Genomic DNA, 144,179 nt, shown 5'->3' with positions numbered 1-144,179 from the left:
CTCCCTGCCTACACTAAAATAATGGAAGATGTGCAAAAATTGTGCTGGAACATAGAGAAGAAGACCATCCTCTATTGCAAAGTGTATTTCGCATAAAATGTAAGGGGAACATGCAAAAAAGGAACTCGAGAAGCGACAAAAATGGGGAATTAGTATCGTTGGATCTCGGTGTCTCTCAACAAAGAACAATGTTTTCAATTATATTATGGGATTTTGTGCAGGATGTGGCAGATTATGCGGAGAACAAATGGTTCAATCTCAGCTTCCAGGGGTATTTCAATGGAGCAACAGTTCGTGCAGAGCTCGACATGCGTCTGGAGCCAGACTCACTCAGGGCCGAATGGTGGTATGCTTAAGCGACTGCAGAGCAGCTGCTCAACCATTGGCGGATAAGGAAATATTCCCCCACAGAACACTGCAGCAACACTGTCCGAGACACTAGAGCACATATCCGGGACGACCAGTCCAATCTGAAGGGTGATTTAAACCCCATCTCCTAATATTTTCCTGTAATTTGGTAAGCGAGGTTATTTTGACCCTTGAACGCACCTTTGCAAATTATAGCTCAATTTGGCTGTGGCGTCCAGAGATGTAGCAGCAAGGTCATTAGGAATTGTGGGCTGACCCTTCAAGCTTTGTAACTGTGAAGCTCTGTTCCTACTGCCCACAGTCCTGTAAAGATATATATTGTTGGAATTTGTTTCAGGCAATCCAAAATAACACTTTTATTGAAGTACGACACTAAATATAAAGTTCACCATTTCTGCAACTTCAAAGTCACCCTATGACCAAAAGAGAACAACCTCACAAAAAATGTCATTCCACAAAAGATGTATCTGTATCCAGTATCCATCCTCTTCTAAAATAAGTTGAAAAACTGTGTATTGATCACCATGTGGGCTAAAATTGGGCTTGAGCTTGACCTCCATGTTGGTTTCAAACCACAGGCACCCGCAGTCTGGAGGGAAAAGGTGGTCATGGATCCATGGATGCACGATATCGAGTTCCCAATCATGTACTGGATAATCATGAGAATCGATGTGCGTCAACTGGTGACAAGCGAATCTCTCCGCGTTGAGTATGTATATAAAGTCTCAACGGAAATGTCTCAAATGGTAGACTCGTCATGGTCAAGTTTCAAGCAGGCTGTCCTGAAGGCTGCGGCCGACACAATTCCATCAAAAACAAGGACACGCAATGACTGGTTTGATGAATCCAATGAATCGTTACGTGAGCTCCTGGACACGAAAAACGCTGCCCACCAGAAAGCACTGTCGACCGGCAGTCGCGCTGATAGACAGCAGTTCCAAACTCTTCGTAGTGATGCAACCAAATGCATCTGTAAGCTGAAAGATATTTGGTGGGCCGAGAAAGCAAACGAGATCCAAGGCTACGCAGAGCGAAAGGAGTACCACAACTTTTTCTCCGGTCTGAAAACGGTTTACGGACCCAAATGAAACGGTACTTTCCCGATGAAGACACTGGACGGTGAACTACTAAAGCCCCAGTGATACCGGATTTGAGTGGCCACGAATCGCCCCGATCACCCCCGATCTGGCGATTCCCCGCACCAACATGACTTTTCGGCAAGATCAGCTGTAAATTTTCCCACAGTCATACCAAAACACCCCTGCCACGACTCCCGTACGATCGCGCCATGACTGCCGCGCCGACAAAGCCCGATCCGCCAAGTGCGCGGCAAGATCTCCACAAGTCCTAGCCCGTGCCCACACGTCTTCGCCCCGATCCGCCCTGATCCGCCCCGATCCACCCCGATCCCACTACGACCGCACTACGACGGCACTACGACCTCACTACGACCGCAGTACGCACGCGTACGTGCCCACCCGTCCGAGCCCGACTGCGTGGCGGCCGTCCTTGCCCTATATAAGAACGGCCAAGAATCGCGCCGACCTAACTACGATCTTAAAATTCAGACGACGCTAATTCACGTTATTTTTGTATGTTGTTTATATAAATCATCAACTCCAAGCCTTCCAATGATGCCGCCAGCCAGGAAGAGGGGGAGGGGATCCAGGAAGATGTGCACAATCACGCGAAAGCGTCGTCCCCGATGATGAAGTGAGGGACTGGACGGTCCTCTCCATGCAGACTCTCGGCGCGGGGGAGGCGGACGCTGCGATCCTCGATGGCCTCCTTGAGCTCGGACTCGTTCCAGATCTGCGCGTCTGAAGCGGAGCCGTTCGCGCCAACATCCACCCACAGGAACTTATAGTCGGCGTCCACGAGGGCCAGCAGCACGATGGAGTAGTAGCCCTTGTAATTGTAGTACAAGGACCCCGAGTTCTGCGGACACTTGATCCTGACGTGCTTGCCGTCCAGCGCGCCGACAGTGTGGTGGAAGTTCCATCTGGTGGCGAAGAGGTCGGCAACTCGGCGCCACTCCTCCGGGGTAGTGGGGTTGGGGATCACCTCCTCGGCAAACTCGGAGACGATGGCGTCACAGACTTCGCGCACGATGCCAGAGATGGTATTGTGCGCCACCCGGAAGCCATACATCAGACTGTGGTAGGAGTCACCAGTAGCCAGATACTGCAGGGTGATGGCCAGCTTGATGCCTGGGGTGAGGGCCTTCTTATAGTTCGTGTCCTGCTTCTCGAGGTAGGGGGCGAGCCTGCCCAGTACCTCTTGCACCATCTGCGGGTCCATCCGGAGGAAGTTCTTGTAGCCAGACTGGTCTTCGCGCTCCAGCTCGACCAGCAGTTGTTCGTACTGGCCATGGAGAGGTCGACGCAGCAACCAGTCCCGGGAGCCGAACCTCCGTGTCCTCCTTGCCCGCCTTCATCGCCGTCTTCGTGCCAGCACCAGCTGAGCGAGAGTCAGCCCATTCTGCGCGTTGGCCATCTGGAGTTGAGCCATGTTAGCCAGCAACTGCAACCTTTCTTGACCTTCAGCCATCGTTGTTCTTCTTGGAATCGATGTGACCAGCTTGGAATCAGGAGATTAAATGATTTCGCCGCCGGTGAACTGAATGGCTTCCACTCCCGATGCCTACGACAAATTCTCGGCATCCATTGGTCCGATCTCGTGCCTGATACAGAAGTACTCGAGCGAGCTGAAATGCAATCCATCACATGCACCCTGCAAAAGGCCCAGCTCCGTTGGGTCGGCCATGTGTTGAGGATGGACGCAGACAGGATCCCACGTTTTATATTTATGGGAGAACTGCACGAAGGAGAGAGATCAGTGGGCCGGCCCAAACTGCGTTTCAAGGATACACTGCGTGCACATTTGAAAGAATGTGACATCCCGCTCGACAATTTACAAGCTCTGTCCAGTGATCGACCGAAATGGCGTCGCTTGATCCACACACGATGCGACTCCGTGGAAAAGGGTCGTATAGATGCCGCCAAAGAAGCCCGCAGAAAGCATAAGGAACGCGAGCGGCAACCGGTGCCTGCCGACTCTAAATGGGTTTGTCCAACTTGTGGACGCCGATGAAAATCGGCACTCGGACTGTACAGCCACAAGCGGGTTCACAAGAATTGAATACCAACGCCGTAACGGCGGGGCGACATGATGATGATATTTCGAATCTTCCAGAACTCTAGAGAAACCCTCAACCACATTTAAAAAATAGGACCACAGGTCCTGAAGCTCACCTGGATCAGGGGTACCAGTCAATGACGTCATAAAATATCGACATTTTGTCCATGCGCAGAAGCTGGTTGAATTGGTTGAATGGAAGCCCTCTCGCTGCTGATTTCAGTAATACATGTTTACAGGTATTCTTTTATCGGTTACAGGTCATGCTTTGGGCTTAGGGCATGGCTGTGCTGCTGATGCGATGCCCCCTGTAGGTTAGGGCAGTAATTTGTAGCATTTTAGGCCTGATTTCAACCGTTAGTAAGAGCAAATTTTGATGCGGTCAATGCACCTTCGTTAAGCATCAGATATGAAGCTTGTGGCCAAGTTTCATCAAAATCGTGTTTGTTTCAAGCTATGATGACTGAAGTGTTTACAGACTCACTGACTGACTGACTTACCTACGAACACTGCTCCATCGCATAAGCTCACCGGACTAAAGTCCAGGTGAGCTAAAATCGACACATTATACAACGCAACTAATTTGGGGTTGGTGGCATTTGTTGCGAGAGCTCTTCCATCCTAGCTGAATCTATATTCCCCCCTTGCAATTGAGGCATTGACATCTCCAATAATGTCTCTGGGAATGAGAGACGTCTTCCTTTTCTGGGAAGGAGTATGAGGGAGGCATTCCATACCCGTGAACAAACTTAATTACATTTTTTTTTTTTTGTATACAAGATCGAGGCTCGTGTTCGAGGCTTCTTGTATACAAAAACACGAGGCTTGTGTTTTTGTATACAAGAAGAGCTAACATTAATTACAAAAAGAGAAACTGACACATAAAACATGAGATGAAGGGAGCGGGAGACAAGATGGGGAGAGAGAGGGAAGCGCACAGGTACAACAGCAGAGAACAGGGACATCGGGAGATCTGTGGGAGGGAGAGGGCTTGGGGGAAGGAGGCGTGGGAAGAGCGGGGGGTGGGAGAGGTAAAAAAAAAAAAAACACATGGACACTGCTTGGACTTCCAGGAAAGAAGTCGGAATTTCAAAAAAGTGGTTTGGGGTGAAATTAGCGGGGGTAGAAAAGATCAAGGTTTTGGATGGGGGAAGATAAGAGATGGTGGTGAACAGCTGTTTTAAAGACCTGGAGGGAGGAGTGGGATTGAAGAGAGTGGGGAAGTTTGTTCCAAAGGTGGGAGAAAAGAGGAATGAAAGAGTGAAGGTGAGCAGAGAGTCTTGATTTTGGCAGTTTCACCATAAGAGGGTTTCTGGCAGATCTTGTTTGACCTGTAGGAATATTTGGGGGGCAGAGCTAAGAGAGAGCTGGGGGGGGGGGGCAAGGCCGCAGAGGAGTCGGTAGAAGACAGAAAGACCACCAACCTGCCTGCGGTGAGTGAGTGAAAGGCCCTTGGAGTTAGCTTCATCATGGGAGATTCCAATGATTCTGAAAGCTTTGGTTTCAACAGCGTGAAGCCGAGTTGGGTGTGAGGCAGGAGCACCAGCCCAGAGGGGAGAGCAGTATTCCATTCAAAATATTGTCATATTCTAGCCTACATATTTCCCAACGTTCATCTCAGTCTCTTCAATCATGTGCGTTCCCTCTTCGCTGCCTCTCTTCACGACTTTGCTGTTCTCCCCTTTCCCTTTGGAAATTGGATAGACCATGATCTCATCTCTGGAAACTGGTACAAGTCTGAGGCAATTTTTATGTTCTGTGAAAAGTCGTTGCATCTTTGAAATGAGACTCGAGACGCTCTTCAATCCCTTGCATTGTATCTCTCCTGCTCTCACAAATTTGAATTTGATGGACGATTCAATTTCATTGTAACCGAGATAGTGCATGTCTCGTTGGGTAAGAATCTCATTGATTGTTCTCTGGAGGCCGCTACCCACTTGATTGACCACTGCAATTTGGTCACTTGCTATCTTCATGTTGGATGTACGTACAACAGCAAGAAATTGTGTTTCAAGATAACATTTGCTGGATTTTCAGGACATTCCAGACCACGAGCACACCACAGGTAGCGCACTGGGGATTTGTCTGGGGAGAACACTGGCAGCATTTCTGGGGAAAACACTGGGGATTCCTTGCCATCCACCGTTTGCCCTGTTCACGTGACTCGTGGTGGTCCCTCTCGGCTCTCCCCCCGTTGGTATTTTGTGCATATAAGATTGTTCACGGTTCTGTTTAAATATTATTTAAATATAATAATAATAATAATAATTCATTTATTTATTTTGTATAGCACTTTTCAAGAAGCCCAAAGGCGCTTTGACAGAGTGGAAAACATAATGCATAACAATACATGAAAACAACAATTGCAAAAAGACAAGAATCAATAGGGAAATATTTAAAGCAAAAGGAGGGAGAAGGAGAGGAGATGTTTAACCTTTCCCCTTCAGTGTTTTATTCAGTGGTATATTACAACACGCTGTTTTTCTTCCTATTCAAAAGGCTTTTCTCAATTTCCTCTCCAACTCATTCCACTTCAAAAAAAAGAAATTCAATCTCTTATACGTCTCCCTCACTACATGGTCTAAATTCACATTCATTCCATCCCTCCTCCATCGTTCTGAATCGGATTGCTAACTTGAAAATCACAACAAACCCAATTTGTTATCAATGTTCGTCTTTCATTAATCATCCACTTTCTAAACTCCCCTCTTGCCCCTCCCATCCAAATCCCCCCACCCCCCTTGCACCTACACTCCTAAACTCCCCCCTTGCCCCTCCACTCTTAAACTCCCCCCTTGCCACTCCCCTCCAAATCCCCCCTTGCCCCTCCCCTCCTAAACTCCCCCCTTGCCCCTCCCCTCCTAAACTCCCCCCTTGCCCCTCCCCTCCAAATCCCCCCCTTGCCCCTACACTCCTAAACTCCCCCCTTGCCCCTCCACTTCTAAACTTCCCCCTTCCCTCCTAAACTCCCCCCTTGCCCCTCCACTTCTAAACTTCCCCCTTTCCCCTCCCCTCCTAAACTCCCCCCTCACTCCTCCCCTTCAAAACTCCCCCCCAACCCCTCCCATTCAAATCTCCCCCCATACCATTCCTCTCCAATTCTCCCTCCTCCCCCCTCCTCCTCAAAGCTGCCTCCTCCCCACTTCGTCTCCCTTCTATCTCATACCTCCACCCCCCCCCAACCTTCTACTTTCCTCTGCCCCCCCTCAAACAACCCCTCACTGTGCCTCATCCCTTCACCATCAAACCTTTCATCCTCCTCATCCTTCCCTTTCTTGGAACTCTTCTGCAATCTCTGACACACTATCAACTGCTCTCCCTACCTCCCCCTCTCATCCTTCATCTTACCCTACTCCTCCCCTCCCCTGTCCTGTACCGGATGCTCCCCCTCTCTCTTCATTAACGGTATGGCCCTCAAACATCCGGGGCCTTCGCTCAAACCTGACTGATCTCTCCATACAGGTTGCTTCTGACAATCCAGACGTGATCTGCTTAACAGAGACTTTCCTCCTTCAAGATGTCTCTGATTCCTTAATATCTCTTCTTGGTTACTCCCTCCTCCGGTATGATAGACCTGAGCCTCGGCCTGGTTGTGGGTTGGCTATCTTTATCAAAAACTCTCTTCCTCACTCTCCTTGCACTGCCCTCTCTCCTCCTCACCCCCAGGAGTACCTCTGGCTACGGCTTCCTCTCCGCTCCCACCTTTTGTTCATATGTGTTCTGTACCGTCCCCCAAACAGTGATGACTCCATCTACATTTCACTGTCTGACAACATGGACCAACTTCTATCCACTCATCCCAACTCCCTCTTCCTCATATGTGGTGACTTCAACTGTCATCATGCCACCTGGTTGGGTGTGGGTTCCTCTCTCACCAGTCATGGCACCTCAGCAAAGGACTTCTGTGACTCACTGGGATTGACACAATCTGTCAATTTCCCGACCCGGATCTCAGCCAATGGAGTATCTTCTCTTCTAGACTTGATTTTGACAAACTTCCCTGCTAATGTCTGCTGCTCTTCTTCTGCTCCAATCGGTTCTTCTGATCATGTGCTTGACAAAGTGGACATCTCTCTGGCCATTCTCAGAGAGCCTCCTCAGCGTCGACGAGTCTGGCATTTCACTCAGGCCGACTGGGACGGTCTTCAAGCAGCCATCAATCGTCTGGATTGGTCTCCCATCTCCACTGCCTCTGACATCAATTCTTCCTGGGAATTCTTCCAAAGCAAACTGATCTCTCTCATGCACAGATTTATCCCATCTCGCCTTCAGTTGTCTTACCCTTCCTCCCGTCCATGGTACACTGAATCTTGTGGTGAGGCAGTTGCCCTGAAACAACTTGCCTTTGCCTCTTGGAAGGCTAATCCAACTGAAGGCAATCTCAGTTCCTTCCACCAAGCTCGGAACAAGTGTGTGTCTACCCTCAGGAGTGCCAGGAATCACTATCTCTCCTCACTCAAGAATGAACTCTCAAACCTGTCTCCTTCCTCCAAATCCTGGTGGCGTCTGGTCAAATCCGTTTCTGGTGTTTGTTCCCCCTCCATCCCCTCCCTTACCTCAAATGGCCACACAGTTGACATCGCACGTGACAAAGCCGAATGCCTCAACTCTGTGTTTGCCTCAAAATCCTTAGTCCCAAACCCATCTCTCTCTGTTCCCACCTTTCCCAGTCAAACCCAACTGCTCCTGGACTCTGTGTCCTTCTCTCCTGACAAGGTGGAGGAGTTTTTGTCAATCCTCGACTCTGATTCTGCAACTGAACCAGACGGCATCAGCCCACGGGTCCTAAAATCCTGCTCTGCCGCTCTATCTCACCCTCTCTCTGTTCTTTTCACCCTATCTTTTGCTCAAGGTCGTCTGCCAGCATCCTGGAAATCAGCAAACATTACCGCTTTACACAAAAAGGTGCAAAAACAGATCCTTGCAACTACAGACCAATCAGCCTGCTCCCAATTATCAGCAAAGTCATGGAATCCATCATTGCTTCGGACATGAAATCTTTCCTCTTCTCCAATGGCTTGATCTCTGATCATCAATTTGGTTTCAGACCAGGTCACTCTACTCTGGACATGCTGCTTCTGCTGTCCCAACAATGGATGGAGGTCCTCAATGCCAAACAGGAAATCAGAGCTGTCTCCTTTGACATATCACGTGCCTTCGATACGATCTGGCACCCAGCTCTGCTCACCAAACTCTCCTCCTATGGTATCCATGGAAATCTCCATGCATGGCTTGCGGACTTCCTCTCTGGTCGTAGTCAACGTGTGGCCCTGAATGGATTTCTCTCATCTCCCCTTCCTGTTCAGGCTGGAGTTCCCCAAGGCAGTGTGCTGGGCCCTGTGCTTTTTCTGGTCTTTATCAATGATCTCTCCGACTCTCTGGAAAATCCTCTCTATCTCTTTGCTGATGACTCCACTCTCTGCCGCTCCATTCCTCTTCCCTCAGATCGGCAGTCTGCAGCCTCCTCACTCTCTGAAGACCTGGACAAAATCACAGACTGGTCAAACAAGCGAAACATGTCTTTCAATCCTGACAAATCTCACACTCTTACTATGTCTCTCCGAAAAGATCGACTGGACAACCCTCCCATCTACTTTCTCAACAATCCTCTCCAAGAAGTTCTGTCGCTCAAGCTTTTGGGTCTCACTATCTCCCATGATCTTTCTTGGGAAAACCACATTTCCAAGCTGGCCTCCAAAGCCAGTCGCTGACTGGGCATCCTCCGTCGTGCGAAGTCCTTTCTAGGCACACCTGAGCTCCTCACCACATACAAGGCTTTCATCCGCAGCTCAATGGAATACTGTTCTCCCCTATGGGCTGGTGCTCCTGCCTCACACCTGGCTCGGCTTCACGCTGTTGAATCCAAAGCTTTCAGAATCATTGGAATCTCCCGCGATGAAGCTATCTCTGAGGGCCTTTCACTCACTCACCGCAGGCAGGTCGGTGGTCTTTGTGTCTTCTACCGACTCCTCTCCGGCCTTGCTCCCCCAGCTCTCTCTGTGCTCTGTCCCCCAAATATTCCTACAGGTCGCACAAGATCTGCCAGCAACCCTCTGATGGTTAAACTGCCGAAATCTCGGCTCTCTGCTCACCTTCACTCTTTCATTCCTCTTTTCTCCCGCCTCTGGAACAAACTCCCACACTCCCTTCAATCCCACTCCTCCCTCCAGGTATTTAAAACAGCTGTTCACCACCATCTCTTATCTTCACCCATCCAAAACCTTGATCTTTTCTACCCCCACGAATTCACCCCAGATCCACCTTGTTTGAAATTCCAACTTCTTTCCTGGAAGTCCTGGCAGCGTCCATATGTTTTATACCTCTCCCACCCCACCCCCCTTCCCATGCCTTCCCCCCAAAGCCCTCTCCCTCCCACAGAGCTCTCGATGTCTCCATGTCTCTCGGTCCCTGCTCTCAAATGTTGTGTTTGTGTCCTTCCCCCTCTCTCCCCATCCTGTCTACCGCTCCCGATGTTATTTGTTTTATGTGTCTGTTTGTCTTTGTGTGATGAATGTTCGCTCTTTCACGAGCCTCGATCTTGTATACAAAAAAAAAAGAAAAAAAAAAGCGTGCCTCGGCTGCCTCAAGCATAGGTCCACAAAGTTGTCTTAATTATCCATAACATTTTTAATGTCTAATTTAACCTTACTTTGTTTTTATACCTTCCATGGAGATTATGTCCAAGTTAGCTGTACTCACCATAGCCTGGTGTTGGCTTAGCGGTTAAGGTGCTGGCTTGGGATCCGAGGATCCTGGGTTTGAATCCCGGTCGATCGCGGAATTAACACCAGGGGGGTTGCCTCAGCCTGTCATCCTTCTGAGGTCGGCAAATTGAGTACCTGTTTACTGGTAATTCCCTGTGTGTCGCAAGAGGCGACTAACAGGGTTGGCGGCAGGAAGGGCATCCGGCCATAAAACATTGCTTCAAAAAGGGGACCATGGTGCCCGAAAAAGGCCATCCCCTGCTCTGCGGGGAAAATGGCCTCTAAAGGTGGTTCTTAGCTGTGCTCACCCATGAGAGTGTGTGTAGGTGACCTAGATGTACTGCAATCAATATCGTTCATTCTGAAGCATTAAAAAAATGTATTGCATGCACACAGAGCCTGGTGTTGGCTCAGGGGTTCGGGTGCCGGCTTGGGATCCTAGGATCCTGGGTTCGAATCCCGGTCGATCGCTGAATTAACATCGCTGATCGCTGAAATTAATTTCCTGACAAGGTGGAAAAGTTTCTGTCAACCCTTGACTCTGATTCTGCAACTGGACCTGACGGCATCAGCCCACGGGTCCTAAAATCCTGTTCTTCCGCTCTTTCACTCCCTCTCTCTGTTCTCTTCACCCTCTCTTTTGCTCAAGGTCATCTGCCATCTGCTTGGCAATCAGCCAACATCACCGATTTACACAAAAATGTGCAAAAACAGATCCTTGCAACTACAGACCAATCAGCCTTCTCTCAATTATCAGCAAAGTCATGGATTCCATCATTGCTTCGGATATGAAATCTTTCCTCTTCTCCAATGGCTTCATCTCTGATCATCAATTTGGTTTCAGACCTGGACACTCTACTCTGGACATGCTGCTTCTGCTTTCTCAACAATGGATGGAGGTCCTCAATGCCAAACAGGAAATTAGAGCAGTCTCCCTTGACATATCACGTGCCTTCGATACGGTCTGGCACCCCGCTCTGCTCACCAAACTCTCCTCTTTTGGTATCCATGGAAATCTCCACGCATGGCTGGCAGACTTCCTCTCTATTCATAGTCAACGTGTGGCCCTCAATGGGTTTCTCTCATCTCCTCTTCCTGTTCAGGCTGGAGTTCCCCAAGGCAGTGTTCTGGGCCCTGTGCTTTTTCTGGTCTTCATCAATGATCTCTCTGACCCTCTTGAAAATCCTCTCTATCTCTTTGCTGATGACTCGACTCTCTGTCGCTCCATTCTTCATCCCTCAGATCGGCAGTCTGCAGCCTCCTCACTCTCTGCAGACCTGGACAAAATCACAGACTGGGCAAACAAGTGGCACATGTCTTTCAATCCTGACAAATCTCACACTCTTACGATGTCTCTCCGAAAAGACTGACTGGACAACCCTCCCATCCACTTTCTGAATAATCCTCTCCAATAAGTTATGTCACTCAAGCTTTTGCGTCTCACGATCTGCCATGATCTTTCCTCGGAAAACCACATTTCAAATCTGGCCTCCAAAGCCAGTCGCCGACTGGGCATCCTCCGTCGTGCGAAGTCCTTCCTTGGCACACCTGAGCTCCTCACCACATACAAGGCTTTAATCCGCAGCTCAATGGAATACTGCTCTCCCCTCTGGGCTGGTGATCCTGCCTCACACCTAGCTCGCCTTCACGCTGTTGAAACCAAAGCATTCAGAATCATTGGAATCTCCCGCGATGAAGCTAACTCCAAGGGCCTCTCACTCACTCACCGCAGGCAGGTTGGTGGTCTTTCCGTCTTCTACCGACTCCTCTCTGGCCTTGCCCCCCCAGCTCTCTCTGGGCTCTGTCCCGCAAATATTCCTACAGGTCGCACAAGATCTGCTTGCAACCCTCTTATGGTTAAACTGCCAAAATCAAGACTCTCTGCTCACCTTCACTCCTTCATTCCTCTTTTCTCCCACCTCTGGAACAAACTCCCTCACTCTCTTCAATCCCACTCCACCCTCCATGTCTTTAAAACAGCTGTTCACGACCATCTCTTATCTTCCCCCATCCAAAACCTTGATCTTTTCTACCCCCGCTAATTTCACCCCAATTCCCCTTTTTTGAAATACCAACTTCTGTCCAGGAAGTCCTTGGTGTCCTTGTGTTTTATATTTCTCCCTCCCGCCCCCCCCCCCCTTCCCATTCCTCTCCCTTCTACACATCTCCCTGCTCTCGGATGTTGTGTTTGTGTGCTTCCCCTTCTCTCCACATCTTGTCTTCCGCTCCCTCTTTTTGGGTATTTTGTTTGTCTGGTTGATTTGTTTGTGAAGTAAATGTTAGCACTTTCACGAGCCTCGATTCAGTATACAAAAAAATAAATAAATAAATAAATAAATGGTACAGGTAGAACATGGTAGAACATCGTAGAACAACATGGTCCAGACATTTTACATGCATTTCAACATGGCAGCAAATACAGATATTTTACATGCATTTCAACATGGCAGCAAATACAGACATTTTACATGCATTTCAACATGGCAGCAAATACAGAAATTCTACATGCATTTCAACATGGCAGCAAATACAGACATTTTACATGCATTTCAACATGGTAGCAAATACAGACATTTTACATGCATTTCAACATGGCAACAAATACAGACATTTTACATGCATTTCAACATGGTAGCAAATACAGACATTTTACATGCATTTCCACGTGGTAGCAAATACAGACATTTTACATGCATTTCCACATGGCAGTAAATACAGACATTTTACATGCATTTCCACATGGTCGCAAATACAGACATTTTACATGCATTTCCACATGGTAGCAAATACAGACATTTTACATTCATTTCAACATGGTAGCAAATACAGACATTTTACATGCATTTCCACATGGTAGCTAATACTGTACAGACATTTTACATGCCTTTCCACATGGTAGCAAATACAGACATTTTACATGCATTTCCACATGGTAGCTAATACTGTACAGACATTTTACATGCATTTCAACATGGTAGCAAATACAGACATTTTACATGCATTTCAACATGGTAGCAAATACAGACATTTTACATGCATTTCAACATGGTAGCAATTACAGACATTTTACATGCATTTCAACATGGCAGCAAATACAGACATTTTACATGCATTTCAACATGGCAGCAAATACAGACATTTTACATGCATTTCAACATGGTAGCAAATACAGACATTTTACATGCATTTCCACATGGCAGCAAATACAGACATTTTACATGCATTTCCACATGGCAGCAAATACAGACATTTTACATGCATTTCCACATGGTCGCAAATACAGACATTTTACATGCATTTCTACATGGTAGCAAATACAGACATTTTACATTCATTTCAACATGGTAGCAAATACAGACATTTTACATGCATTTCCACATGGTAGCTAATACTGTACAGACATTTTACATGCATTTCAACATGGCAGCAAATACAGACATTTTACATGCATTTCAACATGGCAGCAAATACAGTCATTTTACATGCATTTCAACATGGCAGCAAATACAGACATTTTACATGCCTTTCAACATGGTAGCAAATACAGACATTTTACATGCATTTCCACATGGTAGCAAATACAAACATTTTACATGCATTTCCACATGGTAGCAAATACAGACATTTTACATGCATATCAACATGGCAGCAAATACAGACATTTTACATTCATTTCAACATGGTAGCAAATAGACATTTTACATGCATTTCCACATGGTAGCAAATACTGTACAGACATTTTACATGCATTTCAACATGGTAGCAAATACAGACATTTTACATGCATTTCCACATGGAAGCAAATACAGACATTTTACATGCATTTCAACATGGTAGCAAATACAGACATTTTACATGCATTTGCACATGGCATCAAATACAGACATTTTAAATGCATTTCAACATGGCAGAAAATACAGACATTTTACATGCATTTAAACATGGTAGCAAATACAGACATTTTACATGCATTTCAACATGGTAGCAAATACAGACATTTTGCATGCATTTCCACATGGTAGCAAATCCAGACATTTTACATGCATTTGCACATGGGATCAAATACAGACATTTTACATGCATTTCAACATGGCAACAAATACATACATTTTACATGCATTTCAACATGCCAGCAAATACAGACATTTTACATGCATTTCAACATGGCAGCAAATACAGACATTTTACATGCATTTCAACATGGCAACAAATACATACATTTTACATGCATTTCAACATTGTAGCAAACACAGACATTTTACATGCATTTCAACATGGCTGCAAATACAGACATTTTACATGCATTTCAACATGGCAGCAAATACAGACATTTTACATGCATTTCCACATGGTAGCAAATACAGACATTTTACATGAATTTCAACACGGCAGCAAATCCAGACATTTTACATGCATTTCCACATGGCAGCAAATACAGACATTTTACATGAATTTCAACACGGCAGCAAATACAGACATTTTACATGCATTTCAACATGGCAGCATATACCGACATTTTACATGCATTTCCACATGGTAGCAAATACAAACATTTTACATGCATTTCCACATTGTAGCAAATACAAACATTTTACATGCATTTCCACATGGTAGCAAATACAGACATTTTACATGCATATCAACATGGCAGCAAATACAGACATTTTACATTCATTTCAACATGGTATCAAATAGACATTTTACATGCATTTCAACATGGTAGCAAATACAGACATTTTACATGCATTTCCACATGGTAGCAAATACTGTACAGACATTTTACATGCATTTCAACATGGTAGCAAATACAGACATTTTACATGCATTTACACATGGAAGCAAATACAGACATTTTACATGCATTTCAACATGGTAGCAAATACAGACATTTTACATGCATTTGCACATGGCATCAAATACAGACATTTTACATGCATTTCAACATGGCAGAAAATACAGACATTTTACATGCATTTCAACATGGTAGCAAATACAGACATTTTACATGCATTTCAACATGGTCGCAAATACAGACATTTTACATGCATTTCCACATGGTAGCAAATCCAGACATTTTACATGCATTTGCACATGGCACCAAATACAGACATTTTACATGCATTTCAACATGGCAACAAATACATACATTTTACATGCATTTCAACATGCCAGCAAATACAGACATTTTACATGCATTTCAACATGGCAGCAAATAGACATTTTACATGCATTTCAACATGGCAGCAAATACAGACATTTTACATACATTTCAACATGGCAACAAATACAGACATTTTACATGCATTTCCACATGGTAGCAAATACAGACATTTTACATGCATTTCCACATGGTAGCAAATACAGACATTTTACATGCATTTCAACATGGTAGCAAATACAGACATTTTACATGCATTTCCACATGGTAGCAAATACTGTACAGACATTTTACCTGCATTTCAACATGGTAGCAAATACAGACATTTTACATGCATTTCCACATGGAAGCAAATACAGACATTTTACATGCATTTCAACATGGTAGCAAATACAGACATTTTATATGCTTTTGCACATGGCATCAAATACAGACATTTTACATGCATTTCAACATGGCAGAAAATACAGACATTTTACATGCATTTCAACATGGTAGCAAATACAGACATTTTACATGCATTTCAACATGGTAGCAAATACAGACATTTTACATGCATTTCCACATGGTAGCAAATCCAGACATTTTACATGCATTTGCACATGGCATCAAATACAGACATTTTACATGCATTTCAACATGGCAACAAATACATACATTTTACATGCATTTCAACATGCCAGCAAATACAGACATTTTACATGCATTTCAACATGGCAGCAAATACAGACATTTTACATGCATTTCAACATGCCAGCAAATACAGACATTTTACATGCATTTCAACATGGCAGCAAATACAGACATTTTACATGCATTTCAACATGGTAGCAAATACAGACATTTTACATGCATTTCCACATGGAAGCAAATACAGACATTTTACATGCATTTCAACATGGTATCAAATACAGACATTTTACATGCATTTGCACATGGCATCAAATACAGACATTTTACATGCATTTCAACATGGCAGAAAATACAGACATTTTACATGCATTTCAACATGGTAGCAAATACAGACATTTTACATGCATTTCCACATGGTAGCAAATCCAGACATTTTACATGCATTTGCACATGGCATCAAATACAGACATTTTACATGCATTTCAACATGGCAACAAATACATACATTTTACATGCATTTCAACATGCCAGCAAATACAGACATTTTACATGCATTTCAACATGGCAGCAAATACAGACATTTTACATGCATTTCAACATGGCAGCAAATACAGACATTTTACATACATTTCAACATGGCAACAAATACAGACATTTTACATGCATTTCCACATGGTAGCAAATACAGACATTTTACATGCATTTGCACATGGCAGCAAATACAGACATTTTACATGCATTTCAACATGGTAGCAAATCCAGACATTTTACATGCATTTCCACATGGTAGCAAATCCAGACATTTTACATGCATTTCCACATGGAAGCAAATACAGACATTTTACATGCATTTCAACATGGCAGCAAATACATACATTTTACATGCATTTCAACATGGCAGCAAATACAGACATTTTACATGCATTTCAACATGGCAGAAAATACAGACATTTTATGTGCATTTCAACATGGCAGAAAATACAGACATTTTACATGCATTTCAACATGGCAGCAAATACAGACATTTTACATGCATTTCAACATTGCAACAAATACAGACATTTTACATGCATTTGCACATGGCATCAAATACAGACATTTTACATGCATTTGCACATGGCATCAAATACAGACATTTTACATGCATTTCAACATGCCAGCAAATACAGACATTTTACATGCATTTCAACATGGCAGCAAATACAGACATTTTACATGCATTTCAACATGGCAGCAAATACAGACATTTTACATACATTTCAACATGGCAACAAATACAGACATTTTACATACATTTCAACATGGCAGCAAATACAGACATTTTACATGCATTTCCACATGGTAGCAAATACAGACATTTGGTACATTCACCGTGGCTCCGGTCGCAAGTTTGTTTATTTGCAATCAGGTCACTCCATCCCCGTCCTCTGGTCGGCTCAGCGCACTCTCACTCTTCGTCCCAGCGCACCTGGTCACAGCAACCCACACGATCGCACCTCTTGCCTACGAACCCTGGCTAAATCACCTGAATTCATCCCTGCTGTTCAAAACAACATCAAGCTCACCCTGTTCAACACCCGGTCCCTCAACAATAAATGCCTCATCCTGAACGAATACATCCTGGATAACAAACTGGACTTTCTCTGTCTCACCGAAACCTGGCAACAACCTCTGGACTACTACACACTCAACCTCACCACACCCAATGGATATTCCTACGTCAATAAACCACGCTCGGAGGGCCGAGGTGGTGGAATTGCCGTTATCCACCGTCAAGACATCAAGACCAACCTCATCTCCATCTCATCTGCTCCATCATTTGAACACCTGGCTTTAAAACTCTCTGGTCACACGCAGTCAGTCATGGCTGTCGTCTACCGCCCTCCCAAACCACACCCATCATTCCTGTCTGACTTCTCCTACTTTCTGACCCAGCTATGTTCCCTCTCCCCCTCAATCCTCCTCCTTGGTGATTTCAATATCCACATGGACTCCACTGACTCCACAATAACCACTGACTTCACTGATTTACTCACCTGCTTTAACCTCACTCAACATGTCGACTTTCCTACCCATATCCGTGGTCACATTTTGGACCTTGTCTGCTCCACTGGATTAAATTTGCACCATCTCTATGGCTCCGACCTCACCCTCTCTGACCACTTAGCCATCACTCTGACCATCAACACCCCCGCCCCAACACCAAGGCATTATCGCACAATCAACTTCCGTAAGCTAAACGCTCTTTCACCTACCTCATTCTCATCCACCCTCTCTGAAAAAATGTCCACTTCTCCCTTCATTGACCTCCACACCCCTTCCGACCTCACTGACTACTACAACCACACTCTCTCCTCCTGCCTTGACCAGCTTGCGCCTGTAAAAACCAAAACAGTTTCTTTCACCCATTCTGCTCCCTGGTTTACCCCTGAACTCCACCTGATGAAAACTCGTGCTCGCCAACTTGAAAGACTCCGCAATAAAACGGGTCTCACAGTTCACTCCCAAGCCTACAAGGACCACATACAACACTACAAAGATGCCCTCTCCCGCGCCCGCTCTGCCTACTACTCTCAAATTATCCACTCTGGCTCCGGAAACCCAAAAGCACTCTTCTCGACAATAAACAAACTCCTCCGCCCCCTGAACACCACCACCCAGTAGACAACTGCATCTCCTTCCTCTCTTTCTTCCAACGCAAAATTGACAACATCTACAACAGCTTGACCACCGCCGCACCCGCTCCCCCTCCAACCACCTGCCCCCCCTTGTCCTGCCATCCCCTGTCTCGGTTCTCCCCAATCTCTCCTACTGACCTCTCTGAACTCCTCATAGGAATGAAAACTGCCACCTGCACTCTTGACCCCATCCCCTCCAGCTTTGTCAAAGCCTCCCTCCCTGCTCTCTCTCCACTTATCATTGCAACAATAAACTCCTCCCTGTCTACAGGCATCGTCCCACCTTCCCTCAAAATTGCTGCTGTTACCCCCATTCTAAAAAAACCTGGTCTAAACCCTGACACCCTAAACAACTTCAGACCCATCTCCAACCTACCCTTTCTGTCAAAAGTTTTGGAACGCGCTGTAGCCACTCAACTCAAACATCATCTCTCTGCCAATAACTTGTATGAAACATTCCAATCCGGATTCCGCTCCAACCACAGTACTGAAACTGCTCTCCTCAAAATCACCAACGACCTTCTCCTCTCCTCTGACGCTGGCAACCTCAACATTCTCGTCCTCCTCGACCTCAGCGCTGCCTTTGACACCATCGATCACACTATCCTCCTCACCCGACTTGAATCCACCTTTAACGTCACCGGCACTGCCCTCTCTTGGATTAAATCATACCTCTCTGACAGATGCCAGTTCATCTCCATCAATAACTGCAAATCCCCCACTGCTCCCCTCCCCCAAGGTGTCCCCCAAGGTTCAGTTCTTGGCCCCCTCCTCTTCATCCTTTACCTGTCCCCGCTCGGTCACTTAATCCGCCGTCATGGTCTCCAATTCCACTGCTTCGCCGATGACATCCAGCTTTTCATCTCCACCAAGTCCGTCTCCACCGACACCCACTCTATCCTGACAAACTGCATCACTGAAATAAAATCCTGGCTTCAAATCAACTTCCTCAAGCTTAACTGTGATAAATCTGAAATAATCATCATTGGCCCAAAAACGCTCACAAAATCCACCCATAACTTTGCCCTCAACATCGACGGTATCCCAGTATCCACCTCCCCTCACATCCGGAATCTTGGCGTCATCTTTGACCAAACCCTTTCCTTCGACAAATACACTAAACAGATCACAAAGTCAGCCTTCTTTCACCTGAAAAACATTGCCCGTCTCCGCTCATCCCTCTCCTCCACGGCTGCAGAAACCCTCATCCACGCCTTCATCACCTCCCGTCTGGACTACTGCAATAGCCTCCTCTATGGTTCACCCTCAAAAATCACCAATAAACTCCAATACATTCAGAACTCCGCTGCCCGTCTACTCACTCATTCCCGGACCCGTGACCACATCACCCCCGTCCTTTACAAGCTTCACTGGCTCCCCATCCCCCAGAGAATCCAGTACAAAATCCTCCTCTTGACATACAAAGCCCTCCATAACCTGGCCCCATCCTACCTGGCTGACCTCCTCTCCAGACACACTCCCACCCGCAACCTCCGCTCTGCTGGTACCAACCTCCTGACCCCCTCCATCCGGACCAAATTCAGATCCTGGGGGGACAGGGCCTTCTCCATCGCTGCTCCCACCCTCTGGAACTCACTACCTCACACCATCAGAGACTCCTCCTCACTCACCACATTCAAAACATCACTAAAGACCCACCTGTTCAACGCTGCATTCAACATTCAACCCACAGCATTTAACCCCTGACTATCTCTTCTCCTTCTCCCTCCTTTTGCTTTAAATATTTCCCTATTGATTCTTGTCTTGTCTTTTTGATTCTTGTCTTATATATATGCCGTATATCGCTGCTGTTTGTTTTCTTGATTCTTGTCTTTTTGCAATTGTTGTTTTCATGTATTGTTATGCATTATGTTTTCCACTCTGTCAAAGCGCCTTTGGGCTTCTGGAAAAGCGCTATACAAAATAAATGAATTATTATTATTATTATTATTTCCACATGGTAGCAAATACAGACATTTTACATGCATTTCCACATGTTGCAAATACAGACATTTTACATGCATTTCAACATGGCAGCAAATACAGACATTTTACATGCATTTCAACATGGCAGCAAATACATACATTTTACATGCATTTCAACATGGCAGAAAATACAGACATTTTACATGCATTTCAACATGGCAGAAAATACAGACATTTTATGTGCATTTCCACATGGTAGCAAATACAAACATTTTACATGCATTACAACATGGTAGCAAATACAAACATTTTACATGCATTACAACATGGCAGCAAATACAGACATTTTACATGCATTTCAGCATGGCAACAAATACAGACATTTTACATGCATTTCAGCATGGCAACAAATACAGACATTTTACATGCATTTCAACATTGCAACAAATACAGACATTTTACATGCATTTCAACATTGCAGCAAATACAGACATTTTACATGCATTTCAACATGGCAGCAAATACAGACATTTTACATGCATTTCAACATGGCAGCAAATACAGACATATTACATGCATTTCAACATGGCAGCAAATACAGACATATTACATGCATTTCAACATGGCAGCAAATACAGACATTTTACATGCATTTCAACATGGCAGCAAATACAGACATTTTACATGCATTTCAACATGGCAGCAAATACAGACATTTTACATGCATTTCAACATGGCAGCATATACCGACATTTTACATGCATTTCCACATGGTAGCAAATACAAACATTTTACATGCATTTCCACATTGTAGCAAATACAAACATTTTACATGCATTTCCACATGGTAGCAAATACAGACATTTTACATGCATATCAACATGGCAGCAAATACAGACATTTTACATTCATTTCAACATGGTATCAAATAGACATTTTACATGCATTTCAACATGGTAGCAAATACAGACATTTTACATGCATTTCCACATGGTAGCAAATACTGTACAGACATTTTACATGCATTTCAACATGGTAGCAAATACAGACATTTTACATGCATTTCCACATGGAAGCAAATACAGACATTTTACATGCATTTCAACATGGTAGCAAATACAGACATTTTACATGCATTTGCACATGGCATCAAATACAGACATTTTACATGCATTTCAACATGGCAGAAAATACAGACATTTTACATGCATTTCAACATGGTAGCAAATACAGACATTTTACATGCATTTCAACATGGTCGCAAATACAGACATTTTACATGCATTTCCACATGGTAGCAAATCCAGACATTTTACATGCATTTGCACATGGCACCAAATACAGACATTTTACATGCATTTCAACATGGCAACATATACATACATTTTACATGCATTTCAACATGCCAGCAAATACAGACATTTTACATGCATTTCAACATGGCAGCAAATAGACATTTTACATGCATTTCAACATGGCAGCAAATACAGACATTTTACATACATTTCAACATGGCAACAAATACAGACATTTTACATGCATTTCCACATGGTAGCAAATACAGACATTTTACATGCATTTCCACATGGTAGCAAACACAGACATTTTACATGCATTTCAACATGGTAGCAAATACAGACATTTTACATGCATTTCCACATGGTAGCAAATACTGTACAGACATTTTACCTGCATTTCAACATGGTAGCAAATACAGACATTTTACATGCATTTCCACATGGAAGCAAATACAGACATTTTACATGCATTTCAACATGGTAGCAAATACAGACATTTTACATGCTTTTGCACATGGCATCAAATACAGACATTTTACATGCATTTCAACATGGCAGAAAATACAGACATTTTACATGCATTTCAACATGGTAGCAAATACAGACATTTTACATGCATTTCAACATAGTAGCAAATACAGACATTTTACATGCATTTCCACATGGTAGCAAATCCAGACATTTTACATGCATTTCAACATGGCAGCAAATACAGACATTTTACATGCATTTCAACATTGTAGCAAACACAGACATTTTACATGCATTTCAACATGGTCGCAAATACAGACATTTTACATGCATTTCCACATGGAAGCAAATACAGACATTTTACATGCATTTCAACATGGTAGCAAATACAGACATTTTACATGCATTTCCACATGGTAGCAAATCCAGACATTTTACATGCATTTGCACATGGCATCAAATACAGACATTTTACATGCATTTCAACATGGCAACAAATACATACATTTTACATGCATTTCAACATGCCAGCAAATACAGACATTTTACATGCATTTCAACATGGCAGCAAATACAGACATTTTACATGCATTTCAACATGGTAGCAAATACAGACATTTTACATGCATTTCCACATGGAAGCAAATACAGACATTTTACATGCATTTCAACATGGTATCAAATACAGACATTTTACATGCATTTGCACATGGCATCAAATACAGACATTTTACATGCATTTCAACATGGCAGAAAATACAGACATTTTACATGCATTTCAACATGGTAGCAAATACAGACATTTTACATGCATTTCCACATGGTAGCAAATCCAGACATTTTACATGCATTTGCACATGGCATCAAATACAGACATTTTACATGCATTTCAACATGGCAACAAATACATACATTTTACATGCATTTCAACATGCCAGCAAATACAGACATTTTACATGCATTTCAACATGGCAGCAAATACAGACATTTTACATGCATTTCAACATGGCAGCAAATACAGACATTTTACATACATTTCAACATGGCAACAAATACAGACATTTTACATGCATTTCCACATGGTAGCAAATACAGACATTTTACATGCATTTGCACATGGCAGCAAATACAGACATTTTACATGCATTTCAACATGTTAGCAAATCCAGACATTTTACATGCATTTCCACATGGTAGCAAATCCAGACATTTTACATGCATTTCCACATGGAAGCAAATACAGACATTTTACATGCATTTCAACATGGCAGCAAATACATACATTTTACATGCATTTCAACATGGCAGCAAATACAGACATTTTACATGCATTTCAACATGGCAGAAAATACAGACATTTTATGTGCATTTCAACATGGCAGCAAATACAGACATTTTACATGCATTTCAACATGGCAGCAAATACAGACATTTTACATGCATTTCAACATTGCAACAAATACAGACATTTTACATGCATTTGCACATGGCATCAAATACAGACATTTTACATGCATTTCAACATGGCAACAAATACATACATTTTACATGCATTTCAACATGCCAGCAAATACAGACATTTTACATGCATTTCAACATGGCAGCAAATACAGACATTTTACATGCATTTCAACATGACAGCAAATACAGACATTTTACATACATTTCAACATGGCAACAAATACAGACATTTTACATGCATTTCCACATGGTAGCAAATACAGACATTTTACATGCATTTCCACATGGTAGCAAATACAGACATTTTACATGCATTTCCACATGGTAGCAAATCCAGACATTTTACATGCATTTCCACATGGTAGCAAATACAGACATTTTACATGCATTTCAACATGGCAGCAAATACATACATTTTACATGCATTTCAACATGGCAGCAAATACATACATTTTACATGCATTTCAACATGGCAGAAAATACAGACATTTTACATGCATTTCAACATGGCAGAAAATACAGACATTTTATGTGCATTTCCACATGGTAGCAAATACAAACATTTTACATGCATTACAACATGGTAGCAAATACAAACATTTTACATGCATTACAACATGGCAGCAAATACAGACATTTTACATGCATTTCAGCATGGCAACAAATACAGACATTTTACATGCATTTCAGCATGGCAACAAATACAGACATTTTACATGCATTTCAACATTGCAGCAAATACAGACATTTTACATGCATTTCAACATGGCAGCAAATACAGACATTTTACATGCATTTCAACATGGCAGCAAATACAGACATATTACATGCATTTCAACATGGCAGCAAATACAGACATATTACATGCATTTCAACATGGCAGCAAATACAGACATTTTACATGCATTTCAACATGGCAGCAAATACAGACATTTTACATGCATTTCAACATGGCAGCAAATACAGACATTTTACATGCATTTCAACATGGCAGCAAATACAGACATTTTACATGCATTTAAACACGGCAGCAAATACAGACATTTTACATGCATTTCAACATGGCAGCAAATACAGACATTTTACATGCATTTCAACATGGTAGCAAATACAGACATTTTACATGCATTTCCACATGGTAGCAAATACAGACATTTTACATGCATTTCCACATGGCAGCAACTACAGACATTTTATATGCATTTCCACATGGTCGCAAATACAGACATTTTACATGCATTTCCACATGGTAGCAAATACAGACATTTCACATGCATTTCAACATGGAAGCAAATACAGACATTTTACATGCATTTCAACATGGCAGCAAATACAGACATTTTACATGCATTTCCACATGGCAGCAAATACAGACATTTTACTTGCATTTCAACATGGCAACAAATACAGACATTTTACCTGCATTTCCACGTGGAAGCAAATACAGACATTTTACTTGCATTTCAACATGGCAACAAATACAGACATTTTACATGCATTTGAACATTGTAGCAAACACAGACATTTTACATGCATTTCATCATGGCTGCAATTACAGATATTTTACATGCATTTCAACATGGTAGCAAATACAGACATTTTACATGCATTTCCACATGGTAGCAAATCCAGACATTTTACATGCATTTGCACATGGCATCAAATACAGACATTTTACATGCATTTCAACATGGCAACAAATACATACATTTTACATGCATTTCAACATGCCAGCAAATACAGACATTTTACATGCATTTCAACATGGCAGCAAATACAGACATTTTACATGCATTTCAACATGGCAGCAAATACAGACATTTTACATACATTTCAACATGGCAACAAATACAGACATTTTACATGCATTTCCACATGGTAGCAAATACAGACATTTTACATGCATTTGCACATGGCAGCAAATACAGACATTTTACATGCATTTCAACATGGTAGCAAATCCAGACATTTTACATGCATTTCCACATGGTAGCAAATCCAGACATTTTACATGCATTTCCACATGGAAGCAAATACAGACATTTTACATGCATTTCAACATGGCAGCAAATACATACATTTTACATGCATTTCAACATGGCAGCAAATACAGACATTTTACATGCATTTCAACATGGCAGAAAATACAGACATTTTACATGCATTTCAACATTGCAACAAATACAGACATTTTACATGCATTTGCACATGGCATCAAATACAGACATTTTACATGCATTTGCACATGGCATCAAATACAGACATTTTACATGCATTTCCACATGGTAGCAAATCCAGACATTTTACATGCATTTCCACATGGAAGCAAATACAGACATTTTACATGCATTTCAACATGGCAGCAAATACATACATTTTATGTGCATTTCAACATGGCAGAAAATACAGACATTTTACATGCATTTCAACATGGCAGCAAATACAGACATTTTACATGCATTTCAACATTGCAACAAATACAGACATTTTACATGCATTTGCACATGGCATCAAATACAGACATTTTACATGCATTTGCACATGGCATCAAATACCGACATTTTACATGCATTTCCACATGGTAGCAAATACAAACATTTTACATGCATTTCCACATTGTAGCAAATACAAACATTTTACATGCATTTCCACATGGTAGCAAATACAGACATTTTACATGCATATCAACATGGCAGCAAATACAGACATTTTACATTCATTTCAACATGGTATCAAATAGACATTTTACATGCATTTCAACATGGTAGCAAATACAGACATTTTACATGCATTTCCACATGGTAGCAAATACTGTACAGACATTTTACATGCATTTCAACATGGTAGCAAATACAGACATTTTACATGCATTTACACATGGAAGCAAATACAGACATTTTACATGCATTTCAACATGGTAGCAAATACAGACATTTTACATGCATTTGCACATGGCATCAAATACAGACATTTTACATGCATTTCAACATGGCAGAAAATACAGACATTTTACATGCATTTCAACATGGTAGCAAATACAGACATTTTACATGCATTTCAACATGGTCGCAAATACAGACATTTTACATGCATTTCCACATGGTAGCAAATCCAGACATTTTACATGCATTTGCACATGGCACCAAATACAGACATTTTACATGCATTTCAACATGGCAACAAATACATACATTTTACATGCATTTCAACATGCCAGCAAATACAGACATTTTACATGCATTTCAACATGGCAGCAAATAGACATTTTACATGCATTTCAACATGGCAGCAAATACAGACATTTTACATACATTTCAACATGGCAACAAATACAGACATTTTACATGCATTTCCACATGGTAGCAAATACAGACATTTTACATGCATTTCCACATGGTAGCAAATACAGACATTTTACATGCATTTCAACATGGTAGCAAATACAGACATTTTACATGCATTTCCACATGGTAGCAAATACTGTACAGACATTTTACCTGCATTTCAACATGGTAGCAAATACAGACATTTTACATGCATTTCCACATGGAAGCAAATACAGACATTTTACATGCATTTCAACATGGTAGCAAATACAGACATTTTATATGCTTTTGCACATGGCATCAAATACAGACATTTTACATGCATTTCAACATGGCAGAAAATACAGACATTTTACATGCATTTCAACATGGTAGCAAATACAGACATTTTACATGCATTTCAACATGGTAGCAAATACAGACATTTTACATGCATTTCCACATGGTAGCAAATCCAGACATTTTACATGCATTTGCACATGGCATCAAATACAGACATTTTACATGCATTTCAACATGGCAACAAATACATACATTTTACATGCATTTCAACATGCCAGCAAATACAGACATTTTACATGCATTTCAACATGGCAGCAAATACAGACATTTTACATGCATTTCAACATGCCAGCAAATACAGACATTTTACATGCATTTCAACATGGCAGCAAATACAGACATTTTACATGCATTTCAACATGGTAGCAAATACAGACATTTTACATGCATTTCCACATGGAAGCAAATACAGACATTTTACATGCATTTCAACATGGTATCAAATACAGACATTTTACATGCATTTGCACATGGCATCAAATACAGACATTTTACATGCATTTCAACATGGCAGAAAATACAGACATTTTACATGCATTTCAACATGGTAGCAAATACAGACATTTTACATGCATTTCCACATGGTAGCAAATCCAGACATTTTACATGCATTTGCACATGGCATCAAATACAGACATTTTACATGCATTTCAACATGGCAACAAATACATACATTTTACATGCATTTCAACATGCCAGCAAATACAGACATTTTACATGCATTTCAACATGGCAGCAAATACAGACATTTTACATGCATTTCAACATGGCAGCAAATACAGACATTTTACATACATTTCAACATGGCAACAAATACAGACATTTTACATGCATTTCCACATGGTAGCAAATACAGACATTTTACATGCATTTGCACATGGCAGCAAATACAGACATTTTACATGCATTTCAACATGGTAGCAAATCCAGACATTTTACATGCATTTCCACATGGTAGCAAATCCAGACATTTTACATGCATTTCCACATGGAAGCAAATACAGACATTTTACATGCATTTCAACATGGCAGCAAATACATACATTTTACATGCATTTCAACATGGCAGCAAATACAGACATTTTACATGCATTTCAACATGGCAGAAAATACAGACATTTTATGTGCATTTCAACATGGCAGAAAATACAGACATTTTACATGCATTTCAACATGGCAGCAAATACAGACATTTTACATGCATTTCAACATTGCAACAAATACAGACATTTTACATGCATTTGCACATGGCATCAAATACAGACATTTTACATGCATTTGCACATGGCATCAAATACAGACATTTTACATGCATTTCAACATGCCAGCAAATACAGACATTTTACATGCATTTCAACATGGCAGCAAATACAGACATTTTACATGCATTTCAACATGGCAGCAAATACAGACATTTTACATACATTTCAACATGGCAACAAATACAGACATTTTACATACATTTCAACATGGCAGCAAATACAGACATTTTACATGCATTTCCACATGGTAGCAAATACAGACATTTGGTACATTCACCGTGGCTCCGGTCGCAAGTTTGTTTATTTGCAATCAGGTCACTCCATCCCCGTCCTCTGGTCGGCTCAGCGCACTCTCACTCTTCGTCCCAGCGCACCTGGTCACAGCAACCCACACGATCGCACCTCTTGCCTACGAACCCTGGCTAAATCACCTGAATTCATCCCTGCTGTTCAAAACAACATCAAGCTCACCCTGTTCAACACCCGGTCCCTCAACAATAAATGCCTCATCCTGAACGAATACATCCTGGATAACAAACTGGACTTTCTCTGTCTCACCGAAACCTGGCAACAACCTCTGGACTACTACACACTCAACCTCACCACACCCAATGGATATTCCTACGTCAATAAACCACGCTCGGAGGGCCGAGGTGGTGGAATTGCCGTTATCCACCGTCAAGACATCAAGACCAACCTCATCTCCATCTCATCTGCTCCATCATTTGAACACCTGGCTTTAAAACTCTCTGGTCACACGCAGTCAGTCATGGCTGTCGTCTACCGCCCTCCCAAACCACACCCATCATTCCTGTCTGACTTCTCCTACTTTCTGACCCAGCTATGTTCCCTCTCCCCCTCAATCCTCCTCCTTGGTGATTTCAATATCCACATGGACTCCACTGACTCCACAATAACCACTGACTTCACTGATTTACTCACCTGCTTTAACCTCACTCAACATGTCGACTTTCCTACCCATATCCGTGGTCACATTTTGGACCTTGTCTGCTCCACTGGATTAAATTTGCACCATCTCTATGGCTCCGACCTCACCCTCTCTGACCACTTAGCCATCACTCTGACCATCAACACCCCCGCCCCAACACCAAGGCATTATCGCACAATCAACTTCCGTAAGCTAAACGCTCTTTCACCTACCTCATTCTCATCCACCCTCTCTGAAAAAATGTCCACTTCTCCCTTCATTGACCTCCACACCCCTTCCGACCTCACTGACTACTACAACCACACTCTCTCCTCCTGCCTTGACCAGCTTGCGCCTGTAAAAACCAAAACAGTTTCTTTCACCCATTCTGCTCCCTGGTTTACCCCTGAACTCCACCTGATGAAAACTCGTGCTCGCCAACTTGAAAGACTCCGCAATAAAACGGGTCTCACAGTTCACTCCCAAGCCTACAAGGACCACATACAACACTACAAAGATGCCCTCTCCCGCGCCCGCTCTGCCTACTACTCTCAAATTATCCACTCTGGCTCCGGAAACCCAAAAGCACTCTTCTCGACAATAAACAAACTCCTCCGCCCCCTGAACACCACCACCCAGTCATTCACAGTAGACAACTGCATCTCCTTCCTCTCTTTCTTCCAACGCAAAATTGACAACATCTACAACAGCTTGACCACCGCCGCACCCGCTCCCCCTCCAACCACCTGCCCCCCCTTGTCCTGCCATCCCCTGTCTCGGTTCTCCCCAATCTCTCCTACTGACCTCTCTGAACTCCTCATAGGAATGAAAACTGCCACCTGCACTCTTGACCCCATCCCCTCCAGCTTTGTCAAAGCCTCCCTCCCTGCTCTCTCTCCACTTATCATTGCAACAATAAACTCCTCCCTGTCTACAGGCATCGTCCCACCTTCCCTCAAAATTGCTGCTGTTACCCCCATTCTAAAAAAACCTGGTCTAAACCCTGACACCCTAAACAACTTCAGACCCATCTCCAACCTACCCTTTCTGTCAAAAGTTTTGGAACGCGCTGTAGCCACTCAACTCAAACATCATCTCTCTGCCAATAACTTGTATGAAACATTCCAATCCGGATTCCGCTCCAACCACAGTACTGAAACTGCTCTCCTCAAAATCACCAACGACCTTCTCCTCTCCTCTGACGCTGGCAACCTCAACATTCTCGTCCTCCTCGACCTCAGCGCTGCCTTTGACACCATCGATCACACTATCCTCCTCACCCGACTTGAATCCACCTTTAACGTCACCGGCACTGCCCTCTCTTGGATTAAATCATACCTCTCTGACAGATGCCAGTTCATCTCCATCAATAACTGCAAATCCCCCACTGCTCCCCTCCCCCAAGGTGTCCCCCAAGGTTCAGTTCTTGGCCCCCTCCTCTTCATCCTTTACCTGTCCCCGCTCGGTCACTTAATCCGCCGTCATGGTCTCCAATTCCACTGCTTCGCCGATGACATCCAGCTTTTCATCTCCACCAAGTCCGTCTCCACCGACACCCACTCTATCCTGACAAACTGCATCACTGAAATAAAATCCTGGCTTCAAATCAACTTCCTCAAGCTTAACTGTGATAAATCTGAAATAATCATCATTGGCCCAAAAACGCTCACAAAATCCACCCATAACTTTGCCCTCAACATCGACGGTATCCCAGTATCCACCTCCCCTCACATCCGGAATCTTGGCGTCATCTTTGACCAAACCCTTTCCTTCGACAAATACACTAAACAGATCACAAAGTCAGCCTTCTTTCACCTGAAAAACATTGCCCGTCTCCGCTCATCCCTCTCCTCCACGGCTGCAGAAACCCTCATCCACGCCTTCATCACCTCCCGTCTGGACTACTGCAATAGCCTCCTCTATGGTTCACCCTCAAAAATCACCAATAAACTCCAATACATTCAGAACTCCGCTGCCCGTCTACTCACTCATTCCCGGACCCGTGACCACATCACCCCCGTCCTTTACAAGCTTCACTGGCTCCCCATCCCCCAGAGAATCCAGTACAAAATCCTCCTCTTGACATACAAAGCCCTCCATAACCTGGCCCCATCCTACCTGGCTGACCTCCTCTCCAGACACACTCCCACCCGCAACCTCCGCTCTGCTGGTACCAACCTCCTGACCCCCTCCATCCGGACCAAATTCAGATCCTGGGGGGACAGGGCCTTCTCCATCGCTGCTCCCACCCTCTGGAACTCACTACCTCACACCATCAGAGACTCCTCCTCACTCACCACATTCAAAACATCACTAAAGACCCACCTGTTCAACGCTGCATTCAACATTCAACCCACAGCATTTAACCCCTGACTATCTCTTCTCCTTCTCCCTCCTTTTGCTTTAAATATTTCCCTATTGATTCTTGTCTTGTCTTTTTGATTCTTGTCTTATATATATGCCGTATATCGCTGCTGTTTGTTTTCTTGATTCTTGTCTTTTTGCAATTGTTGTTTTCATGTATTGTTATGCATTATGTTTTCCACTCTGTCAAAGCGCCTTTGGGCTTCTGGAAAAGCGCTATACAAAATAAATGAATTATTATTATTATTATTATTTCCACATGGTAGCAAATACAGACATTTTACATGCATTTCCACATGTTGCAAATACAGACATTTTACATGCATTTCAACATGGCAGCAAATACAGACATTTTACATGCATTTCAACATGGCAGCAAATACATACATTTTACATGCATTTCAACATGGCAGAAAATACAGACATTTTACATGCATTTCAACATGGCAGAAAATACAGACATTTTATGTGCATTTCCACATGGTAGCAAATACAAACATTTTACATGCATTACAACATGGTAGCAAATACAAACATTTTACATGCATTACAACATGGCAGCAAATACAGACATTTTACATGCATTTCAGCATGGCAACAAATACAGACATTTTACATGCATTTCAGCATGGCAACAAATACAGACATTTTACATGCATTTCAACATTGCAACAAATACAGACATTTTACATGCATTTCAACATTGCAGCAAATACAGACATTTTACATGCATTTCAACATGGCAGCAAATACAGACATTTTACATGCATTTCAACATGGCAGCAAATACAGACATATTACATGCATTTCAACATGGCAGCAAATACAGACATATTACATGCATTTCAACATGGCAGCAAATACAGACATTTTACATGCATTTCAACATGGCAGCAAATACAGACATTTTACATGCATTTCAACATGGCAGCAAATACAGACATTTTACATGCATTTCAACATGGCAGCAAATACAGACATTTTACATGCATTTCAACATGGCAGCATATACCGACATTTTACATGCATTTCCACATGGTAGCAAATACAAACATTTTACATGCATTTCCACATTGTAGCAAATACAAACATTTTACATGCATTTCCACATGGTAGCAAATACAGACATTTTACATGCATATCAACATGGCAGCAAATACAGACATTTTACATTCATTTCAACATGGTATCAAATAGACATTTTACATGCATTTCAACATGGTAGCAAATACAGACATTTTACATGCATTTCCACATGGTAGCAAATACTGTACAGACATTTTACATGCATTTCAACATGGTAGCAAATACAGACATTTTACATGCATTTCCACATGGAAGCAAATACAGACATTTTACATGCATTTCAACATGGTAGCAAATACAGACATTTTACATGCATTTGCACATGGCATCAAATACAGACATTTTACATGCATTTCAACATGGCAGAAAATACAGACATTTTACATGCATTTCAACATGGTAGCAAATACAGACATTTTACATGCATTTCAACATGGTCGCAAATACAGACATTTTACATGCATTTCCACATGGTAGCAAATCCAGACATTTTACATGCATTTGCACATGGCACCAAATACAGACATTTTACATGCATTTCAACATGGCAACATATACATACATTTTACATGCATTTCAACATGCCAGCAAATACAGACATTTTACATGCATTTCAACATGGCAGCAAATAGACATTTTACATGCATTTCAACATGGCAGCAAATACAGACATTTTACATACATTTCAACATGGCAACAAATACAGACATTTTACATGCATTTCCACATGGTAGCAAATACAGACATTTTACATGCATTTCCACATGGTAGCAAACACAGACATTTTACATGCATTTCAACATGGTAGCAAATACAGACATTTTACATGCATTTCCACATGGTAGCAAATACTGTACAGACATTTTACCTGCATTTCAACATGGTAGCAAATACAGACATTTTACATGCATTTCCACATGGAAGCAAATACAGACATTTTACATGCATTTCAACATGGTAGCAAATACAGACATTTTACATGCTTTTGCACATGGCATCAAATACAGACATTTTACATGCATTTCAACATGGCAGAAAATACAGACATTTTACATGCATTTCAACATGGTAGCAAATACAGACATTTTACATGCATTTCAACATAGTAGCAAATACAGACATTTTACATGCATTTCCACATGGTAGCAAATCCAGACATTTTACATGCATTTCAACATGGCAGCAAATACAGACATTTTACATGCATTTCAACATTGTAGCAAACACAGACATTTTACATGCATTTCAACATGGTCGCAAATACAGACATTTTACATGCATTTCCACATGGAAGCAAATACAGACATTTTACATGCATTTCAACATGGTAGCAAATACAGACATTTTACATGCATTTCCACATGGTAGCAAATCCAGACATTTTACATGCATTTGCACATGGCATCAAATACAGACATTTTACATGCATTTCAACATGGCAACAAATACATACATTTTACATGCATTTCAACATGCCAGCAAATACAGACATTTTACATGCATTTCAACATGGCAGCAAATACAGACATTTTACATGCATTTCAACATGGTAGCAAATACAGACATTTTACATGCATTTCCACATGGAAGCAAATACAGACATTTTACATGCATTTCAACATGGTATCAAATACAGACATTTTACATGCATTTGCACATGGCATCAAATACAGACATTTTACATGCATTTCAACATGGCAGAAAATACAGACATTTTACATGCATTTCAACATGGTAGCAAATACAGACATTTTACATGCATTTCCACATGGTAGCAAATCCAGACATTTTACATGCATTTGCACATGGCATCAAATACAGACATTTTACATGCATTTCAACATGGCAACAAATACATACATTTTACATGCATTTCAACATGCCAGCAAATACAGACATTTTACATGCATTTCAACATGGCAGCAAATACAGACATTTTACATGCATTTCAACATGGCAGCAAATACAGACATTTTACATACATTTCAACATGGCAACAAATACAGACATTTTACATGCATTTCCACATGGTAGCAAATACAGACATTTTACATGCATTTGCACATGGCAGCAAATACAGACATTTTACATGCATTTCAACATGTTAGCAAATCCAGACATTTTACATGCATTTCCACATGGTAGCAAATCCAGACATTTTACATGCATTTCCACATGGAAGCAAATACAGACATTTAACATGCATTTCAACATGGCAGCAAATACATACATTTTACATGCATTTCAACATGGCAGCAAATACAGACATTTTACATGCATTTCAACATGGCAGAAAATACAGACATTTTATGTGCATTTCAACATGGCAGCAAATACAGACATTTTACATGCATTTCAACATGGCAGCAAATACAGACATTTTACATGCATTTCAACATTGCAACAAATACAGACATTTTACATGCATTTGCACATGGCATCAAATACAGACATTTTACATGCATTTCAACATGGCAACAAATACATACATTTTACATGCATTTCAACATGCCAGCAAATACAGACATTTTACATGCATTTCAACATGGCAGCAAATACAGACATTTTACATGCATTTCAACATGACAGCAAATACAGACATTTTACATACATTTCAACATGGCAACAAATACAGACATTTTACATGCATTTCCACATGGTAGCAAATACAGACATTTTACATGCATTTCCACATGGTAGCAAATACAGACATTTTACATGCATTTCCACATGGTAGCAAATCCAGACATTTTACATGCATTTCCACATGGTAGCAAATACAGACATTTTACATGCATTTCAACATGGCAGCAAATACATACATTTTACATGCATTTCAACATGGCAGCAAATACATACATTTTACATGCATTTCAACATGGCAGAAAATACAGACATTTTACATGCATTTCAACATGGCAGAAAATACAGACATTTTATGTGCATTTCCACATGGTAGCAAATACAAACATTTTACATGCATTACAACATGGTAGCAAATACAAACATTTTACATGCATTACAACATGGCAGCAAATACAGACATTTTACATGCATTTCAGCATGGCAACAAATACAGACATTTTACATGCATTTCAGCATGGCAACAAATACAGACATTTTACATGCATTTCAACATTGCAGCAAATACAGACATTTTACATGCATTTCAACATGGCAGCAAATACAGACATTTTACATGCATTTCAACATGGCAGCAAATACAGACATATTACATGCATTTCAACATGGCAGCAAATACAGACATATTACATGCATTTCAACATGGCAGCAAATACAGACATTTTACATGCATTTCAACATGGCAGCAAATACAGACATTTTACATGCATTTCAACATGGCAGCAAATACAGACATTTTACATGCATTTCAACATGGCAGCAAATACAGACATTTTACATGCATTTAAACACGGCAGCAAATACAGACATTTTACATGCATTTCAACATGGCAGCAAATACAGACATTTTACATGCATTTCAACATGGTAGCAAATACAGACATTTTACATGCATTTCCACATGGTAGCAAATACAGACATTTTACATGCATTTCCACATGGCAGCAACTACAGACATTTTATATGCATTTCCACATGGTCGCAAATACAGACATTTTACATGCATTTCCACATGGTAGCAAATACAGACATTTCACATGCATTTCAACATGGAAGCAAATACAGACATTTTACATGCATTTCAACATGGCAGCAAATACAGACATTTTACATGCATTTCCACATGGCAGCAAATACAGACATTTTACTTGCATTTCAACATGGCAACAAATACAGACATTTTACCTGCATTTCCACGTGGAAGCAAATACAGACATTTTACTTGCATTTCAACATGGCAACAAATACAGACATTTTACATGCATTTGAACATTGTAGCAAACACAGACATTTTACATGCATTTCATCATGGCTGCAATTACAGATATTTTACATGCATTTCAACATGGTAGCAAATACAGACATTTTACATGCATTTCCACATGGTAGCAAATCCAGACATTTTACATGCATTTGCACATGGCATCAAATACAGACATTTTACATGCATTTCAACATGGCAACAAATACATACATTTTACATGCATTTCAACATGCCAGCAAATACAGACATTTTACATGCATTTCAACATGGCAGCAAATACAGACATTTTACATGCATTTCAACATGGCAGCAAATACAGACATTTTACATACATTTCAACATGGCAACAAATACAGACATTTTACATGCATTTCCACATGGTAGCAAATACAGACATTTTACATGCATTTGCACATGGCAGCAAATACAGACATTTTACATGCATTTCAACATGGTAGCAAATCCAGACATTTTACATGCATTTCCACATGGTAGCAAATCCAGACATTTTACATGCATTTCCACATGGAAGCAAATACAGACATTTTACATGCATTTCAACATGGCAGCAAATACATACATTTTACATGCATTTCAACATGGCAGCAAATACAGACATTTTACATGCATTTCAACATGGCAGAAAATACAGACATTTTACATGCATTTCAACATTGCAACAAATACAGACATTTTACATGCATTTGCACATGGCATCAAATACAGACATTTTACATGCATTTGCACATGGCATCAAATACAGACATTTTACATGCATTTCCACATGGTAGCAAATCCAGACATTTTACATGCATTTCCACATGGAAGCAAATACAGACATTTTACATGCATTTCAACATGGCAGCAAATACATACATTTTATGTGCATTTCAACATGGCAGAAAATACAGACATTTTACATGCATTTCAACATGGCAGCAAATACAGACATTTTACATGCATTTCAACATTGCAACAAATACAGACATTTTACATGCATTTGCACATGGCATCAAATACAGACATTTTACATGCATTTGCACATGGCATCAAATACAGACATTTTACATGCATTTCAACATGCCAGCAAATACAGACATTTTACATGCATTTCAACATGGCAGCAAATACAGACATTTTACATGCATTTCAACATGGCAGCAAATACAGACATTTTACATACATTTCAACATGGCAGCAAATACAGACATTTTACATGCATTTCCACATGGTAGCAAATACAGACATTTTACATGCATTTCCACATGGTAGCAAATACAGACATTTTACATGCATTTGCACATGGCATCAAATACAGACATTTTACATGCATTTGCACATGGCATCAAATACAGACATTTTACATGCATTTCAACATGCCAGCAAATACAGACATTTTACATGCATTTCAACATGGCAGCAAATACAGACATTTTACATGCATTTCAACATGGCAGCAAATACAGACATTTTACATACATTTCAACATGGCAACAAATACAGACATTTTACATACATTTCAACATGGCAGCAAATACAGACATTTTACATGCATTTCCACATGGTAGCAAATACAGACATTTTACATGCATTTCCACATGGTAGCAAATACAGACATTTTACATGCATTTCCACATGGTAGCAAATACAGACATTTTACATGCATTTCAACATGGCAGCAAATACAGACATTTTACATGCATTTCAACATGGCAGCAAATACATACATTTTACATGCATTTCAACATGGCAGAAAATACAGACATTTTACATGCATTTCAACATGGCAGAAAATACAGACATTTTATGTGCATTTCCACATGGTAGCAAATACAAACATTTTACATGCATTACAACATGGTAGCAAATACAAACATTTTACATGCATTACAACATGGCAGCAAATACAGACATTTTACATGCATTTCAGCATGGCAACAAATACAGACATTTTACATGCATTTCAGCATGGCAACAAATACAGTCATTTTACATGCATTTCAACATTGCAACAAATACAGACATTTTACATGCATTTCAACATTTCAGCAAATACAGACATTTTACATGCATTTCAACATGGCAGCAAATACAGACATTTTACATGCATTTCAACATGGCAGCAAATACAGACATATTACATGCATTTCAACATGGCAGCAAATACAGACATATTACATGCATTTCAACATGGCAGCAAATACAGACATTTTACATGCATTTCAACATGGCAGCAAATACAGACATTTTACATGCATTTCAACATGGCAGCAAATACAGACATTTTACATGCATTTCAACATGGCAGCAAATACAGACATTTTACATGCATTTCAACATGGCAGCATATACCGACATTTTACATGCATTTCCACATGGTAGCAAATACAAACATTTTACATGCATTTCCACATTGTAGCAAATACAAACATTTTACATGCATTTCCACATGGTAGCAAATACAGACATTTTACATGCATATCAACATGGCAGCAAATACAGACATTTTACATTCATTTCAACATGGTATCAAATAGACATTTTACATGCATTTCAACATGGTAGCAAATACAGACATTTTACATGCATTTCCACATGGTAGCAAATACTGTACAGACATTTTACATGCATTTCAACATGGTAGCAAATACAGACATTTTACATGCATTTCCACATGGAAGCAAATACAGACATTTTACATGCATTTCAACATGGTAGCAAATACAGACATTTTACATGCATTTGCACATGGCATCAAATACAGACATTTTACATGCATTTCAACATGGCAGAAAATACAGACATTTTACATGCATTTCAACATGGTAGCAAATACAGACATTTTACATGCATTTCAACATGGTCGCAAATACAGACATTTTACATGCATTTCCACATGGTAGCAAATCCAGACATTTTACATGCATTTGCACATGGCACCAAATACAGACATTTTACATGCATTTCAACATGGCAACATATACATACATTTTACATGCATTTCAACATGCCAGCAAATACAGACATTTTACATGCATTTCAACATGGCAGCAAATAGACATTTTACATGCATTTCAACATGGCAGCAAATACAGACATTTTACATACATTTCAACATGGCAACAAATACAGACATTTTACATGCATTTCCACATGGTAGCAAATACAGACATTTTACATGCATTTCCACATGGTAGCAAACACAGACATTTTACATGCATTTCAACATGGTAGCAAATACAGACATTTTACATGCATTTCCACATGGTAGCAAATACTGTACAGACATTTTACCTGCATTTCAACATGGTAGCAAATACAGACATTTTACATGCATTTCCACATGGAAGCAAATACAGACATTTTACATGCATTTCAACATGGTAGCAAATACAGACATTTTACATGCTTTTGCACATGGCATCAAATACAGACATTTTACATGCATTTCAACATGGCAGAAAATACAGACATTTTACATGCATTTCAACATGGTAGCAAATACAGACATTTTACATGCATTTCAACATAGTAGCAAATACAGACATTTTACATGCATTTCCACATGGTAGCAAATCCAGACATTTTACATGCATTTCAACATGGCAGCAAATACAGACATTTTACATGCATTTCAACATTGTAGCAAACACAGACATTTTACATGCATTTCAACATGGTCGCAAATACAGACATTTTACATGCATTTCCACATGGAAGCAAATACAGACATTTTACATGCATTTCAACATGGTAGCAAATACAGACATTTTACATGCATTTCCACATGGTAGCAAATCCAGACATTTTACATGCATTTGCACATGGCATCAAATACAGACATTTTACATGCATTTCAACATGGCAACAAATACATACATTTTACATGCATTTCAACATGCCAGCAAATACAGACATTTTACATGCATTTCAACATGGCAGCAAATACAGACATTTTACATGCATTTCAACATGGTAGCAAATACAGACATTTTACATGCATTTCCACATGGAAGCAAATACAGACATTTTACATGCATTTCAACATGGTATCAAATACAGAAATTTTACATGCATTTGCACATGGCATCAAATACAGACATTTTACATGCATTTCAACATGGCAGAAAATACAGACATTTTACATGCATTTCAACATGGTAGCAAATACAGACATTTTACATGCATTTCCACATGGTAGCAAATCCAGACATTTTACATGCATTTGCACATGGCATCAAATACAGACATTTTACATGCATTTCAACATGGCAACAAATACATACATTTTACATGCATTTCAACATGCCAGCAAATACAGACATTTTACATGCATTTCAACATGGCAGCAAATACAGACATTTTACATGCATTTCAACATGGCAGCAAATACAGACATTTTACATACATTTCAACATGGCAACAAATACAGACATTTTACATGCATTTCCACATGGTAGCAAATACAGACATTTTACATGCATTTGCACATGGCAGCAAATACAGACATTTTACATGCATTTCAACATGTTAGCAAATCCAGACATTTTACATGCATTTCCACATGGTAGCAAATCCAGACATTTTACATGCATTTCCACATGGAAGCAAATACAGACATTTTACATGCATTTCAACATGGCAGCAAATACATACATTTTACATGCATTTCAACATGGCAGCAAATACAGACATTTTACATGCATTTCAACATGGCAGAAAATACAGACATTTTATGTGCATTTCAACATGGCAGCAAATACAGACATTTTACATGCATTTCAACATGGCAGCAAATACAGACATTTTACATGCATTTCAACATTGCAACAAATACAGACATTTTACATGCATTTGCACATGGCATCAAATACAGACATTTTACATGCATTTCAACATGGCAACAAATACATACATTTTACATGCATTTCAACATGCCAGCAAATACAGACATTTTACATGCATTTCAACATGGCAGCAAATACAGACATTTTACATGCATTTCAACATGACAGCAAATACAGACATTTTACATACATTTCAACATGGCAACAAATACAGACATTTTACATGCATTTCCACATGGTAGCAAATACAGACATTTTACATGCATTTCCACATGGTAGCAAATACAGACATTTTACATGCATTTCCACATGGTAGCAAATCCAGACATTTTACATGCATTTCCACATGGTAGCAAATACAGACATTTTACATGCATTTCCACATGGTAGCAAATACAAACATTTTACATGCATTACAACATGGTAGCAAATACAAACATTTTACATGCATTACAACATGGCAGCAAATACAGACATTTTACATGCATTTCAGCATGGCAACAAATACAGACATTTTACATGCATTTCAGCATGGCAACAAATACAGACATTTTACATGCATTTCAACATTGCAGCAAATACAGACATTTTACATGCATTTCAACATGGCAGCAAATACAGACATTTTACATGCATTTCAACATGGCAGCAAATACAGACATATTACATGCATTTCAACATGGCAGCAAATACAGACATATTACATGCATTTCAACATGGCAGCAAATACAGACATTTTACATGCATTTCAACATGGCAGCAAATACAGACATTTTACATGCATTTCAACATGGCAGCAAATACAGACATTTTACATGCATTTCAACATGGCAGCAAATACAGACATTTTACATGCATTTAAACACGGCAGCAAATACAGACATTTTACATGCATTTCAACATGGCAGCAAATACAGACATTTTACATGCATTTCAACATGGTAGCAAATACAGACATTTTACATGCATTTCCACATGGTAGCAAATACAGACATTTTACATGCATTTCCACATGGCAGCAACTACAGACATTTTATATGCATTTCCACATGGTCGCAAATACAGACATTTTACATGCATTTCCACATGGTAGCAAATACAGACATTTCACATGCATTTCAACATGGAAGCAAATACAGACATTTTACATGCATTTCAACATGGCAGCAAATACAGACATTTTACATGCATTTCCACATGGCAGCAAATACAGACATTTTACTTGCATTTCAACATGGCAACAAATACAGACATTTTACCAGCATTTCCACGTGGAAGCAAATACAGACATTTTACTTGCATTTCAACATGGCAACAAATACAGACATTTTACATGCATTTGAACATTGTAGCAAACACAGACATTTTACATGCATTTCATCATGGCTGCAATTACAGATATTTTACATGTATTTCAACATGGTAGCAAATACAGTCATTTTACATGCATTTCCACATGGCAGCAAATACAGACATTTTACATTCATTTCAACATGGTAGCAAATACAGACATTTTACATGCATGTCAACATGGCAGCAAATACAGACATTTTACATGCATTTCAATATGGCAGCAAATACAGATATTTTACATGCATGTCAACATGGCAGCAAATACAGACATTTTGCATGTATTTCAACATGGCAGCAAATACAGACATTTTGCATGTATTTCAACATGGCAGCAAATTCAGACATTTTACATGCATTTCAACATGGTAGCAAATACATACATTTTACCTGCATTTCCACGTGGAAGCAAATACAGACATTTTACTTGCATTTCAACATGGCAACAAATACAGACATTTTACATGCATTTGAACATTGAAGCAAACACAGATATTTTACATGCATTTCAACATGGCTGCAATTACAGATATTTTACATGTATTTCAACATGGTAGCAAATACAGTCATTTTACATGCATTTCCACATGGCAGCAAATACAGACATTTTACATGAATTTCAACACGGCAGCAAATACAGACATTTTACATGCATTTCAACATGGTAGCATATACAGACATTTTACTTGCATTTCCACATGGGACCAAATACTGTTACATATTTATGTGAATGTATGTGAATTACTATTCAGGTCTTTGCTTATCAATGTGGACTCGATTAAAGGTTGTTGTGATTAAAGGGTCAGGAGCCCTTCTGGGAAAAAGGAGACCGGAAACGGAAGAAGAAAAGACACGAGGTCCTGGAGAAGCGACGATTCTTCTTCTTCCTCGCCGAGCTCGGACGCGAGCGGTATCGATGGAGCAACGTAACAGAATCGGCGTGTAAAAGCCCGTCTGGCGAGAGGAGTTACCGGGACGTGTAACTACCCTTTGACACGTCAAGTCGCCGTGGGTTCGTGCACGGAACCAAGCAGCTGGCACAGTTCGCCTCACCGTCTACAAGGCCGCGTTCGGGTCGCACCTTGGGCCGCGCGCGCTGGGCAAGCCGCGTGTTGCTTTGCCTGCTTTGCTGTACCCGCTTTGCTTGGCCAGGAGGTGCACGCTGCAGCCGTTGTTCCCGGTACGGGACGTGCCCGGTGAAAGCACGTCAGGAAGGGTCCGTTCAACCGCCCACGTGCGGAGATCGAACTACCGGAGTACGGAGACATTGAGAGAGACATTGACCATGGAGGGTGTCGGGAGTGGGGCTCACGTGAGGAATGTATAAGATGGCCATCTTAGAGTTATTATAGATGAGTTTACATCTTTGTACTATTGATTGCTGATTGTGGATGGTTGTTGATTGCTCGGGGAATATATCATTGATTATTCCGGATCCTTGGTGTGGGGTTTCTTATTGATTGGAATTCAGATTTATGCGTTACGAAAGAGCATAAATAATAGATCTTTCTGGCGGAGTTCCTCTCACGGTCCGGGGGTCACCGAGACCAGGTAGTCACCGGGAGGACCACGTTACAATACAAACATTTTACATGCATTTCCACATGGTAGCAAATACAGACATTTTACATGCATATCAACATGGCAGCAAATACAGACATTTTACATTCATTTCAACATGGTAGCAAATACAGACATTTAACATGCATTTCCACATGGTAGCAAATACTGTACAGACATTTTACATGCATTTCAACATGGTAACAAATACAGACATTTTTCATGCATTTCCACATGGAAGCAAATACAGACATTTTACATGCATTTCAACATGGGAGCAAATACAGACATTTTACATGCATTTGCACATGGCATCAAATACAGACATTTTACATGCATTTCAACATGGCAGAAAATACAGACATTTTACATGCCTTTCAACATGGCAGCAAATACAGACATTTTACATGCATTTCAACATGGTAGCAAATACAGACATTTTACCTGCATTTCCACGTGGAAGCAAATACAGACATTTTACTTGCATTTCAACATGGCAACAAATACAGACATTTTACATCCATTTCCCCATGGAAGCAAATACAGACATTTTTTTTTTTTTTTTTTTTTGTATACAAGATCGAGGCTCGTGAAAGAGCTAACATTAATCACACAAAAAGACAAACCGACACACAAAACACAAAAAACAAGGGGAGCGGTAGACAAGATGGGGAGAGAGGGGGAAGGACACAAAAGAGAGGGGGAAGGACACAAACACAACATTTGAGAGCAGGGACATCGGGAGGACTTGGGGGGAGGTGGGAGAGGATTAAAACATATGAACACTGCAAGGACTCTGGGGTGAATTACCGGGGGTAGAAAAGATCAAGGTTTTCGATGGGGGAAGATAAGAGATGGTGGTGAACAGCTGTTTTAAAGACCTGGAGGGAGGAGTGGGATTGAAGGGAGTGGGGGAGTTTGTTCCAGAGGCGGGAGAAAAGGGGAATTAAAGAGTGAAGGTGAGCAGAGAGCCTAGACTTTGGCAGTTTAACCAGAAGAGGGTTGCAGGCAGATCTTGTGCGACCTGAAGGAATATTGGGGGGACAGAGCACAGAGAGAGCTGGGGGAGCAAGGCCGGAGAGGAGTCGGTAGAAGACAGAAAGACCACCAACCTGCCTGCGGTGAGTGAGTGAAAGGCCCTCGGCGTTGACTACATCGCAGGAGATTCCAATGATTCTGAAAGCTTTGGCCTCAACAGCGTGATGCCGAGCAAGGTGTGAGGCAGGAGCACCAGCCCAGAGGGGGGAACAGTATTCCATTGAGCTGCGGATGAAAGCCTTGTATGTGGTGAGGAGCTCAGGTGTGCCAAGGAAGGACTTCGCACGACGGAGGATGCCCAGTCGGCGACTGGCTTTGGAGGCCAGCTTGGAAATGTGGTTTTCCCAAGAAAGATCATGGCAGATAGTGAGACCCAAAAGCTTGAGCGACAGAACTTCTTGGAGAGGATTGTTGAGAAAGTAGATGGGAGGGTTGTCCAGTCGGTCCTTTCAGAGAGACATTGTAAGAGTGTGAGATTTGTCAGGATTGAAAGACATGTTCCACTTGTTTGACCAGTCTGTGATTTTGTCCAGGTCTGCAGAGAGTGAGGAGGCTGCAGACTGCCGATCTGAGGGATGAGGAATGGAGCGACAGAGAGTAGAGTCGTCAGCAAAGAGATAGAGAGGATTTTCAAGAGAGTCAGAGAGATCATTGATGAAGACCAGAAAAAGCACAGGGCCCAGAACACTACCTTGGGGAACTCCAGCCTGAACAGGAGGAGGAGATGAGAGAAACCCATTCAGGGCCACACGTTGACTACGACCAGAGAGGAAGTCCGCCAGCCATGCGTGGAGATTTCCATGGATACCAAAGGAGGAGAGTTTGGAGAGCAGAGCAGGGTGCCAGACCGTATCGAAGGCACGTGAAATGTCAAGGGAGACAGCTCTAATTTCCTGTTTGGCGTTGAGGACCTCCATCCATTGTTGAGAAAGCAGAAGCAGCATGTCCAGAGTAGAGTGACCAGGTCTGAAACCAAATTGATGATCAGAGATCAAGCCATTGGAGAAGAGGAAAGATTTAATATCTGAAGCAATGATGGATTCCATGACTTTGCTGATAATTGGGAGAAGGCTGATTGGTCTGTAGTTGCTGGGATCTGTTTTTGCACCTTTTTTGTGCAAAGCGGTGATGTTGGCTGATTTCCAAGCAGATGGCAGATGACCTTGAGCAAAAGAGAGGGTGAAGAGAACAGAAAGAGGGAGTGAAAGAGCAGAAGAACATGATTTTAGGACCCGTGGGCTGATGCCGTCAGGACCAGTTGCAGAATCAGAGTCGAGGGTTGACAGAAACTTTTCCACCTTGTCAGGAGGAAAGGACACAGAGTCCAGGAGCAGCTGGGTACGACTGGGTACGGTGGGTACAGAGAGGGATGGGTTTGGGACACAAGATTTAGAGGCAAACACAGAGTTGAGGCATTCAGCTTTTTCACGTGCGGAGTCAGCCATTAAGCCGTTTGAGGTGAGGGAGGGGATGGAGGGGGAACAAACACCAGAAACAGATTTGACCAGACGCCACCAGGATTTGGAAGAGGGAGACAGATAAGAGAGTTCGGTCTTGAGAATGGTGAGATATTGTTTCCTGGCTCTCCTGAGGGTGGACACACACTTGTTTCGGGCTTTGTGAAAGGAAATGAGATTTCCTTCCGTTGGATTTGCTTTCCAGGAGACGAAAGCAAGTTGTTTCAGGGCAACAGCCTCACCACAAGATTCCATGAACCATGGACGGGAGGAAGGGTATGACAACTGAAGACGAGATGGTATAAATCTGTGCATGAGAGAGAGCAATTTACTTTGAAAGAATTCCCAGGATGAGTTGATGTCAGAGGCGGTAGAGATGGGAGACCAGTCCAGATGATTGATGGCTGCTTGAAGACCGTGCCAGTTGGCCTGAGTGAAATGCCAGACTCGTCGACGCTGAGGAGGCTCTCTGAGAATGGTCAGAGAGATGTCCACTTTGACAAGCACATGATCAGATGAGCCGATTGGAGCAGAAGAAGAGCAGCAGACATTTTCAGGGAAGTTTGTCATAACCAAATCCAGAAGAGAAGATGCTCCGTTGACTGAGATCCGGGTCGGGAAATTGACAGATTGTGTCAGTCCCAGTGAGTCGCAGAAGTCCTTTGCTGAGGAGCCATGGCTGGTGAGAGAGGTACCCACACCCAGCCAACTGGCATGGTGACAATTGAAATCACCACATATGAGGAAGAGAGAGTTGGGATGGGTAGATAGAAGTTGGTCCATATTATCAGACAGTGAGATGTAGATGGAGTCATCGCTGATTGGTGGACGGTACAACACACATATGAACAAAAGGTGGGAGCGAAGGGGGAAGCCGTAGCCAAAGGTATTCCTGGGGGTGAGGTGGAGAGAGGGCAGTGGAGGGCGAGTGAGGAAGAGAGTTTTTTATAAAGATAGCAACCCCACCTCCAGGACGAGGCTCAGGTCTATCATACCGGAGGAGGGAGTAACCTGGGAGAGATACCAAGGCATCAGAGACATCATGAAGGAGGAAATTTCTGTTAAGCAGATCACATCTGGTTTGTCAGAAGCAACCTGTATGGAGAGGTCAGTCAAGTTTGAGCGAAGGCCCCGGATGTTTGAGGTCCATACCGTTAATGAAGAGGAAGGGGGAGCATTGGGTCCAGAATGCATTTTACATGCATTTCAAGATGGCAGCAAATACAGACATTTTACATGCATGTCAACATGGCAGCAAATACAGACATTTTGCATGTATTTCAACATGGCGGCAAATACAGACATTTTGCATGTATTTAAACGTGGCAGCAAATACAGACATTTTACCTGCATTTCCACGTGGAAGCAAATACAGACATTTTACTTTCATTTCAACATGGCAACAAATACAGACATTTTACATGCATTTCAACATGGTAGCAAATACATACATTTTCCCTGCATTTCCACGTGGAAGCAAATACAGACATTTTACTTGCATTTCAACATGGCAACAAATACAGACATTTTACATGCATTTCAACATGGTAGCAAATACAGACATTTTACATGCATTTCAACATGGTAGCAATTACAGACATTTTACATGCATTTCAACATGGCAGCAAATACAGACATTTTACATGCATTTCAATATGGCAGCAAATACAGACATGTTACATGCATTTCAACGTGGTAGCAAATACAGACATTTTACATGCATTTCAACGTGGCAGCAAATACAGACATTTTACATGCATTTCAACATGGTAGAACATGGTACAGGTCGAACATGGTAGAACATGGTACAACAACATGGTACAGACATTTTACATGCATTTCAACATGGCAGCAAATACAGACATTTCACATGCATTTCAACATGGCAGCAAATACAGACATTTTACATGCATTTCAACATGGCAGCAAATACAGACATTTTACATGCATTTCAACATGGCAGCAAATACAGACATTTTACATGCATTTCAACATGGAAGCAAATACAGACATTTTACATGCATTTCAACATGGCAGCAAATACAGACATTTTACATGCATTTCAACATGGTAGCAAATAAAGACATTTTACATGCATTTACACATGGAAGCAAATGCAGACATTTTACATGCATTTCCACATGGCAGCAAATACAGACATTCTACATGTATTTCAACATGGTAGCAAATACAGACATTTTACATGCATTTCAACATGGCAGCAAATACAGACATTTTACATGCATTTCAACATGGTAGCAAATACAGACATTTTACATGCATTTCAACATGGTAGCAATTACAGACATTTTACATGCATTTCAACATGGCAGCAAATACAGACATTTTACATGCATTTCAACATGGCAGCAAATACAGACATTTTACATGCATTTCAACATGGCAGCAAATACAGACATTTTACATGCATTTCAACATGGCAGCAAATATAGACATTTTACATGCATTTCAACATGGCAGCAAATACAGACATTTTACATGCATTTCAACATGGTAGCAAATACAGACATTTTACATGCATTTCAACATGGGAGCAAATACAGACATTTTACATGCATTTCAACATGGTAGCAAATACAGACATTTTACATGCATTTCCACATGGAAGCAAATACTGTACAGACATTTTACATTCATTTCAACATGGTGGCAAATACAGACATTTTACATGCATTTCCAGATGGTAGCAAATACTGTACAGACATTTTACATGCATTGCAACATGGTAGCAAATACAGACATTTTACATGCATTTCCACATGGCAGCAAATACAGACATTTTACATGCATTTCCACATGGAAGCAAATACAGACATTTCACATGCATTTCAACATAGTAGCAAATACAGACATTTTACATGCATTTCAACATGGCGGCAAATACAGTCATTTTACAGGCATTTCCACATGGTAGCAAATCCAGACATTTTACATGCATTTCAACGAGGTAGCAAATACAGACATTTTACATGCATTTCAACATGGTAGCAAATACAGACATTTTACATGCATTTCCACATGGCAGAAAATACAGTCATTTTACAGGCATTTCCACATGGTAGCAAATCCAGACATTTTACATGCATTTCAACGTGGTAGCAAATACAGACATTTTACATGCATTTCAACATGGTAGCAAATACAGACATTTTACATGCATTTCAACATGGTAGAACATGGTACAGGTAGAACATGGTAGAACATGGTACAACAACATGGTCCAGACATTTTACATGCATTTCAACATGGCAGCAAATACAGACATTTTACATGCATTTCAACATGGCAGCAAATACAGACATTTTACATGCATTTCAACATGGCAGCAAATACAGACATTTTACATGCATTTCAACATGGCAGCAAATCCAGACATTTTACATGCATTTCAACATGGCAGCAAATACAGACATTTTACATGCATTTCAACATGGCAGCAAATACAGACATTTTACATGCGTTTCAACATGGTAGCAAATACAGACATTTTACATGCATTTCCACATGGTAGCAAATACAGACATTTTACATGCATTTCAACATGGTAGCAAATACAGACATTTTACATGCATTTCAACATGGTAGCAAATACAGACATTTTACATGCATTTCCACATGGTAGCTAATACTGTACAGACATTTTACATGCATTTCAACATGGTAGCAAATACAGACATTTTACATGCATTTCCACATGGTAGCAAATACAGACATTTTACATGCATTTCCACATGGTAGCAAATACAGACATTTTACATGCATTTCAACATGGCAGCAAATACAGACATTCTACATGTATTTCAACATGGGAGCAAATACAGACATTTTACATGTATTTCAACATGGTAGCAAATACAGACATTTTACATGCATTTCAACATGGCAGCAAATACAGACATTTTACATGCATTTCAACATGGTAGCAAATACAGACATTTTACATGCATTTCAACATGGCAGCAAATACAGACATTTTACATGCCTTTCAACATGGCAGCAAATACAGACATTTTACATGCCTTTCAACATGGCAGAAAATACAGACATTTTACATGCATTTCAACATGGTAGCAAATACATACATTTTACCTGCATTTCCACGTGGAAGCAAATACAGACATTTTACATGCATTTCAACATGGTAGCAAATACAGACATTGTACATGCATTTCAACATGGTAGCAAATACAGACATTTTACATGCATTTCCACATGGTAGCAAATACAGACATTTTACATGCATTTCAACATGGCAGCAAATACAGACATTCTACATGTATTTCAACATGGGAGCAAATACAGACATTTTACATGTATTTCAACATGGTAGCAAATACAGACATTTTACATGCATTTCAACATGGTAGCAAATAAAGACATTTTACATGCATTTACACATGGAAGCAAATACAGACATTTTACATGCATTTCCACATGGCAGCAAATACAGACATTCTACATGTATTTCAACATGGTAGCAAATACAGACATTTTACATGCATTTCAACATGGCAGCAAATACAGACATTTTACATGCATTTCAACATGGTAGCAAATACAGACATTTTACATGCATTTCAACATGGTAGCAATTACAGACATTTTACATGCATTTCAACATGGCAGCAAATACAGACATTTTACATGCATTTCAACATGGCAGCAAATACAGACATTTTACATGCATTTCAACATGGCAGCAAATACAGACATTTTACATGCATTTCAACATGGCAGCAAATATAGACATTTTACATGCATTTCAACATGGCAGCAAATACAGACATTTTACATGCATTTCAACATGGTAGCAAATACAGACATTTTACATGCATTTCAACATGGGAGCAAATACAGACATTTTACATGCATTTCAACATGGTAGCAAATACAGACATTTTACATGCATTTCCACATGGAAGCAAATACTGTACAGACATTTTACATTCATTTCAACATGGTGGCAAATACAGACATTTTACATGCATTTCCAGATGGTAGCAAATACTGTACAGACATTTTACATGCATTTCAACATGGTAGCAAATACAGACATTTTACATGCATTTCCACATGGCAGCAAATACAGACATTTTACATGCATTTCCACATGGAAGCAAATACAGACATTTCACATGCATTTCAACATAGTAGCAAATACAGACATTTTACATGCATTTCAACATGGCGGCAAATACAGTCATTTTACAGGCATTTCCACATGGTAGCAAATCCAGACATTTTACATGCATTTCAACGAGGTAGCAAATACAGACATTTTACATGCATTTCAACATGGTCGCAAATACAGACATTTTACATGCATTTCCACATGGCAGAAAATACAGTCATTTTACAGGCATTTCCACATGGTAGCAAATCCAGACATTTTACATGCATTTCAACGTGGTAGCAAATACAGACATTTTACATGCATTTCAACATGGTAGCAAATACAGACATTTTACATGCATTTCAACATGGTAGAACATGGTACAGGTAGAACATGGTAGAACATGGTACAACAACATGGTCCAGACATTTTACATGCATTTCAACATGGCAGCAAATACAGACATTTTACATGCATTTCAACATGGCAGCAAATACAGACATTTTACATGCATTTCAACATGGCAGCAAATACAGACATTTTACATGCATTTCAACATGGCAGCAAATCCAGACATTTTACATGCATTTCAACATGGCAGCAAATACAGACATTTTACATGCATTTCAACATGGCAGCAAATACAGACATTTTACATGCGTTTCAACATGGTAGCAAATACAGACATTTTACATGCATTTCCACATGGTAGCAAATACAGACATTTTACATGCATTTCAACATGGTAGCAAATACAGACATTTTACATGCATTTCAACATGGTAGCAAATACAGACATTTTACATGCATTTCCACATGGTAGCTAATACTGTACAGACATTTTACATGCATTTCAACATGGTAGCAAATACAGACATTTTACATGCATTTCCACATGGTAGCAAATACAGACATTTTACATGCATTTCCACATGGTAGCAAATACAGACATTTTACATGCATTTCAACATGGCAGCAAATACAGACATTCTACATGTATTTCAACATGGGAGCAAATACAGACATTTTACATGTATTTCAACATGGTAGCAAATACAGACATTTTACATGCATTTCAACATGGCAGCAAATACAGACATTTTACATGCATTTCAACATGGTAGCAAATACAGACATTTTACATGCATTTCAACATGGCAGCAAATACAGACATTTTACATGCCTTTCAACATGGCAGCAAATACAGACATTTTACATGCCTTTCAACATGGCAGAAAATACAGACATTTTACATGCATTTCAACATGGTAGCAAATACATACATTTTACCTGCATTTCCACGTGGAAGCAAATACAGACATTTTACATGCATTTCAACATGGTAGCAAATACAGACATTGTACATGCATTTCAACATGGTAGCAAATACAGACATTTTACATGCATTTCAACATGTTAGCAACTACAGACATGTTACATGCATTTCCACATGGTAGCAAATACAGACCTTTTACATGCATTTCAACATGGCAGCAAATAGAGACATTTTAAATGCATTTCAACATGGCAGCAAATACAGAAATTTTACATGCATTTCAACGTGACAGCAAATACAGACATTTTACAAACATTTCAACATGGCAACAAATACAGACATTTTACATGCATTTCCACATGGTCGCAAATACAGACATTTTACATGCATTTCCACATGGTAGCAAATACAGACATTTTACATGCATTTCCACATGGAAGCAAATACAGACATTTTACATGCATTTCAACGTGGTAGCAAATACAGACATTTTACATGCATTTCAACATGGCAGCAAATACAGACATTTTACATGCATTTCAACATGGTAGAACATGGTACAGGTAGAACATGGTAGAACATGGTACAACAACATGGTACAGACATTTTACATGCATTTCAACATGGCAGCAAATACAGACATTTCACATGCATTTCAACATGGCAGCAAATACAGACCTTTTACATGCATTTCAACATGGCAGCAAATACAGACATTTTACATGCATTTCAACATGGCAGCAAATAGAGACATTTTACATGCATTTCAACATGGTAGCAAATAAAGACATTTTACATGCATTTCGACATGGTAGCAAATACAGACATTTTACATGCATTTCCACATGGCAGCAAATACAGACATTCTACATGCATTTCAACATGGCAGCAAATACAGACATTTTACATGCATTTCAACATGGCAGCAAATACAGACATTTTACATGCATTTCAACATGGCAGCCAATACAGACATTTTACATGCATTTCAACATGGTAGCAAATACAGACATTTTACATGCATTTCAACATGGTAGCAAATACAGACATTTTACATGCATTTCAACATGGCAGCAAATACAGACATTGTACATGCATTTCAACATGGTAGCAAATACAGACATTTTACATGCATTTCAACATGGCAGCAAATACAGACATGTTACATGCATTTCCACATGACAGCAAATACAGACCTTTTACATGCATTTCAACATGGCAGCAAATAGAGACATTTTAAATGCATTTCAACATGGCAGCAAATACAGAAATTTTACATGCATTTCAACATGGCAGCAAATACAGACATTTTACATACATTTCAACATGGCAACAAATACAGACATTTTACATGCATTTCCACATGGTCGCAAATACAGACATTTTACATGCATTTCCACATGGTAGCAAATACAGACATTTTACATGCATTTCCACATGGCAGCAAATACAGACATTTTACATGCATTTCCACATGGAAGCAAATACAGACATTTCACATGCATTTCAACATAGTAGCAAATACAGACATTTTACATGCATTTCAACATGGCGGCAAATACAGTCATTTTACAGGCATTTCCACATGGTAGCAAATCCAGACATTTTACATGCATTTCAACGAGGTAGCAAATACAGACATTTTACATGCATTTCAACATGGTAGCAAATACAGACATTTTACATGCATTTCCACATGGCAGAAAATACAGTCATTTTACAGGCATTTCCACATGGTAGCAAATCCAGACATTTTACATGCATTTCAACGTGGTAGCAAATACAGACATTTTACATGCATTTCAACATGGTAGCAAATACAGACGTTTTACATGCATTTCAACATGGTAGAACATGGTACAGGTAGAACATGGTAGAACATGGTACAACAACATGGTCCAGACATTTTACATGCATTTCAACATGGCAGCAAATACAGACATTTTACATGCATTTCAACATGGCAGCAAATACAGACATTTTACATGCATTTCAACATGGCAGCAAATACAGACATTTTACATGCATTTCAACATGGCAGCAAATCCAGACATTTTACATGCATTTCAACATGGCAGCAAATACAGACATTTTACATGCATTTCAACATGGCAGCAAATACAGACATTTTACATGCGTTTCAACATGGTAGCAAATACAGACATTTTACATGCATTTCCACATGGTAGCAAATACAGACATTTTACATGCATTTCAACATGGTAGCAAATACAGACATTTTACATGCATTTCAACATGGTAGCAAATACAGACATTTTACATGCATTTCCACATGGTAGCTAATACTGTACAGACATTTTACATGCATTTCAACATGGTAGCAAATACAGACATTTTACATGCATTTCCACATGGTAGCAAATACAGACATTTTACATGCATTTCCACATGGTAGCAAATACAGACATTTTACATGCATTTCAACATGGCAGCAAATACAGACATTCTACATGTATTTCAACATGGGAGCAAATACAGACATTTTACATGTATTTCAACATGGTAGCAAATACAGACATTTTACATGCATTTCAACATGGCAGCAAATACAGACATTTTACATGCATTTCAACATGGTAGCAAATACAGACATTTTACATGCATTTCAACATGGCAGCAAATACAGACATTTTACATGCCTTTCAACATGGCAGCAAATACAGACATTTTACATGCCTTTCAACATGGCAGAAAATACAGACATTTTACATGCATTTCAACATGGTAGCAAATACATACATTTTACCTGCATTTCCACGTGGAAGCAAATACAGACATTTTACATGCATTTCAACATGGTAGCAAATACAGACATTGTACATGCATTTCAACATGGTAGCAAATACATACATTTTACCTGCATTTCCACGTGGAAGCAAATACAGACATTTTACATGCATTTCAACATGGTAGCAAATACAGACATTGTACATGCATTTCAACATGGTAGCAAATACAGACATTTTACATGCATTTCAACATGTTAGCAACTACAGACATGTTACATGCATTTCCACATGGTAGCAAATACAGACCTTTTACATGCATTTCAACATGGCAGCAAATAGAGACATTTTAAATGCATTTCAACATGGCAGCAAATACAGAAATTTTACATGCATTTCAACGTGACAGCAAATACAGACATTTTACAAACATTTCAACATGGCAACAAATACAGACATTTTACATGCATTTCCACATGGTCGCAAATACAGACATTTTACATGCATTTCCACATGGTAGCAAATACAGACATTTTACATGCATTTCCACATGGAAGCAAATACAGACATTTTACATGCATTTCAACGTGGTAGCAAATACAGACATTTTACATGCATTTCAACATGGCAGCAAATACAGACATTTTACATGCATTTCAACATGGTAGAACATGGTACAGGTAGAACATTCTAGAACATGGTACAACAACATGGTACAGACATTTTACATGCATTTCAACATGGCAGCAAATACAGACATTTCACATGCATTTCAACATGGCAGCAAATACAGACCTTTTACATGCATTTCAACATGGCAGCAAATACAGACATTTTACATGCATTTCAACATGGCAGCAAATAGAGACATTTTACATGCATTTCAACATGGTAGCAAATAAAGACATTTTACATGCATTTCGACATGGTAGCAAATACAGACATTTTACATGCATTTCCACATGGCAGCAAATACAGACATTCTACATGCATTTCAACATGGCAGCAAATACAGACATTTTACATGCATTTCAACATGGCAGCAAATACAGACATTTTACATGCATTTCAACATGGCAGCCAATACAGACATTTTACATGCATTTCAACATGGTAGCAAATACAGACATTTTACATGCATTTCAACATGGTAGCAAATACAGACATTTTACATGCATTTCAACATGGCAGCAAATACAGACATTGTACATGCATTTCAACATGGTAGCAAATACAGACATTTTACATGCATTTCAACATGGCAGCAAATACAGACATGTTACATGCATTTCCACATGACAGCAAATACAGACCTTTTACATGCATTTCAACATGGCAGCAAATCGAGACATTTTAAATGCATTTCAACATGGCAGCAAATACAGAAATTTTACATGCATTTCAACGTGGCAGCAAATACAGACATTTTACATACATTTCAACATGGCAACAAATACAGACATTTTACATGCATTTCCACATGGTCGCAAATACAGACATTTTACATGCATTTCCACATGGTAGCAAATACAGACATTTTACATGCATTTCAACGTGGTAGCAAATACAGACATTTTACATGCATTTCAACGTGGCAGCAAATACAGACATTTTACATGCATTTCAACATGGTAAAACATGGTACAGGTAGAACATGGTAGAACATGGTACAACAACATGGTACAGACATTTTACATGCATTTCAACATGGCAGCAAATACAGACATTTCACATGCATTTCAATATGGCAGCAAATACAGACATTTTACATGCATTTCAACATGGCAGCAAATACAGACATTTTACATGCATTTCAACATGGCAGCAAATACAGACATTTTACATGCATTTCAACATGGTAGCAAATGCAGACATTTTACATGCATTTCAACATGGCAGCAAATACAGACATTTTACATGCATTTCCACATGGTCGCAAATACAGACATTTTACATGCATTTCCACATGGGAGCAAATACAGACATTTTACATTCATTTCAACATGGTAGCAAATACAGACATTTTACATGCATTTCCACATGGTAGCAAATACTGAACAGACATTTTACATGCATTTCCACATGGTAGCAAATACAGACATTTTACATGCAGTTCAACATGGCAACAAATACAGACATTTTACATGCATTTCCACATGGTAGCAAATACAGACATTTTACATGCATTTCCACATGGTAGCAAATACAGACATTTTACATGCATTTCCACATGGTAGCAAATACAGCCATTTTACATGCATTTCAATATGGCAGCAAATACAGACATTCTACATGTATTTCAACATGGGAGCAAATACAGACATTTTACATGCATTTCAACATGGCAGCAAATACATACATTTTACATGCATTTCAACATGGTGGCAAATACAGACATTTTACATGCATTTCAACATGGTAGCAAATACAGACATTTTACATGCATTTCAACATGGTAGCAAATACAGACATTTTACATGCATTTCAACATGGTAGCAATTACAGACATTTTACATGCATTTCAACATGGCAGCAAATAAAGACATTTTACATGCATTTCAACATGGCAGCAAATACAGACATTTTACATGCATTTCAACATGGCAGCCAATACAGACATTTTACATGCATTTCAACATGGTAGCAAATACAGACATTTTACATGCATTTCAACATGGTAGCAAATACAGACATTTTACATGCATTTCAACATGGCAGCAAATACAGACATTGTACATGCATTTCAACATGGAAGCAAATACAGACATTTTACATGCATTTCAACGTGGCAGCAAATACAGACATGTTACATGCATTTACACATGGAAGCAAATGCAGACATTTTACATGCATTTCCACATGGCAGCAAATACAGACATTCTACATGTATTTCAACATGGTAGCAAATACAGACATTTTACATGCATTTCAACATGGCAGCAAATACAGACATTTTACATGCATTTCAACATGGTAGCAAATACAGACATTTTACATGCATTTCAACATGGTAGCAATTACAGACATTTTACATGCATTTCAACATGGCAGCAAATACAGACATTTTACATGCATTTCAACATGGCAGCAAATACAGACATTTTACATGCATTTCAACATGGCAGCAAATACAGACATTTTACATGCATTTCAACATGGCAGCAAATATAGACATTTTACATGCATTTCAACATGGCAGCAAATACAGACATTTTACATGCATTTCAACATGGTAGCAAATACAGACATTTTACATGCATTTCAACATGGGAGCAAATACAGACATTTTACATGCATTTCAACATGGTAGCAAATACAGACATTTTACATGCATTTCCACATGGAAGCAAATACTGTACAGACATTTTACATTCATTTCAACATGGTGGCAAATACAGACATTTTACATGCATTTCCAGATGGTAGCAAATACTGTACAGACATTTTACATGCATTTCAACATGGTAGCAAATACAGACATTTTACATGCATTTCCACATGGCAGCAAATACAGACATTTTACATGCATTTCCACATGGAAGCAAATACAGACATTTCACATGCATTTCAACATAGTAGCAAATACAGACATTTTACATGCATTTCAACATGGCGGCAAATACAGTCATTTTACAGGCATTTCCACATGGTAGCAAATCCAGACATTTTACATGCATTTCAACGAGGTAGCAAATACAGACATTTTACATGCATTTCAACATGGTAGCAAATACAGACATTTTACATGCATTTCCACATGGCAGAAAATACAGTCATTTTACAGGCATTTCCACATGGTAGCAAATCCAGACATTTTACATGCATTTCAACGTGGTAGCAAATACAGACATTTTACATGCATTTCAACATGGTAGCAAATACAGACATTTTACATGCATTTCAACATGGTAGAACATGGTACAGGTAGAACATGGTAGAACATGGTACAACAACATGGTCCAGACATTTTACATGCATTTCAACATGGCAGCAAATACAGACATTTTACATGCATTTCAACATGGCAGCAAATACAGACATTTTACATGCATTTCAACATGGCAGCAAATCCAGACATTTTACATGCATTTCAACAGGGCAGCAAATACAGACATTTTACATGCATTTCAACATGGCAGCAAATACAGACATTTTACATGCGTTTCAACATGGTAGCAAATACAGACATTTTACATGCATTTCCACATGGTAGCAAATACAGACATTTTACATGCATTTCAACATGGTAGCAAATACAGACATTTTACATGCATTTCAACATGGTAGCAAATACAGACATTTTACATGCATTTCCACATGGTAGCTAATACTGTACAGACATTTTACATGCATTTCAACATGGTAGCAAATACAGACATTTTACATGCATTTCCACATGGTAGCAAATACAGACATTTTACATGCATTTCCACATGGTAGCAAATACAGACATTTTACATGCATTTCAACATGGCAGCAAATACAGACATTCTACATGTATTTCAACATGGGAGCAAATACAGACATTTTACATGTATTTCAACATGGTAGCAAATACAGACATTTTACATGCATTTCAACATGGCAGCAAATACAGACATTTTACATGCATTTCAACATGGTAGCAAATACAGACATTTTACATGCATTTCAACATGGCAGCAAATACAGACATTTTACATGCCTTTCAACATGGCAGCAAATACAGACATTTTACATGCCTTTCAACATGGCAGAAAATACAGACATTTTACATGCATTTCAACATGGTAGCAAATACATACATTTTACCTGCATTTCCACGTGGAAGCAAATACAGACATTTTACATGCATTTCAACATGGTAGCAAATACAGACATTGTACATGCATTTCAACATGGTAGCAAATACAGACATTTTACATGCATTTCCACATGGTAGCAAATACAGACATTTTACATGCATTTCAACATGGCAGCAAATACAGACATTCTACATGTATTTCAACATGGGAGCAAATACAGACATTTTACATGTATTTCAACATGGTAGCAAATACAGACATTTTACATGCATTTCAACATGGCAGCAAATACAGACATTTTACATGCATTTCAACATGGTAGCAAATACAGACATTTTACATGCATTTCAACATGGCAGCAAATACAGACATTTTACATGCCTTTCAACATGGCAGCAAATACAGACATTTTACATGCCTTTCAACATGGCAGAAAATACAGACATTTTACATGCATTTCAACATGGTAGCAAATACATACATTTTACCTGCATTTCCACGTGGAAGCAAATACAGACATTTTACATGCATTTCAACATGGTAGCAAATACAGACATTGTACATGCATTTCAACATGGTAGCAAATACAGACATTTTACATGCATTTCAACATGTTAGCAACTACAGACATGTTACATGCATTTCCACATGGTAGCAAATACAGACCTTTTACATGCATTTCAACATGGCAGCAAATAGAGACATTTTAAATGCATTTCAACATGGCAGCAAATACAGAAATTTTACATGCATTTCAACGTGACAGCAAATACAGACATTTTACAAACATTTCAACATGGCAACAAATACAGACATTTTACATGCATTTCCACATGGTCGCAAATACAGACATTTTACATGCATTTCCACATGGTAGCAAATACAGACATTTTACATGCATTTCCACATGGAAGCAAATACAGACATTTTACATGCATTTCAACGTGGTAGCAAATACAGACATTTTACATGCATTTCAACATGGCAGCAAATACAGACATTTTACATGCATTTCAACATGGTAGAACATGGTACAGGTAGAACATGGTAGAACATGGTACAACAACATGGTACAGACATTTTACATGCATTTCAACATGGCAGCAAATACAGACATTTCACATGCATTTCAACATGGCAGCAAATACAGACCTTTTACATGCATTTCAACATGGCAGCAAATACAGACATTTTACATGCATTTCAACATGGCAGCAAATAGAGACATTTTACATGCATTTCAACATGGTAGCAAATAAAGACATTTTACATGCATTTCGACATGGTAGCAAATACAGACATTTTACATGCATTTCCACATGGCAGCAAATACAGACATTCTACATGCATTTCAACATGGCAGCAAATACAGACATTTTACATGCATTTCAACATGGCAGCAAATACAGACATTTTACATGCATTTCAACATGGCAGCCAATACAGACATTTTACATGCATTTCAACATGGTAGCAAATACAGACATTTTACATGCATTTCAACATGGTAGCAAATACAGACATTTTACATGCATTTCAACATGGCAGCAAATACAGACATTGTACATGCATTTCAACATGGTAGCAAATACAGACATTTTACATGCATTTCAACATGGCAGCAAATACAGACATGTTACATGCATTTCCACATGACAGCAAATACAGACCTTTTACATGCATTTCAACATGGCAGCAAATAGAGACATTTTAAATGCATTTCAACATGGCAGCAAATACAGAAATTTTACATGCATTTCAACGTGGCAGCAAATACAGACATTTTACATACATTTCAACATGGCAACAAATACAGACATTTTACATGCATTTCCACATGGTCGCAAATACAGACATTTTACATGCATTTCCACATGGTAGCAAATACAGACATTTTACATGCATTTCCACATGGCAGCAAATACAGACATTTTACATGCATTTCCACATGGAAGCAAATACAGACATTTCACATGCATTTCAACATAGTAGCAAATACAGACATTTTACATGCATTTCAACATGGCGGCAAATACAGTCATTTTACAGGCATTTCCACATGGTAGCAAATCCAGACATTTTACATGCATTTCAACGAGGTAGCAAATACAGACATTTTACATGCATTTCAACATGGTAGCAAATACAGACATTTTACATGCATTTCCACATGGCAGAAAATACAGTCATTTTACAGGCATTTCCACATGGTAGCAAATCCAGACATTTTACATGCATTTCAACATGGTAGCAAATACAGACATTTTACATGCATTTCAACATGGTAGCAAATACAGACATTTTACATGCATTTCAACATGGTAGAACATGGTACAGGTAGAACATGGTAGAACATGGTACAACAACATGGTCCAGACATTTTACATGCATTTCAACATGGCAGCAAATACAGACATTTTACATGCATTTCAACATGGCAGCAAATACAGACATTTTACATGCATTTCAACATGGCAGCAAATACAGACATTTTACATGCATTTCAACATGGCAGCAAATCCAGACATTTTACATGCATTTCAACATGGCAGCAAATACAGACATTTTACATGCATTTCAACATGGCAGCAAATACAGACATTTTACATGCGTTTCAACATGGTAGCAAATACAGACATTTTACATGCATTTCCACATGGTAGCAAATACAGACATTTTACATGCATTTCAACATGGTAGCAAATACAGACATTTTACATGCATTTCAACATGGTAGCAAATACAGACATTTTACATGCATTTCCACATGGTAGCTAATACTGTACAGACATTTTACATGCATTTCAACATGGTAGCAAATACAGACATTTTACATGCATTTCCACATGGTAGCAAATACAGACATTTTACATGCATTTCCACATGGTAGCAAATACAGACATTTTACATGCATTTCAACATGGCAGCAAATACAGACATTCTACATGTATTTCAACATGGGAGCAAATACAGACATTTTACATGTATTTCAACATGGTCGCAAATACAGACATTTTACATGCATTTCAACATGGCAGCAAATACAGACATTTTACATGCATTTCAACATGGTAGCAAATACAGACATTTTACATGCATTTCAACATGGCAGCAAATACAGACATTTTACATGCCTTTCAACATGGCAGCAAATACAGACATTTTACATGCCTTTCAACATGGCAGAAAATACAGACATTTTACATGCATTTCAACATGGTAGCAAATACATACATTTTACCTGCATTTCCACGTGGAAGCAAATACAGACATTTTACATGCATTTCAACATGGTAGCAAATACAGACATTGTACATGCATTTCAACATGGTAGCAAATACATACATTTTACCTGCATTTCCACGTGGAAGCAAATACAGACATTTTACATGCATTTCAACATGGTAGCAAATACAGACATTGTACATGCATTTCAACATGGTAGCAAATACAGACATTTTACATGCATTTCAACATGTTAGCAACTACAGACATGTTACATGCATTTCCACATGGTAGCAAATACAGACCTTTTACATGCATTTCAACATGGCAGCAAATAGAGACATTTTAAATGCATTTCAACATGGCAGCAAATACAGAAATTTTACATGCATTTCAACGTGACAGCAAATACAGACATTTTACAAACATTTCAACATGGCAACAAATACAGACATTTTACATGCATTTCCACATGGTCGCAAATACAGACATTTTACATGCATTTCCACATGGTAGCAAATACAGACATTTTACATGCATTTCCACATGGAAGCAAATACAGACATTTTACATGCATTTCAACGTGGTAGCAAATACAGACATTTTACATGCATTTCAACATGGCAGCAAATACAGACATTTTACATGCATTTCAACATGGTAGAACATGGTACAGGTAGAACATGGTAGAACATGGTACAACAACATGGTACAGACATTTTACATGCATTTCAACATGGCAGCAAATACAGACATTTCACATGCATTTCAACATGGCAGCAAATACAGACCTTTTACATGCATTTCAACATGGCAGCAAATACAGACATTTTACATGCATTTCAACATGGCAGCAAATAGAGACATTTTACATGCATTTCAACATGGTAGCAAATAAAGACATTTTACATGCATTTCGACATGGTAGCAAATACAGACATTTTACATGCATTTCCACATGGCAGCAAATACAGACATTCTACATGCATTTCAACATGGCAGCAAATACAGACATTTTACATGCATTTCAACATGGCAGCAAATACAGACATTTTACATGCATTTCAACATGGCAGCCAATACAGACATTTTACATGCATTTCAACATGGTAGCAAATACAGACATTTTACATGCATTTCAACATGGTAGCAAATACAGACATTTTACATGCATTTCAACATGGCAGCAAATACAGACATTGTACATGCATTTCAACATGGTAGCAAATACAGACATTTTACATGCATTTCAACATGGCAGCAAATACAGACATGTTACATGCATTTCCACATGACAGCAAATACAGACGTTTTACATGCATTTCAACATGGCAGCAAATAGAGACATTTTAAATGCATTTCAACATGGCAGCAAATACAGAAATTTTACATGCATTTCAACGTGGCAGCAAATACAGACATTTTACATACATTTCAACATGGCAACAAATACAGACATTTTACATGCATTTCCACATGGTCGCAAATACAGACATTTTACATGCATTTCCACATGGTAGCAAATACAGACATTTTACATGCATTTCCACATGGCAGCAAATACAGACATTTTACATGCATTTCCACATGGAAGCAAATACAGACATTTCACATGCATTTCAACATAGTAGCAAATACAGACATTTTACATGCATTTCAACATGGCGGCAAATACAGTCATTTTACAGGCATTTCCACATGGTAGCAAATCCAGACATTTTACATGCATTTCAACGAGGTAGCAAATACAGACATTTTACATGCATTTCAACATGGTAGCAAATACAGACATTTTACATGCATTTCCACATGGCAGAAAATACAGTCATTTTACAGGCATTTCCACATGGTAGCAAATCCAGACATTTTACATGCATTTCAACATGGTAGCAAATACAGACATTTTACATGCATTTCAACATGGTAGCAAATACAGACATTTTACATGCATTTCAACATGGTAGAACATGGTACAGGTAGAACATGGTAGAACATGGTACAACAACATGGTCCAGACATTTTACATGCATTTCAACATGGCAGCAAATACAGACATTTTACATGCATTTCAACATGGCAGCAAATACAGACATTTTACATGCATTTCAACATGGCAGCAAATACAGACATTTTACATGCATTTCAACATGGCAGCAAATCCAGACATTTTACATGCATTTCAACATGGCAGCAAATACAGACATTTTACATGCATTTCAACATGGCAGCAAATACAGACATTTTACATGCGTTTCAACATGGTAGCAAATACAGACATTTTACATGCATTTCCACATGGTAGCAAATACAGACATTTTACATGCATTTCAACATGGTAGCAAATACAGACATTTTACATGCATTTCAACATGGTAGCAAATACAGACATTTTACATGCATTTCCACATGGTAGCTAATACTGTACAGACATTTTACATGCATTTCAACATGGTAGCAAATACAGACATTTTACATGCATTTCCACATGGTAGCAAATACAGACATTTTACATGCATTTCCACATGGTAGCAAATACAGACATTTTACATGCATTTCAACATGGCAGCAAATACAGACATTCTACATGTATTTCAACATGGGAGCAAATACAGACATTTTACATGTATTTCAACATGGTCGCAAATACAGACATTTTACATGCATTTCAACATGGCAGCAAATACAGACATTTTACATGCATTTCAACATGGTAGCAAATACAGACATTTTACATGCATTTCAACATGGCAGCAAATACAGACATTTTACATGCCTTTCAACATGGCAGCAAATACAGACATTTTACATGCCTTTCAACATGGCAGAAAATACAGACATTTTACATGCATTTCAACATGGTAGCAAATACATACATTTTACCTGCATTTCCACGTGGAAGCAAATACAGACATTTTACATGCATTTCAACATGGTAGCAAATACAGACATTGTACATGCATTTCAACATGGTAGCAAATACATACATTTTACCTGCATTTCCACGTGGAAGCAAATACAGACATTTTACATGCATTTCAACATGGTAGCAAATACAGACATTGTACATGCATTTCAACATGGTAGCAAATACAGACATTTTACATGCATTTCAACATGTTAGCAACTACAGACATGTTACATGCATTTCCACATGGTAGCAAATACAGACCTTTTACATGCATTTCAACATGGCAGCAAATAGAGACATTTTAAATGCATTTCAACATGGCAGCAAATACAGAAATTTTACATGCATTTCAACGTGACAGCAAATACAGACATTTTACAAACATTTCAACATGGCAACAAATACAGACATTTTACATGCATTTCCACATGGTCGCAAATACAGACATTTTACATGCATTTCCACATGGTAGCAAATACAGACATTTTACATGCATTTCCACATGGAAGCAAATACAGACATTTTACATGCATTTCAACGTGGTAGCAAATACAGACATTTTACATGCATTTCAACATGGCAGCAAATACAGACATTTTACATGCATTTCAACATGGTAGAACATGGTACAGGTAGAACATGGTAGAACATGGTACAACAACATGGTACAGACATTTTACATGCATTTCAACATGGCAGCAAATACAGACATTTCACATGCATTTCAACATGGCAGCAAATACAGACCTTTTACATGCATTTCAACATGGCAGCAAATACAGACATTTTACATGCATTTCAACATGGCAGCAAATAGAGACATTTTACATGCATTTCAACATGGTAGCAAATAAAGACATTTTACATGCATTTCGACATGGTAGCAAATACAGACATTTTACATGCATTTCCACATGGCAGCAAATACAGACATTCTACATGCATTTCAACATGGCAGCAAATACAGACATTTTACATGCATTTCAACATGGCAGCAAATACAGACATTTTACATGCATTTCAACATGGCAGCCAATACAGACATTTTACATGCATTTCAACATGGTAGCAAATACAGACATTTTACATGCATTTCAACATGGTAGCAAATACAGACATTTTACATGCATTTCAACATGGCAGCAAATACAGACATTGTACATGCATTTCAACATGGTAGCAAATACAGACATTTTACATGCATTTCAACATGGCAGCAAATACAGACATGTTACATGCATTTCCACATGACAGCAAATACAGACCTTTTACATGCATTTCAACATGGCAGCAAATAGAGACATTTTAAATGCATTTCAACATGGCAGCAAATACAGAAATTTTACATGCATTTCAACGTGGCAGCAAATACAGACATTTTACATACATTTCAACATGGCAACAAATACAGACATTTTACATGCATTTCCACATGGTCGCAAATACAGACATTTTACATGCATTTCCACATGGTAGCAAATACAGACATTTTACATGCATTTCAACGTGGTAGCAAATACAGACATTTTACATGCATTTCAACGTGGCAGCAAATACAGACATTTTACATGCATTTCAACATGGTAAAACATGGTACAGGTAGAACATGGTAGAACATGGTACAACAACATGGTACAGACATTTTACATGCATTTCAACATGGCAGCAAATACAGACATTTCACATGCATTTCAATATGGCAGCAAATACAGACATTTTACATGCATTTCAACATGGCAGCAAATACAGACATTTTACATGCATTTCAACATGGCAGCAAATACAGACATTTTACATGCATTTCAACATGGTAGCAAATGCAGACATTTTACATGCATTTCAACATGGCAGCAAATACAGACATTTTACATGCATTTCCACATGGTCGCAAATACAGACATTTTACATGCATTTCCACATGGTAGCAAATACAGACATTTTACATTCATTTCAACATGGTAGCAAATACAGACATTTTACATGCATTTCCACATGGTAGCAAATACTGAACAGACATTTTACATGCATTTCCACATGGTAGCAAATACAGACATTTTACATGCAGTTCAACATGGCAACAAATACAGACATTTTACATGCATTTCCACATGGTAGCAAATACAGACATTTTACATGCATTTCCACATGGTAGCAAATACAGACATTTTACATGCATTTCCACATGGTAGCAAATACAGACATTTTACATGCATTTCAATATGGCAGCAAATACAGACATTCTACATGTATTTCAACATGGGAGCAAATACAGACATTTTACATGCATTTCAACATGGCAGCCAATACAGACATTTTACATGCATTTCAACATGGTAGCAAATACAGACATTTTACATGCATTTCAACATGGTAGCAAATACAGACATTTTACATGCATTTCAACATGGTAGCAAATACAGACATTTTACATGCATTTCAACATGGTAGCAATTACAGACATTTTACATGCATTTCAACATGGCAGCAAATACAGACATTTTACATGCATTTCAACATGGCAGCAAATACAGACATTTTACATGCATTTCAACATGGCAGCCAATACAGACATTTTACATGCATTTCAACATGGTAGCAAATACAGACATTTTACATGCATTTCAACATGGTAGCAAATACAGACATTTTACATGCATTTCAACATGGCAGCAAATACAGACATTGTACATGCATTTCAACATGGAAGCAAATACAGACATTTTACATGCCTTTCAACGTGGCAGCAAATACAGACATGTTACATGCATTTCCACATGACAGCAAATACAGACCTTTTACATGCATTTCAACATGGCAGCAAATAGAGACATTTTAAATGCATTTCAACATGGCAGCAAATACAGAAATTTTACATGCATTTCAACGTGGCAGCAAATACAGATATTTTACATACATTTCAACATGGCAACAAATACAGACATTTTACATGCATTTCCACATGGTCGCAAATACAGACATTTTACATGCATTTCCACATGGTAGCAAATACAGACATTTTACATGCATTTCCACATGGTAGCAAATACAGACATTTTACATGCATTTCAACGTGGTAGCAAATACAGACATTTTACATGCATTTCAACATGGCAGCAAATACTGACATTTTACATGCATTTCAACATGGTAGCAAATACAGACATTTTACATGCATTTCAACATGGTAGCAAATACAGACATTTTACATGCATTTCAACATGGCAGCAAATACAGACATTGTACATGCATTTCAACATGGTAGCAAATACAGACATTTTACATGCATTTCAACATGGTAGCAAATACAGACATTTTACATGCATTTCCACATGGTAGCAAATACAGACATTTTACATGCATTTCCACATGGTAGCAAATACAGACATTTTACATGCATTTCAACATGGCAGCAAATACAGACATTTTACATGCATTTCAACATGGTAGCAAATACAGACATTTTACATGCATTTCAACATGGCAGCAAATACAGACATTTTACATGCCTTTCAACATGGCAGCAAATACAGACATTTTACATGCCTTTCAACATGGCAGAAAATACAGACATTTTACATGCATTTCAACATGGTAGCAAATACATACATTTTACCTGCATTTCCACGTGGAAGCAAATACAGACATTTTACATGCATTTCAACATGGCAGCAAATACAGACATTGTACATGCATTTCAACATGGTAGCAAATACAGACATTTTACATGCATTTAAACATGTTAGCAACTACAGACATGTTACATGCATTTCCACATGGTAGCAAATACAGACCTTTTACATGCATTTCAACATGGCAGCAAATAGAGACATTTTAAATGCATTTCAACATGGCAGCAAATACAGAAATTTTACATGCATTTCAACGTGGCAGCAAATACAGACATTTTACAAACATTTCAACATGGCAACAAATACAGACATTTTACATGCATTTCCACATGGTCGCAAATACAGACATTTTACATGCATTTCCACATGGTAGCAAATACAGACATTTTACATGCATTTCCACATGGTAGCAAATACAGACATTTTACATGCATTTCAACGTGGTAGCAAATACAGACATTTTACATGCATTTCAACATGGCAGCAAATACAGACATTTTACATGCATTTCAACATGGTAGCAATTACAGACATTTTACATGCATTTCAACATGGCAGCAAATACAGACATTTTACATGCATTTCAACATGGCAGCAAATACAGACATTTTACATGCATTTCAACATGGCAGCCAATACAGACATTTTACATGCATTTCAACATGGTAGCAAATACAGACATTTTACATGCATTTCAACATGGTAGCAAATACAGACATTTTACATGCATTTCAACATGGCAGCAAATACAGACATTGTACATGCATTTCAACATGGAAGCAAATACAGACATTTTACATGCCTTTCAACGTGGCAGCAAATACAGACATGTTACATGCATTTCCACATGACAGCAAATACAGACCTTTTACATGCATTTCAACATGGCAGCAAATAGAGACATTTTAAATGCATTTCAACATGGCAGCAAATACAGAAATTTTACATGCATTTCAACGTGGCAGCAAATACAGATATTTTACATACATTTCAACATGGCAACAAATACAGACATTTTACATGCATTTCCACATGGTCGCAAATACAGACATTTTACATGCATTTCCACATGGTAGCAAATACAGACATTTTACATGCATTTCCACATGGTAGCAAATACAGACATTTTACATGCATTTCAACGTGGTAGCAAATACAGACATTTTACATGCATTTCAACATGGCAGCAAATACTGACATTTTACATGCATTTCAACATGGTAGCAAATACAGACATTTTACATGCATTTCAACATGGTAGCAAATACAGACATTTTACATGCATTTCAACATGGCAGCAAATACAGACATTGTACATGCATTTCAACATGGTAGCAAATACAGACATTTTACATGCATTTCAACATGGTAGCAAATACAGACATTTTACATGCATTTCCACATGGTAGCAAATACAGACATTTTACATGCATTTCCACATGGTAGCAAATACAGACATTTTACATGCATTTCAACATGGCAGCAAATACAGACATTTTACATGCATTTCAACATGGTAGCAAATACAGACATTTTACATGCATTTCAACATGGCAGCAAATACAGACATTTTACATGCCTTTCAACATGGCAGCAAATACAGACATTTTACATGCCTTTCAACATGGCAGAAAATACAGACATTTTACATGCATTTCAACATGGTAGCAAATACATACATTTTACCTGCATTTCCACGTGGAAGCAAATACAGACATTTTACATGCATTTCAACATGGCAGCAAATACAGACATTGTACATGCATTTCAACATGGTAGCAAATACAGACATTTTACATGCATTTAAACATGTTAGCAACTACAGACATGTTACATGCATTTCCACATGGTAGCAAATACAGACATTTTACATGCATTTCAACATGGTAGCAAATACAGACATTTTACATGCATTTCAACATGGTAGCAAATACAGACATTTTACATGCATTTCAACATGGTAGCAATTACAGACATTTTACATGCATTTCAACATGGCAGCAAATACAGACATTTTACATGCATTTCAACATGGCAGCAAATACAGACATTTTACATGCATTTCAACATGGCAGCCAATACAGACATTTTACATGCATTTCAACATGGTAGCAAATACAGACATTTTACATGCATTTCAACATGGTAGCAAATACAGACATTTTACATGCATTTCAACATGGCAGCAAATACAGACATTGTACATGCATTTCAACATGGAAGCAAATACAGACATTTTACATGCCTTTCAACGTGGCAGCAAATACAGACATGTTACATGCATTTCCACATGACAGCAAATACAGACCTTTTACATGCATTTCAACATGGCAGCAAATAGAGACATTTTAAATGCATTTCAACATGGCAGCAAATACAGAAATTTTACATGCATTTCAACGTGGCAGCAAATACAGATATTTTACATACATTTCAACATGGCAACAAATACAGACATTTTACATGCATTTCCACATGGTCGCAAATACAGACATTTTACATGCATTTCCACATGGTAGCAAATACAGACATTTTACATGCATTTCCACATGGTAGCAAATACAGACATTTTACATGCATTTCAACGTGGTAGCAAATACAGACATTTTACATGCATTTCAACATGGCAGCAAATACTGACATTTTACATGCATTTCAACATGGTAGCAAATACAGACATTTTACATGCATTTCAACATGGTAGCAAATACAGACATTTTACATGCATTTCAACATGGCAGCAAATACAGACATTGTACATGCATTTCAACATGGTAGCAAATACAGACATTTTACATGCATTTCAACATGGTAGCAAATACAGACATTTTACATGCATTTCCACATGGTAGCAAATACAGACATTTTACATGCATTTCCACATGGTAGCAAATACAGACATTTTACATGCATTTCAACATGGCAGCAAATACAGACATTTTACATGCATTTCAACATGGTAGCAAATACAGACATTTTACATGCATTTCAACATGGCAGCAAATACAGACATTTTACATGCCTTTCAACATGGCAGCAAATACAGACATTTTACATGCCTTTCAACATGGCAGAAAATACAGACATTTTACATGCATTTCAACATGGTAGCAAATACATACATTTTACCTGCATTTCCACGTGGAAGCAAATACAGACATTTTACATGCATTTCAACATGGCAGCAAATACAGACATTGTACATGCATTTCAACATGGTAGCAAATACAGACATTTTACATGCATTTAAACATGTTAGCAACTACAGACATGTTACATGCATTTCCACATGGTAGCAAATACAGACCTTTTACATGCATTTCAACATGGCAGCAAATAGAGACATTTTAAATGCATTTCAACATGGCAGCAAATACAGAAATTTTACATGCATTTCAACGTGGCAGCAAATACAGACATTTTACAAACATTTCAACATGGCAACAAATACAGACATTTTACATGCATTTCCACATGGTCGCAAATACAGACATTTTACATGCATTTCCACATGGTAGCAAATACAGACATTTTACATGCATTTCCACATGGTAGCAAATACAGACATTTTACATGCATTTCAACGTGGTAGCAAATACAGACATTTTACATGCATTTCAACATGGCAGCAAATACAGACATTTTACATGCATTTCAACATGGTAGCAATTACAGACATTTTACATGCATTTCAACATGGCAGCAAATACAGACATTTTACATGCATTTCAACATGGCAGCAAATACAGACATTTTACATGCATTTCAACATGGCAGCCAATACAGACATTTTACATGCATTTCAACATGGTAGCAAATACAGACATTTTACATGCATTTCAACATGGTAGCAAATACAGACATTTTACATGCATTTCAACATGGCAGCAAATACAGACATTGTACATGCATTTCAACATGGAAGCAAATACAGACATTTTACATGCCTTTCAACGTGGCAGCAAATACAGACATGTTACATGCATTTCCACATGACAGCAAATACAGACCTTTTACATGCATTTCAACATGGCAGCAAATAGAGACATTTTAAATGCATTTCAACATGGCAGCAAATACAGAAATTTTACATGCATTTCAACGTGGCAGCAAATACAGATATTTTACATACATTTCAACATGGCAACAAATACAGACATTTTACATGCATTTCCACATGGTCGCAAATACAGACATTTTACATGCATTTCCACATGGTAGCAAATACAGACATTTTACATGCATTTCCACATGGTAGCAAATACAGACATTTTACATGCATTTCAACGTGGTAGCAAATACAGACATTTTACATGCATTTCAACATGGCAGCAAATACTGACATTTTACATGCATTTCAACATGGTAGCAAATACAGACATTTTACATGCATTTCAACATGGTAGCAAATACAGACATTTTACATGCATTTCAACATGGCAGCAAATACAGACATTGTACATGCATTTCAACATGGTAGCAAATACAGACATTTTACATGCATTTCAACATGGTAGCAAATACAGACATTTTACATGCATTTCCACATGGTAGCAAATACAGACATTTTACATGCATTTCCACATGGTAGCAAATACAGACATTTTACATGCATTTCAACATGGCAGCAAATACAGACATTTTACATGCATTTCAACATGGTAGCAAATACAGACATTTTACATGCATTTCAACATGGCAGCAAATACAGACATTTTACATGCCTTTCAACATGGCAGCAAATACAGACATTTTACATGCCTTTCAACATGGCAGAAAATACAGACATTTTACATGCATTTCAACATGGTAGCAAATACATACATTTTACCTGCATTTCCACGTGGAAGCAAATACAGACATTTTACATGCATTTCAACATGGCAGCAAATACAGACATTGTACATGCATTTCAACATGGTAGCAAATACAGACATTTTACATGCATTTAAACATGTTAGCAACTACAGACATGTTACATGCATTTCCACATGGTAGCAAATACAGACCTTTTACATGCATTTCAACATGGCAGCAAATAGAGACATTTTAAATGCATTTCAACATGGCAGCAAATACAGAAATTTTACATGCATTTCAACGTGGCAGCAAATACAGACATTTTACAAACATTTCAACATGGCAACAAATACAGACATTTTACATGCATTTCCACATGGTCGCAAATACAGACATTTTACATGCATTTCCACATGGTAGCAAATACAGACATTTTACATGCATTTCCACATGGTAGCAAATACAGACATTTTACATGCATTTCAACGTGGTAGCAAATACAGACATTTTACATGCATTTCAACGTGGTAGCAAATACAGACATTTTACATGCATTTCCACATGGTAGCAAATACAGACATTTTACATGCATTTCCACATGGTAGCAAATACAGACATTTTACATGCATTTCAACATGGCAGCAAATACAGACATTTTACAAACATTTCAACATGGCAACAAATACAGACATTTTACATGCATTTCCACATGGTCGCAAATACAGACATTTTACATGCATTTCAACATGGCAGCAAATACAGACATTTCACATGCATTTCAACATGGCAGCAAATACAGACCTTTTACATGCATTTCAACATGGCAGCAAATACAGACATTTTACATGCATTTCAACATGGCAGCAAATAGAGACATTTTACATGCATTTCAACATGGTAGCAAATAAAGACATTTTACATGCATTTCGACATGGAAGCAAATACAGACATTTTACATGCATTTCCACATGGCAGCAAATACAGACATTCTACATGTATTTCAACATGGTAGCAAATACAGACATTTTACATGTATTTCAACATGGTAGCAAATACAGACATTTTACATGCATTTCAACATGGCAGCAAATACAGATATTTTACATGCATTTCAACATGATAGCAAATACAGACATTTTACATGCATTTCAACATGGTAGCAATTACAGACATTTTACATGCATTTCAACATGGCAGCAAATACAGACATTTTACATGCATTTCAACATGGCAGCAAATACAGACATTTTACATGCATTTCAAGATGGCAGCAAATACAGACATTTTACATGCATTTCAACATGGCAGCCAATACAGACATTTTACATGCATTTCAACATGGGAGCAAATACAGACATTTTACATGCATTTCAACATGGTAGCAAATACAGACATTTTACATGCATTTCAACATGGCAGCAAATACAGACATTGTACATGCATTTCAACATGGAAGCAAATACAGACATTTTACATGCATTTCAACGTGGCAGCAAATACAGACATGTTACATGCATTTCCACATGACAGCAAATACAGACCTTTTACATGCATTTCAACATGGCAGCAAATAGAGACATTTTAAATGCATTTCAACATGGCAGCAAATACAGAAATTTTACATGCATTTCAACGTGGCAGCAAATACAGACATTTTACATACATTTCAACATGGCAACAAATACAGACATTTTACATGCATTTCCACATGGTCGCAAATACAGACATTTTACATGCATTTCAACGTGGTAGCAAATACAGACATTTTACATGCATTTCAACGTGGCAGCAAATACAGACATTTTACATGCATTTCAACATGGTAAAACATGGTACAGGTAGAACATGGTAGAACATGGTACAGACATTTTACATGCATTTCAACATGGCAGCAAATACAGACATTTCACATGCATTTCAATATGGCAGCAAATACAGACATTTTACATGCATTTCAACATGGCAGCAAATACAGACATTTTACATGCATTTCAACATGGCAGCAAATACAGACATTTTACATGCATTTCAACATGGTAGCAAATGCAGACATTTTACATGCATTTCAACATGGCAGCAAATACAGACATTTTACATGCATTTCCACATGGTCGCAAATACAGACATTTTACATGCATTTCCACATGGTAGCAAATACAGACATTTTACATTCATTTCAACATGGTAGCAAATACAGACATTTTACATGCATTTCCACATGGTAGCAAATACTGAACAGACATTTTACATGCATTTCCACATGGTAGCAAATACAGACATTTTACATGCATTTCAACATGGCAACAAATACAGACATTTTACATGCATTTCCACATGGTAGCAAATACAGACATTTTACATGCATTTCCACATGGTAGCAAATACAGACATTTTACATGCATTTCAATATGGCAGCAAATACAGACATTCTACATGTATTTCAACATGGGAGCAAATACAGACATGTTACATGCATTTCCACATGGTAGCAAATACAGACCTTTTACATGCATTTCAACATGGCAGCAAATACAGACATTGTACATGCATTTCCACATGGTAGCAAATACAGACCTTTTACATGCATTTCAATATGGCAGCAAATACAGACATTTTACATGCATTTCAACATGGTAGCAACTACAGACATGTTACATGCATTTCAACATGGTAGCATATACAGACATTTTACATGCATTTCCACATGGGAGCAAATACTGTTACATATTTATGTGAATGTATGTGAATTACTATTCAGGTCTTTGCTTATCAATGTGGACTCGATTAAAGGTTGTTGTGATTAAAGGGTCAGGAGCCCTTCTGGGAAAAAGGAGACCGGAAACGGAAGAAGAAAAGACACGAGGTCCTGGAGAAGCGACGATTCTTCTTCTTCCTCGCCGAGCTCGGACGCGAGCGGTATCGATGGAGCAACGTAACAGAATCGGCGTGTAAAAGCCCGTCTGGCGAGAGGAGTTACCGGGACGTGTAACTACCCTTTGACACGTCAAGTCGCCGTGGGTTCGTGCACGGAACCAAGCAGCTGGCACAGTTCGCCTCACCGTCTACAAGGCCACGTTCGGGTCGCACCTTGGGCCGCGCGCGCTGGGCAAGCCGCGTGTTGCTTTGCCTGCTTTGCTGTACCCGCTTTGCTTGGCCAGGAGGTGTGCGCTGCAGCCGTTGTTGCCGGTACGGGACGTGCCCGGTGAAAGCACGTCAGGAAGGGTCCGTTCAACCGCCCACGTGCGGAGATCGAACTACCGGAGTACGGAGACATTGAGAGAGACATTGACCATGGAGGGTGTCGGGAGTGGGGCTCACGTGAGGAATGAATAAGATGGCCATCTTAGAGTTATTATAGATGAGTTTACATCTTTGTACTATTGATTGCTGATTGTGGATGGTTGTTGATTGCTCGGGGAATATATCATTGATTATTCCGGATCCTTGGTGTGGGGTTTCTTATTGATTGGAATTCAGATTTATGCGTTACGAAAGAGCATAAATAATAGATCTTTCTAGCGGAGTTCCTCTCACGGTCCGGGGGTCACCGAGACCAGGTAGTCACCGGGAGGACCACGTAACAGAATTGGGGGCTCGTCCGGGATCTAAAATTGTATAAAATAATAAAATAATATTTTTATTAATTAAAATTTATTAATTGAGTATTAATTGGTAAATTTTTGGGGAAATTGGGGGTAAAGTCTTGGGTGAAGGTTAACAGGTGTTAACGATAGGCACCATGGCGTTTGTGGCACAGAACTTTGCGGTAACACCGAGTGAGGCACAGTTCCGAGCGTTACTAAAGTCGGACCTCTTGAAATTGGCCAAACATTTTAACTTGGAGGTCCGAACTAATTTGAGGAAAGCAGAAGAGAGGAGAGAAGAGAAACAAGCAGAGGAAAGGAGAGTGGAACGAGAACTCCAGGAAAGGTTAAAAGAAGAGGAAAGGAAAGCAGAAGAGAGGAGAGAAGAGAAACAAGCAGAGGAAAGGAGAGTGGAACGAGAACTCCAGGAAAGGTTAGCAGAAGAAGAAAGGAAAGCAGAAAAGGAAAGAGCAGAAGAAGAAAGGAAAGCAGAAGAGAGGAGAGAAGAGAAACAAGCAGAGGAAAGGAGAGTGGAACGAGAACTCCAGGAAAGGTTAGAAGGGAGAAAAGCAGAGGAGAGGAGAGCTGCCAGGGAACTCGAAGCAGAGGAGAGAAAAGCCGAAAGGGAGTTGAAGGAACGTGATCTGGCGCTTCAGCAAGAGATTAAATTCAAGGAGCTGGATTTAATGAGAGAACGGGGAGAGGTACCACCCTTGCTGACGGGGTCAACACCTAGCCAGAACACCTGGAATGTGGGCAGACATGTGAGGCTGGTTCCACCCTTCAGTGAAAAGGAAGTCGCTAAATTTTTTCCACACTTTGAGAAAGTGGCTCGACAGTTAAACTGGCCAGAGGAGGCCTGGACCATACTAGTGCAAAGTGTGCTGGTGGGAAAAGCTCAAGAGATTTATTCGGCGCTACCAATGGACCAATGTGCAGATTAGGAGGTATTGAAGAAGCACATCCTCAAAGCCTATGAGTTGGTTCCGGAAGCTTACCGGCAAAAATTCAGGAATGCCAGGAAGAGGGAGAGTGAGACCCATGTGGAGTTTGCCAGAGTGAAAGAAAATATGTTTGATCGGTGGTGTGAGTCAAAAGGAGTCGGGAACGACTTTGAAGCATTGCGTGACCTGATGCTGGTGGAGGAATTTCAACAGTGTGTCCACGAGGACATCAAAGTGTACCTGCAGGAAAAGAAAGTACCGAAGTTGTGGGACGCAGCCACCCTGGCAGATGATTATGCCTTAACACACCGGATAGGGGTCCACGAACCTAACTCCTCGCCTAGATCTCCGCAGGGGAGGTGGGGAACAGCAGGTGCGGAGAACGACAATACATGGCGGCGGCCTCGAGGGGATTATGGGGACAACGCGGATACCCCACCTGTTCGAAATCAGAGGGCTGCGGGCCCAAGACAAACTTATTTTTCGGGGGGCCCGAGGCAGACCACGAGTTTTTCCTCCGGGCCTACTTGCGCTTTTTGCAAGAAACCTGGACACTTGATGTCCAGTTGTTACCTCATGAAAAGGGAAGACCCAGAGCGGAGTCCGACTAGTACAACTCCGAATGCGATGGCAAACGTAAGAAATCGCCCACAGAAGAGTTACCAACCATTTATTTATGAGGGGTTGGTCTCACTCAAGGGAGACTTGACTAACCCAAGACCGGTTAGGGTTTTGAGGGACACAGGAGCCCATCAATCCTTAATGCTTGAAGGCATTTTGCCATTGTCAAAGAGTACCGCAACTGGTGATAGTGTTCGGTTACAAGGGATCGGTGGCTGTGTTAGTGCCCCACTTCATGTCATCCATTTGGAGTCCGATTTGGTGTCAGGACCGGTCACCGTCGGTTTACAAGCCATGCTTCCTGAAGAGGGAGTATCTGTGATTATCGGAAATGATTTGGCCGGGGGGGCAAATTTATGGTAACCCGAGGGTTGGTAAAGAGCACAGCAGGGAAAATAACACCCCACCAGCTCGGGATGGCGACAAAAGTTCCAAGTTATTTGTAGGGGGACTGAACTTCAACACAGAGGAAGAAGTTCTGACCTCTGTCTTCAACAGATATGGGCCGCTGGTGGAAGTGCGGGTGGTAAAAGACAGGGAAACGCAACGGTCAAGAGGGTTCGGCTTTGTCACGTTTGCAAGCACAAGAGACGCCAGAGAGGCAGAGAAGAATTGGAATGGTAAGGATTTGGAGGGTCGGACCATAACAGGAGGGAAGGCATTTCGTAGGCGTCGAGAGGTCTACAGAAGAGGACCACTTGGCAGGAGTTTTGGGGTTGGCAGCAGCCGATATTACTATGGAGGCTCCCAGAGTTACGGCACCTCCCGAAAGAATGAATGTCAGAGCACTGGCCGAGAAGGAGACCGCCAGTCAGGTAACGGCTGGGACAAGGGGTCCCACCGTAACTGTTAGGAGTCTGGAGAAGTTGAAGCACTATATACGGGGGAGCCGCTGAGCCGAGGCTCCTACACGGACTAACCGTGAACGCCACGTTCTTAAAGGCGTCCAGGTAGTGAACTTTCCTGCACGGACTAACCATGAACTCCACATTCTTAAAGGCGTCCATGTCATGAACTTTCCTCCCCGGACTAACCGTGAACTCCACATTCCTTAAGGCGTCCATGTAGGAATACTCCGCTGGGCCTCCCGAAAAAGTGCTATAGAGAGGTTTAAATTTGGGGGCTTTGGGTCACCACCTCTTAACCGTCATTCAAGAGAAACTAGAAGTGGTTGACGCTTGGTCCAGAGGGAATTAATCTAGGGGATTGTGTGAAATTTTGTTGCTTTATTTTTAAGTGATGACTGTGCCCGGGGGGAACTGATGAGTTGGGGGGGGGGGGGGGGGTGAGTTATCTGGTTTGTTTATCCAAGTTGGCCGGCAAAGAAAGTTTTCGCTGGGTTCAAACTTTCTTTCTTGAAGGGGGGGAGTGTTACATATTTATGTGAATGTATGTGAATTACTATTCAGGTCTTTGCTTATCAATGTGGACTCGATTAAAGGTTGTTGTGATTAAAGGGTCAGGAGCCCTTCTGGGAAAAAGGAGACCGGAAACGGAAGAAGAAAAGACACGAGGTCCTGGAGAAGCGACGATTCTTCTTCTTCCTCGCCGAGCTCGGACGCGAGCGGTATCGATGGAGCAACGTAACAGAATCGGCGTGTAAAAGCCCGTCTGGCGAGAGGAGTTACCGGGACATGTAACTACCCTTTGACACGTCAAGTCGCCGTGGGTTCGTGCACGGAACCAAGCAGCTGGCACAGTTCGCCTCACCGTCTACAAGGCCGCGTACGGGTCGCACCCTGGGCCGCGCGCGCTGGGCAAGCCGCGTGTTGCTTTGCCTGCTTTGCTGTACCCGCTTTGCTTGGCCAGGAGGTGTGCGCTGCAGCCGTTGTTCCGGTACGGGACGTGCCCGGTGAAAGCACATCAGGAAGGGTCAGTTCAACCGCCCTCGTGCGGAGATCGAACTACCGGAGTACGGAGACATTGAGAGAGACATTGACCATGGAGGGAGTCGGGAGTGGGGCTCATGTGAGGAATGTATAAGATGGCCATCTTAGAGTTATTATAGACTAGGGCATGCCCGTACGTGGGTGCCCGTTCCTTGCCAAAAAAAAAAAAAAACGCTACCCGTACGCTCTACCCCGCCCGTACGCCCGTACGCCCGTAAACAAAAAAAACAACGCTCTTCGCTTCCGCCCTTCGCTCTGACTGAATTGGGAGAAATAATGCGCATAAGAAATCGAGAAATTATTATTTTCTCCGGAAGAAATCGAATTACGAACCGTAATGGCGCACGCGCTCGGCTCGGCTCGCTCTCACATCGGCCACGCCTACGCAACAACGCGTTCTGTGATTGGCTGCCGGAAGTGCAGTCTTCACTGTCCGGAAGGTCGCAAATCGCAGTTACGATGAATCGCAAATTAGTTTTAATTAGTTTTAAAACATAGTTTAACGGCAACATAGTTTTCCAACGTGAAATAAATGAATACGCTCTCAAATGTGCCGTCCGAGGCAGAGTCTGTTCGCCACGTTCGGCACACGTGATAGCTCGCTGCTCTCTGATTGGTTGAATCGTTTTTTGGACATAGCTCGGTAACTACTTCTCCGATTAATATGAAACCTTGAAAAGGCACATCCTCGGGTCCCCAGCAATATACCTGGCAAGTTTAAAGTATATCGGACCCGTGGTTGTCGAGAAACAGCGGTCACAGACATACAGACATACAAACATACAAACATACAAACATACAAACATACACACAGAGATTACTGGAATTATAGATAGATGAGTTTACATCTTTGTACTATTGATTGCTGATTGTGAATGGTTGTTGATTGCTCGGGGAATATATCATTGATTATTCCGGATCCTTGGTGTGGGGTTTCTTATTGATTGGAATTCAGATTTATGCGTTACGAAAGAGCATAAATAATAGATCTTTCTGGCGGAGTTCCTCTCACGGTCCGGGGGTCACCGAGACCAGGTAGTCACCGGGAGGACCACGTTACAATACAAACATTTTACATGCATTTCCACATGGTAGCAAATACAGACATTTTACATTCATTTCAACATGGTAGCAAATACAGACATTTAACATGCATTTCCACATGGTAGCAAATACTGTACAGACATTTTACATGCATTTCAACATGGTAACAAATACAGACATTTTTCATGCATTTCCACATGGAAGCAAATACAGACATTTTACATGCATTTCAACATGGGAGCAAATACAGACATTTTACATGCATTTGCACATGGCATCAAATACAGACATTTTACATGCATTTCAACATGGCAGAAAATAGACATTTTACATGCATTTCAACATGGCAGCAAATACAGTCATTTTACATGCATTTCAACATGGCAGCAAATACAGACATTTTACATGCCTTTCAACATGGCAGCAAATACAGACATTTTACATGCATTTCAACATGGTAGCAAATACATACATTTTACCTGCATTTCCACGTGGAAGCAAATACAGACATTTTACTTGCATTTCAACATGGCAACAAATACAGACATTTTACATGCATTTCCCCATGGAAGCAAATAGACATTTTTTTTTTTTTTGTATACAAGATCGAGGCTCGTGAAAGAGCTAACATTAATCACACAAAAAGACAAACCGACACACAAAACACAAAAAACAAGGGGAGCGGTAGACAAGATGGGGAGAGAGGGGGAAGGACACAAAAGAGAGGGGGAAGGACACAAACACAACATTTGAGAGCAGGGACATCGGGAGGACTTGGGGGGAGGTGGGAGAGGATTAAAACATATGAACACTGCAAGGACTCTGGGGTGAATTACCGGGGGTAGAAAAGATCAAGGTTTTCGATGGGGGAAGATAAGAGATGGTGGTGAACAGCTGTTTTAAAGACCTGGAGGGAGGAGTGGGATTGAAGGGAGTGGGGGAGTTTGTTCCAGAGGCGGGAGAAAAGGGGAATGAAAGAGTGAAGGTGAGCAGAGAGCCTAGACTTTGGCAGTTTAACCAGAAGAGGGTTGCAGGCAGATCTTGTGCGACCTGAAGGAATATTGGGGGGACAGAGCACAGAGAGAGCTGGGGGAGCAAGGCCGGAGAGGAGTCGGTAGAAGACAGAAAGACCACCAACCTGCCTGCGGTGAGTGAGTGAAAGGCCCTCGGCGTTGACTACATCGCAGGAGATTCCAATGATTCTGAAAGCTTTGGCCTCAACAGCGTGAAGCCGAGCAAGGTGTGAGGCAGGAGCACCAGCCCAGAGGGGGGAACAGTATTCCATTGAGCTGCGGATGAAAGCCTTGTATGTGGTGAGGAGCTCAGGTGTGCCAAGGAAGGACTTCGCACGACGGAGGATGCCCAGTCGGCGACTGGCTTTGGAGGCCAGCTTGGAAATGTGGTTTTCCCAAGAAAGATCATGGCAGATAGTGAGACCCAAAAGCTTGAGCGACAGAACTTCTTGGAGAGGATTGTTGAGAAAGTAGATGGGAGGGTTGTCCAGTCGGTCCTTTCGGAGAGACATTGTAAGAGTGTGAGATTTGTCAGGATTGAAAGACATGTTCCACTTGTTTGACCAGTCTGTGATTTTGTCCAGGTCTGCAGAGAGTGAGGAGGCTGCAGACTGCCGATCTGAGGGATGAGGAATGGAGCGACAGAGAGTAGAGTCGTCAGCAAAGAGATAGAGAGGATTTTCAAGAGAGTCAGAGAGATCATTGATGAAGACCAGAAAAAGCACAGGGCCCAGAATACTACCTTGGGGAACTCCAGCCTGAACAGGAAGAGGAGATGAGAGAAACCCATTCAGGGCCACACGTTGACTACGACCAAAGAGGAAGTCCGCCAGCCATGCGTGGAGATTTCCATGGATACCAAAGGAGGAGAGTTTGGAGAGCAGAGCAGGGTGCCAGACCGTATCGAAGGCACGTGAAATGTCAAGGGAGACAGCTCTAATTTCCTGTTTGGCGTTGAGGACCTCCATCCATTGTTGAGAAAGCAGAAGCAGCATGTCCAGAGTAGAGTGACCAGGTATGAAACCAAATTGATGATCAGAGATCAAGCCATTGGAGAAGAGGAAAGATTTAATATCTGAAGCAATGATGGATTCCATGACTTTGCTGATAATTGGGAGAAGGCTGATTGGTCTGTAGTTGCTGGGATCTGTTTTTGCACCTTTTTTGTGCAAAGCGGTGATGTTGGCTGATTTCCAAGCAGATGGCAGATGACCTTGAGCAAAAGAGAGGGTGAAGAGAACAGAAAGAGGGAGTGAAAGAGCAGAAGAACATGATTTTAGGACCCGTGGGCTGATGCCGTCAGGACCAGTTGCAGAATCAGAGTCGAGGGTTGACAGAAACTTTTCCACCTTGTCAGGAGGAAAGGACACAGAGCCCAGGAGCAGCTGGGTACGACTGGGTACGGTGGGTACAGAGAGGGATGGGTTTGGGACACAAGATTTAGAGACAAACACAGAGTTGAGGCATTCAGCTTTTTCACGTGCGGAGTCAGCCGTTAAGCCGTTTGAGGTGAGGGAGGGGATGGAGGGGGAACAAACACCAGAAACAGATTTGACCAGACGCCATCAGGATTTGGAAGAGGGAGACAGATAAGAGAGTTCGGTCTTGAGAATGGTGAGATATTGTTTCCTGGCTCTCCTGAGGGTGGACACACACTTGTTTCGGGCTTTGTGAAAGGAAATGAGATTTCCTTCCGTTGGATTTGCTTTCCAGGAGACGAAAGCAAGTTGTTTCAGGGCAACAGCCTCACCACAAGATTCCATGTACCATGGACGGGAGGAAGGGTATGACAACTGAAGACGAGATGGTATAAATCTGTGCATGAGAGAGAGCAATTTACTTTGAAAGAATTCCCAGGATGAGTTGATGTCAGAGGCGGTAGAGATGGGAGACCAGTCCAGATGATTGATGGCTGCTTGAAGACCGTGCCAGTTGGCCTGAGTGAAATGCCAGACTCGAGGACGCTGAGGAGGCTCTCTGAGAATGGTCAGAGAGATGTCCACTTTGACAAGCACATGATCAGATGAGCCGATTGGAGCAGAAGAAGAGCAGCAGACATTTTCAGGGAAGTTTGTCATAACCAAATCCAGAAGAGAAGATGCTCCGTTGACTGAGATCCGGGTCGGGAAATTGACAGATTGTGTCAGTCCCAGTGAGTCGCAGAAGTCCTTTGCTGAAGAGCCATGGCTGGTGAGAGAGGTACCCACACCCAGCCAACTGGCATGGTGACAATTGAAATCACCACATATGAGGAAGAGAGAGTTGGGATGGGTAGATAGAAGTTGGTCCATATTATCAGACAGTGAGATGTAGATGGAGTCATCGCTGATTGGTGGACGGTACAACACACATATGAACAAAAGGTGGGAGCGAAGGGGAAGCTGTCAAGTTGTAGATTCGTTATTGCCTAAAGTTCAGTTATAGACGTTGGTTGCTAATGTGTTATGATTTAAATGTTGTTTAAAAATGCTATTTTCATAAAGTTAATAAAGGGTTTTTGCTTCGTTTTAGTTTTGGATGAGGAAAGGCTCGCTTCGGTCGTGCTGGACAATTGTATACGTGTGCTTTTTCGAGGCTAGATAAGGCCGGTCGTAAAATCACGCTCACATGCGCGTGATTTTGTGTAACGCTAGTAGAATGATTAGATTGCAGACATAAACCTATTGTTTTTACCATATATATTTTGTATTAATCACAGCGACGCCTGACTCTGTATAAACATGCTTTGAATTACTCATGTGAACAAACCCATATATTTTATGGTCTTATCTGGCTGGCCAAGCATGGTCTTATCTGGCCAAGCATGCACTCTTCTCTCTGTGAGTTACATTTTTCGTCACCTCGGAGCTTTTGAAACTATATCTGGTCCGAATGATAAGGAAGGGCTGACTCCCCCGAATGACAGAGCGGATGACGGTGGGGGCTAGGATGGCGGTGAGGGACTCTCGCCAGTCGCTTTGTTCTCTCGGAGATTTTCTGATAATCGTATTCCTATATAAGTGAATGAGAATCAATGCGTTTCCAGGAAGGCTTGACGTGGCATGAAGCTGGTTCTTGCTGTAGATGTCTTGTCTCCTCCGGATCTGTATAAGTTGGTTTTAATAAAAAGCTGCGTCATTTCAGGCTATTTGTGGACTTCTTTTCCAAACGAAGAGCTGACTCTTCACACATGATCAGATGAGCCGATTGGAGCAGAAGAAGAGCAGCAGACATTTTCAGGGAAGTTTGTCATAACCAAATCCAGAAGAGAAGATGCTCCGTTGACTGAGATCCGGGTCGGGAAATTGACAGATTGTGTCAGTCCCAGTGAGTCGCAGAAGTCCTTTGCTGAAGAGCCATGGCTGGTGAGAGAGGTACCCACACCCAGCCAACTGGCATGGTGACAATTGAAATCACCACATATGAGGAAGAGAGAGTTGGGATGGGTAGATAGAAGTTGGTCCATATTATCAGACAGTGAGATGTAGATGGAGTCATCGCTGATTGGTGGACGGTACAACACACATATGAACAAAAGGTGGGAGCGAAGGGGAAGCCGTAGCCAAAGGTATTCCTGGGGGTGAGGTGGAGAGAGGGCAGTGGAGGGCGAGTGAGGAAGAGTTTTTTATAAAGATAGCAACCCCACCTCCAGGACGAGGCTCAGGTCTATCATACCGGAGGAGGGAGTAACCTGGGAGAGATACCAAGGCATCAGAGACATCATGAAGGAGGAAAGTTTCTGTTAAGCAGATCACATCTGGTTTGTCAGAAGCAACCTGTATGGAGAGATCAGTCAAGTTTGAGCGAAGGCCCCGGATGTTTGAGGTCCATACCGTTAATGAAGAGGAAGGGGGAGCATCGGGTCCAGAATGCATTTTACATGCATTTCAAGATGGCAGCAAATACAGACATTTTACATGTATTTCAACATGGCGGCAAATACAGACATTTTGCATGTATTTAAACATGGCAGCAAATACAGACATTTTACATGCATTTCAACATGACAGCAAATACATACATTTTACCTGCATTTCCACGTGGAAGCAAATACAGACATTTTACTTTCATTTCAACATGGCAACAAATACAGACATTTTACATGCATTTCAACATGGTAGCAAATACATACATTTTCCCTGCATTTCCACGTGGAAGCAAATACAGACATTTTACTTGCATTTCAACATGGCAACAAATACAGACATTTTACATGCATTTCAACATGGTAGCAAATACAGACATTTTACATGCATTTCAACATGGTAGCAATTACAGACATTTTACATGCATTTCAACATGGCAGCAAATACAGACATTTTACATGCATTTCAATATGGCAGCAAATACAGACATGTTACATGCATTTCAACGTGGCAGCAAATACAGACATTTTACATGCATTTCAACGTGGCAGCAAATACAGACATTTTACATGCATTTCAACATGGTAGAACATGGTACAGGTCGAACATGGTACAACATGGTACAACAACATGGTACAGACATTTTACATGCATTTCAACATGGCAGCAAATACAGACATTTCACATGCATTTCAACATGGCAGCAAATACAGACATTTTACATGCATTTCAACATGGCAGCAAATACAGACATTTTACATGCATTTCAATATGGCAGCAAATACAGACATTTTACATGCATTTCAACATGGAAGCAAATACAGACATTTTACATGCATTTCAACATGGCAGCAAATACAGACATTTTACATGCATTTCAACATGGTAGCAAATAAAGACATTTTACATGCATTTACACATGGTAGCAAATACAGACATTTTACATGCATTTCCACATGGCAGCAAATACAGACATTCTACATGTATTTCAACATGGTAGCAAATACAGACATTTTACATGCATTTCAACATGGCAGCAAATACAGACATTTTACATGCATTTCAACATGGTAGCAAATACAGACATTTTACATGCATTTCAACATGGTAGCAATTACAGACATTTTACATGCATTTCAACATGGCAGCAAATACAGACATTTTACATGCATTTCAACATGGCAGCAAATACAGACATTTTACATGCATTTCAACATGGCAGCAAATACAGACATTTTACATGCATTTCAACATGGCAGCAAATATAGACATTTTACATGCATTTCAACATGGCAGCAAATACAGACATTTTACATGCATTTCAACATGGTAGCAAATACAGACATTTTACATGCATTTCAACATGGCAGCAAATACAGACATTTTACATGCATTTCAACATGGTAGCAAATACAGACATTTTACATGCATTTCCACATGGAAGCAAATACTGTACAGACATTTTACATTCATTTCAACATGGTAGCAAATACAGACATTCTACATGCATTTCCAGATGGTAGCAAATACTGTACAGACATTTTACATGCATTTCAACATGGTAGCAAATACAGACATTTTATATGCATTTCCACATGGCAGCAAATACAGACATTTTACATGCATTTCCACATGGAAGCAAATACAGACATTTCACATGCATTTCAACATAGTAGCAAATACAGACATTTTACATGCATTTCAACATGGCGGCAAATACAGTCATTTTACAGGCATTTCCACATGGTAGCAAATCCAGACATTTTACATGCATTTCAACGAGGTAGCAAATACAGACATTTTACATGCATTTCAACATGGTAGCAAATACAGACATTTTACATGCATTTCCACATGGCAGAAAATACAGTCATTTTACAGGCATTTCCACATGGTAGCAAATCCAGATATTTTACATGCATTTCAACGTGGTAGCAAATACAGACATTTTACATGCATTTCAACATGGTAGCAAATACAGACATTTTACATGCATTTCAACATGGTAGAACATGGTACAGGTAGAACATGGTAGAACATGGTACAACAACATGGTCCAGACATTTTACATGCATTTCAACATGGCAGCAAATACAGACATTTTACATGCATTTCAACATGGCAGCAAATACAGACATTTTACATGCATTTCAACATGGCAGCAAATACAGACATTTTACATGCATTTCAACATGGCAGCAAATCCAGACATTTTACATGCATTTCAACATGGCAGCAAATACAGACATTTTACATGCATTTCAACATGGCAGCAAATACAGACATTTTACATGCATTTCAACATGGTAGCAAATACAGACATTTTACATGCATTTCCACATGGTAGCAAATACAGACATTTTACATGCATTTCCACATGGTAGCTAATACTGTACAGACATTTTACATGCATTTCAACATGGTAGCAAATACAGACATTTTACATGCATTTCCACATGGTAGCAAATACAGACATTTTACATGCATTTCCACATGGTAGCAAATACAGACATTTTACATGCATTTCAACATGGCAGCAAATACAGACATTCTACATGTATTTCAACATGGGAGCAAATACAGACATTTTACATGTATTTCAACATGGTAGCAAATACAGACATTTTACATGCATTTCAACATGGCAGCAAATACAGACATTTTACATGCATTTCAACATGGTAGCAAATACAGACATTTTACATGCATTTCAACATGGCAGCAAATACAGACATTTTACATGCCTTTCAACATGGCAGCAAATACAGACATTTTACATGCCTTTCAACATGGCAGAAAATACAGACATTTTACATGCATTTCAACATGGTAGCAAATACATACATTTTACCTGCATTTCCACGTGGAAGCAAATACAGACATTTTACATGCATTTCAACATGGCAGCAAATACAGACATTGTACATGCATTTCAACATGGTAGCAAATACAGACATTTTACATGCATTTCAACATGGTAGCAACTGCAGACATGTTACATGCATTTCCACATGGTAGCAAATACAGACCTTTTACATGCATTTCAACATGGCAGCAAATAGAGACATTTTAAATGCATTTCAACATGGCAGCAAATACAGAAATTTTACATGCATTTCAACGTGGGAGCAAATACAGACATTTTACAAACATTTCAACATGGCAACAAATACAGACATTTTACATGCATTTCCACATGGTCGCAAATACAGACATTTTACATGCATTTCCACATGGTAGCAAATACAGACATTTTACATGCATTTCCACATGGTAGCAAATACAGACATTTTACATGCATTTCAACGTGGTAGCAAATACAGACATTTTACATGCATTTCAACATGGCAGCAAATACAGACATTTTACATGCATTTCAACATGGTAGAACATGGTACAGGTAGAACATGGTAGAACATGGTACAACAACATGGTACAGACATTTTACATGCATTTCAACATGGCAGCAAATACAGACATTTCACATGCATTTCAACATGGCAGCAAATACAGACATTTCACATGCATTTCAACATGGCAGCAAATACAGACATTTTACATGCATTTCAACATGGCAGCAAATACAGACATTTTACATGCATTTCAACATGGCAGCAAATAGAGACATTTTACATGCATTTCAACATGGTAGCAAATAAAGACATTTTACATGCATTTCGACATGGCAGCAAATACAGACATTTTACATGCATTTCCACATGGCAGCAAATACAGACATTCTACATGTATTTCAACATGGTAGCAAATACAGACATTTTACATGCATTTCAACATGGCAGCAAATACAGACATTTTACATGTATTTCAACATGGTAGCAAATACAGACATTTTACATGCATTTCAACATGGCAGCAAATACAGACATTTTACATGCATTTCAACATGATAGCAAATACAGACATTTTACATGCATTTCAACATGGGAGCAATTACAGACATTTTACATGCATTTCAACATGGCAGCAAATACAGACATTTTACATGCATTTCAACATGGCAGCAAATACAGACATTTTACATGCATTTCAACATGGCAGCAAATACAGACATTTTACATGCATTTCAACATGGCAGCCAATACAGACATTTTACATGCATTTCAACATGGTAGCAAATACAGACATTTTACATGCATTTCAACATGGTAGCAAATACAGACATTTTACATGCATTTCAACATGGTAGCAAATACAGACATTGTACATGCATTTCAACATGGCAGCAAATACAGACATTTTACATGCATTTCAACATGGCAGCAAATACAGACATGTTACATGCATTTCCACATGACAGCAAATACAGACCTTTTACATGCATTTCAACATGGCAGCAAATAGAGACATTTTAAATGCATTTCAACATGGCAGCAAATACAGAAATTTTACATGCATTTCAACGTGGCAGCAAATACAGACATTTTACATACATTTCAACATGGCAACAAATACAGACATTTTACATGCATTTCCACATGGTCGCAAATACAGACATTTTACATGCATTTCCACATGGTAGCAAATACAGACATTTTACATGCATTTCAACGTGATAGCAAATACAGACATTTTACATGCATTTCAACGTGGCAGCAAATACAGACATTTTACATGCATTTCAACATGGTAAAACATGGTACAGGTAGAACATGGTAGAACATGGTACAACAACATGGTACAGACATTTTACATGCATTTCAACATGGCAGCAAATACAGACATTTCACATGCATTTCAATATGGCAGCAAATACAGACATTTTACATGCATTTCAACATGGCAGCAAATACAGACATTTTACATGCATTTCAACATGGCAGCAAATACAGACATTTTACATGCATTTCAACATGGTAGCAAATGCAGACATTTTACATGCATTTCAACATGGCAGCAAATACAGACATTTTACATGCATTTCCACATGGTCGCAAATACAGACATTTTACATGCATTTCCACATGGTAGCAAATACAGACATTTTACATTCATTTCAACATGGTAGCAAATACAGACATTTTACATGCATTTCCACATGGTAGCAAATACTGAACAGACATTTTACATGCATTTCCACATGGTAGCAAATACAGACATTTTACATGCATTTCAACATGGCAACAAATACAGACATTTTACATGCATTTCCACATGGTAGCAAATACAGACATTTTACATGCATTTCCACATGGTAGCAAATACAGACATTTTACATGCATTTCCACATGGTAGCAAATACAGACATTTTACATGCATTTCAATATGGCAGCAAATACATTCTACATGTATTTCAACATGGGAGCAAATACAGACATTTTACATGCATTTCAACATGGCAGCCAATACAGACATTTTACATGCATTTCAACATGGTAGCAAATACAGACATTTTACATGCATTTCAACATGGCAGCAAATACAGACATTTTACATGCATTTCAACATGGTAGCAATTACAGACATTTTACATGCATTTCAACATGGCAGCAAATACAGACATTTTACATGCATTTCAACATGGCAGCAAATACAGACATTTTACATGCATTTCAACATGGCAGCCAATACAGACATTTTACATGCATTTCAACATGGTAGCAAATACAGACATTTTACATGCATTTCAACATGGTAGCAAATACAGACATTTTACATGCATTTCAACATGGCAGCAAATACAGACATTGTACATGCATTTCAACATGGTAGCAAATACAGACATTTTACATGCATTTCAACATGGTAGCAACTACAGACATGTTACATGCATTTCCACATGGTAGCAAATACAGACCTTTTACATGCATTTCAACATGGCAGCAAATAGACATTTTAAATGCATTTCAACGTGGCAGCAAATACAGATATTTTACATACATTTCAACATGGCAACAAACACAGACATTTTACATGCATTTCCACATGGTCGCAAATACAGACATTTTACATGCATTTCCACATGGTAGCAAATACAGACATTTTACATGCATTTCCACATGGTAGCAAATACAGACATTTTACATGCATTTCAACGTGGTAGCAAATACAGACATTTTACATGCATTTCAACATGGCAGCAAATACTGACATTTTACATGCATTTCAACATGGTAGCAAATACAGACATTTTACATGCATTTCAACATGGTAGCAAATACAGACATTTTACATGCATTTCAACATGGCAGCAAATACAGACATTGTACATGCATTTCAACATGGTAGCAAATACAGACATTTTACATGCATTTCAACATGGTAGCAAATACAGACATGTTACATGCATTTCCACATGGTAGCAAATACAGACCTTTTACATGCATTTCAATATGGCAGCAAATAGAGACATTTTAAATGCATTTCAACATGGCAGCAAATACAGAAATTTTACATGCATTTCAACGTGGCAGCAAATACAGACATTTTCCATACATTTCAACATGGCAACAAATACAGACATTTTACATGCATTTCCACATGGTCGCAAATACAGACATTTTACATGCATTTCCACATGGTAGCAAATACAGACATTTTACATGCATATCCACATGTAAGCAAATACAGATATTTTACATGCATTTCAACGTGGTAGCAAATACAGACATTTCACATGCATTTCAACATGGCAGCAAATACAGACATTTTACATGCATTTCAACATGGCAGCAAATACAGACATTTTACATGCATTTCAACATGGCAGCAAATAGAGACATTTTACATGCATTTCAACATGGTAGCAAATAAAGACATTTTACATGCATTTCGACATGGTAGCAAATACAGACATTTTACATGCATTTCCACATAGCAGCAAATACAGACATTCTACATGTATTTCAACATGGTAGCAAATACAGACATTTTACATGTATTTCAACATGGTAGCAAATACAGACATTTTACATGCATTTCAACATGGCAGCAAATACAGACATTTTACATGCATTTCAACATGATAGCAAATACAGACATTTTACATGCATTTCAACATGGTAGCAATTACAGACATTTTACATGCATTTCAACATGGCAGCAAATACAGACATTTTACATGCATTTCAACATGGCAGCAAATACAGACATTTTACATGCATTTCAACATGGCAGCAAATACAGACATTTTACATGCATTTCAACATGGCAGCCAATACAGACATTTTACATGCATTTCAACATGGTAGCAAATACAGACATTTTACATGCATTTCAACATGGTAGCAAATACAGACATTTTACATGCATTTCAACATGGCAGCAAATACAGACATTGTACATGCATTTCAACATGGTAGCAAATACAGACATTTTACATGCATTTCAACATGGCAGCAAATACAGACATGTTACATGCATTTCCACATGACAGCAAATACAGACCTTTTACATGCATTTCAACATGGCAGCAAATAGAGACATTTTAAATGCATTTCAACATGGCAGCAAATACAGAAATTTTACATGCATTTCAACGTGGCAGCAAATACAGACATTTTACATACATTTCAACATGGCAACAAATACAGACATTTTACATGCATTTCCACATGGTCGCAAATACAGACATTTTACATGCATTTCCACATGGAAGCAAATACAGACATTTTACATGCATTTCAACGTGGTAGCAAATACAGACATTTTACATGCATTTCAACGTGGCAGCAAATACAGACATTTTACATGCATTTCAACGTGGCAGCAAATACAGACATTTTACATGCATTTCAACATGGTAAAACATGGTACAGGTAGAACATGGTAGAACATGGTACAACAACATGGTACAGACATTTTACATGCATTTCAACATGGCAGCAAATACAGACATTTCACATGCATTTCAATATGGCAGCAAATACAGACATTTTACATGCATTTCAACATGGCAGCAAATACAGACATTTTACATGCATTTCAACATGGCAGCAAATACAGACATTTTACATGCATTTCAACATGGTAGCAAATGCCGACATTTTACATGCATTTCAACATGGCAGCAAATACAGACATTTTACATGCATTTCCACATGGTCGCAAATACAGACATTTTACATGCATTTCCACATGGTAGCAAATACAGACATTTTACATTCATTTCAACATGGTAGAAAATACAGACATTTTACATGCATTTCCACATGGTAGCAAATACTGAACAGACATTTTACATGCATTTCCACATGGTAGCAAATACAGACATTTTACATGCATTTCAACATGGCAACAAATACAGACATTTTACATGCATTTCCACATGGTAGCAAATACAGACATTTTACATGCATTTCCACATGGTAGCAAATACAGACATTTTACATGCATTTCCACATGGTAGCAAATACAGACATTTTACATGCATTTCAATATGGCAGCAAATACATTCTACATGTATTTCAACATGGGAGCAAATACAGACATTTTACATGCATTTCAACATGGCAGCCAATACAGACATTTTACATGCATTTCAACATGGTAGCAAATACAGACATTTTACATGCATTTCAACATGGTAGCAAATACAGACATTTTACATGCATTTCAACATGGTAGCAATTACAGACATTTTACATGCATTTCAACATGGCAGCAAATACAGACATTTTACATGCATTTCAACATGGCAGCAAATACAGACATTTTACATGCATTTCAACATGGCAGCCAATACAGACATTTTACATGCATTTCAACATGGGAGCAAATACAGACATTTTACATGCATTTCAACATGGTAGCAAATACAGACATTTTACATGCATTTCAACATGGCAGCAAATACAGACATTGTACATGCATTTCAACATGGTAGCAAATACAGACATTTTACATGCATTTCAACATGGCAGCAACTACAGACATGTTACATGCATTTCCACATGGTAGCAAATACAGACCTTTTACATGCATTTCAACATGGCAGCAAATACAGACATTGTACATGCATTTCAACATGGTAGCAAATACAGACATTTTACATGCATTTCAACATGGCAGCAACTACAGACATGTTACATGCATTTCAACATGGCAGCAAATACAGACATTGTACATGCATTTCAACATGGTAGCAAATACAGACATTTTACATGCATTTCAACATGGCAGCAACTACAGACATGTTACATGCATTTCCACATGGTAGCAAATACAGACATTTTAAATGCATTTCAACGTGGCAGCAAATACAGACATTTTACATACATTTCAACATGGCAACAAATACAGACATTTTACGTGCATTTCCACATGGTCGCAAATACAGACATTTTACATGCATTTCCACATGGTAGCAAATACAGACATTTTACATGCATTTCCACATGGTAGCAAATACAGACATTTTACATGCATTTCAACGTGGTAGCAAATACAGACATTTTACATGCATTTCAACATGGCAGCAAATACTGACATTTTACATGCATTTCAACATGGTAGCAAATACAGACATTTTACATGCATTTCAACATGGTAGCAAATACAGACATTTTACATGCATTTCAACATGGCAGCAAATACAGACATTGTACATGCATTTCAACATGGTAGCAAATACAGACATTTTACATGCATTTCAACATGGTAGCAAATACAGACATGTTACATGCATTTCCACATGGTAGCAAATACAGACCTTTTACATGCATTTCAATATGGCAGCAAATAGAGACATTTTAAATGCATTTCAACATGGCAGCAAATACAGAAATTTTACATGCATTTCAACGTGGCAGCAAATACAGACATTTTCCATACATTTCAACATGGCAACAAATACAGACATTTTACATGCATTTCCACATGGTCGCAAATACAGACATTTTACATGCATTTCCACATGGTAGCAAATACAGACATTTTACATGCATATCCACATGTTAGCAAATACAGATATTTTACATGCATTTCAACGTGGTCGCAAATACAGACATTTTACATGCATTTCAACATGGCAGCAAATACAGACATTTTACATGCATTTCAACATGGTAGAACATGGTACAGGTAGAACATGGTAGAACATGGTACAACAACATGGTACAGACATTTTACATGCATTTCAACATGGCAGCAAATACAGACATTTCACATGCATTTCAACATGGCAGCAAATACAGACATTTTACATGCATTTCAACATGGCAGCAAATACAGACATTTTACATGCATTTCAACATGGCAGCAAATCCAGACATTTTACATGCATTTCAACATGGTAGCAAATAAAGACATTTTACATGCATTTCCACATGGTAGCAAATACAGACATTTTACATGCATTTCCACATGGCAGCAAATTCAGACATTCTACATGTATTTCAACATGGTAGCAAATACAGACATTTTACATGTATTTCAACATGGTCGCAAATACAGACATTTTACATGCATTTCAACATGGCAGCAAATACAGACATTTTACATGCATTTCAACATGATAGCAAATACAGACATTTTACATGCATTTCAACATGGTAGCAATTACAGACATTTTACATGCATTTCAACATGGCAGCAAATACAGACATTTTACATGCATTTCAACATGGCAGCAAATACAGACATTTTACATGCATTTCAACATGGCAGCCAATACAGACATTTTACATGCATTTCAACATGGTAGCAAATACAGACATTTTACATGCATTTCAACATGGTAGCAAATACAGACATTTTACATGCATTTCAACATGGCAGCAAATACAGACATTGTACATGCATTTCAACATGGTAGCAAATACAGACATTTTACATGCATTTCAACATGGCAGCAAATACAGACATGTTACATGCATTTCCACATGACAGCAAATACAGACCTTTTACATGCATTTCAACATGGCAGCAAATAGAGACATTTTAAATGCATTTCAACATGGCAGAAAATACAGAAATTTTACATGCATTTCAACGTGGCAGCAAATACAGACATTTTACATACATTTCAACATGGCAACAAATACAGACATTTTACATGCATTTCCACATGGTCGCAAATACAGACATTTTACATGCATTTCCACATGGTAGCAAATACAGACATTTTACATGCATTTCCACATGGTAGCAAATACAGACATTTTACATGCATTTCAACGTGGCAGCAAATACAGACATTTTACATGCATTTCAACATGGTAAAACATGGTACAGGTAGAACATGGTAGAACATGGTTCAACAACATGGTACAGACATTTTACATGCATTTCAACATGGCAGCAAATACAGACATTTCACATGCATTTCAACATGGCAGCAAATACAGACATTTTACATGCATTTCAACATGGCAGCAAATACAGACATTTTACATGCATTTCAACATGGCAGCAAATACAGACATTTCACATGCATTTCCACATGGTCGCAAATAGACATTTTACATGCATTTCCACATGGTAGCAAATACAGACATTTTACATTCATTTCAACATTGTAGCAAATACAGACATTTTACATGCATTTCCACATGGTAGCAAATACTGAACAGACATTTTACATGCATTTCCACATGGTAGCAAATACAGACATTTTACATGCATTTCAACATGGCAACAAATACAGACATTTTACATGCATTTCCACATGGTAGCAAATACAGACATTTTACCTGCATTTCCACATGGTAGCAAATACAGACATTTTACATGCATTTCCACATGGTAGCAATTACAGACATTTTACATGCATTTCAATATCGCAGCAAATACAGACATTCTACATGTATTTCAACATGGGAGCAAATACAGACATTTTACATGTATTTCAACATGGTAGCAAATACAGACATTTTACATGCATTTCAACATGGCAGCAAATACAGACATTTTACATGCATTTCAACATGGTAGCAAATACAGACATTTTACATGCATTTCAACATGGTAGCAATTACAGACATTTTACATGCATTTCAACATGGCAGCAAAGACAGACATTTTACATGCATTTCAACATGGCAGCAAATAGACATTTTACATGCATTTCAACATGGCAGCCAATACAGACATTTTACATGCATTTCAACATGGTAGCAAATACAGACATTTTACATGCATTTCAATATGGTAGCAAATACAGACATTTTACATGCATTTCAACATGGCAGCAAATACAGACATTGTACATGCATTTCAACATGGTAGCAAATACAGACATTTTACATGCATTTCAACATGGGAGTGTTCCGTGGGCCCCTCGGTGACTACCTGGTCTCGGTGACCCCCGGACCGTGAGAGGACCTTCGCCAGCAAGTTGTATTATATACGCGCTTTCGCCACGCAATCCATATTAATTCCACCCAAGAGAAAACTGATGTTCCAGGATATATTTCAATGGTAATGATACCATACAATTTCAATGATACAACCACGGAGATTTTCCCCGAGCAATCAACAACAAACAACCATCAACAATTCCCAATCCACAATCAATTCCCTATATGATTAAGATGGCCATCTTATATATGTGTGTCCACCTCTGTACTCACGACCCCCTTTTGGTCTCTGCCCCTCACAATGTCTCTGGGCCCCTCCTGACCGAGATGCTGGTCGGCGTCGCCGCACTCGGGCGGTTGAACGAACCCCGGGTGGACGTGTTTCCACCGGGCAGGTATCGTACCAGGCACTGTGGCTGCAGCCCCTCGTGGCCACGCGAAGCGGGTACGGTAAAGCAAGCCGAAAGCCCCACGCCGCTTGCAAGGCGTGTTAGGCCCCAAAGTGCGACCCGTACGCGTCTGTTTAGACGGTGCCGCGAACGGTGCCAGACGCGGGGTCGATGCACGGCCCCACGTCAACTTGACGTCTCCACCGGGTAGGTACACGTCCCGGTAACTCCTCTCGCCAGACGGGCTTCGGAACGCCGCTTTTCCACGCAGCGCAAGGTCGATCCCACTTTTCGTCGGAGCGGGGCGAGGAAGAATACTACTCGTCGCTTTTCTTCCTCGTGTCTTTTTTCTCTTCCCTTTCCGGTCACTTCCGTTTCCGGACACTTTTCAGAAGGGCTCCTGACCCTCCAACCACAACAACCCTTAATCTATTACACATGGATAAGCAAAGACCTGAATGGTAATTCCCATACATTCACATAAATATGTAACACTCCCCCCCCTTCAAGAAAGAAAGTTTGAACCCAGCGAAAACTTTCTTTGCTGGCCAATTTGGAGAAACAAACCAGATAACTCAACCCCCCCACATTATCAGTTCCCCCCGGGCACAGTTATCACTTAAAAATAAAGCAACCAACATTTCACCACAACCCCTCCAGATTACTCCCTCTGGACTAAGCACCAGCAACGACATTGTCCCTGCCAAATCAAACTCCATCTCATGACCCTCTGACTTTGACCGTCAGTTTCTTGTGAATGAAGGTTAAGGGGTTGATCAAAGATCCAAAGTTAAGCAACTCGATAGCACTTTTTCCGGGAGGCCAAGCCGAGTATTCACTACATGGATGCCTTTAGGAACGTGGAGTTCACAGTTAGTCCGTGCAGGAAAGTTCTCTACATGGGCGCCTTGAGGAACGTGGAGTTCACGGTTAGTCCGTGCATGAAAGTTCACTACATGGACGCCTTTAGGAACGGCGTTCACGGTTAATTCGTGTAGGAATCTTGGCTCGGCGGCTCCGCCGCATTCAGTGCTTCAACTTCTCAGAACTTCCCTAATAATTAGGGTGGGACCACTTGTCCCTGTAGTCCCATGAATAGCGGTCTCCTTCTCGGCCACTACTTTGCCAATCCTTCCTTCGGGAGCGGCCGTAACTCAGGGAGCCTCCATAATAATATTGATTGCGGCCACCACCAAAACTACCGCCCAGTTGTCCTCTCCTGTAGACCTCTCGACGCCTACGAAATGCCTTCCCTACTGTTATGGTCCGACCCTCCAAATCCTTGCCATTCCAATTCTTCTCTGCCTCTCTGGCGTCTTTTGTGCTGGCAAACGTGACAAAGCCGAACCCTCTTGACTGTTGCGTTTCCCAGTCTCTTACCAACCGCACTTCCACCAGCGGCCCATATCTGTTGAAGACAGAGGTCAGAACTTCTTCCTCTGTTTTGAAGTTCAGTCCCCCTACAAATAACTTGGCACTTTTGTCGCCATCCCGAGCTGGTGTGGTGTTATTTTCCCTGCTGGGCTCTTTACCAACCCTCAGGTTACCATAAACTTGACCCCCGGCCAAATCATTCCCGATAACCACAGAGACACCCTCTACAGGAAGCGTGGCTTGTAAACCGACGGTGACCGGTCCTGACACCAAATCGGACTCCAAATGGATGACATGAAGTGGAGCACTAACACCGCCCCCGATCCCCTGTAAACGAACACTATTCCCCGTTGCCGTCTCCTCGGACCATGGCAAAATGCCTTCAAGCATTAAAGATTGATGTGCCCCTGTGTCCCTCAATATCCTAACCGGTCTCCGGTTAGTCGAGGCTCCATCCCGTGACACAAACCCCTCTGAAATAAATGGTTGGTAACCCTTTTGATGGCGATTTCTCACAATGGCCATTGCATTTGGAGTCGTAATAGTCAGACTCCGCTCTGGGTCTTCCTTGTTCATGCGGTAGCAACTGGACATCAAGTGTCCAGGTTTCTTGCAAAAAGCGCAAGTAGGCCCGGAGGAAAAACTCGTGGTCTGCCTCGGGCCCCCCGAACTATAAGTTTGTCTTGGGCCCGCATCCCTCTGATTTCGAACAGGTGGGGTATCATAGTTGTCCCCATAATCATCTCGAGGCCGCCGCCATGTAAGGTCGTTCTCCGCACCGGGTGTTCCATAACTCCCCTGCTGAAGTCTAGGCGAGGAGTTAGGTTTGTGGACCCCTATTCGGTGGGTTAAGGCATAATCATCCGCCATGGTGGCTGCGTCCCACAACTTTGGTACTTTCTTTTCCTGCAGGTACACTTTGATGTCCTCGTGGACACACTGCTGGAATTCCTCCACCAGGATCAAGTCCCGCAATGTTTCGAAGTCTTTCCCGACTCCTTTTGACTCACACCACCGATCAAACATGTTTTCTTTCACTCTGGCAAACTCCACATGGGTCTCACTCTCCCTCTTCCTGGCATTCCTGAATTTTTGCCTGTAAGCTTCCGGAACCAACTCATAGGCTTTGAGGATGTGCTTCTTCAGCACCTCATAATCTGCACATTGGTCCATTGGTAGCGCCGAATAAATTTCCTGAGCTTTCCCCACCAGCACACTTTGCACGAGTATGGTCCAGGCCTCCTCCGGCCAGTTTAATTGTCGAGCCACTTTCTCAAAGTGTGGAAAAAATTTCGCGACTTCCTTTTCACTGAACGGTGGAACCAGCCTCACATGTCTGCCCACATCCCAGGTTTTCTGGTTAGGTGTCGACCCCGTCAGCAAGGGTGGTGCCTCTCCCCGTTCTCTCATTAACTCCAGCTCCTTGAATTTGATTTCTTGCTGAAGCTCCATGTCACGTTCCTTTAATTCCCTTTCCGCTTTTCTCTCCTCTGCTTCGAGGTCCCTTGCAGCTCTCCTCTCCTCTGCTTTTCTCCCTTCTAACCTTTCCTGGAGTTCTCTTTCCACTCTCCTTTCCTCTGCTTGTTTCTCTTCTCTCCTCTCTTCTGCTTTCCTTTCTTCTTCTGCTCTTTCCTTTTCTGCTTTCCTTTCTTCTTCTGCTCTTTCCTTTTCTGCTTTCCTTTCTTCTTCTGCTAACCTTTCCTGGAGTTCTCGTTCCACTCTCCTTTCCTCTGCTTGTTTCTCTTCTCTCCTCTCTTCTGCTTTCCTTTCTTCTTCTGCTCTTTCCTTTTCTGCTTTCCTTTCTTCTTCTTTAATCCGTTCCTGGCTCCGTAATTGCAACTCCAGTTTCCGGAGCTCAACGTCTTCTGGTTCTTCGGGTAGCCACTCCCAGGCTAACTCGTCCCATGTTCCTAATCCCACCATAGATTGTATCACCGTGGCCTGCAACTCTGCCTTCCTCAAATTAGTTCGGACCTCCAAGTTAAAATGTTTGGCCAATTTCAAGAGGTCCGACTTTAGTAACGCTCGGAACTGTGCCTCACTCGGTGTTACCGCAAAGTTCTGTGCCACAAACGCCATGGTGACTATCGTTAACACCTGTTAACCTTCACCCAAGACTTTACCCCAATTTCCCCAAAAAATTTCCAATTAATACTTAATTAATAAATTTTAATTAATAAAAATATTATTTTATTATTTTATACAAATACACTTTTAGATCCCGGACGTAGACCCAATTGCGTAATCGTAATTTGGACGAGCCCCCAATTCTGTTACGTGGTCCCCTCGGTGACTACCTGGTCTCGGTGACCCCCGGACCGTGAGAGGACCTTCGCCAGCAAGTTGTATTATATACGCGCTTTCGCCACGCAATCCATATGAATTCCACCCAAGAGAAAACTGATGTTCCAGGATATATTTCAATGGTAATGATACCATACAATTTCAATGATACAACCACGGAGATTTTCCCCGAGCAATCAACAACAAACAACCATCAACAATTCCCAATCCACAATCAATTCCCTATATGATTAAGATGGCCATCTTATATATGTGTGTCCACTTCTGTACTCACGACCCCCTTTTGGTCTCTGCCCCTCACAATGTCTCTGGGCCCCTCCTGACCGAGATGCTGGTCGGCGTCGCCACACTCGGGCGGTTGAACGAACCCCGGGTGGACGTGTTTCCACCGGGCAGGTATCGTACCAGGCACCGTGGCTGCAGCCCTTTGTGGCCACGCGAAGTGGGTACGGTAAAGCAAGCCGAAAGCCCCACGCCGCTTGCAAGGCGTGTTAGGCCCCAAAGTGCGACCCGTACGCATCTGTTTAGACGGTGCCGCGAACGGTGCCAGACGCGGGGTCGATGCACGGCCCCACGTCAACTTGACGTCTCCACCGGGTAGGTACACGTCCCGGTAACTCCTCTCGCCAGACGGGCTTCGGAACGCCGCTTTTCCACGCAGCGCAAGGTCGATCCCACCTTTCGTCGGAGCGGGGCGAGGAAGAATACTACTCGTCGCTTTTCTTCCTCGTGTCTTTTTTCTCTTCCCTTTCCGGTCACTTCCGTTTCCGGACACTTTTCAGAAGGGCTCCTGACCCTCCAACCACAACAACCCTTAATCTATTACACATGGATAAGCAAAGACCTGAATGGTAATTCCCATACATTCACATAAATATGTAACAGTAGCAGCTACAGACATGTTACATGCATTTCCACATGGTAGCAAATACAGACCTTTTACATGCATTTCAACATGGCAGCAAATAGAGACATTTTAAATGCATTTCAACATGGCAGCAAATACAGAAATTTTACATGCATTTCAACGTGGCAGCAAATACAGACATTTTACGTACATTTCAACATGGCAACAAATACAGACATTTTACATGCATTTCCACATGGTCGCAAATACAGACATTTTACATGCATTTCCACATGGTAGCAAATACAGACATTTTACATGCATTTCCACATGGTAGCAAATACAGACATTTTACATGCATTTCAACGTGGCAGCAAATACAGACATTTTACATGCATTTCAACATGGCAGCAAATACAGACATTTTACATGCATTTCAACATGGTAGAACATGGTACAGGTAGAACATGGTAGAACATGGTACAACAACATGGTACAGACATTTTACATGCATTTCAACATGGCAGCAAATACAGACATTTCACATGCATTTCAACATGGCAGCAAATACAGACATTTTACATGCATTTCAACATGGTAGCTAATACTGTACAGACATTTTACATGCATTTCAACATGGTAGCAAATACAGACATTTTACATGCATTTCCACATGGTAGCAAATACAGACATTTTACATGCATTTCCACATGGTAGCAAATACAGACATTTTACATGCATTTCAACATGGCAGCAAATACAGACATTCTACATGTATTTCAACATGGTAGCAAATACAGACATTTTACATGTATTTCAACATGGTAGCAAATAAAGACATTTTACATGCATTTCAACATGGCAGCAAATACAGACATTTTACATGCATTTCAACATGGTAGCAAATACAGACATTTTACATGCATTTCAACATGGTAGCAATTACAGACATTTTACATGCATTTCAACATGGCAGCAAATACAGACATTTTACATGCATTTCAACATGGCAGCAAATACAGACATTTTACATGCATTTCAACATGGCAGCCAATACAGACATTTTACATGCATTTCAACATGGTAGCAAATACAGACATTTTACATGCATTTCAACATGGTCGCAAATACAGACATTTTACATGCATTTCAACATGGCAGCAAATACAGACATTTTACATGCATTTCCACATGGTAGCAAATACAGACATTTTACATGCATTTCCACATGTTAGCAAATACAGACATTTTACATGCATTTCAACGTGGTAGCAAATACAGACATTTTACATGCATTTCAACATGGCACCAAATACAGACATTTTACATGCATTTCAACATGGTAGCACATGGTACAGGTAGAACATGGTAGAACATGGTACAACAACATGGTACAGACATTTTACATGCATTTCAACATGGCAGCAAATACAGACATTTTACATGCATTTCAACATGGCAGCAAATACAGACATTTTACATGCATTTCAACATGGCAGCAAATAGAGACATTTTACATGCATTTCAACATGGTCGCAAATAAAGACATTTTACATGCATTTCCACATGGTAGCAAATACAGACATTTTACATGCATTTCCACATGGCAGCAAATACAGACATTCTACATGTATTTCAACATGGTAGCAAATACAGACATTTTACATGTATTTCAACATGGTAGCAAATACAGACATTTTACATGCATTTCAACATGGCAGCAAATACAGACATTTTACATGCATTTCAACATGGTAGCAAATACAGACATTTTACATGCATTTCAACATGGTAGCAATTACAGACATTTTACATGCATTTCAACATGGCAGCAAATACAGACATTTTACATGCATTTCAACATGGCAGCAAATACAGACATTTTACATGCATTTCAACATGGCAGCAAATACAGACATTTTACATGCATTTCAACATGGCAGCCAATACAGACATTTTACATGCATTTCAACATGGTAGCAAATACAGACATTTTACATGCATTTCAACATGGTAGCAAATACAGACATTTTACATGCATTTCAACATGGCAGCAAATACAGACATTGTACATGCATTTCAACATGGTAGCAAATACAGACATTTTACATGCATTTCAACATGGCAGCCAATACAGACATTTTACATGCATTTCAACATGGTAGCAAATACAGACATTTTACATGCATTTCCACATGGCAGCAAATACAGACCTTTTACATGCATTTCAACATGGCAGCAAATAGAGACATTTTAAATGCATTTCAACATGGCAGCAAATACAGAAATTTTACATGCATTTCAACGTGGCAGCAAATACAGACATTTTACATACATTTCAACATGGCAACAAATACAGACATTTTACATGCATTTCAACATGGTAGCAAATACAGACATTTTACATGCATTTCAACATGGTAGCATTTACAGACATTTTACATGCATTTCAACATGGCAGCAAATACAGACATTTTACATGCATTTCAACATGGCAGCAAATACAGACATTTTACATGCATTTCAACATGGCAGCCAATACAGACATTTTACATGCATTTCAACATGGAAGCAAATACAGACATTTTACATGCATTTCAACATGGTAGCAAATACAGACATTTTACATGCATTTCAACATGGCAGCAAATACAGACATTGTACATGCATTTCAACATGGTAGCAAATACAGACATTTTACATGCATTTCAACATGGTAGCAACTACAGACATGTTACATGCATTTCCACATGGTAGCAAATACAGACCTTTTACATGCATTTCAACATGGCAGCAAATAGAGACATTTTACATGTATTTCAACATGGTAGCAAATACAGACATTTTACATGCATTTCAACATGGCAGCAAATACAGACATTTTACATGCATTTCAACATGGTAGCAAATACAGACATTTTACATGCATTTCAACATGGTAGCAATTACAGACATTTTACATGCATTTCAACATGGCAGCAAATACAGACATTTTACATGCATTTCAACATGGCAGCAAATACAGACATTTTACATGCATTTCAACATGGCAGCAAATACAGACATTTTACATGCATTTCAACATGGCAGCCAATACAGACATTTTACATGCATTTCAACATGGTAGCAAATACAGACATTTTACATGCATTTCAACATGGTAGCAAATACAGACATTTTACATGCATTTCAGCATGGCAGCAAATACAGACATTTTACATGCATTTCCACATGGTAGCAAATACAGACATTTTACATGCATTTCCACATGGCAGCAAATACAGACATTTTACATGCATTTCCACATGGTCGCAAATACAGACATTTTACATGCATTTCAACATGGTAGCAAATACAGACATTTTACATGCATTTCAACATGGTAGCAAATACAGACATTTTACATGCATTTCAACATGGTAGCATTTACAGACATTTTACATGCATTTCAACATGGCAGCAAATACAGACATTTTACATGCATTTCAACATGGCAGCAAATACAGACATTTTACATGCATTTCAACATGGCAGCAAATACAGAAATTTTACATGCATTTCAACATGGTAGCATTTACAGACATTTTACATGCATTTCAACATGGCAGCAAATACAGACATTTTACATGCATTTCAACATGGCAACAAATACAGACATTTTACATGCATTTCAACATGGTAGCAAATACAGACATTTTACATGCATTTCAACATGGTAGCATTTACAGACATTTTACATGCATTTCAACATGGCAGCAAATACAGACATTTTACATGCATTTCAACATGGCAACAAATACAGACATTTTACATGCATTTCCACATGGTCGCAAATACAGACATTTTACATGCATTTCCACATGGTAGCAAATACAGACATGTTACATGCATTTCCACATGGTAGCAAATACAGACATTTTACATGCATTTCAACGTGGCAGCAAATACAGACATTTTACATGCATTTCAACATGGTAAAACATGGTACAGGTAGAACATGGTAGAACATGGTACAACAACATGGTACAGACATTTTACATGCATTTCAACATGGCAGCAAATACAGACATTTCACATGCATTTCAACATGGCAGCAAATACAGACATTTTACATGCATTTCAACATGGCAGCAAATACAGACATTTTACATGCATTTCAACATGGCAGCAAATCCAGACATTTTACATGCATTTCCACATGGTAGCAAATACAGACATTTTACATGCATTTCAACATGGCAGCAAATACAGACATTCTACATGTATTTCAACATGGTAGCAAATACAGACATTTTACATGTATTTCAACATGGTAGCAAATAAAGACATTTTACATGCATTTCAACATGGCAGCAAATACAGACATTTTACATGCATTTCGACATGGTAGCAAATACAGACATTTTACATGCATTTCAACATGGTAGCAATTACAGACATTTTACATGCATTTCAACATGGCAGCAAATACAGACATTTTACATGCATTTCAACATGGCAGCAAATACAGACATTTTACATGCATTTCAACATGGCAGCCAATACAGACATTTTACATGCATTTCAACATGGTAGCAAATACAGACATTTTACATGCATTTCAACATGGTCGCAAATACAGACATTTTACATGCATTTCAACATGGCAGCAAATACAGACATTGTACATGCATTTCCACATGGTAGCAAATACAGACATTTTACATGCATTTCAACATGGTAGCAACTACAGACATGTTACATGCATTTCCACATGGTAGCAAATACAGACCTTTTACATGCATTTCAACATGGCAGCAAATAGAGACATTTTACATGTATTTCAACATGGTAGCAAATACAGACATTTTACATGCATTTCAACATGGCAGCAAATACAGACATTTTACATGCATTTCAACATGGTAGCAAATACAGACATTTTACATGCATTTCAACATGGTAGCAATTACAGACATTTTACATGCATTTCAACATGGCAGCAAATACAGACATTTTACATGCATTTCAACATGGCAGCAAATACAGACATTTTACATGCATTTCAACATGGCAGCAAATACAGACATTTTACATGCATTTCAACATGGCAGCCAATACAGACATTTTACATGCATTTCAACATGGTAGCAAATACAGACATTTTACATGCATTTCAACATGGTAGCAAATACAGACATTTTACATGCATTTCAACATGGCAGCAAATACAGACATTTCACATGCATTTCAACATGGCAGCAAATACAGACATTTTACATGCATTTCAACATGATAGCAAATACAGACATTTTACATGCATTTCAACATGGCAGCAAATACAGACATTTTACATGCATTTCAACATGGTAGCAAATACAGACATTTTACATGCATTTCAACATGGCAGCAAATACAGACATTTTACATGCATTTCCACATGGTAGCAAATACAGACATTTTACATGCATTTCCACATGGCAGCAAATACAGACATTTTACATGCATTTCCACATGGTCGCAAATACAGACATTTTACATGCATTTCAACATGGTAGCAAATACAGACATTTTACATGCATTTCAACATGGTAGCATTTACAGACATTTTACATGCATTTCAACATGGCAGCAAATACAGACATTTTACATGCATTTCAACATGGCAGCAAATACAGACATTTTACATGCATTTCAACATGGCAGCAAATACAGAAATTTTACATGCATTTCAACGTGGCAGCAAATACAGACATTTTACATACATTTCAACATGGCAACAAATACAGACATTTTACATGCATTTCCACATGGTCGCAAATACAGACATTTTACATGCATTTCCACATGGTAGCAAATACAGACATGTTACATGCATTTCCACATGGTAGCAAATATAGACATTTTACATGCATTTCAACGTGGCAGCAAATACAGACATTTTACATGCATTTCAACATGGTAAAACATGGTACAGGTAGAACATGGTACAACAACATGGTACAGACATTTTACATGCATTTCAACATGGCAGCAAATACAGACATTTCACATGCATTTCAACATGGCAGCAAATACAGACATTTTACATGCATTTCAACATGGCAGCAAATACAGACATTTTACATGCATTTCAACATGGCAGCAAATCCAGACATTTTACATGCATTTCCACATGGTAGCAAATACAGACATTTTACATGCATTTCAACATGGCAGCAAATACAGACATTCTACATGTATTTCAACATGGTAGCAAATACAGACATTTTACATGTATTTCAACATGGTAGCAAATAAAGACATTTTACATGCATTTCAACATGGCAGCAAATACAGACATTTTACATGCATTTCAACATGGTAGCAAATACAGACATTTTACATGCATTTCAACATGGTAGCAATTACAGACATTTTACATGCATTTCAACATGGCAGCAAATACAGACATTTTACATGCATTTCAACATGGCAGCAAATACAGACATTTTACATGCATTTCAACATGGCAGCCAATACAGACATTTTACATGCATTTCAACATGGTAGCAAATACAGACATTTTACATGCATTTCAACATGGTCGCAAATACAGACATTTTACATGCATTTCAACATGGCAGCAAATACAGACATTTTACATGCATTTCCACATGGTAGCAAATACAGACATTTTACATGCATTTCCACATGTTAGCAAATACAGACATTTTACATGCATTTCAACGTGGTAGCAAATACAGACATTTTACATGCATTTCAACATGGCACCAAATACAGACATTTTACATGCATTTCAACATGGTAGCACATGGTACAGGTAGAACATGGTAGAACATGGTACAACAACATGGTACAGACATTTTACATGCATTTCAACATGGCAGCAAATACAGACATTTCACATGCATTTCAATATGGCAGCAAATACAGACATTTTACATGCATTTCAACATGGCAGCAAATACAGACATTTTACATGCATTTCAACATGGCAGCAAATAGAGACATTTTACATGCATTTCAACATGGTCGCAAATAAAGACATTTTACATGCATTTCCACATGGTAGCAAATACAGACATTTTACATGCATTTCCACATGGCAGCAAATACAGACATTCTACATGTATTTCAACATGGTAGCAAATACAGACATTTTACATGTATTTCAACATGGTAGCAAATACAGACATTTTACATGCATTTCAACATGGCAGCAAATACAGACATTTTACATGCATTTCAACATGGTAGCAAATACAGACATTTTACATGCATTTCAACATGGTAGCAATTACAGACATTTTACATGCATTTCAACATGGCAGCAAATACAGACATTTTACATGCATTTCAACATGGCAGCAAATACAGACATTTTACATGCATTTCAACATGGCAGCAAATACAGACATTTTACATGCATTTCAACATGGCAGCCAATACAGACCTTTTACATGCATTTCAACATGGCAGCAAATAGAGACATTTTAAATGCATTTCAACATGGCAGCAAATACAGAAATTTTACATGCATTTCAACGTGGCAGCAAATACAGACATTTTACATACATTTCAACATGGCAACAAATACAGACATTTTACATGCATTTCCACATGGTCGCAAATACAGACATTTTACATGCATTTCCACATGGTAGCAAATACAGACATGTTACATGCATTTCCACATGGTAGCAAATACAGACATTTTACATGCATTTCAACGTGGCAGCAAATACAGACATTTTACATGCATTTCAACATGGTAAAACATGGTACAGGTAGAACATGGTAGAACATGGTACAACAACATGGTACAGACATTTTACATGCATTTCAACATGGCAGCAAATACAGACATTTCACATGCATTTCAACATGGCAGCAAATACAGACATTTTACATGCATTTCAACATGGCAGCAAATACAGACATTTTACATGCATTTCAACATGGTAGCAAATACAGACATTTTACATGCATTTCAACATGGAAGCAAATACAGACATTTTACATGCATTTCCACATGGTCGCAAATACAGACATTTTACATGCATTTCAACATGGTAGCAAATACAGACATTTTACATGCATTTCCACATGGTAGCAAATACTGAACAGACATTTTACATGCATTTCCACATGGTAGCAAATACAGACATTTTACATGCATTTCAACATGGCAACAAATACAGACATTTTACATGCATTTCCACATGGTCGCAAATACAGACATTTTACATGCATTTCCACATGGTAGCAAATACAGACATTTTACATGCATTTCCACATGGTAGCAAATACAGACATTTTACATGCATTTCAACGTGGTAGCAAATACAGACATTTTACATGCATTTCCACATGGTCGCAAATACAGACATTTTACATGCATTTCAACATGGCAGCAAATACAGACATTTTACATGCATTTCGACATGGTAGCAAATACAGACATTTTACATGCATTTCAACATGGTAGCAATTACAGACATTTTACATGCATTTCAACATGGCAGCAAATACAGACATTTTACATGCATTTCAACATGGCAGCAAATACAGACATTTTACATGCATTTCAACATGGCAGCCAATACAGACATTTTACATGCATTTCAACATGGTAGCAAATACAGACATTTTACATGCATTTCAACATGGTCGCAAATACAGACATTTTACATGCATTTCAACATGGCAGCAAATACAGACATTGTACATGCATTTCCACATGGTAGCAAATACAGACATTTTACATGCATTTCAACATGGTAGCAACTACAGACATGTTACATGCATTTCCACATGGTAGCAAATACAGACCTTTTACATGCATTTCAACATGGCAGCAAATAGAGACATTTTACATGTATTTCAACATGGTAGCAAATACAGACATTTTACATGCATTTCAACATGGCAGCAAATACAGACATTTTACATGCATTTCAACATGGTAGCAAATACAGACATTTTACATGCATTTCAACATGGTAGCAATTACAGACATTTTACATGCATTTCAACATGGCAGCAAATACAGACATTTTACATGCATTTCAACATGGCAGCAAATACAGACATTTTACATGCATTTCAACATGGCAGCAAATACAGACATTTTACATGCATTTCAACATGGCAGCCAATACAGACATTTTACATGCATTTCAACATGGTAGCAAATACAGACATTTTACATGCATTTCAACATGGTAGCAAATACAGACATTTTACATGCATTTCAACATGGCAGCAAATACAGACATTTCACATGCATTTCAACATGGCAGCAAATACAGACATTTTACATGCATTTCAACATGATAGCAAATACAGACATTTTACATGCATTTCAACATGGCAGCAAATACAGACATTTTACATGCATTTCAACATGGTAGCAAATACAGACATTTTACATGCATTTCAACATGGCAGCAAATACAGACATTTTACATGCATTTCCACATGGTAGCAAATACAGACATTTTACATGCATTTCCACATGGCAGCAAATACAGACATTTTACATGCATTTCCACATGGTCGCAAATACAGACATTTTACATGCATTTCAACATGGTAGCAAATACAGACATTTTACATGCATTTCAACATGGTAGCATTTACAGACATTTTACATGCATTTCAACATGGCAGCAAATACAGACATTTTACATGCATTTCAACATGGCAGCAAATACAGACATTTTACATGCATTTCAACATGGCAGCAAATACAGAAATTTTACATGCATTTCAACGTGGCAGCAAATACAGACATTTTACATACATTTCAACATGGCAACAAATACAGACATTTTACATGCATTTCCACATGGTCGCAAATACAGACATTTTACATGCATTTCCACATGGTAGCAAATACAGACATGTTACATGCATTTCCACATGGTAGCAAATATAGACATTTTACATGCATTTCAACGTGGCAGCAAATACAGACATTTTACATGCATTTCAACATGGTAAAACATGGTACAGGTAGAACATGGTACAACAACATGGTACAGACATTTTACATGCATTTCAACATGGCAGCAAATACAGACATTTCACATGCATTTCAACATGGCAGCAAATACAGACATTTTACATGCATTTCAACATGGCAGCAAATACAGACATTTTACATGCATTTCAACATGGCAGCAAATCCAGACATTTTACATGCATTTCCACATGGTAGCAAATACAGACATTTTACATGCATTTCAACATGGCAGCAAATACAGACATTCTACATGTATTTCAACATGGTAGCAAATACAGACATTTTACATGTATTTCAACATGGTAGCAAATAAAGACATTTTACATGCATTTCAACATGGCAGCAAATACAGACATTTTACATGCATTTCAACATGGTAGCATATACAGACATTTTACATGCATTTCAACATGGTAGCAATTACAGACATTTTACATGCATTTCAACATGGCAGCAAATACAGACATTTTACATGCATTTCAACATGGCAGCAAATACAGACATTTTACATGCATTTCAACATGGCAGCCAATACAGACATTTTACATGCATTTCAACATGGTAGCAAATACAGACATTTTACATGCATTTCAACATGGTCGCAAATACAGACATTTTACATGCATTTCAACATGGCAGCAAATACAGACATTTTACATGCATTTCCACATGGTAGCAAATACAGACATTTTACATGCATTTCCACATGTTAGCAAATACAGACATTTTACATGCATTTCAACGTGGTAGCAAATACAGACATTTTACATGCATTTCAACATGGCACCAAATACAGACATTTTACATGCATTTCAACATGGTAGCACATGGTACAGGTAGAACATGGTAGAACATGGTACAACAACATGGTACAGACATTTTACATGCATTTCAACATGGCAGCAAATACAGACATTTCACATGCATTTCAATATGGCAGCAAATACAGACATTTTACATGCATTTCAACATGGCAGCAAATACAGACATTTTACATGCATTTCAACATGGCAGCAAATAGAGACATTTTACATGCATTTCAACATGGTCGCAAATAAAGACATTTTACATGCATTTCCACATGGTAGCAAATACAGACATTTTACATGCATTTCCACATGGCAGCAAATACAGACATTCTACATGTATTTCAACATGGTAGCAAATACAGACATTTTACATGTATTTCAACATGGTAGCAAATACAGACATTTTACATGCATTTCAACATGGCAGCAAATACAGACATTTTACATGCATTTCAACATGGTAGCAAATACAGACATTTTACATGCATTTCAACATGGTAGCAATTACAGACATTTTACATGCATTTCAACATGGCAGCAAATACAGACATTTTACATGCATTTCAACATGGCAGCAAATACAGACATTTTACATGCATTTCAACATGGCAGCAAATACAGACATTTTACATGCATTTCAACATGGCAGCCAATACAGACCTTTTACATGCATTTCAACATGGCAGCAAATAGAGACATTTTAAATGCATTTCAACATGGCAGCAAATACAGAAATTTTACATGCATTTCAACGTGGCAGCAAATACAGACATTTTACATACATTTCAACATGGCAACAAATACAGACATTTTACATGCATTTCAACATGGCAGCAAATACAGACATTTTACATGCATTTCAACATGGCAGCCAATACAGACATTTTACATGCATTTCAACATGGTAGCAAATACAGACATTTTACATGCATTTCAACATGGTAGCAAATACAGACATTTTACATGCATTTCAACATGGCAGCAAATACAGACATTTCACATGCATTTCAACATGGCAGCAAATACAGACATTTTACATGCATTTCAACATGATAGCAAATACAGACATTTTACATGCATTTCAACATGGCAGCAAATACAGACATTTTACATGCATTTCAACATGGTAGCAAATACAGACATTTTACATGCATTTCAACATGGCAGCAAATACAGACATTTTACATGCATTTCCACATGGTAGCAAATACAGACATTTTACATGCATTTCCACATGGCAGCAAATACAGACATTTTACATGCATTTCCACATGGTCGCAAATACAGACATTTTACATGCATTTCAACATGGTAGCAAATACAGACATTTTACATGCATTTCAACATGGTAGCATTTACAGACATTTTACATGCATTTCAACATGGCAGCAAATACAGACATTTTACATGCATTTCAACATGGCAGCAAATACAGACATTTTACATGCATTTCAACATGGCAGCAAATACAGAAATTTTACATGCATTTCAACGTGGCAGCAAATACAGACATTTTACATACATTTCAACATGGCAACAAATACAGACATTTTACATGCATTTCCACATGGTCGCAAATACAGACATTTTACATGCATTTCCACATGGTAGCAAATACAGACATGTTACATGCATTTCCACATGGTAGCAAATATAGACATTTTACATGCATTTCAACGTGGCAGCAAATACAGACATTTTACATGCATTTCAACATGGTAAAACATGGTACAGGTAGAACATGGTACAACAACATGGTACAGACATTTTACATGCATTTCAACATGGCAGCAAATACAGACATTTCACATGCATTTCAACATGGCAGCAAATACAGACATTTTACATGCATTTCAACATGGCAGCAAATACAGACATTTTACATGCATTTCAACATGGCAGCAAATCCAGACATTTTACATGCATTTCCACATGGTAGCAAATACAGACATTTTACATGCATTTCAACATGGCAGCAAATACAGACATTCTACATGTATTTCAACATGGTAGCAAATACAGACATTTTACATGTATTTCAACATGGTAGCAAATAAAGACATTTTACATGCATTTCAACATGGCAGCAAATACAGACATTTTACATGCATTTCAACATGGTAGCATATACAGACATTTTACATGCATTTCAACATGGTAGCAATTACAGACATTTTACATGCATTTCAACATGGCAGCAAATACAGACATTTTACATGCATTTCAACATGGCAGCAAATACAGACATTTTACATGCATTTCAACATGGCAGCCAATACAGACATTTTACATGCATTTCAACATGGTAGCAAATACAGACATTTTACATGCATTTCAACATGGTCGCAAATACAGACATTTTACATGCATTTCAACATGGCAGCAAATACAGACATTTTACATGCATTTCCACATGGTAGCAAATACAGACATTTTACATGCATTTCCACATGTTAGCAAATACAGACATTTTACATGCATTTCAACGTGGTAGCAAATACAGACATTTTACATGCATTTCAACATGGCACCAAATACAGACATTTTACATGCATTTCAACATGGTAGCACATGGTACAGGTAGAACATGGTAGAACATGGTACAACAACATGGTACAGACATTTTACATGCATTTCAACATGGCAGCAAATACAGACATTTCACATGCATTTCAATATGGCAGCAAATACAGACATTTTACATGCATTTCAACATGGCAGCAAATACAGACATTTTACATGCATTTCAACATGGCAGCAAATAGAGACATTTTACATGCATTTCAACATGGTCGCAAATAAAGACATTTTACATGCATTTCCACATGGTAGCAAATACAGACATTTTACATGCATTTCCACATGGCAGCAAATACAGACATTCTACATGTATTTCAACATGGTAGCAAATACAGACATTTTACATGTATTTCAACATGGTAGCAAATACAGACATTTTACATGCATTTCAACATGGCAGCAAATACAGACATTTTACATGCATTTCAACATGGTAGCAAATACAGACATTTTACATGCATTTCAACATGGTAGCAATTACAGACATTTTACATGCATTTCAACATGGCAGCAAATACAGACATTTTACATGCATTTCAACATGGCAGCAAATACAGACATTTTACATGCATTTCAACATGGCAGCAAATACAGACATTTTACATGCATTTCAACATGGCAGCCAATACAGACCTTTTACATGCATTTCAACATGGCAGCAAATAGAGACATTTTAAATGCATTTCAACATGGCAGCAAATACAGAAATTTTACATGCATTTCAACGTGGCAGCAAATACAGACATTTTACATACATTTCAACATGGCAACAAATACAGACATTTTACATGCATTTCCACATGGTCGCAAATACAGACATTTTACATGCATTTCCACATGGTAGCAAATACAGACATGTTACATGCATTTCCACATGGTAGCAAATACAGACATTTTACATGCATTTCAACGTGGCAGCAAATACAGACATTTTACATGCATTTCAACATGGTAAAACATGGTACAGGTAGAACATGGTAGAACATGGTACAACAACATGGTACAGACATTTTACATGCATTTCAACATGGCAGCAAATACAGACATTTCACATGCATTTCAACATGGCAGCAAATACAGACATTTTACATGCATTTCAACATGGCAGCAAATACAGACATTTTACATGCATTTCAACATGGTAGCAAATACAGACATTTTACATGCATTTCAACATGGAAGCAAATACAGACATTTTACATGCATTTCCACATGGTCGCAAATACAGACATTTTACATGCATTTCAACATGGTAGCAAATACAGACATTTTACATGCATTTCCACATGGTAGCAAATACTGAACAGACATTTTACATGCATTTCCACATGGTAGCAAATACAGACATTTTACATGCATTTCAACATGGCAACAAATACAGACATTTTACATGCATTTCCACATGGTCGCAAATACAGACATTTTACATGCATTTCCACATGGTAGCAAATACAGACATTTTACATGCATTTCCACATGGTAGCAAATACAGACATTTTACATGCATTTCAACGTGGTAGCAAATACAGACATTTTACATGCATTTCCACATGGTCGCAAATACAGACATTTTACATGCATTTCAACATGGCAGCAAATACAGACATTTCACATGCATTTCAACATGGCAGCAAATACAGACATTTTACATGCATTTCAACATGATAGCAAATACAGACATTTTACATGCATTTCAACATGGCAGCAAATACAGACATTTTACATGCATTTCAACATGGTAGCAAATACAGACATTTTACATGCATTTCAACATGGCAGCAAATACAGACATTTTACATGCATTTCCACATGGTAGCAAATACAGACATTTTACATGCATTTCCACATGGCAGCAAATACAGACATTTTACATGCATTTCCACATGGTCGCAAATACAGACATTTTACATGCATTTCAACATGGTCGCAAATACAGACATTTTACATGCATTTCAACATGGTAGCAAATACAGACATTTTACATGCATTTCAACATGGTAGCATTTACAGACATTTTACATGCATTTCAACATGGCAGCAAATACAGACATTTTACATGCATTTCAACATGGCAGCAAATACAGACATTTTACATGCATTTCAACATGGCAGCCAATACAGACATTTTACATGCATTTCAACATGGGAGCAAATACAGACATTTTACATGCATTTCAACATGGTAGCAAATACAGACATTTTACATGCATTTCAACATGGCAGCAAATACAGACATTGTACATGCATTTCAACATGGTAGCAAATACAGACATTTTACATGCATTTCAACATCGTAGCAACTACAGACATGTTACATGCATTTCCACATGGTAGCAAATACAGACCTTTTACATGCATTTCAACATGGCAGCAAATAGAGACATTTTAAATGCATTTCAACGTGGCAGCAAATACAGACATTTTACATACATTTCAACATGGCAACAAATACAGACATTTTACATGCATTTCCACATGGTCGCAAATACAGACATTTTACATGCATTTCCACATGGTAGCAAATACAGACATTTTACATGCATTTCCACATGGTAGCAAATACAGACATTTTACATGCATTTCAACGTGGTAGCAAATACAGACATTTTACATGCATTTCAACATGGCAGCAAATACTGACATTTTACATGCATTTCAACATGGTAGCAAATACAGACATTTTACATGCATTTCAACATGGTAGCAAATACAGACATTTTACATGCATTTCAACATGGCAGCAAATACAGACATTTTACATGCATTTCAACATGGCAGCAAATAGAGACATTTTAAATGCATTTCAATATGGCAGCAAATACAGAAATTTTACATGCATTTCAACGTGGCAGCAAATACAGACATTTTACGTACATTTCAACATGGCAACAAATACAGACATTTTACATGCATTTCCACATGGTCGCAAATACAGACATTTTACATGCATTTCCACATGGTAGCAAATACAGACATTTTACATGCATTTCCACATGGTAGCAAATACAGACATTTTACATGCATTTCAACGTGGCAGCAAATACAGACATTTTACATGCATTTCAACATGGCAGCAAATACAGACATTTTACATGCATTTCAACATGGTAGAACATGGTACAGGTAGAACATGGTAGAACATGGTACAACAACATGGTACAGACATTTTACATGCATTTCAACATGGCAGCAAATACAGACATTTCACATGCATTTCAACATGGCAGCAAATACAGACATTTTACATGCATTTCAACATGGTAGCTAATACTGTACAGACATTTTACATGCATTTCAACATGGTAGCAAATACAGACATTTTACATGCATTTCCACATGGTAGCAAATACAGACATTTTACATGCATTTCCACATGGTAGCAAATACAGACATTTTACATGCATTTCAACATGGCAGCAAATACAGACATTCTACATGTATTTCAACATGGTTGCAAATACAGACATTTTACATGTATTTCAACATGGTAGCAAATAAAGACATTTTACATGCATTTCAACATGGCAGCAAATACAGACATTTTACATGCATTTCAACATGGCAGCAAATACAGACATTTTACATGCATTTCAACATGGTAGCAATTACAGACATTTTACATGCATTTCAACATGGCAGCAAATACAGACATTTTACATGCATTTCAACATGGCAGCAAATACAGACATTTTACATACATTTCAACATGGCAGCCAATACAGACATTTTACATGTATTTCAACATGGTAGCAAATACAGACATTTTACATGCATTTCAACATGGTAGCAAATACAGACATTTTACATGCATTTCAACATGGCAGCAAATACAGACATTTTACATGCATTTCCACATGGTAGCAAATACAGACATTTTACATGCATTTCCACATGGTAGCAAATACAGACATTTTACATGCATTTCCACATGTTAGCAAATACAGACATTTTACATGCATTTCAACGTGGTAGCAAATACAGACATTTTACATGCATTTCAACATGGCACCAAATACAGACATTTCACATGCATTTCAACATGGTAGCACATGGTACAGGTAGAACATGGTACAACAACATGGTACAGACATTTTACATGCATTTCAACATGGCAGCAAATACAGACATTTCACATGCATTTCAACATGGCAGCAAATACAGACATTTTACATGCATTTCAACATGGCAGCAAATACAGACATTTTACAGGCATTTCAACATGGCAGCAAATAGAGACATTTTACATGCATTTCAACATGGTCGCAAATAAAGACATTTTACATGCATTTCCACATGGTAGCAAATACAGACATTTTACATGCATTTCCACATGGCAGCAAATACAGACATTCTACATGTATTTCAACATGGTAGCAAATACAGACATTTTACATGTATTTCAACATGGTAGCAAATACAGACATTTTACATGCATTTCAACATGGCAGCAAATACAGACATTTTACATGCATTTCAACATGGTAGCAAATACAGACATTTTACATGCATTTCAACATGGTAGCAATTACAGACATTTTACATGCATTTCAACATGGCAGCAAATACAGACATTTTACATGCATTTCAACATGGCAGCAAATACAGACATTTTACATGCATTTCAACATGGCAGCAAATACAGACATTTTACATGCATTTCAACATGGCAGCCAATACAGACATTTTACATGCATTTCAACATGGTAGCAAATACAGACATTTTACATGCATTTCAACATGGTAGCAAATACAGACATTTTACATGCATTTCAACATGGCAGCAAATACAGACATTGTACATGCATTTCAACATGGTAGCAAATACAGACATTTTACATGCATTTCAACATGGCAGCAAATACAGACATGTTACATGCATTTCCACATGGCAGCAAATACAGACCTTTTACATGCATTTCAACATGGCAGCAAATAGAGACATTTTAAATGCATTTCAACATGGCAGCAAATACAGAAATTTTACATGCATTTCAACGTGGCAGCAAATACAGACATTTTACATACATTTCAACATGGCAACAAATACAGACATTTTACATGCATTTCCACATGGTCGCAAATACAGACATTTTACATGCATTTCCACATGGTAGCAAATACAGACATGTTACATGCATTTCCACATGGTAGCAAATACAGACATTTTACATGCATTTCAACGTGGCAGCAAATACAGACATTTTACATGCATTTCAACATGGTAAAACATGGTACAGGTAGAACATGGTAGAACATGGTACAACAACATGGTACAGACATTTTACATGCATTTCAACATGGCAGCAAATACAGACATTTCACATGCATTTCAACATGGCAGCAAATACAGACATTTCACATGCATTTCAACATGGCAGCAAATACAGACATTTTACATGCATTTCAACATGGTAGCAAATACAGACATTTTACATGCATTTCAACATGGCAACAAATACAGACATTTTACATGCATTTCCACATGGTCGCAAATACAGACATTTTACATGCATTTCCACATGGTAGCAAATACAGACATTTTACATGCATTTCCACATGGTAGCAAATACAGACATTTTACATGCATTTCAACGTGGTAGCAAATACAGACATTTTACATGCATTTCCACATGGTCGCAAATACAGACATTTTACATGCATTTAAACATGGCAGCAAATACAGACATTTCACATGCATTTCAACATGGCAGCAAATACAGACATTTTACATGCATTTCAACATGAGAGCAAATACAGACATTTTACATGCATTTCAACATGGCAGCAAATACAGACATTTTACATGCATTTCAACATGGTAGCAAATACAGACATTTTACATGCATTTCAACATGGCAGCAAATACAGACATTTTACATGCATTTCCACATGGTAGCAAATACAGACATTTTACATGCATTTCCACATGGCAGCAAATACAGACATTTTACATGCATTTCCACATGGTCGCAAATACAGACATTTTACATGCATTTCCACATGGTAGCAAATACAGACATTTTACATTCATTTCAACATGGTAGCAAATACAGACATTTTACATGCATTTCCACATGGTAGCAAATACTGAACAGACATTTTACATGCATTTCCACATGGTAGCAAATACAGACATTTTACATGCATTTCAACATGGCAGCAAATACAGATATTTTACATTCATTTCAATATGGCAGCAAATACAGACATTTTACATTCATTTCAACATGGTAGCAAATACAGACATTTTACATGCATTTCAACATGGTAGCAAATACAGACATTTTACATGCATTTCAACATGGCAGCAAATACAGACATTTTACATGCATTTCAACATGGCAGCAAATACAGACATTTTACATGCATTTCAACATGGCAGCAAATACAGACATTTTACATGCAGTTCAACATGGCAGCAAATTCTGGGGAAAATCCATGTTAATGCCAGACAGTTTGCAACAATGAATATTTCACAAGATGAAATATTTATCCCATTTTGATAAATTAATTAAATGCCCGAAGAAATATAATTTTAACTACCTCTACGCCACCACAGAACTAGCAGCTCCTGCATGCCGGTTAGGACAGTATCATCACAAGGAAACTAATTTTATGTTGAAATTCCAGTGGATATTTTGTGGTGCTGATGTGTCATATGCTCCTTGTAGGATGTTCACACCACAGCCTGATGATGGATTATTACAGAAGAAATGGTTCCCACCTTTGTTTGACAAGTGAGTGTTGATCCATTAATTTCAGCATTTACATCATAATCAATCACACAGACTGTCCTCATTATCATTGCTTACATCTCTGCAAATAATACTTCTCATTCAAATTGAGAGTTTGTTTCAAAGCCTTTGATTGAAAGGAACTACAGTCACGTGAAAAAGTAAGTATGAGTAAACACCCCATGTAAAGTTTTGACTTTTTCAACATATTTCAACATACAGCTGTTTGATCTTCATTTCAACAATATTGATAGATAAAGGTGATATAATATAACAAATATCATGAAACATTTACATTTTGTAGTCCATTGTATAATTTAAATAAACATAAATGCAAATTTCGCATGTGGAAAAAGTAAGTACACCCCTCCATTTATTACTACTTCAAACACCTAAAATTAGAATCAGGTGCACCAGCTCAGGTGCAAATGATTAGAACATCGTTAGAGAGGATCTTGGAGGAACCTGTCTTATTTAAACCTCAGACATTTCGTTTGGTTTGCTCTTTGTTGTTGAAGTGTGCGGCGTCACCATGCCGAGATCAAAAGAGCTCTCTGAGACCTTCAGAAAGAAGGTTATAGATGCTTACGAGTTTGGGAAGGGATTTAAAAAGATCTCCAAACAATTTGAAATCAATCATTCGACTGTCCGGAAGATCATCTACAAGTGGAGAATATTCCAAACAACTGCCAACTTGTTCAGGCCAGGCCGCCCCAGCAAGTTCAGCCCGAGAGCAGACCGCAAGATGCTGAAAGAAGTCTCTAAGAACCCCAGAATGTCATCATGGGACCTACAGGTAGCTCTTGCCACTGTTGATGTCAAAGTGCACGTGTCTACATTAGAAAGAGGATGCACAAATTTGATCTACATGGGAGGTGTGTCAGGAGGAAACGTTTGCTGTCCAGAAAGAACATCAAGGCAAGAGTAAATTTGCCAATGAACACCTAGGCAAAGACCAGCACTTCTGGAACAATGTGCTCTGGACAGATGAGGCAAAGGTAGAGCTATTTGGCCACAGTACCAGAAGACATGTTTGGCGAAAACCAAAGACAGCATTTGACCACAAGAACCTGATACCAACTGCAAAGTATTGTGGTGGAAATATGGTTTGGGGCAGCTTTGCTGCATCAGGGCCTGGGCAACTCACCATCATATAATCCACTATGAATTCTTCATTGTACCAGAGGGTGCTTGAGGATAATGTGAGGCCATCTGTCGGAAAGTTGAAGCTCAACCGGAGGTGAACCTTGCAACATGACAATGACCCTAAACATACCAGTAAATCCACCAAGGAATGGCTGAAAAGAAAGAAATGGAGGGTTCTGGAATGGCCAAGTCAAAGCCCGGATCTAAATCCCATCGAGATGTTGTGGGGGGATTTGAAACAAGCTGTGCTTGCAATAAACCCCTCAAACATCGCACAGCTGAAATAATTCTGCATGGAGGAGTGGGCAAAAATTTCTCCCAGTCGATGACAGAGACTGGTAGACAGTTATAAGAAACGCCTACTTGAGGTTGTTTCTGCCAAAGGGGGCAATACCACCTATTAGAGCCAAGGGTGTACTTAGTTTTTCCACATGCGAAATTTGCATTTATGTTTATTTAAATTATACAATGGACTACAAAATGTAAATGTTTCATGATATTTGTTATATTATATCACCTTATCCATCAATATTGTTGAAATGAAGATCAAATAGCTGTATGTTGAAATATGTTGAAAAGGTCAAAACTTTACATGGGGTGTACTTACTTTTTCATGTGACTGTATGGCCTGCCTTTTGTGGAATTCATATGCAATAAGAGAAGAGAAGGAGCTCCTGCAGAATGAAGTGAATAAGGTGTTTTCTGCTGTGTAAAACATGAGATGTATACTAGACGAGACGATGACGAGGTCACAAGGACTTCTAGACTTGAAAGTTTGAAGAATTATTCTATATTGTATTCTCTGTTAATGGGATCCAGTGCAATTGGTTTAACATGGATGTTATGTGGGAATATTTACAATAGATCCAGATCCGGATCTTCACCAGAATCACACCAATTCGCCCTTGTCACACACCTGTCCATGAAGTTTTGTCCGCATTCGTCCATAACTTTTGGAGATATCCTGCTCACAGACAAACAGACAAGGGTGAAAAGATAACCTCCATACACCTTCGGTGATGGAGGTAATTAGGTCTTACTAGAATTCAGTTTCAACGTCCTATGTATCAGTCATGCCTGTATGTCATCGAGGCACTTAGAGAGACAAAAGTGAGTACAAACACAATCACCAGATCTGGTTAGGTGAATTATGTTTTCCTTTTTTTTAGTATAAATAGTCGAGGCTCATGGAAGAGCAAGTACATTGAACGGATCAGGATGGAACAAGACAAAAGGAAAAGCAGAGAAAGGGGAAACACCAACAGCAGAGTTGAAGGCCAAGACTGTGGGAGGCGGACAAACAATGGGTGTGGGGAAGAATGGAATGGGGGGCAGGAGAAGATGCCTGGGGGTGGACAAGATGGATACAGAAGGGAACTCTCGGGAGGGAAAACTGGAAATTTGGAAGGAGGAGAGATTGGGTTGGGGGGAGGTTTACAAGGGTAGAAAGGATCATGGTTTTGGGTTGGGGAAGATCTGAGATGGTGGTGAACAGCTGTCTTGAAGACCTGGAGAGAAGAATGACATTGAAGAGAATGCGGTAGTTGGTTCCACAAGTGGGAAAGAGGAGGAACGAATGAGTGGAGGTGAACAGTGATCTTGGATATAGGTAGTTTCACCAGAAGGGGGTTGTTGGTGGACCATGTGTGCCTTGTAGCAACCTGGGAGAGGAGAAAACATGGAGTGCAAGACCGGAAAGGAGGTGGGAGCATAACGAGAGACCACCAACATGTCTGTGATGGGGAAGTGATAGATGCATAGACTCAGTTCCATCGCGGGAGATTCCAATAATCCTGAAGGCCTTGGTTTTCACGACATCATGCTGAGCAAGATGTGAGTGAGGCAGGTGAGCCAGCCCATGAGGGGAGAGCAGTACTCCATCAAGCAGTGGATGAAGGCCTTGAATGTTGATGGAGTTTATGTGTGCCAAGGAAGGACTTTGTATGGTGGAGGATGCCCAGTCAGCGGCTGGCCTTGGAGGCCAACTTTGAAATGTGATTTGCCCAAGAAACATCATGACTGATAGTGAGACCCAGGAGTTTGAGTGACTGAACTTCCTCAAGAGGATTGTTAAGAAAGTACCGGTAGATGGGGGAGGGGCGTTGCCAGTTGGTCCTTTCGGAAAGAGCTCGTGAGACAATGAGATTCGTCAAGATTGATCAGCTTGTGATTTTGCCAAGGTCTGAATGAAGAGTGATTGCATATAAATGAACTAGATGAAGTACCAGGTGATGCTCAGATGAGGGGGTGTGAGGGAAGGGGAGAGAGGAGGGGAAAGGAGAGTAGGCAGAGGGGGGAGGGGGAGGACAAATTTACCTGTGCAAAGAGTGCTTTAACCTCAGCATTGCCCAGGTAAAAAAGGAAATTGTAATACTCTCTACCACCATCACCAGTTGGCTATATATAAATTTGGTAAATTTGAGACACTTAATTCTTCTTTGTCCAAAGAAGGATTCTTCAAAACTGGAGTAACGACAGAGCATCTCAGTGTTGCAGGAAAAACACCAGCTGTGGACACTACATTTTTAGGAACAATTGCATAGGATTATTATCGTTTGGCTGTTCTTTATGATTGAATAATTTGCACCATTGGGTCTGGAGCACAATTCTTTCGGGATAGTCAATTGGACCTCTGGGACCCGGCCGAGATCCAACTTCCCGACATTCTTTGCAATACACTGAGCATATCCAGGTTGTGTAATTCCCACTGAAACTTAATGTTGGCCCTCCACTGTCCAATTATAATTCAGGCACAAAAACAGAAATGACAGGAAAATACTGGAATTGGCAAAACAGTTGAATATCTGAAATGATATACAAACAAAACCTTTGAGATTAGGTACTTCCTGAAATCTCAGTCAGGTAATGGCAACCAAACAATCTTTAAATATTTTAAAAGAAGGAATGTTCTTGGATATTTGGCACGTTTGGCAACCTCACACCCAGTAATTAACCCTTTAGCCTATTTCCACATGCGTTTTCACATCAATTTTGACAGCTTCGTTTTGTTTTTTTTAAATACAACATCGAGGCTCGTGAAAGAGCGAACATTAATCACACAAAAAGTCACACCGACACAGAAAACACAAAATAAGGGGAGCGGTAGACAAGATGGGGAGAGAGGGGGAAGGACACAAACACAACATTTGAGAGCAAGGACATCGAGATAAATGTGAGAAAGAGAGGGCGTGGGAGAGGTATAAGACACATGGACACTGCAAGGACTTCCAGGAAAGAAATTGGAATTTAAATTCCAATGATTCTGAAAACCCTCTTGTAACTATCCCTACTTTGCGTGGGATTTTGCAATAACTACTGTGTGTGTGTGTGTGTGTGTGTGTGTGTGTGTGTGTGCGCGCGTGTGTCTGTCCAGGTCGTAACTTTTTTTTAACCATTTCAGCTATAGTCATCAAACTTTGACCAAAGCTTTTGTTATGATAATACGGAGAAGGCAAAATAATAATAATTGGTCAAAAGGTCAAAGGTCAGCATCATATAAAATCATCAATTTTCATCCGATTGACCTGAAATTTTAAGAATTTGCATATTAGGTCACAGAATCGATTCACCAATTAAACGCTAGAAGCAATATTGCTTTTTTTAAACAAAAAAAGTTCAAAGGTCAAGGCTGCATAACATCATCAATTTTCATGCAATTTTGCTTTTTTTATTACCCCCGCTACCAAAGGTGGATGGAGGTTATGTTTTCACCCCTGTTTGTCTGTTTGTTTTTTGTCTGCCTGTGAACAAGATATCTCAAAAAGTCGTGGACGAATTCGGAGGAAATTTGGCAGAGATGTAGTGTGTGTTACAAAGACAAAATTATTAGATTTTGGTGAAGATCCGGAATCGGATCCGGCTAGTACAATGTTTTAAGTGATTCTTCACCATTGGGAGATCGGGCCATAAACGATACATAGCAGGATATCTCAAAAGGTTATGGACGGATTTGGACGAAACTTGGTGGACGAGTTGGTTAGGTGACAATAACAAGCCGATTAAATGTTGGTTCAGGTCCGACTCCAGGTCCGGCCTATCAGTGTGATACAAAACAAACTGTTCAGCCTGGTGGAGGTATGTGCTCTAATGAGTACCATTCTTGGCTTTGTATCAATTTAAACGCTAAAGGAAAGTTATTACCCTCGTTTTTACTTGTCGCGAGGCTGCAACAAGAACATTGGTTTAGGTATCACATTTTTTTTTTTCTTTTTTTTTTTGTATACTGAATCGAGGCTCGTGAAAGAGCTAACATTTACATCACAAACAAATCAACCAGACAAACAAAATATCCAAAAGAGGGAGCGGAAGACAAGATGGGGAGAGAAAGGGAAGCACACAAACACAACATCCGAGAGCAGGGAGATGTGTGGAAGGGAGAGGGCCTGGGGGGAGGAGGCATGGGAAGGGGGGGGGGGGGGAGGGAGAAGTATAAAACACAAGGACACCAAGGACTTCCTGGACAGAAGTTGGTATTTCAAAAAAGTGGAATTGGGGTGAAATTAGCGGGGGTAGAAAAGATCAAGGTTTTGGATGGGGGAAGATAAGAGATGGTGGTGAACAGCTGTTTTAAAGACTTGGAGGGTGGAGTGGGATTGAAGAGAGTGAGGGAGTTTGTTCCAGAGGCGGGAGAAAAGAGGAATGAAGGTGAGCAGAGGGTCTTGATTTTGGCAGTTTAACCATAAGAGGGTTGCAGGCAGATCTTGTGCGACCTGTAGGAATATTTGCGGGACAGAGCCCAGAGAGAGCTGGGGGGGGGGGAGGGGCAAGGCCAGAGAGGAGTCGGTAGAAGACGGAAAGACCACCAACCTGCCTGTGGTGAGTGAGTGAGAGGCCCTTGGAGTTAGCTTCATCGCGGGAGATTCCAATGATTCTGAATGCTTTGGTTTCAACAGCGTGAAGGTGAGCTAGGTGTGAGGCAGGAGCACCAGCCCAGAGGGGAGAGCAGTATTCCATTGAGCTGCAGATGAAAGCCTTGTATGTGGTGAGGAGCTCAGGTGTGCCAAGGAAGGACTTCGCACGACGGAGGATGCCCAGTCGGCGACTGGCTTTGGAGGCCAGATTTGAAATGTGGTTTTCCCAGGAAAGATCATGGCAGATAGTGAGACCCAAAAGCTTGAGTGACAGAACTTCTTGGAGAGGATTTTTCAGAAAGTGGATGGGAGGGTTGTCCAGTCGGTCTTTTCGGAGAGACATCGTAAGAGTGTGAGATTTGTCAGGATTGAAAGACATGTTCCACTTGTTTGCCCAGTCTGTGATTTTATCAAGGTCTGCAGAGAGTGAGGAGGCTGCAGACTGCCGATCTGAGGGATGAAGAATGGAGCGACAGAGAGTAGAGTCGTCAGCAAAGAGATAGAGAGGATTTTCAAGAGAGTCAGAGAGATCATTGATGAAGACCAGAAAAAGCACAGGGCCCAGAACACTGCCTTGGGGAACTCCAGCCTGAACAGGAAGAGGAGATGAGAGAAACCCATTCAGGGCCACACGTTGACTACGACTAGAGAGGAAGTCCGCCAGCCATGCGTGGAGATTTCCATGGATACCAAAAGAGGAGAGTTTGGTGAGCAGAGCGGGGTGCCAGACCGTATCGAAGGCACGTGATATGTGAAGGGAGACTGCTCTAATTTCCTGTTTGGCATTGAGGACCTCCATCCATTGTTGAGAAAGCAGAAGCAGCATGTCCAGAGTGGAGTGTCCAGGTCTGAAACCAAATTGATGATCAGAGATCAAGCCATTGGAGAAGAGGAAAGATTTCATATCCGAAGCAATGATGGATTCCATGACTTTGCTGATAATTGGAAGAAGGCTGATTGGTCTGTAGTTGCAAGGATCTGTTTTTGCACCTTTCTGTGTAAAGCGGTAATGTTTGCTGATTCCCAAGCTGATGGCAGATGACCTTGAGCAAAAGAGGGTGAAGAGAACAGAGAGGGTGTGAAAGAGCGGCAGAGCAGGATTTTAGGACCCGTGGGCTGATGCCGTTTGTTTAATTTCATTTTTATTCATTTATTTACTTACTTACTTATTTATTTACTTTTCCCTGCCTGTGGAACAAACTTCCGCATTCTTATTCCGCAATCTTAGTCAATTCAATTATTCAATCTTCCGCAATCTTATTCTTCCCTCCAAGTCTTCAAGACCACTCTTCACCACCATTTCAGATCACCCCCATACAAAATCATATTTTCTACCCCCGTTAACCCACACCCACCAAAGCCAATCTCCTTCCAGATTTCCAGTTTATCCTTCCTGAGAGTTTGCTTTTGTATCAATCTTGTCCACCCTTGTGCCCTCCCATACCCCGCATTCCTCCTCACACCCATTATTTGTCCAAGTCTCCCTCTATTTGGTCCTTCAACCCCTGCAGTTGGTGGTTCCTCCCTCTCTACTGTTCCTTTTGTAATGTTTCATCCTCGTATACATATCTGTACACTTGCTCTCTTCCATGAACTTTGACGTTGTACGCAAAAAAGGGGAAACAGGATCTCTGGAACAGGTGGCCCTCCAACCAAGTTGATCGCCTTAGTTGCATGATCTCCACATGTGATTCACAAAATGCGTACAAGACGTGCAATTATTATACAGGAACATGAATACGAAAGGGACGGTACCACTCCCTTCTATGCACGCTTAAATATTGTTACGGGTCGCGGACAAGATGTTACTTTGGGCCGAGCGGATGGTCAACCGCGACCGTTACAGGATCCCCGATTAGCCCGACTTCCTGAACGTTGGCCAAAGTCGCGCCACAGATATTCAATATGGAAACCTCTAAAGCGACAGAAAGAGAAGGAAGAGAGAAGAAGACAGAGTACGGAGGAATAACAGGATTTATTATACACACAAGCAAAAAGAAGGAGCGATCAAAGTTATTTACAAGCAATGGATGGAAGAAGCAGTCACACAGTGAATCGTTAGCTTATCTATGCAGTTTACTTAACCCCAGGACAACGATTAAGACAGACGACGTTCACACTTACACGGGGGAAATTGCAGGCAGGAATGGCGGAGGTGGGTTGCTGGAGAGGGAGGCAGGGTCAGGTCCCTGCAACCGGCAGGGCTGGAGGTAGCAGCTCCCACTCTTCGCGTTTTTGGCGGGAAAACCCTCGGTCGCGTCGACGCTGCTGATGCTGTGGACGTCACGCGCTGGCTCGGTCACACCTGCTCCTCTCCTTCTGGTGGAGCCGTCTCCCTCCTCTCAGCGCGTCTCTCCAAAGCTTGTTTCATCTCCAAGTACCTCTCCTTTTTGGAGCGTCTCTCATCTCTCATCTCACAGCTCATCTCTCATCTCATCTCCGAAGCAGTCCCTTCCAGTCGCTTTTATTACTCGGGTCGGAATCAAGCCGCCGGCTGCGAGGGCACGCCTACCGGGTCGCTCACCGCGGTGCGGGTTGGCTGTTAGGGCTGTCCGATTCCCCCTTTGATCATGACGACGTGCCACGCCCGTGAGTTGGCGGCTCCTACCCCCCTCTTCTCTGAGATTAGCACATGGGCAATGGCGGCATGCGGGATTGAACACCACTCGCACCGCTTTTGAAAGGAACTTTGGAGAGCGGAGATGATTGGGGAAATTGAAAGGGGCCTACGCTTATTTCGTTTGATACAATGCAGAGTCAATCTAGTGGGAAACACATATTTAGCCTACATAGAATAAGGAAATAAACTATTTAAAAAGATATATCGTGGCCTGTGTGTAAGTTTCATGGAATTAACTAGGGGGACGTCCTTCGACCTTATTTACTCTACGAGGGTCAGTTAAAACACAGCAAACCAGTTCTCACATTCTTTACACTTTCCAAATTCGTTACAATATATTTTACATGTGCTGCCTTGCTTTCATTTTGATTATTCCACATTGCCATTGTTGCAGGTATGTTGCAAAGCTAACTTTTACAGTTGCCTTCACTGAAACTTTATTCTGAGTGATGGACCCTGCCTTCTTGAAATAAGTTGCAGGTCTTGAAAATCTACTTCTGATTACTGTGCAAGTGCTTGAAATGACAAGTGTTTCCCTGATAAAGCACAATTTCCTGAATAAACCGATTATGTAAGAGGGAGAGAACAACAACCAGGTGGAGGTGTGCAAGTTTAACATTTTTAGCATCAGTGAGAGAGATCAAACATTTTCACCTGTGTAATAGAAGATCCCCAGGCCTGAAACTTGGTTGTTGCTTCTCAGGACATTCATTGATACTTTCATTGTTTCTTTTTACAGTCATTTCAAGGAAGCCAAGGACGGGCATATCTGTTCAACTCTGTGTAAGTAACCCTGTATTGCATCGTGTGTATTGTACAGCTGAGTGTAAGATTGCAATGTGGCATGTGCTGTACCATAAAACATGTTCAAGGCAGGAACTTTGAAGTTCATAACATCGGGCCTTGCTGGAATCCAGTAGGGCTAGATGCCATGGTTGATGGTTGAAAGATGGTAGATTACAAATCATGAACCTTCGCTTATGTCTTTGGAATTTGGTCCTTTGTAGTTAGGGGCAGGTAGGGGCAGGGGTAGGGGCAGGTTTGTAGTCAAGCGTACTTTGTACAGCATATCTCCAATGGTTTAAAAAAAAAAAATTATTATCCAGTGCTTAAGATAGACATTATACAGACTTGGCATTTAATATGGAATATTTTTTTGTGAGGGTGAACTTACTTTTCAAGATGACTTAGAACCAAAAGTTCATTGGAATTATGTTGAAATTATTCTAGATTTTGTTAATGTGACCTTTAAAAGAAACAAAAACCACATTTGACATTTCGAAGCAAATAAATTGATCCTTGAAAGTGATGTAAACTGATATCGAACTCAATTCACGGACGGTACTGTGTTAAACTTCTGTACGTTTTCCAGAAGTATCTCTTTATTTTGCACATAAGCCAAAAAAAAAATTCAACAAAAACAAAAGCTAAATTATGACTGGGATTACGGACAGTAAAATTACAGTTCAGTACTTCGTGTAACCCCCACGAGCATTCAGGAGAGCACGTACACGTCGAGGCATGCTGTTCACGAGATTTGCCAAGGTTTGGACAGGAATCGCTTGCCATGCAGTGACAATAGTCTGCTGCAATTCACACACAGAGGTCGGCTGCTGGTCCAAGTTGTCGATTTGACGCGTTAATTCTGCCCACAAGTTCTCTATCAGATTCATATCCGGAGACATGGCAGGCCACTACATATGCTCTACACCACGGTCAGCAAGAAAGTGTTGGATCATGCGAGCACGATGAGGCCGTGCATTGTCATCTTGGAAGACAAAGTTTCCTCGAAAGGCTGCACGAGCAAATGGAAGCAATGTTTCTTCCAGAATGACCCTGTACTTGAACTGGTTCAGGTTTCCATTCAGAACAACCAGGTCAGTTTTGCCCCCTGCATGAAAAGCAGCCCAAACGGTCACCCCACCACCTCCAGCTTGGACTCTTGGCACTATACAATCTTCGTTGTGGGCTTCATGCACTTGTCTGCGCACTCGGACGCGGCCATCTTGACGATAGACCAGAAATCTAGACTCGTCACTGAAGGTCACGTGATTCCAGTGTCCTGGCTGCCATTGACGGTGCTCTCTGGCCCACTGCAATCGGCGCTGGCTGTGTTGTCTGGTCAGGCGTGGCTTTCTCAGGGGACGCCTGGCACGATAGCCTGCTTGAACCAGTCGTTGGTTGACTAGCCTTCTGGATACAGGCACATTTGTCAGTTGCTGCCACTCAGCCCTAAGCCGATTAGCTGACTTGGTACGGCCATTGCAGACTAACCGGTGCAGCTGGCGATCATCTCTCCTTGTGGTTCTGCGTGGACGTCCTGGCCTCGGTATTGGAGTAGGGATACCCCTCTGAGCATTTCGTTTCAGGATCTTTGACACCTGACCTTGAGTGATGCCATACTGCCGAGCAATAGCACGCTGTTTCATGCCAGAATTTCGTAAAGCCACCACTCCATGACAAACAGCATTGTCAAGTTGACGGACCATCTCCAGAGCAAGCGGCAATAACTTTTGTAGACGTGCAGCAGTTGTTTTCCACTAATACAGAACGCAACAACCCTTATATACCCGATTGTGAAGCCAATCGACAAATATACCTGTCCTTACATTTTGTCACGCCACCTGTGATATAATCCTGTTATTGACTTCTTGCTGTGAAAGACAATCAGTGACATGGTTCTTTCAACAAAGACAACACCGAAGGGTAGAAGAAACTCACAAGATTGATATACCGAGTTCAGAAAGTGAACCCAAGTCAAGAAAAAAAAAAATATTCCATATTAAATGCCAAGTCTGTCGATGAATAAAAGGATTTGATTGGACTATTGTTTGTACAAGCCAAGAGATGCCCAGGAGCTTCCAGGAGGGGTGTGGGGAGAGGGGGTGGAGCATGTGTATGTGTACACCATGCGGACAGTGGTTTGGTAATATTCTTCTTCTTTAATGGCCACAATTATTCCGACACTATTTTTGGATTACCTGGGGGAAGCTTGGCCCAAGCCTTTGATGAATCGGCTGGCCAAGCATGACATTCTGCTAAGGTTACGGGTGCTGCTGAGAACTGACCTACTCGTCATGAAGGACGCCGTGGGATCTTTAAAGACCACCAACTAATGCTAGCAGACGGGACTCCGAGTTTAACATCCATCCGAGGAACAGCACACATTGATGAATCGCCCTGGCTGTGAAACACTGGGATGACAGCTGGGTTGGGATTCAAACCCAGGCTAGACTGATTAGAGGAGGGTGTGCATAGCTCTAGGCCATCCTGCCAGCCCCGTGTTATTATCATCATTGGACAGAATTGACCAATTAATTTGCAGTTATATATATATATATAATTTTGACGAAAAATATAACTTGGATGACATAGATGCAGGAGTCGGGATTGGAGGAAGCTCGCCAAGTGGCTCGCTTGATTTTAAACACTCCAATGAAACGGTTGACGAGGAACGGATGGCTTGGCAAGCTGATTGGTAATAGAACACCCCACCTCCCCCCTCCATGGATGGGGTTAAGGCTGACACCAAACTGTCTCTGCCAGAGCTTCAGAAAGCAATGCAGGATAGGGATGTTTAGAGAGATCTGATCATGAATGCCAACAGAAGTCAGCCACACCATGACGGAATTGGATAACTGGTTATATATATATATATATATATATATATATATATATATATATATATATATATATATATATATATATATATATATATATATATATATATATATATATATATATGTATGTATATATATATATATATATATATATATATATATATATATATATATATATATCTTTTACTTCTGATAGGTGTGTGGATACACCGTCGATGTGCAAGTACGTCAAATTTTCTCCAACTTTTCCTTCTTGCAAGTATCAAAATGCTACCGAAACTTAGGCAAATATGGTTATGCATCAAATAAAGGTCACAATTGGGCTGTAAGGGTGTCAGTGGCAATCTTGCACATTACACTTGAAACTACGCCCGGGAGAAATCCCATGAGGCCCCAAGATAAGTTATAAACAATCCATATACTGTCTACATATAATCTGATGGCTACAAAAATCGGACAGGTAATGGGATTCTTCATTCATGCATAAAGACTCGTAAGCAGCTTTGTTAGCTAAAGATCATTGCCGCTTGCCTCGGCCTAGCAAGTCGAGACAGCTGATACATTCATTGCGTGGGATGCAATAAGTATAGAATGCCTTAAACACATAGTTTCCTTCAAACTTCTTCCAGTTTAGTAGCGAATGTTTAAAAATGTAATTGTACATCGGACAGAATTGACTGAATTGTCCATGTTGTCCAAGCGGGGTGGGGGAGTTGAATCGCTACAATCTCCGTCGTGACCTTTAGCCCCCCCCCTGTCAAGTTTGGTTGAGATTGGATAAGTAATGGCCGAATGTATCTCGGTCAGACAGACACCAAATTACATGTTTTGGCACCATTGCTTCTTTCTTGTATTCCTGTACCACATGTGTCATTGAATATTAAATATACCTGGTCTCTGGGTGAATTTGAGCTATAGTGATTGTTATTGCAATTGGGCAAAGTCCATTAAAGGACCGATTTGATTAGGTGCGATCAGGCCCCCGCAGCACCTATGGCCCAACGCATCGACTGGCTGTGGTCCCAGTGGACACGTAATCCGACTAGTGGCCATTGGTCCAGTCAGCCCTTGTGGCCATTGTTGACGTGGCCCGCCAGGATTCGCACCTGCACATTGGGACGACCCACACGGCTACAACAATATATTTAACAGTTAATGGATCGTTGTGGGAAAGTGAAGGTTATATTTGCAGTGATAGTCGAGCCATGAATATCAATGAATTCGATTGCTGAAGCACAGGTGAATTGGATTAGATTGCAGTGTCACGTGATGAGTGATGTGTTTAGTAACACGTGATCTTTGCTGCTCACGTGATAGACTACTGGGAAACTTCCAAAGTTTATATGAAATCCTTCCTTTTCTCCAAATACCTTATCTCAGATCATCAATTTGGTTTCACACCAGGTCACTGCACTTTGGATGTGCTCCTGCTCTCCCAACAATGGATGGTGTTGTAAAAAGTCAAATCCACAACATTGTCCTCAAGGTAGGTTTAATTCAAATTCGATCTCTGGCAACACCTGTAAGATATAATCAAGCCATATCAGGATTACATAATCATGGAGGAGTCCAGCAATTATCAATCAATGCAAGCAAGCCTGGAACATCTAGATAAACGCACCATTCGAGTATACGCTGTCACACAGATTATATGTCACAGGAGTGATTCGGAGCGGCGGTCGTCCGAGTTCTTATAGACGCCTCTCAGTGGTTGGAGAGAGCATATCACCTGGGTTCAAATTAGATACAATTTCATTACAGATGGAGCCCCTGAATGTCAGACATGATATCAAGGCCATCTCTCTTGATATATCTCGAGCTTTCTATACATTCTGGCATCCCGCCTTGCTCTCCAAACTGTCTGCCTACGGCATCCAAAGTCAACATGGCATCCAAAGACATGGCTTACTAACCTGCACTACTCTAGTAGCCAACCTGTTTCAACATAATCCTTTCATCTCCTCTCTTTGTGAAGGCTGGAGTGCCCCAAGGCGGTGTCCTGGGCCCAGTTCCATTCCTAATCTTCATCAACAATCTCTGAAAATCGCCTTCATCTATTTACTGACGACTCCACCCTCTGCCGAGACATTCCTCATGCTTCAGACAGGCAGGCAGCTGCCTCTTCCCTCTCTTCATACCTTGAAAAAAATCACAAGCTGGTCAAATACCTGGAATATGTCTTTCAATCCTGACAAATGTAACACTCTCACTCCCTCCGCCAAGCAACGTCCTTCCTTGTTGCTCCTGAGCTCTTATACACTTACAAGGCCTTCATCCGCAGCTTGATGGAGTACTGTTCTCCCCTTTGGACCAGTTTGTGAAGTTTTCTTGTTCTCAAAATTCTGTTCCGACGGCTCTTGAGGATCGTCACCGAGCCTCGCACAGCCTCCAACTGCAGTTCATTTGTAGTACTATTCCCAGGGATGGTTTTTAAGATATCTAAGGTTATTTTTTATCATTCCCGTTGCTCCAATAATTGCTGATATAATAAGCCTGGTGTTGACTTACCGGTTAGGGTGCCGGCTTGGGATCCGAGAATCCTGAGTTTGAATCCTGGTTGATTGTTGAATTAACACCGGGGTGGATTGACTCAGGCTGTCATCCTTCAGAGGTCGGTAAATTTAGTACCAGCTCACTGGTAATTGGGGCCTTGCATCAGCGACACAAACGCGCTTCCAGAGAAATGATGCAACCAGCAGCCACAGGCTGCATACGAAACAACAACTGGTACAATTCCAGCACTTTTCAGCTTCCAGGCACTTTTCACTTCATTTTTGAGGTCTTGCTCTTGGCATTTGGCCATTTTCTTGATTTCTTTGTTGTTTAGGCCAAAATCGCTGGGGACTGACACCTCAATTAGCAATAATACCTTATTTTCTTTTTTTGTACCTTGGTTCTATATGCAATCACAATAGTGTGTGTGCGTGCGTCGGCTCCATTTGCAAGCCTTGAATCCTGTTTAAAAAAGAATCCCTTCCAAAATGCAAGACTCTGGTTGTAGTTTTGTCATCTGAGCTTGAATGTGCCTGCTAAATATATCTTTTTTTCAAGCATTTAAAATGAGGACATCCTGAAACCCAGGACAGAGATTTATATCAAAATAGCAAAAGTATTTGTTGCTTCGCTGGTGGATTTAATCAAAAGACAACATTTTGTACGTCACAAACATCCTGCTCTCTTCACTCTATAATTTTGTAGATAACTTCCTTCCATCTGTTTGGAAGTCATCTAACATTACCTTTATCACCCATCCTGGCTGCTTATATCTGTATATGGCATGAGCAAAAATCACTTCCGCTTTGCTGTGAAGCTGTGCTTAATGCTTTGGTTTAAACCTCAGTTTAAAATGAGTGAAATTAAACATTTTGAATATTTAGAATTATTCTCACTCAGATTTCAACATCGCCGGAATGAATATTATGATGTTGTTTAAACTTATACTACCGGTCAAAAGTTTAGGTACACCCAACATTTTTTGTTATTTTACTGTTTAATGTGCAAAATGAACGTAAAATGTGAACAAAACTCTTACCAAAGATATATCTGCTTATCTACTGATAATATATCGTGCTTCAATGCATCTTTCTTGTGCGAAACGTAGGTTTAGGGCAATTTTTGGAAATAGGTCGAAAAGTGCAACACTAAATCCAAACTGAAACGCGAAGTTAATGTTATTAACGTTTCATCTCAGGAGCAAAAAACTGTTTACAAATACTCTGCTTTGTGTAGAATGAATGTTTGTGCTTGGTTTCTTCATCACGTGCATTGTCCATTATTGCCAGGTGTTGCAAAAAAATGTTTACAGAAAGGCCAGCCATACAATCCAATGAGTGTTTTTGTGTTTCAGATTGCATGAGCATGGGTGCCAAAGCTCAGCTAACGCCAGAAAAAGAAAGGCAATTGTAACTTTGAGAAAAGAAGGCTCAGAAAAGAAGGCTCCTCAAAAGAAGGCAAAAGAAGGCTCAATCACCTTGAGAAATTGCAAAAAATTACAAGTGTCAGTAAATGCAATAATTGCTTGTGCCATTAAACAACATAACGAAAATGGTAGAAATGCAGATAGAAAACATTCTGGTCGACCAAGAATCATAACAGAATCACAGGACAAGTAATCTGAATCACCAGTCTGTGCAACAGATGTCTTACAGCACCGGATATTAGAGCCCAGCTAAACAGCTCCAGCATTGCAACTGTTTCAAGGCCTTCTTTTCTCAAAGTTACAATTGCCTGTCTTTTTTCTGGCATTAACTTAGCTTTGGCACCCATGTTCATGCAATCTAAAACACAAAAACACTCATTAGATTGTATGGCTGGCATTTCTGTCAACATGTTTTTGCAACACCTGGCAATAATAGACATTGCACGTGATGAAGAAACTAAGCACAAACATTCATTCCACACAGAGCAGAGTATTTGCAAACAGTTTTTCTCCTGAGATGAAATGTTCATAACATTAACTTCGCGTTTCAGTTTGGATTTAGTATTGCATTTTGACTTATTTAAATTTTTTAATTTAAACCTACATTTCACACAAGAAAGATGCATTGAAGCACAATACATTAGTAGATTAGCAGATATATCTTTGGTAAGAGTTTTGTTCACATTTTATGTTCATTTTGCATATTAAAGAGTAAAATATCAAAAAAATGTTGGGTGTACCTAAACTTTTGACTGGTAGTGTATAAAGTCCTGTCTCCTTCAGCAGCTCCTCATAGCTTAGTCTATCTATCCCCAGAATCAATCTAGTACAGTAGCTTTACAGCACCCTCTCTGTGGCAGCTGTGTCCTTCCTCATATGTGGTGACACTATACACAATATTCTAGATGAGGACTCAATTACTGTAGAGTGTTAACCATACCTCTTGATAATTTTATTTGGGTTCATTCTGATGACTCCAATGCAGTATTTGTGAACAACCAACAACATTGGAGACAGGGTACATTAAAATGAGCTTTGTCCGACCAACCAATCATTCGTCGATGTACGTTTGTCGGTGATATTTCAAAAAACATTAAACATTTAGCTTTTGTATTGGGAATATCTATTCCTCAGATTATCTCAACCTCATTAGATCACAGATGTGATTGGCTGAATTATGTTGCCATGGCTACCATCTTAGTAACTTGGCTTGTGTACGTGATATTTCAAAAAATGTTAAATTTAGCTTCAATATTAGAGATATATTCTTCATATCACCCAAAAAGCGGGAGACTGAGAGTACCTGCTCCTTCTTTGTCTTTTATTTGATTATCCGACTAAATACAACCTAAAACCCTGTTTAGTGTCAGCTTTACCCACAGCTGCCTGGCACTGTGCTATCTCCTTACCCCTACTCCCTCCTTCCCCACTCCCCCCCCCAATTATGGAAATTATTAATGATACGGATCATAAATTTTGAACATGGCCAATGTCCTACAAAGGAGAATAGTTTAAAAACCAAAGCAAAACAAAAAAACAAGTCAGGAGACGACGATGGTTCACGAGCGAGCGGTATTCAATGACAGGATGGATTGTAACCGAAACAGGGCCAGAAATGTCAAAACGAAGGTTACTAACCTTGAAATGAGATAGAAAATAATGTATAATCAGTTATGAGGTTAGTTAGCTACACAATACCAAAAATCAGGTGAAAAATTAAATGCAGAAAAAAAGAAAAAAAATCGAGCTCCGTGGGGCTAGACACATGACATTGGCCAAACCAAATACCGAAACCCCTGTGAGATTCCACCAAACCCCTCGGAGAAGATGTAGCTTGAACTCGATTACCCCCTAAAAAGACATCTTTTTCAGGCGTGGCTCCGCCCACAATGGGCGCAATACGCCCACTCTCGGCAGGACACAACTAGATCATGATATCAACCTCCCACCCAAGTTTCAAGATCGGATGATATCATCG

General features: G+C 39.6%; 1 protein-coding gene across 1 annotated transcript in view; it reads right to left on the bottom strand.

Annotated features, from left to right (window-relative positions):
- Positions 1 to 143,126: 143,126 nt before the first annotated feature.
- The window catches only part of LOC137428950 (peptidyl-tRNA hydrolase 2, mitochondrial), a 7,491-nt gene continuing 6,438 nt past the window's right edge, over positions 143,127 to 144,179 (bottom strand). Inside the window, exon 3 of the mRNA XM_078780828.1 lies at positions 143,127 to 144,179. This exon is cut by the window's right edge and continues 1,163 nt beyond it. The gene's annotated coding sequence lies outside the window, so the exon portion shown is untranslated.

This window comes from Myxine glutinosa, chromosome 6 (genome assembly GCF_964187855.1).
Source record: "Myxine glutinosa chromosome 6, kmMyxGlut1.1, whole genome shotgun sequence".
NCBI classification, from domain to species: Eukaryota; Metazoa; Chordata; class Myxini; order Myxiniformes; family Myxinidae; genus Myxine; species Myxine glutinosa.
This window is presented reverse-complemented; position numbering and strand designations above follow the sequence as displayed.